At 40.5% G+C, this 111,873-nt stretch overlaps 3 protein-coding genes across 4 annotated transcripts; all 3 read left to right on the top strand.

The window, feature by feature from the left end:
* Positions 1 to 23,490: 23,490 nt before the first annotated feature.
* Positions 23,491 to 86,537, top strand: LOC125917384 (threonine--tRNA ligase 2, cytoplasmic). Its single transcript, XM_049623597.1, has 19 exons — positions 23,491 to 23,968; positions 24,986 to 25,054; positions 25,694 to 25,890; positions 32,995 to 33,118; positions 38,063 to 38,184; positions 40,075 to 40,192; positions 45,926 to 45,990; positions 48,883 to 48,961; positions 49,827 to 49,973; positions 50,811 to 50,909; positions 65,569 to 65,735; positions 66,604 to 66,766; positions 72,616 to 72,753; positions 76,228 to 76,305; positions 76,390 to 76,490; positions 79,000 to 79,104; positions 83,174 to 83,246; positions 84,223 to 84,337; positions 85,597 to 86,537. The coding sequence occupies exons 1-19, from the start codon at positions 23,651 to 23,653 to the stop codon at positions 85,743 to 85,745; spliced, it is 2,427 nt and encodes an 808-aa protein (XP_049479554.1). The 5' UTR covers positions 23,491 to 23,650; the 3' UTR covers positions 85,746 to 86,537.
* LOC125917385 (microtubule-associated proteins 1A/1B light chain 3B-like) lies at positions 42,349 to 43,661 on the top strand. Its single transcript, XM_049623598.1, has one exon. The coding sequence runs from the start codon at positions 42,388 to 42,390 to the stop codon at positions 42,763 to 42,765; it is 378 nt and encodes a 125-aa protein (XP_049479555.1). The 5' UTR covers positions 42,349 to 42,387; the 3' UTR covers positions 42,766 to 43,661.
* A 1,965-nt stretch (positions 86,538 to 88,502) lies between the features above and the next one.
* Positions 88,503 to 101,010, top strand: LOC125917386 (TM2 domain-containing protein 3). Of its 2 annotated transcripts, XM_049623599.1 has the most exons (6): positions 88,503 to 88,628; positions 89,069 to 89,161; positions 90,739 to 90,896; positions 96,495 to 96,669; positions 98,606 to 98,681; positions 100,843 to 101,010. In XM_049623599.1, the coding sequence occupies exons 1-6, from the start codon at positions 88,538 to 88,540 to the stop codon at positions 101,006 to 101,008; spliced, it is 759 nt and encodes a 252-aa protein (XP_049479556.1). In that variant the 5' UTR covers positions 88,503 to 88,537; the 3' UTR covers positions 101,009 to 101,010. The 2 variants fall into 2 exon arrangements, with proteins under 2 accessions (XP_049479556.1, XP_049479557.1); XM_049623600.1 differs by lacking the exon at positions 89,069 to 89,161.
* Positions 101,011 to 111,873: the final 10,863 nt, after the last annotated feature.

Genomic DNA, 111,873 nt, shown 5'->3' with positions numbered 1-111,873 from the left:
AGGTTTATCAATTTTGTTTATTTTTTCAAAAAACCAACTCTTGGTTTTGTTGATCTGCTCTACAATTTTTTTTAGATTCTATATTGTTTATTTCTGCTCTGATCTTTATTATTTCTCTTCTTCTGCTGGATTTAGGCTGTCTTTGCTGTTCTGCTTCTATTTCCTTTAGGTGTGCTGTTAGATTTTGTATTTGGGATCTTTCTTGTTTCTTGAGATAGGCCTGGATTGCAATGTATTTTCCTCTCAGGACTGCCTTTGCTGCATCCAAAAGCGTTTGGATCGTTGTATTTTCATTTTCATTTGTTTCCATATATTTTTAAATTTCTTCTCTAATTGCCTGGTTGACCCACTCATTCTTTAGTAGGGTGTTCTTTAACCTCCATGCTTTTGGAGGTTTTCCAGACTTTTTCCTGTGGTTGATTTCAAGCTTCATAGCATTGTGATCTGAAAGTATGCATGGTATAATTTCAATTCTTGTATACTTATGAAGGGCTGTTTTGTGACCCAGTATATGATCTATCTTGGAGAATGTTCCATGTGCACTCAAGAAGAAAGTATATTCTGTTGCTTTGGGATGCAGAGTTCTGAATATATCTGTCAAGTCCATCTGATCCAATATATCATTCAGGGCCCTTGTTTCTTTATTGATTGTGTGTCTAGATGATCTATCCATTTCTGTAAGTGGAGTGTTAAAGTCCCCTGCAATTACCACATTCTTATCAATAAGGTTGCTTATGTTTATGAGTAATTGTTTTATATATTTGGGGGCTCCTATATTCGGCGCATAGACATTTATAATTGTTAGCTCTTCCTGATGGATAGACCCTGTGATTATTATATAATGCCCTCCTTCATCTCTTGTTACAGCCTTTAATTTAAAGTCTAGTTTGTCTGATATAAGTATGGCTACTACAGCTTTCTTTTGACTTCCAGTGGCATGACAAATAGTTCTCCATCCCTCACTCTCAATCTGAAGGTGCCCTCAGGCCTAAAATGAGTCTCTTGTAGACAGCAAATAGATGGGTCTTGTTTTTTTTTATCCATTCTGACACCCTATGTCTTTTGGTTGGCGCATTTGGTCCATTTACATTCAGTGTTATTATAGAAAGATACAGGTTTAGAGTCATTGTGATGTCTGTAGGTTTCATGCTTGTAGCGATGTCTCTGGTACTTTGTCTCACAGGATCCCCCTTAGGATCTCTTGTAGGGCTAGTTTAGTGGTGACAAATTCCTTCAGTTTTTGTTTGTTTGGGAAGACCTTTATCTCTCCTTCTATTCTAAATGACAGACTTGCTGGATAAAGGATTCTTGGCTGCATATTTTTTCTGTTCATCACATTGAAGATCTCCTGCAATGCCTTTCTGGCCTGCCAAGTTTCAAAAGAGAGATCAGTCACGAGTCTTATAGGTCTCCCTTTATATGTTAGGGCACATTTATCCCTTGCTGCTTTCAGAATTTTCTCTTTATCCTTGTATTTTGCCAGTTTCACTATGATATGTCATGCAGAAGATCGATTCAAGTTACGTCTGAAGGGAGTTCTCTGTGCCTCTTGGATTTCAATGCCTTTTTCCTTCCCCAGATCAGGGAAGTTCTCAGCTATGTACTTGAACATCAAGTACACCTTCAGCACCTTTCCCTCTCTCTTTCTCCTCTGGAATACCAATTATGCGTAGATTATTTCTCTTTAGTGCATCACTTAGTTCTCTAATTTTCCCCTCATACTCCTGGATTTTTTTATCTCTCTTTTTCTCAGCTTCTTCTTTTTCCATAATTTTATCTTCTAGTTCACCTATTCTCTCCTCTGCCTCTTCAATCCAAGACGTGGTTGTCTCATTGATAGCATTTTTTAGCTCCTCCTGGCTGTTCCTTAGTCCCTTAATCTCTGTAGCAAGAGATTCTCTGCTGTCCTTTATACTGTTTTCAAGCCCAGGGATTAATTTTATGACTATTATTCTAAATTCACTCTCTGTTATATTGTTTGAATCATTTTTGATCAGTTCGTTAGCTGTTGTTATTTCCTGGATGTTTTTCTGAGGGGAATTCTTCCGCTTCCTCATTTTGGATAGTCTCTGGAGTGGTGCGGAACTGAGGGGCACTTCCCCTGTGCTGTCTTGAATAACTTGCGTTGGTGGGCGGGGCCGCAGTCAGACCTGATGTCTGCCCCCAGCCCACCGCTGGGGCCACAGTCAGACTGGTGTGTGCCTTCTCTTCCCCTGTCCTAGGGGTGGGATTCACTGTGGGATGGTGTGGCCCATCTGGGCTACTTGCACACTGCCAGGCTTGTGGTGCTGGGGATCTGGCGTATTAGCTGGGGTGGATCGGCAAGGTGCACAGGGGCAGGATGGGTAGGCTCAGCTCGCTTTTCCTTCGGAGATCCACTTCAGGAGGGGCCCTGTGGCACCAGGAGGGAGTCAGACCCACCTGAGGGATGGATCCGCAGAAGCACAGCGTTGGGTGTTTGCGTGGTGCAAGCAAGTTCCCTGGCAGGAACTGGTTCCCTTTGGGATTTTGGCTGGGGGATGGGCGAGGGAGATGGCGCTGGCGAGCGCCTTTGTTCCCCGCCAAGCTGAGCTCTGTCATCTGGGGCTCAACAACTCTCCCTCCCGTTGTCCTCCAGCCTTCCCGCTCTCAGAGCAGAGCTGTTAACTTATGACCTCCCAGATGCTAAGTCACTCTTGCTCTCGGAACACACTCTGTCTGGCCCCTCCACTTTTGCAAGCCTACTCGGGGGCTCTGCTTGGCCAGCGGGCCGCCCCTCTGCCCTGGCTCCCTCCCGCCAGTCCGTGGAGTGCACACCGCCTCTCCGCCCTTCCTACCCTCTCCCGTGGGCCTCTTGTCTGCGCTTGGCTCCGGAGACTCCATTCTGCTAGTCTTCTGGCGGTTTTCTGGGTTATTTAGGCAGGTGTGGGTGGAATCTAAGTGATCAGCAGGACGCGCAGTGAGCCCAGCGTCCTCCTACGCTGCCATCTTCCCAGGATCCTATCATCAATATCACCCCTACAATTCTTAATGTTTAGGTAGTTTTAGGCTCACACAGAAGTTGCAAAAGTAGTACAGGAAGTTCCCACATACCTTCCCTCAGTTTCCCCTCAAACATAACATATTACATGACTCTACTACAATAATCAAAACCAGGAAATTTATTTTGTCACAATACTAAACTGCAGATGTGATTCAGACTGTACTAGTTTTTACATACATTCATTTTTTTTGTGTGTTCATGTGTGTGTGTGTGTGTGTGTGTGTGTATGCGTGTGTGGTTGCCGTATAGTTCTATAACATTTTATCATTGGTATAGATTTGTGCAACCACCACCACAATCAGATGGTCTCTTATTCAAATTAAACATTTCTATTTTATTTTTACTATGGACATTTTCAAATATGCAGAGAAGTATAAAAATAATGTAATAGATACTCATGTTTCTAACTCTGGATTTAACAGGTGTTAACATTTTGACACATACACTTTGTCAAATTTGTTAAAGAATTAAAATATTAAAGGGGTAGGTAAATGCTACCTGATCTCCCTCCCTCTCCCTCTTCCTTCTCAGCCAAGGTTATTTCTTTTTTCTTTGATTTTTTTGAGAGAGAGAGCAGGGGAGGGGCAGAGAGAGAGGAGGACAGAGGATCCAAAATGTGTTCTGCACTGACAGCAGTGAGCCCGATGCAGGGCTTGAACTCATGAAGGGTGAGATCATGACCTGAGCCGCAGTTGGACGTTCAACTGGCTGAGCCACCCAGGCACCCCCCAGGGTTATCTCTTCACAAGTAAAATTAAGTAGCAAACCAACAAACAAACCTCATTCTGTATCTGTCCTTACCTAAAAAGTGAAATGGTTACTACCACAGATATTCAGTCTGTTTTGGACTTACCAGAATTTTAAGTTACATGGTAAAAAATATTTATCAAGGTGTTTTTTTTTAAATGTGTTATACATATGTAATAGAAATAAAGAATTTGGCAATACAAAAATAAAAGGACTGCAGTGGTCTTCTTTGTCATGGTACTCTACATAAAGCTGTATTGAATTAATAAATGCATGAAGTCAACAAATGCTTCTCTGATAAACATATTACACTACAAGCTATAAGAATGTTTTACATGGCAGCCTAAAATAGTGTATAAGTGAGAAGCCATGGGGTGTCTGGGAGGCTCAGTCAGTTAACCATTTGACTTTTGATTTTGGCTCAGGTCATGATCTCACAGTTCATGAGATGGGAGCTCTGGGTCAGGCTCTGTGCTGTCAGCATGGAGCCTGCTTGGGATTCGCTCTCTCCGTCTCTCTCTGCCCCTCCCCAGCTCATGCTTGCTCCCTCTCGCTCTTCCTCTCTCTCAAAAATAAATAAATAAGGCATTTAAAAACAAAAAAAGAAGGGGCACCTGGGTGGCCCAGTCGGTTGAGCATCTGACCTTGGCTCAGGTCATGATCTCGGACGGTCTGTGAGTTCAAGCCCCATGTCAGGCTCTGTGCTGACAGCTCAGAGCCTGGAGCCTGTTCCAGATTCTGTGTCTCCCTCTCTCTCTGACCCTCCCCCGTTCATGCTCTGTCTCTCTCTGTTTCAAAAATAAATAAACATTAAAAATTTAAAAAAAAAAGAAGCCATGTATAAATACTCATTTTTGCCAAGTTGACTTTTTCAGTGGACGGGCCATTTTACTGAACATTACGGGGCCTCTAGTAGGGGAGAGGTTACAATAAGACTATAATTGGGGCACCTGGGTGGCTCAGTTGGTTAAGTGTCCGCTTCATGATTTCAGCTTAGGTCATGATCTCACGGTTTGTGGGTTCGGGCCCCGCATCAGGCTCTATGCTGACAGCACAGAGCCTGCTTGGGATTTTCTGTCTCCCTCTCTCTCTGCCCCTCCCCCACTTGTGCTCTGTCTCACTCTCTCTCTGCCCTTCCGCCACTTGCTTTCTATCTCTCTATATCAAAAATAAATAAACATTTTTTTTAAAAAGACTAATTCGGGGCGCCTGGGTGGCTCAGTTAAACATCTGACTTGAGCTCAGGTCATGATCTTGAAGTTCATGAGGTCGAGCCCCACATGGGGCTCTGTGCTGACAGCTCAGAGCCTGGAGCCTGTTTCAGATTCTGTGTCCCCCCTCTCTCTCTGCTCCTCCCCTGCTCATGCTCTGTCTCTCTCTCTCTCTCTCTCTCTGTCAACAGTAAATAAACATTAAAAAAAAAGACTAATTCACAGCAACTATCCAATAACCAAGGAAAATTTTTCTATTAAGACAAATCTTAAAATCCATGTAACACCTGTCACGTTGGCACCATGAAGGTTCAGTCTTAAGGAAGTGTTACAGGGCAAACAGAGGCCAATAACAAAACGCTGCCTCAAAACAGCTCAAATCCTTCCCTGCAATTCTCAAAGACTTGGGTGAGCACCCATGCACACAGGACACAGCTTCACAAACAGGGATCCCTTTCTTTTGCCTCTGCCTCCACGGCTCCTATCACTGCCCCCAGAACATCTGCTGCCCCCCCCCCCATCCCCCAAACCCTCCTCCTCTGTCCTGCTCACGTTTCCCTCCTTTTCATTCCTTTTCATATGGCCCGACCCAAACCCTCTCTTAGCAGGAAAGACTCCTTTCTCTTTCAAAGTTAGGAGGTAGGGACGTTGAGATAGGCAATTACAGGAGAAGAGAAACAGCTAAGAAGATCCCTGTGCTGGTTTTTTTAAGTGCAGCTTTTTGAGATCTCAGGCACAGATTATGAAATTCATCCTTCTAAAATAATACAATTCAGTGGTTTTTAGTGTATTCACAGACATGCTCAACCATCACCACTAACTGATTTTGGAGAATTTTTACCACCCCCTAGAAAAAGCCCTGTACCCACTAGCAGTCACTGGGCATTCCCCCTACACCCAGCCCCCGGCAACCACTCATCCGCTTTCTACCTCTATGGATTTATCTATTCTGGGCATTTCAACAGAAGGAATCATACAGTTAGGTGGACTTTGGTGACTGGTTTCTTCATCTTAAAGTTTTCAAGGTACATCCATGTCACAGCATGGGTCAGATCTTCCTTTTTAAGGCAGAGTAATATTCTATTTAGGGATATAGCACATTCTGTTTATGCATTCATTGGTTGATAGATATTTGGGTTGTTTCCACTTTTTAGCTGCTTTAAATAATGCTGTTATGAACATTCATACACAGCTTTTTGTTTGGGTATATGTTTTCATTTCTCTCAAGTTTATACCTAGGATTAGAATTGCTGGGTCATAAGACAATATTTGTAGGAACCATGATCATTACTGTGCCTTCACCTGTGAAATGAAAGTTCAGTCCAGCTGCCTTAACTTATTAGTATTTTATGCCTTGCACTTCAAAGTCTGCATTAAAACAAGAATGGTGCAAATCTTTCTGTTAGTTGACTGAGATCATCAGGTTTTATTTGGTATCACAGACGTTTGCTTCTGCATCATGAGACTTTATAGAGAAACATTGGATTAAAAAAAATTGTTTAAATATTTATTCATTTTTTGAGAGAGAGAGAGATAGATAGGTAGAGAGAGAGAGAGAGAGAGAGACCATGATTGGGGGAGGGGCAGAGGGAGGGAGACACAGAATCCAAAGCAGATTCCAGGCTCCAAGCTATCAGCACAGAGTCCAACACGGGCATGAACCCATGAACTGCGAGATCATGACCTGAGGCCCGTCAAAAGCTCAACTGACTGAGCCACCCAGGTGCTCCAGCATTGGACTTTTTTTTAACCAAATGCTGTGTGGAGGCTCATTATTACACAGTGAGGGTGGGGTGCCAGAGATTTTGCTGAGACACTCACTAAGCTCACTACTTTCCAGAGCAAGCCATGTTCTTACCTTGGTAATAAAGGAAAAAGCAGGTGAGCAGGTAAGGACAGAATTCCTCCAAATGAGAGCAGAAAGCACAGAAAGCCTTTGGACCTTTGGAGCAAAGCTTCAGAAAAAAGGACTCCACTCTCCGTGGGTGGCAATGCCAGGAGAGGATCTCTCTGTACTCCTTCAGGGAGAACACGCCATCATATACCAGACGTGGGAGCACCCGGCTGATGTTGAATTCCTTCAGTATCCTCTCCTTGTAACTCAGCGGCATTTCCAAGAGCTGCTTGGTCCTCTGCTCCCTTTCTGCCTGTGTTGTTGACTCACAGCAATAGAACCAGGGCCTGGCCCCTGCCTCACCCATCTCAACGCCTGCAGAGCTGGTGAACGATCTCCCTCCTGGGTCTCGCTGCTCTGTGGCCTCTGAGGGCAAGGACTGCACTACACGGACATCTGCAGGCAGACTCATCCTGCTGTCCTCAGTTATTACAGATCTGCGGGAGAGGGGAGGCCTGGGATTAAACCCGCATGCTGACTGGCGTGGCCCTAAGAGGATTGTACTGCACTGATTAGCCCTGTGCAGCCGTTAACTTTAAAAGGTGAAGAAGAAACACAGTCTGGCTAATACCTGTTCTGTTGAAATTCTTCGTCTCAGCCCCAGGTGACCATTTTCCCCTTGGATTCCCCCAAATGGTTGCTTTCAACGTTATGAACCTAACATGCTCACTGACTCTATCACATGGTCTCATAATGTCAGAAGCTGTATCAGGAACTGTGCGACTCATGTCGTCCTGCCAGCCTAGTTTGGGGTTAGACTTTGCAGAAAACTGCAGACGGGAGAGGAAAGTAGCAGAAGCCAGTTGTTTAAGGGTGTTTCAGTTTTATTCAACTACCTAAGTGCTATGTCTTGGTGGCATAGTCCCCTTCCTTCGGAGAAATTCAAATGCTTCTATTGTAATCACCTGGTTAAGTGATTCAATCCCATAAATGACCCCTCTCCTCTGATCTGACCCTGGTGTCCACTTAATGAAGCCAGATTAGAAGAGGGGATTATTGATGGCTCAGGGGAGGCCTCACTGCAGATTGCACAGATAGAATTGAATTGTTCCCAGCCGGCCTTCATGTTTCCACCTGCCTGGAATTGCCCAGGCTCTGGAGTAACCTGGGGTGCCCCTGGGGTTCTGATCTGGGCCTGTGGGTGGCCCATTCTTCCCTTGCCTGTGCTCTCTCTCTCCATCTGCACATGTGAGTAAGTTATGGCTTTGGGACCCTTCTCCTACTTGTATCATATGACTCTTCTCTTTAAAAGTCTCTCTAAGACTCTTAAAAACTGAGAACAAACTGAGGGTTGATGGGGGTGGGAGGGAGGGGAGGGTGGGTGATGGGTATTGAGGAGGGCACCTTTTGGGATGAGCACTGGGTGTTGTATGGAAACCAATTTGACAATAAACTTCATATATTGAAAAAAAATAAAATAAAAATAAAAATAAATTTTTTTAAAGATACAGGAAATAAAATAAAATAAAATAAAAGTCTCTCTAAGATCAGGTGCAGGTAAAAAGGAATGATTTAAAGAAAGTCAAAGTTAGGAAAACTGATGAAACGATCAGTGGTTATTATAATGTTCTTGCCAGTTTGGTTTATAGAAGTAATTAGGTATTTTTCTACAGAATCTGAGCGGGAGATTTATTTTTCAGGAATCAAAACTCCCTTGGAGTGATCTGGTCATCATAACCACAAGAAAAGACCTTTCCTGGCTTTGCTTCTGACCTCTTTGTGACTTTGAGAACATAGCTTCCTGACACCATACTCCTCTATATCAACCATGTGTTTCTGAGGTTTTGACATCATGGAGTGTTGCTGAGCACCCTCTAGGGCTAGCCAATTCCTGGAGAGAGAATAGAATGAGCCTGCAAGTGTGGGTTTCATATGCAAGCCAACCAGTCCAGAGCCCCTCCCCAAACACCTCCTTTATCAGAGGCTCACATTCCAGGCCACCATCCATCCATCTGCCCTAATCACCCCTGGCCAGGTGCCAGACAATTAGGGACAGCCCTTATGTCCCAGAGCCCCCTGAAAATATTCAAACTAGCCACTCCTAGGCCTGCTTCCCCTGATTTGCCCATGATTTCCTACAGAAACCACAAAAAAGGCTCTCCCACATTTTCCTCCCGCTCCCTCCACCTCCTGACCTACACCCCCTTCCCCACTTGTCCCCCCCCCCCCCCCCCCCCCCCCGCCCCGGGCTTTGCCGGGTGTGGCATGCCTGTTCCCTTTGGAACTTTGAGTATCAAATTATCCTTTCAATGGTAGTGGTCTCTTGATCTGTTGGCCTCAATATACCTGAATAACAATAAAGTCTACATTTTACAACATCCATTGAAAGTACAAACCTGGGACTGGGATGGGACAATATTGTTAAACACTCTGGGCCTCCTATAGAACTGGGGCAGGCAATCACAGAACCCCAGTAAATTTCTTCAGCACCAGCCTTTCAGGTAAATGTGCCCTAAGTTGAAACTTGGAAGGGAAATAGTGCCATCTTGTGGTGTGCTATAGTCTTTCAGGGTGTTGCTTTTTCTTTCTTTTTAAGGCTATTTTTTTTTTAGAGCAGTTTTTTAGAGCACAGCAAAGATGAACAGAAAGTACAGAGAATTCTCATACACCCCCTGACCCCACATACACAGACTTCCCCACTATCAATGTCTCTCACAAGAGTGGTACATTTGTTGCAATTACGAACCTGCACTGATACATCATCATCACCCAAAGTCCATAGTTTACATTAGGGTTTACTCGTGGTGGTGTACATTCCAAGGGTTTGGACAAATGTAGGATACATATCCATTATTATAGCATCATACAGAATAGTTTCACTGCCCTAAAAATCCCCTGTGATCCACCCATTCATCGCTGTCGCCGCCTCCCACATCTGGTACCCACTAAACGTTTAACTGTCTCCAAATTTTGTTGCAGGCGATTTTTACTCTATGATTTTCTTTATCTAGATGCCCACTTTGTGCTGGTGCATGATATGAAATAATGGTGTGTAAGACAGACAATATCCCTACCCTGGAGAGGAGGTGCATCTGGAGATTTAAAAAAAAGGGGGTCAAGTTGACAAATAAAATAATTACAATATAGCCGCAGAAGAAGCTGAGAGAAAAAAGAGGGTAGGGCTACCTTAAATAGAGATCAGGGGTGGTACATAAGCTAAAACTGCCAGGGTGAAAAGAAGTCAGATATGAGGGGGAAAAGGAGATACTATCTAGCAGTGTGTAAATACTACTAAGGATGTGTAAAATCCCAGCAGCAGGGAAAAGATGTATTTGAGAATGTGAGGGCTCCATGAACCAGCACATGGGGATTGTAGAATGCAGGTGCAATGGGATAATGTTGCAGAGGCCGTCAGGAGCTCAGTCTTGCCAGCTTGGCAGGTCCCGATAAGAAATTTGGATTTTCCTCTGTTTGCAATAAAAAGCTCCTGAAGGCTTTACCCAGGGGGAGGGATATGATCTGATGGATGGTTTCAGAAGCTGCTAACATGTTACCCCTTTGCTTTATCACTTGTTCTCTTTCCTTCTACAAAATCTTTTTTCATGAACTATTTGGACATTACATACATTGTGACATTGTGATATTACCTCTAAATAAGACCAGCTTGTTTTTACTAAGAATGGACATGTTCTCTTACATAGCTTTGGAATAATTATCAACCACATAAATTCACATGAACATAGTATCATATTATGTATTTTACCTAATATACCATTCCTTTTACAGTTTTGTCCGGTTGATCTAACAATGCCCTTGATAGCTTTTTTTAACCAACCCCGCCCCTGATCCAATTTGAGGTTTCAAAATTTATTTTTTTAGGGGCACCTAGGTGGCTCTGTTGGTTAAGCATCCGACTTCAGCTCAGGTCATGATCTCATGGTTGGTGGATTTGAGCCCCACGTTAGGCTCTATGCTGACAGCTCAGAGCCTGGAGCCTGCTTCAGATTCTGTGTCTCCCCACCTCTCTCTCCCCTTCCCCCACTTGTGTGCTCTCTCTCTCTCTCTCTCAAAAATAAATAAATAAACATTTAAAAATTATATTTATTTTTTAAATTATTTTTTATCGAGGTAGAATTGACCTACGTTTTATTAGCTGCAGGTGTACAACACAATGCTTCGATATTTGTATGTATTACAGAATGATCGCTACGATAACTGTAGTGAACATCCATCACCACACATAGTTACAGAATTTTTTTCTTGTGATGCGAACTTTTAAGATTTACTCTCTTAGCAACTTTCACACATATAATACAGTATTATTAACTGTAGTCACCATATTGCACATTACATCCTCACAACTTATTTCTTTTATAAATGGAAACTCATACCCCTTTTGCCCTGAAACCATTTTTTAAAAGCCCACATTTTCCCAGTTACATGAGTTACCACCTTGATCATCTACTAGTTTTTTTACTATGAAGTTTGGTATACTTTTGGACTTTCTTTTCTATTCTGTAGATATATCTGTCTATTCCTGCACCAGCTCTATATTCTTCATTTTAGAGACTTTGTACCATAGAGACTTTAGAGCATAGAGCATAGAGCATTAGAGACTTTCAATATCTAGTACAGCTAGTCTCTCCTTGTAACTCTGCCTCTTCATTGTTTTCCTAGATATTCTTCTGTGTTTATTTTTTCAGGTGGATGTTTCGATTGGCTTTTCTAGTTTCCTAAAAATGGTCACTGGACTTTTTATTGGGATCACATTAAATTTAATAAATAAACATAGGATGGGCTGACCTGTAGGGATGTTGAGATAGCCCACCCAAAAACGAAGATGTTTTTCCATTAGTTCAGATCTACTTTTGACGACTTTCGGAAGTGTTTTAGGGTTTTCTTCATATAAGTTTTGAGTACAGGCATACCTTGTTTATTGCAATTTGCTTTATTTTGCTTTGCAAATATGAAACTTTTTACAAATTGAAGGTTCGTGGCAACTCTGGTGAACAAGTCTATCAGCATCATTTTTCCAATGGCATTTCTTTAAAAATTTTTTTTAATGTTTATTTTTTTGAGAGAGAGAGAGGGAGAGAGAGAGTGCGAGCAGGGGAGGGACAGAGAGAGAGGGAGACACAGAATTCGAAGTAGGCTCCAGGCTCTGAGCTGTCAGCACAGAGCCCGACGTGGGGCTAGAACTCATGAACCGTGAGATCACGACCTGAGCTAAAGTCAGACGCTTAGCCAACTGAGCCACACAGTTGCCCCACCACTGGCATTTCTTACTTCATGCCTCTGTGCCACATTTTGGTAATCCTTGCAGTATTTCCAGATTTTTTCATTATTATAATATTTGTTATGCTGATCTGTGATCAGTGATCTTCAATGTTACTATTGTAATTGTTTCAGGGCACCACGAACTGCAGCCATATAAGACGGCAAACTTGATTGATAAATGTTGTATGTATTCTGACTATTCCACCAACTGGCTCTCCCTCTCCTTGGGCCTCCCTGTTCCCTGAGACACAACAATATTGAAATTATGCCAAATAGTAATTTTATAGTGGTCTCTAAAAGTGTTCAAGTGACAAGAAGTGTTAATTGAAGCAACAAACTTCATTATTGTCTTATTTTAAGAAACTGTCATGGCCACCCTAACCTTCAGCAACCACCACCCTAATCAGCCATCATCCATCAATATTAAGGCAAGACCCACCACCAGCAAAAAGATTATGACTCATTGAAAGTTCAGATGATGGTTAGCATTTTTTACCAATGAAGTATCTATACCTATATCCATATCCATATCCGTATCTCTATCTCTATCTCTATCTCTATCTCTATATCTATATCTATATCTATATCATCTATATCTATCTATCTGTAGAGAGAGAGAGAGAGAGAACAAGTGGAGGGGAGGGGCAGAGAGAGAGGGAGAGAGAATCTCAAGCAGGTCCGCACGGAGCCCAATGCAGGACATGATCCCACGACCCTGGGATCATGATCTGAGCAGAAATCAGGAGTCAGACACTCAACTGACTGAACCACTCAGGCACCCCAGTAATAAAGTATTTTTAAATTAAGATGTGTACATTGTTTTTTATTAGACATAATGCTATTGCACACTTAATAGACTACAGTATAGTGTAAACATAAGTATTATATGGTCTGGGAAGCCAAAAAATTAATTTGACTTGTTTTGTTGGAAAATTCTGTACACTGGAGTGGTCTGGAACTGAACCTGCAACATCTGAGATGTGCCTGTACTCCTTGGTGCCTTATTTCTAATATTTATCTTTATTGCTCTTACTGTAAATAGAATTCTTCTATTCATTGTACTTTCTCACTGGTTGTTACCTATGCATGTGAATACTATTGATTTTTACACATTAGTTTTATATCCCTTTATCTTGATGAGTTTTAAAAATTTTTTTGTTGGTTTTACATGGATTATGTTGAATATTCAAGGTATACTCCTATGTCATCTTGAAATAGAGATAATTTATTTTATTTCTCCCTTATTCTTCTATCCCATTTACTTGTACCTCCATGGCAATATTCAATGATAGTGGAGTGAGTGGGCATCCTTACCTGGTGTGTGACTTTGGGGCAAATACCTCTGAGTATCCCCATTAAGTAAGAGCTTAAGTAAAACTGTGGTTTTATGATTGAAGTATATATATTCATTAAAAAATATACACTTATTTCTGATTTTTTGAGAGGTTTTATTAGGAATGGGTGCTGCATTCTGTCAAAAGCCTTTCCAGCATCTATGGAGTGATTTTATGGTCTTTCTTTTTAGGCTAATATGATGAATTATATTAACATATTTTCCAATATCAAATCATTGTTGTATTCCTGGTATAAACCCTACTTGATCATGACATACACTTTTCTTTATATAAGATGAAACCCTGTTCATTTTCACTGACATTGTATTTAAGACTTTGGCATCAATATTCATAAGTGATGTTGATGAATTTTCTTTTTCAGTGCTAGCTTTATCAGGTTTATACGTTATACTTGTTTCATAAAAAACAGTTTAAATACTTTTCTTTATTTTCTGTGCTCTGCAACAGTTTATTAGCATTGAGACTCTCTGATCTCTAATGGTTTGATTGAATTCCCCTGTGAAATCATCTGGGCCTGGTACCTTTTGTAGGGTAGTTCTTTGATATAACTTTACTTCTATGGAAATTGGTATGTTTAAGATTTCAATTTCTGCTGGGATAAACTTTATTTGCTTAAGAAACTGTCCATTTCCTTGTTTTGCAAGTTTATTTGTAGAGGTATAGAAAGCAGTCTCTTATAATTTTTTACATTTCTTATATATCAATAGTTATCTCCTCCAGATCCTTTCTTATCTAGCATGTTTGTGCTTTCTTTTTCCTTTTCCCCCTGCTGACTGCAGAAGTCATTGTTTTGTCCATTTTGTTTATTTTTCAGAGTCGGGATTTTGGTGTACTAATCTGAACAAAATGTTTTTGTTCTCTATCTCATGAATTTCTTCTTTTTTCTTTATTCTTTTAATGTTCTTTCTTTTACTTTTGTTGTTATTTTTCTAGGCCTTGAATTGAGAATTTAATTTATTTCTTTCCATTGTTTTGTTTTTATCAATACAGGTATTAGGGTTATGAATTTTCTTCTGATCACAGCTTTCAATGTATCCCCTAGATTTTTATGTGGGAGTACTTTAATTATCATTATTTTAAAGAAATTCTGTGATTTCTTTTGTTCTTCTTCTTTTACTAAAGACTTGTTTGATAGAGATCCTTTCAAAGTCCCTAACATACAAGGGAAGACAGATCATGTTTGCAGTAGACCTATCCACAGAAACTTGGCAGGCCAGAAAGGAGTGTGCTGAATCAGAAAAATATGCATCCAAGAATTCTTTATCCAGCAAGGCTGTCATTCAAAATAGAAGGAGACATAAAAAGTTTCCCAGACAAACAAAAATTAAAGGAGTTTGTGACCACTAAACCAGCCCTGCAAGAAATTTTAAGGGGGACTTTCTGAGGGGAGAAAAGATGAAAAAATATATATGTATGTATGTGTATATATATATATATATATATATATATATATATACCAAAAGCAACAAAAGATAAGAAAAGACCAGAGAACACCACCAGAAACTCTAACTCTACAAGCATCATAATGGCAATAAATTCATATCTTTCAGTACTCACTCTAAACGTCAATGGACTCAATGCTCCAATCAAAAGACATAGGGTAACAGAATGATTAAGAAAACAAGATCCATCTATATGCTGTTTACAAGAGACACACTTTAGACCTAAAGACACCTACAGATTGAAAATAAGGGGATGGAGAACCATCTATCATGCTAATGGTCAACAAAAGAAAGCCGGAGTAGCCATACTTATATCAGACAATCTAGACTTTAAAATAAAGACTGTATCAAGAGATGCAGAAGGGCATTATATCATAATCAAGGGGTCTATAGACAAAGAAGACCTAACAATTGTAAACATTTATGCACCAAATGTGAAGGCACCCAAATATATAAATCAATTAATCACAAACATAAAGAAACTCATTGATAGAAATACCATAATAGTAGGAGACTTCAACACCCCACTCACAGCAAATGGACATATCATCTAATCAAAAAATCAACAAGGAAACAATGGCTTTGAATGACACACTGGACCAGATGGACTTAACAGATATATTCAGAACGTTTCATCCTAAAGCAGCAGAATGCACATTCTTCTCTAGTGCACATGGAATGTTCTCCAGAATAGACCATATACTGGGACACAAATCAGTCCTAAGTAAGTACAAAAAGATCGAGATCATACTGTGCATATTTTCAGATCACAATGCTATGAAACTCAAAATCAACCACAAGAAAAAATTTGGAAAGGTAACTTATACTTGGAGACTGAAGAACATCCTACTAAAGAATGAATGGGCTAACCAAGCAGTTAAAGAAGAAATTAAAAAGTATATGGAAGTCAATGAAAATAATAGTATCACAACCCAAAACCTCTGGGACGCAGCAAAGGCGGTCATAAGAGGAAAGTATATGGCAATCCAGGCCTTCCTAAAGAAGGAAGAAAGATCTCAGATACACAACCTAACCTTATGCCTTAAAGAGCTGGAAAAAGAACAGCAAATAAAACCCAAAACCAGCAGAAGACAGGAAATAATAAAGATTAGAGCAGAAATTATGCTATTGAAACAAAAAAAAAAAAAACAGTAGAACAGATCAACGAAACCAGAAGCTGGTTCTTTGGAAGAATTAACAAAATTGATAAACCAGTAGCCAGTTTGATCAAGAAGAAAAAGGAAAGGACCCAAATAAGTAAAATCAAGAATGAAAGAGGAGAAATCACAACCAATACAACAGAAATAAAAACAATAAGAGAATATTATGAGTAATTATATGCCAACAAAATGGGCAATCTGGAAGAAATGGACAAATTCCTAGAAACATATACACTACCAAAACTGAAACAGGAAGAAATAGAAAATTTGAACAGACCCATAACCAGTAAGGAAATCAAAGTAGTAATCAAAAATCTGCCAAAACACAAGAGTCCAGGGACAGATGGCTTTCCAGGTGAATTCAACCAAACATTTATGGAAGAGTTAACACCTATTCTCTTGAAACTGTTCCAAAATATAGAAATGGAAGGAAAACTTCCAAACTCTTTCTATGAAGCCAGCATTACTCTGCTTCCAAAACCAGACAGAGACCCCACTAAAAAGGAGAACTATAGACAAATTTCCCTGATGAACATGGATGCAAATCCTCAACAAGATATTAGCCAACTGGATCCAACAATACATTAAAAAATTATTCACCACGACCAAGTGGGATTTATACCTGGGATGCAGGGCTGGTTAAATATCCGCAAAACAATTAACGTGATTTATCACATCAATAAAAGAAAGGACAAGAACCATATGATCCTCTCAACAGATGCAGAGAAAGCATTTGACAAAATACAGACTCCTTTCTTGATAAAAACCCTCAAGAAAGTAGGGATAGAAGGAGCATACCTCGAGATAATAAAAGCCATATACGAGCGACCCAACGTTAATATCATCCTCAATGGGGAAAAACTGAGAGCTTTCCCCCTAAGGTCAGGAAAAAGACAGGGATGTCCACTCTTGCCACTGTTATTCAACATAGTAGTGGAAGTCTTAGCTTCTGCAATCAGACAACACAAAGAAATAAAAGGCATCCAAATTGGCCAGGAGGAGGTCAAACTTTCACTCTTCACAGATGACATGATACTCTATATGGAAAACCCAAAAGATTCCACCAAAAATCTGCTAGAACTGAGTCATGAATTCGGCAATGTTGCAGGATATAAAATCAATGCACAGAAATCAGTTGCATTTCTATACACCAACGATGAAGCGACAGAAGGAGGAATCAAGGAATCAATCCCATTTATAGTTGCACCAAACCCATAAAATACCTAGGAATAAATCTAACCAAAGAGGTGAAAAATCTATACACTGAAAACTATAGAAAGCTTATGAAAGAAATTGAAGAAGATGCAAAAAATGGAAAAAGATTCCATGCTTCTGGATAGGAAGAACAAATATTGTTAAAATGTCGATACAACCCAAATCAATCTACATATTCAATGTAATCCCTATTAAATTTTTTTTAACATTTATTTATTTTTGAGACAGAGAGAGACAGAGCATGAACAGGGGAGGGTCAGAGAGAGAGGGAGACACAGAATCCGAAACAGGCTCCAGGCTCTGAGCGGTCAGCACAGAGCCCGACGCGGGGCTTGAACCCATGGACCACGAGATCATGACCTGAGCCGAAGTCGGACGCTTAACTGACTGAGCCACCCAGGCGCCCCAGTGTAATCCCTATTAAAGTAACACCAGCATTCTTCACAGAGCTAGAACAAATAATCCTAAAATTTGTGTGGAACCAGAAAAGACCCCGAATAGCCAAAGAAATCATGAAAAAGAAAACCAAAGCAGGAGGCATCACAATCCCAGACTTCCAGCTATACTACAAAGCTGTTATCATCAAGACAGTATGGTAGTGGCACAAGAACAGACACTCAGATCAATGAAATAGAATACAGAACCCAGAAATGGACCCACAAACATATGGGCAACTAATCTTTGACAAAGCAGGAAAGAATATCCAATGGAATAAAGACAGTCTCTTCAGCAAGTGGTGCTGGGAAAACTGGACAGCGACATGCAGAAGAATGAACCTGGACCACTTTATTACACCATACACAACAATAAACTCGAAGTGGATGAAAGACCTCAATGTAAGACGGGAAGCTATCAAAATCCTCCAGGAGAAAGCAGGTAAAAATTTCTTTGATCTTGCCCACAGTAATTTCTTACTCAACACATCTCCGGAGACAAGGGAAACAAAAGCAAAAATGAACTACTGGGACTTCATCAAAATAAAAAGCTTCTGCACAGCAAAGGAAACAATCAGCAAAACTAAAAGGCAACTGATGGAATGGGAAAAGATATTTGCAAATGACATATCAGATAAAGGGTTAGTATCCAAAATCTATAAAGAACTTATCAGACTCAACACCCAAAAAACAAATAATCCAGTGAAGAAGTGGGCAAAAGACATAAATAGACATTTCTTCAAAGAAGACATCCAGATGGCCACGGACACATGAAAAAATGCTCAACATCACTCATCATCAGGGAAATACAAATCAAAACCACAATGAGATACCACCTTACACCTGTCAGAACGGCTAACATTAACAACTCAGGCAACAACAGATGTTGGCACGGATGCGGAGAAAGAGGATCTCTTTTGCATTGTTGGTGGCAATGCAAGCTGGTGTAGCCACTCTGGAAAACAGTATGTAGGTTCCTCAAAAAACTAAAAATAGAACTGCCCTACAACCCAGCCATTGTACTACTAGGCATTTATCCACTAGGGATACAGGTGTGCTGATTCGAAGGGACACATGCACCACCATGTTTATAGCAGCACTATCAACAATAGCCAAAATATGGAAAGAGCCCAAATGTCCATTGATGGATGAATGGATAAAGAAGATGTGGTATATGTATACAATGGAGTATTACTCAGCAATCAAAAAGAACGAAATCTTGCCATTTGCAACTACGTGGATGGAACTGGAGGGTATTATGCTAAGTGAAATTAGTCAGTCAGAGAAAGACAAAAATCATATGACTTCACTCATATGAGGACTTTAAGAAAAAAAACAGATGAACATAAGGGAAGGGAAACAAAAATAATATAAAAACAGGGAGGGGGACAAAACAAAAGAAACTCATAAATATGGAGAACAAACTGAGGGTTGCTGGAGGGGTTGTGGGAGGGGGGATGGGCTAAATGGGTAAGGGGCATTAAGGAATCTACTCCTGAAATCATTGTTTCACTATATGCTAACTAATTTGGATGTAAATTTTTAAAAAGAAAAAAGAAAACTAAAAAAAAAATAGAGATCCTTTCAGGGGCACCTGGGTGGCACAGTTGGGTTAGCATCTGACTCTTGATCTTGGCTCAGGTCATGATCTTGCATTTTGTGAGTTCGAGCCCCACATCAGGCTCTGCCCTAATGGCATGGGGCCTGCTTGGGATTCTGTCTCTCCTTCTCTCTGCCCATCCCCCACTTGTGTGTGCGTGCACACACAGACACTCTCTCTCTTAAAAAAAATAAATAAAAGTAAAAATTCTTACACTTGTGTGTGTATACTTGACCTATCTTGAATAGAGTAGTGTGATAAATTTTCCTATTATTAGTGTGTTTGATCTCTTTCTCCTTGCATTTCCTGAAGTTTGTATTTTATATAGGTGAGTGCTGTGTAGTTTGGCTCATAGATATTTATAATTGCTATATTGTCATTGCAGAATGTGACATTTCTTATATTATAAAGTGTCCTTTGTCTCAACTTTAATTCTTTGGCTTGAATAATTTTTTAGTATAAATATGTTCAAAATATTGCATGGGGAATCCATATACCCCCAATTATTTATTGTTTATCTGAAATTCAAATTTAACTGTGTATCATGTATTTTATTGCAACCCTAAATACAGAAGAGTCTAAGATCTTAGACATACCTCTTTATTTGATGACACAGTGCTTCTATACATGCCTAAACTTAGGGTTTGCTGGGTCAGACAACACCCAGTTCATGATGGACAACTTAGGTAGCTTGGTATCTTGATTGCCCAGGACTAAGAGATCAGTCTCTATTGTGGTCCAGAAGCAAAACTTAAGCTGCTTCTCAAAAACAAAGAATGACATGTTTTTGTTTTTTCTCTAAAGGACTATGCTGTGATTCCCTTTTAAGTTCTGTCAAAGGTTACCTATACTTCCCTTACCTCCAATGGACATTTCAATCACCATCAAATGTTGAATCATTGTGGTCCATGGGTAAAAGTAGTTTGCATAGCAGCTTGACCTGATTTAGAATCTCCTCACTCCTACTCAAAACTGCAGTCTTTTGAGTTATAAAGTAATTGGGTGAGAGTAACATACATGCTCAAATGAGATGTACATTGTCTCCAAAATTCAAAAAGGCCCAGTAAGCATTATGTCTCTTAACAAGAAAATGCTAAGATTCAACAACTTTTCTTTATCCTAGAGTTGACATCTCTAGGTGCCCTGACCTACTGGACCCCTAAAAATTTCACTGAATGGCAATCTCCTGCAAATTTTAATTTTGGGATTTATTTGCCTCCCTATAGCTTTCAAGTGTCTTCCCAAGGTGACTCTAGTATAGGCGATCCTTGAACAACACAGGTTTGAAATGCATGGGTCCTCTTATATGCAGATTTTTTTATAACTACAATATAGTACTTTAAGTGTATTTTCTCTTCCTTATGATTATCTTAATAGCACTTTCTTTTTTTCTAGCTTACTTTATTGTAAGAATAGCATATAATACATATAACATACAGTTAATTGACTTTATGTTGTTGGTAAGGCTTCTGGTCAACTTCAAGTCTTCTGTTATTCATAGTTAAGCTTTTGGGGAGTCAAAAATTATATGCAGGTTTTTCACTATACAGGGCATAGGTGCCCCTAACCCCCACATTGCTCAGAAGTCAACTGTGTTTGGTATTTCCCACTCACCAGGTAGAATCAGCAGGATATTATGAAAGATAGGATATCAGCATGATGCCTTTGAAATGCAGGAGCAATCAAAAATCCTTGTGGACTAGATTATGATGTGAAGCTAGAGAGTCCTGGGGCGGAACTATGGAATGTATTGCTAGTCTTGCCAACTGAATGAAAACTGCTTTTGATGGCCTTTAACTAATAGGTATAAAGTAAAAGCATTAGCCAGATCAATAGCTACATATGAGGTGCCAGAGATTATGCTGATTTACTCCACCAATGATAGCATCTCTGGAAGAGCAGCTGCAACTAGAGACACTGTCTAATTAGATTTATGACAAATCTACTGCAATTCTTCAACATCCATTTGTTCGCTACACAGGCCAAATAAGGTAAGGTAAATGGACGTCTGGTGAGAATCACAATGCTGCATCTTTCAAGACATTAAGCGTGGCAGTACTCTCTGCAATTCCCCCCGGACTGTGGTATTGCTTTTGGTTTACTATTTTCTAAGATTGAGAAAGTTCTAGTGGCTTCCACTTGGTCTTTCCTACTAGAATAGCTTTAACCCCATGGGTCAGGGAACCACTGTGGAAATTCTGCCGGTTGCTGAGTATGTCTGTTTAAACTCTGCTTTCTGAAACTGGAAACAACCACAGAAACCAAATAAGCTCACCATCAGGTAGATCCTAGTCCAACCCTGGAAACAACCCAAATGTCCAAAAACAGATAAATGGAAAAACAAATTGTGGTATAGGCATACAATGAAATACTACTGGGAATGGGGGGGAGGGAATGAACTATATACACCCCCAAAACATGGGTAAATCTTAAAATTATGCTGAATGAAAGAAGCCAAAAAAAAAAAAAAGAGTACATAGCATATGATTCCATTATAGAAAACTCTAGAAAATGCAAACTGATTTGTAGTGACAGAAAGAAGATCAGTGGTTGCCTAAGATTGGGGATGGAGGCCCAAGAGAGAAAAATTACAAAGGAGCCTGAGAAAACTTTTTTGGGGCTAGAGGGGTTCTAAGCCAGGCTCCCCATGCCAGGCTTCTATGCATTTGACAATACATAAGTCATGGCAGGATGGAAGGATCAGAAACCAGATGGCAGCTGGTTCAGAAGTGGCCAAAAAAATGTACAGGCAGCGAGTCTGTGTAATTGTGTCCAGAAGCCTACCAGGGAAGAGAATAAAAAGATACAGTGGTTTTAGTGCCATACTTTATGAAACTTCCTCCTGGGAGCTATTTGTGATTCCAGTTAGCTTATCCCCATTAGTTGCTCCATCCCAGCCTCTGGAATGCTGAATCTGCTCCCAGAGTGGCATTCATTCACCTCTCAACCTTTCTAATAACTGCCAACCTTTATTTTCCAGAGCAATTACTCTCTGTCTTAACTTCATCAGCCCAACTAAGCTCTCCTATTTTGGAATTCTAATGGCATTTATTATCTGTATCTCATATGAAATGGTCATATGTTTACCAACACTGAAAGGCACCACAGTGTTAGGCGCATAGACACTGGCATCAAATTGTCTGAGTTTGAATCTCAGCTCTGTAATGCGGTGGCTGTGTGACCTTGGTCAAGTCACTTAGCCTTTCTGTGGCTTCGGTTTATCCATCAATTTACCAGACATAACAGTAGTGTTTTTTGTTATGAGTACTAGAGGAGTTAATATTTGTAAAGAGCATGGAATAGTGTATGACACATTCTAAGTCCTAAGAATGTTAATAAAAATCAATTTGTGTCATGGGGCAGCTGGGTGGTTCAGTCAGTTAAGCTCCAACTCTTGATCTCAGCTCAGGTCTTGATCTCAGGGTCGTGAGTTCAAGCCCTGAGTAGGGCTCCGTGCTGGGGGTGAAGCGTACTTTAAAAAAAAATCAATTTGTGTTCCAATTATACTAAGGTTCATGCTCACAGTCACGGGGTATACAGAGTGTCTGTGGCATTTGCCCTGGTCTCCAGCGAGAAGCTAACAATTGCTAGCCGCCTTTTCTTAGAGATCTTCTGTGCCCAGCAGCCTCTGCACTTGGTCAGCCTTGGCTTGAAACCCAATGGCCACTATTCAGAACCTAGATGCAAGTTGGAAGAATAGTGACCGGCAGAATTCCAGAGTAAAGACAGAGCCATGCTGAGAAGTGAGATATTAGCCTTCCCAAGATTTTGGATAACTTGCGTTTCAACCAATGCATGGTGATATGTGGCTAGCTATGAAAGCACTGTGACCCTATTCAGTCCCCACGCCGCTCTCCAGGCCCTAAACCACTGCGTGTGTCCCCACCCCAGCAGTGTGCCCGGCCTCAACTCCACCCCTGCAGTCGCCCCGCCTACCCACAGCTCCTACAGTCCCAGCCCTGAAGAGAGCCCCGCCCCGCCCCTTCTGCCGCCCCTCCCCCCCTCGTCGGCCCTCCCCACCTGTCGCCCCGCCTCCTCTCACCTCCTGTTGTCCCTGCTTGCAGATAGGCCCGCCCCTCTACGTCGCCCCGCCCCTCACCGTAACCCCGCCCCCCGATAGTCCTTCCCCTCCCTGTCGCCCCGCCTCGTCGTAGCTCCTACAGTTCCACCCCACGACCCACAGAGAGCCCCGCCCCGCCTCTCCCTGTCAGCCCGCCTCTCCCCGTCGCCGCGCTCCCTCAGCTTATATATAAAACGGCCGCTGTCTCGCTCTGCCGGTCTGGGGTATTGCTACCCCCTTGGCCGTAGAGGCTGCACACGGAGCGGCGTCGGTGCGGTGCAGAGCCGGCTGCCATGGCGGCCGAGGCCCTGGCGGCCGAGGCCGTGGCTTCACGCCTGGAGCGGCAGGAGGAGGACATCCGCTGGCTGTGGGCGGAGGTCCAGCGCCTGAGGGACGAGCAGCTGAACGCTCCCGACCGCTGCCCGGTCGAGGGGCCGTGCCTGACGCGGGAGGTGGCGCAGCTCCGGGCCGAGAACCGCGACCTGCGCCACCGCCTGTCCCGCCTGCGGCTGTGCCTCGCCGAGGAGCTGAGCCAGCAGGCAAAGCTGGAGAGCGCGGCGCGGGCGGCGGCGGCGCAGGAGGAGGCCGGGCGCGCGGCTGCTGGCGCGCAGGTAACGGGGCGACAGGGCTCGCTGCGGGGAAGGCGGGCGGGTGCCGCCTAGAGCCCCGGGAGGGCGGTGCCGCGGGCTGCGACGGTGTGCGGGTAGCGACGGTGTGCGGGTAGCGACGGTGTGCGGGTAGCGGTGGTCCCGCAGGAAGGACGGGTGCGTTCCCTGCGCGCTGCAGGGCCCGCCCCTCGCGGAGCGCTGCTCTGTGCACCTGCTAAGGCCTGGGAACCAGTGAGTAGCCTGGATACCCTTTGGAGCCCCGGATTTCCAGCAGTCGCCAGACTGACTTAATGGTGTGATTTCGCAGTTCTTCCAGTAAATTGTCACACATTTTCTTCAGTAGCAGAAATAGCATTTTCCTTTGTTTGAAAAAAAAAAAATGCTGGAGCGTTTAAAACTCTCTGTTCTTTCCTTGAGCAGGAAGACCAACAGTTACATATATAAACTCTTCCATTCCCTCTAATGAATGGCTGGTTCTGAGCTATTGACGACAGGTGGTTTTGTTGTTCTCTTGGTACGGTCTGTATATTTAACGTTATTATTTAACAATATTTTAATATTTTGTTTCGGTGAAGGACAAATTATCTTCGTGCCACCTAAGTTGAAGTGTTGTGTTGAAAGCTTTCTCAGACTGTTCTCAGGGGTGTTCTTGAGTTATTCACCAAGGGTAACTGTGGTGCACTGGCAACATCTTCCTAAAATAGTGCATTTAAAGTCTGGCGGCAGCTACACAACCATTTTACAGCGACATTATCTGTTGAAAGTTTAGGGGTGAAACTTTCAAGAGCCAAACATATTAAGTGTACTTAGCAAGAGTGTGTGAAAATGCACAGACAGGAAGGATGGAACCCCAGAAAATGATTTGCCCGCTGAGAGTTGTAGGTGGTGGTCAGGGAAGCCCAGCCTGCAACATGGGACACTTGCTGACTGCAGGCATGTGCCTCTCTTCTGCACATTCCAAATGCGTCGCTCTTTCCTGTCATTGCTGTGAGTTATTTATAATTCACCTTTATTTCTCAGCCTCCTTCTAGTCAAAGCCAAGAAAAGAGCACTAAAATGAAGGAGGAGGAAGGTGGGCCTGAGAGTGAGGTAAGCTGTTGCTATGGAAATAATGTAAAATACGACTTGTAATTTAAATATGCTTATACAGTTAATTGCCCAAGATCTTTAATTAAAACATAATTGCTAATTTGGGCCACAGTAGTATATTTAAAACCTTGCTAGCTTTAGATGCAAGTTGTCTTAACTTCGAGATGAGCTAGACAGTCAGCTGTATTCAAGTGCTGTTTTGTCTAAGTTGAGATAGCCCAGCTGTTCTTTTGTGTTAAAGAAATTAGCTACTGTATAAATCATCAAAATAGCATGTTTCCAGCATAAATACTTGGCAGGAGCTAAGGAGGAATACCTGGCCTCAGAGGGGTCAGTCTGGTTGAGATCAGACAAACAGGAAGGACTAGAGAACAAAGGGGTGTGGTGTATAAATAGGTGCTGAATCAGGGGACTGTGCACACACAGGTGTTAAACATGTAGTGTAGGGAGACATGCTAGTTAGAAAAGGTGGGCTCTGAGCTGGACCCTGAGAGCTAAGAAGGAGGAAAGAAGTGACTGGAAGGAGACTTGGAAATGACCTGTGGTGTGCAGAGTATGGGGTGAGACTTACTGGAGGTTGAACAGTTAGAACAAAGTGGGCTGTGTATGTTCACTTTCTTGTATTCTGATGACTTTCAGGTGAAAAATCAACCAAATTTCATAAAGGAAAGGTTGAAGCTTTTTGAAATATTGAAGAGAGACCATCAGCTCTTATTTGCCATTAATGACAGAAAGGGGAATACAAGCAATGTGATCACAGTGAGAGTGGCTGATGGGAAAACAGTGGAAGGGGAAGTTTGGAAAACAACACCTTATCAAGTAGCTGCTGAAATTAGGTAAACCATAATTTGGAGAAGATATTCTTTATTCAGTATTGTGCCAGCGCTTGGTAACACTGTGTTCTCAGGGGCTGTGAAAAGTGTTTTTTTTCTTACTCAGTTGAATAAATTAATTTTTTTTTTTTTTTGAGAGAGAGAGAGAGAGAGAGCGTGAGCGAGCAGGGGAGGGGCAGGGGAGACACAGAATCCTAAGGAGGCTCCAGGCTCTGAGCTGTCAGCACAGAGCCAGATGCGGGGCCTGAACTCGTGAACCACAAGTTCATGACCTGAGCTGAAGTCGGACACTCAACCAAATGAGCCACCCAGGCACCCCACTCAGTTGAATAAATTAAATGTCATTAGTTATTTCCCTCTGGTTTCTAAAGAGGGCATTTAAATAAGTAATTGAATATCAGAATAAGACCTCTTCCTCTTTAAAATGTCCACATTTTAAAGTTCTGATAAAAATATACAGTAGAGAAAAACGTTTAATCCTTGACAGGTCCCATTACATTGACGCTGGTCATCAAGATTTTTCCATGAGATTTTACAGATCTTTTGCTGGACTTGACTTCAAGTCAAGTTATTGTCTCACCAGTAAATAACCATGGGTGGCTCTTCAAACTAAGTGGGGCAGATCTTTCCAAGCCTGTTTCCTTACATCTGTGGAAATGATACTTTTCCCATTTACCTAATGAGGTTGTTAAAATTAACTGAAATACTGCATATGTAAAATACTCTGAAAATTAAAGTGCCTCCAGAAATGTACAAAATGACTTATATACAGATTGAAGATGTATGTGAGGGTGTATGTATAAACCCTGGAATAAGTACTTTGACTGTCCTAGAAATTAGATACATTAGTGAAGTTATGTTATTTTGACCAATGTTAATTCCTAGCATTAAATATAATTCCATGGAAGCTAAAGCTCAAAACTGCCATGTAAATAAACTTGCTATATAAAAAGCAAGTTTTTTCAACAATTGAAGTACTCAGGTTTCCTTTGAAAACTATGGTTAAGATTGTGTGTGTGTGTGTTTTTTTTTTTTTTCCCATCCTATCATATCCTGTACTCTGCAGCCCCCTCCCAACCTGTTCTCATGTTTTTCAGGCTCTCCATGAATAGATGTGCTGGGAAAATGGGCTTTGAGGCAAAATAAGTTTATGTTTCTTCATGGAGAGTCAGTTTTCATGTTAACATATTGGAGACTGAGAAGTCCTACACTGAAGAAACCAGCTCAAACTTGGGAAACAAAGTTACTTGATTATAGAAGATGTTCTTTGTTGTAACCTTAATAATATGCATTTCTGCAGGGTACCAGTTTACAACCCCTACAATCAAGTTTCATGATAGAGGGGTTGCAAGAGTGCCCAAAAGTAAAGTTATCCCAAACTAAAAGATTAAGCAAAGCTTGTGTCAGGCAAACCTGGTAAGAAGAAAGCAGTGATCATAATATTACTATCAGACTTCAGAATTTCAGGGCCAAAATCATCACATGGGATACTGGGACTTATTTCCAAAGTAGACAAACAGTATAATCTGTAATAACTATTCGTCATGAACCTTTTTGAGTTACATAATGTAGCATCAAATCAGAAATAGAAAATTATAGACACTCAGGAATGGTATACTTTTAACCTGCCTTTCTCAGTTCTGAAAAGATCATGTGTCTGAATAGTAACACTGTAAGGTAGACTTAGTGGTTGCTCACCAGTCGCTGTGGTCTATAGACAGAGATCTCTCAGACCTGTGGTCATGTTTTTGGTTCCTCAGAACCTTAATAAAAAAATGCAGAAACATACCATTCACATTCAATGAGTAAAATGAAATCAGTTATGAACTCAGTAAACATTAAATGACAAGGCAAAACAGAATAAAACTTGAAAATTAGAAAGAAAAAAAAAACCTCTTCAAAATAACTCCCGTGAAACAAACTAAAAACAAGCACAGAATTTTAGAAAGTACTTCTAATGAGGAAAAAATATATATCAGAAATCTGTGGAGTATATCTAAAGTAGTGATCATTCCACAGAGATCTGTGGAATATATCTAAAGTAGTGATTTATAGTGTTGAAGGTTTTTCTGATAAGAATAGAAAGAAACAGACTATGAGTTCAACTCAGGCAGTTAGAAAAAGAACAGTTAAACAAGGAGGGAACTCTAAAAAAGTGAATTAGAGATTAGTATTAACTGAAAAACTATCTGAATACGTAAGGGTTCAGTGAGGTGTCTGGATATAAAATAAATGAGAAACTAATAGCTTTATTAAATTATACTGCCTGTTGTCTTGGTTAACTGAGAGTTGATTGCATAGATGACTGTTCCTGCTCTGAGCAAGTGTATGCCTTTCTAAGCATAACATGTAAAGTGAAATCATTAAGGAAAAGATGGAAAGATTCAAACTGCACAAAAAATAAAACAAGAAAAATGGCTATGTGTAAAAATGACACATAAAACAGAAAATGACAGATGTGAAAAAAATGTACTATATAGAACAAATGATTGTTCTCGAAGTATTTTTCAAATTAATAGGAAAAAGAAGAAAACTTCAACAGAGGAATAGATTATCTGAGAAATGTAAACAGAATTATTATGTGTTACTGATTTGTCCAATATTTATGAATAGCTGTTAATACTGATACAGTCTTGGGGAAGTGACTCTGGTGTAGGGCAGATAAATAGGTCCAGTCTCTCAGACTTTTAAAGCCTTTAAAAACGTGCAAACCCTAACCCTTGGACCCAGTAATTCTATTCATAGCCATTTATCCTAAGAAAATACCTAGTAGAAAGAAATGGGCAAAAGACAGTTCATAGTAGTTGGTGAAAGAATTCTTTTCAGAATATGGTCCCCTAATCACCAGCACTAGCACCATCTGGGAACTTAGAAGAGCAAATTCTTGGGGCCCTGCTCCATGCCTCTTGAATTAACTAGCAATCTGTATGTTTATGAGCCCCTCCAGGAGTCTCTGATGAAGTCCAGGTTTGCGCACCCCTGAGTTAGGCTAAACTGCTGTGGCAAGAGACTCCCGATGACCATGGCTTAAATGAGGTAGACATCACATTCTCTCACTTGACAGTCCAGAGATGACCAGCCCAGGCTGGTGGAGGACGTCTCTGGGCCATGCAGTCCTTGGTGGACCTGGGTTCCTTCTGTCTTGTCACCTGCCATTCCCTAGGCAGGGTTTGTCCACGGGGAGGGGTGGAAGCTGAGTTCATGGACCCACGGACTCTCCTGCGGGGTGGGGGGGGGGTAGGCGGGGAGGAGCAGCTGAAGAACAATGATGCTTTGAGGCCCAGACCCCTCAGTGGCGCACTTTCATTTCCACTTAACATCCTATTGGCTCACATTTAGTCACATGGCCACCCCTGGCTGTAAGAGAGAATGGAAATGTAGCTCCTGCCTGCCAGCCGCATGTCCAGCTATAAAGCCTTCTTGCCATGGAAGAGAGGAAGCATAGTTTAGGGGACCACATCTGCCACAGTGTGCCCCTGTGACATCCAGAGATCTGTGAGACCCTCTTTTCATCATCCCACATGCTCAGTCCCTCCCCAGGTGAGACAACTCTGGGTCCCATCAGCTGAAAGCACAGGATGTCCAAGTGCATTGCAGAACACCCCCGTCAGGCTGGCTCCTTACACTCTGGCAGCAAATACACTACTTGACAAGGCCGCCCATCCCGCACGTATACGCAGTGGTGGGGTACTCACAAGGCCATCACAGGGAAGCATGTTTGGAGGAAAAGAAGGAATAACACAGACAGCAATGTACGGAAGGCATCAGGTCCTGCTGGCAGGGACTGTGAGGCCCACAGCCTGGCAACGGGTAGTGCCGGATCAGCCCACCTGGCCACCCCTTGTTTTCTGCGAGCAGCCCGCTTGTCCACTGTCCTCCAAGGGCCCTGATTTTGCTCTGTGGGAAGGTCCTAGTTGTCCCTCATCCTCATTAGTCACACTGGGGGGCTCAGAGCTCCTCCGAGGAGCCAACAGTCACAGGTGTTTGTAAGCTGGGCTTGTCACTGGGCAGCACAGTTGTCTCCAGTGTGGTAGACTTCCAGTCGGTCTGCTTCTAATCAGTTCCAAGAGAAGTAATCTCCGAGAGTAATCCGAGAGAAATAATCCACAAGAAGGAATTCTTCTAGATGGAGACTTCTCATGCTTTTGTTCCTTGGTTTTTGTGCTTGACTCTTTCCTCTCTCTCCCTCAATTTAATGGACTGAGGTCCTAGGAAACAACAGGCTGTGGGAGGGCAGCACCCTTTAATCCGTGTGGTTGGCCTGGCCCCTCTTGTCTGTCTTGATGTGTGGCTTTTGAGAGGGGTTTTAAGTGCCAGTCCCTCCTGCTGTTTGGGACAATAGACTGTTTTTCCAATCTTGCACAGCCCCACATTTCTGGACTCTTAATCAGTTTGAATTACAGGCCACAGGCACAGCCTCTTGGCGGAGGCCTGTCCCTTCCATCTCTGCCTGTGAACGGGACAATCCTCCCTGGAGCCTATCTCGGTCTGGTGGTATTTACAAAAACTGCAGTAGCTACCCAGTGTTTACCAACCTTCTGCCTTTTTGTTACTGCTGCTTTATATGCTCCAGGCATTGTAAGCACATGAGTTTGCCTGCAGGTTGTATCAAATATTTTATCAAATATCTACCAATATTTATATTTTTCAAATATCAGATTATCTGCCAAGCCAGTGCCATGTGTTTTGTTTTTGTTACTTCCAAGTTCTTACTTTTTTTTTTAATTAAACTTAAAAATTTTTAAGCTTATTTGTTTTGAGAGAGACCTCTGTCTTATGCTCTCTAGTGAGCACAAGTGGGGTACGGGCACAGAGAGAGAGGGGTACAGTTTCTGGAGCGGGCTCCATGCTGATAGCAGAGAACCCGATGAGGGGCTCAAACTCACGAACCGTGAGATCATGACCTGAGCCAAAGTCGGATGCTTAACAGACCGAGCCACCCAGGTGCCCCTTTACTTTTTTGTATTAGTTAAGATAGAAGCTAGGCTGCTGCAACAGCTTCAGTGGCTTAAATATGATCAAAGTCTCTCTCAGGTAGGTAGGTAGCAACCTGGAGGTGCGGGGTCCAGCTTGACAGGGCAGCAATTCTCCATAAGTCGTTTGGGGACCAGAATTCCTTATGTTTGGTTGCTGGACCATCTTTATGTACAATGTTACACTAGTGTGCATGGTCCAGGGAACCCCACCAGCGTGCTGTAGTCCGCAGAAGGCGGGGAGAGGGTGGAAGAGGCCTCTCCACTGCCTTAAGGCTGAGATACGGAAGTGCTACAGGCCACTTTTGCTGGTACCCATTGCTTCCAAACTTCCAGGGGAACCTGGAAAACTATACCAGAAGGAGGGAATGGATTTGAAGAATCCTTAGCAGTCCATCACAGCCAGTAAAAATGAAATAAAATTCTACTTAATAACAATATCTAACATTTATTAAGTTTGTATTATGAGAGTACACCTTATTTAATCCTTAGAATAAATGTATGAGGAAGGTTGTATAAATTCCCATTTTACAGATGAGAAACTGAAGCTTAGAATAAATTGCCCAGTGTTCAAGTCCAGGTTGGTCTAACATGAGGGCAGGTGCTCTTAACCACAGCACTGTACTGCTGCTCAAGTTGCTCACAGAAAGGCAAGTTAAAACATTATATTGTAAAGATGACACAGTTTAGTAGTACCTGACGTTGTGAGGACACAGAGAAAAGGTATTCTTGTGCCTTTCCTGGAAGGAAAATTTGGCAGTATATTCCAGCAAGGTCATTAAAGTGCATTGCCCTTGACCCAGCAGTTTTACTTGACCAATTTTTCCTGGGAAAAAATAATTGGGAACTAAGATGTGTGTTCAAGAATGTTCGCTGCAGTGTTATTTGTCATTGGAAAAGCAAAACAAAACAAAACATTCCTGCCAAGAAATGACCAAAGTGCCCAGCCATGGAGGATCCATTAATCAATTCTTGATTCTGCTGCAGCTATCAACCAGCATGATTTTCTTTTTTTTTTTTTTTCTTTTTTTTTTTTATTTTTGGGACAGAGAGAGACAGAGCATGAACGGGGGAGGAGCAGAGAGAGAGGGAGACACAGAATCGGAAACAGGCTCCAGGCTCCGAGCCATCAGCCCAGAGCCTGACGCGGGGCTCGAACTCACGGACCGCGAGATCGTGACCTGGCTGAAGTCGGACGCTTAACCGACTGCGCCACCCAGGCGCCCCAACCAGCATGATTTTCAAGTCTGTCTACCATCCAGGAAAATGTGTGACTTACTAAGTTTAAAAAGTACATTACCAAGTAACATATACAGAATGGTACTATTATGATTTTTATATTGGTGTATATATTTACCTAAAAACGTGGAAGAACAGGGGCACCTGCGTCCAACTTCAGCTCAGGTCATGATCTCACGGTTTGTGAGTTCGAGCCCCACATCGGGCTCTGTGCTGACAGCTCAGAGCCTGGAGCCTGCTTCAGATTCTGTGTCTCCCTCTCTCTCTGCCCCTCCCCTACTCATGCTCTGTCTCTCTCTGTCTCAGAAATAAGTAAACATTAAAAAAATTAAAAAAAAAACATGGAAGGACATACAGAAAAATGTTAACAGTAATTTCTGGGTGGTGGGATTGAAGGTGATATGTTTTTCTTTGCTTTTCTGTGCTTTCTAGGTTTCTTAATGTGTTATTTTTGTCAATAATTTTCAAAAAACTGTAAGTGTGTGTGTGTGTGTGTGTGTGTGTAACAGAGAGAGAGAGAGAGAGAGAGAGAGAAGAAGGAGGAAGAGGAGGAGGAGGAAGAGGAGGAGGAGGAAGAGGAGGAGGAGGAGGGGTAGATGTATAAAAAGACTAGAAAGACATGTACCAAAATGTTACGATCATTTATTTCAGGGTGGTTTTATTCTTTGTCTTTTTCTGTTTTCCAAGTTCTTCTTTTTTTTTTTTTACAGTGAATGTGTACTATTTTTTTATTTAAAATAAATGTTACAAAATTTGAAAAACCTGTTCTTTTAGTTTACATTTGTACTTTCTATTCACTCAAAAAAAAGCCCTAAAAATTATTTTAATCTTTTGTTTTAACAAATCATTGCAGCATGTGATAAGGTTAACTCTCACATGACTCTTCTTTTACCAGTCAGGAACTGGCTGAAAGCACAGTGGTAGCCAAAGTCAATGGTGAATTATGGGACTTGGACCGTCCATTGGAAGGGGATTCCACTCTAGAGCTGCTTATGTTTGATAATGAGGAAGCCCAAGCTGTAAGTATTTAAAAAGAATCAACTAAACATTGGATATTGTGAACTATGTTATGTACAAAGACACACATTGAAGTCAAGAATGATGAGTTTTGTAACCTTCTAGAACTTAAAATTTCTGTATTGGTGTTTAGTAAGTATTTAGTGAATTTTTGTGGAATGAATACATACAAATATATATTAGCTTTTAAAGTAGCCCTTATTTATCATTTCTGAAGATAGTTGTGTCCTTATGCTATAATGCTTTAATTATAAAATCAATGTACATTTGACATGAATTTTTAATAGATTCTTAGAAATGGGTCTACTTTATAATATAATATGTGCAGGAGAATTGGGAAAAGTTATCAAAGCTTAGATATCTTTTTATTTATTTTTTTAAGTTTATTTATTTTGAGAGAGAGAGAGAGAGAGAGAGAGAGAGAGAGAGAGAGGAGGACAAAGCAGGCTCTGTGCTGACAGTAGAAAGCCCTTTGTGGGGCTCAAACTCATGAACCACGAGATCATGACCTGAGCCAAAGAGCCACCCAGGCACCCCTTAGACATCCTTTAAATACTTATTAATGTAATATTCTATAAAATAGATACCACATTTCATGTAGTTCTCTGATATACATTGTTACCTTAACTTTGCAATTTCTCTTCAGGCAGTGTCCATTATCTGCCTAAAACCTAACCTAAGCTTAGCTTAGTTTCTATTAATCGTGACACTTGATTTCTTGATTTGTTAATCCAAACTTATAAGAACCATACTATAATTACTTTCCTGTTTAAAATATGCAAAGCATAACAATTAAGTAGCTAAATAATACAATATTAATAAAATCATGTTGAAAGTGATTCAGAAAGAGCAATTTTTAGGAGAAACACAAAACATATATGTATTATTTAGTTTTTCTTACTAGTTGTTAACAACTGTCGCCTAGCATCATCCCGGATGTCATCCCTAGACTTTACAATTGTATATATTCCCTTAGTCACCTGACCAGCATCTACAGTGCTGGACGCATGTGCCAGACCCTGTAGGGCTGCAGTGGACAGAACATGGAGACTCCTGTTTCAAAGAGTTTACCTCTAGTAGGAGGAGGTATTAAACAAGAAAACAACCAATGAGAGGTTTTCAGATAGTGTCAGTTTCTGGAGAAAGTCAAATAGGGGCTGGAACCAAGAGCAGCCATGATAGTTGGTGGGGCAGTTAGTTTTGATCCTCAACTAAAGGCCCAAATCCTACCCGAAAGCCTTGTGCTTGCCTACACTGGCTGGCTCTTGGTTTGTCTGCAGGTGTTGTTCCTATGACTCTTTTTTAATAGCTGGCTATTGAACTTTTTCAATGTGTCAGGCATTGGGGTGTTCGGGGAATGGGAGAACTACCAAATTTAATGTTCCATGGAGGTGTTGGTATCTTTGGAGTCCTTTCCTCCTGGCATTCAGTAACATCATGAAAAAAGAAACATTCTTTATCATGGGAAATCTTTCTAGAGTGCCTAACCAGTCAGTGTTTGCTTGCCATGCTCGTAACATGGTATCTGACATCAGATTATAGGGCTTTCATAAATATCTGTGGTTGTTGATGAAAATGATAATAGTAATAAACATTTACCAGAGCCAAGCACTGGCCTGGCCCATTATGCGCACATGTATTATCTCCTTGAGTCCCAAGTTACCCTAGCACACAGGTACTGTTTTAATCCCCATTTTACAGATGCAGCAACCAGTATCAAAATAGTCAAGTAACATTTCTAAGCTCTTGATGCTTCTTTTCATGTAACTTAGTAACAAATATTTTTTGTTGTTGTTCCTGGAATTTATTTTCCTGTTACTGTGAATATACTAAGATATTGAACATAAACTAATTTATAATATTTAATACATATCCATGAAAAAGAAACCCTATAGGAAAACAAATTTTGAAAACTCAGATCTAAAACAATGATAAATTGGGTGGGTGGGTGACTTAGTCAGTTAAGGGTCCAACTCTTGATTTCGGCTCAGGTCATGATCTCAGTGTTCGTGAGATCGAGCCCCACGGTGGGCTCCACATTGAGAGCACAGAGTCTGCTTGGGATTCTCACTCCCTCTCTTTCTGCCCTTCTGCTCATATGCACACCCCCCACCCCCACCCCCCCCACACACACAATCTCTCTTTAAATAAATAAACTTAAAAAGTGATAATGATTTTTTAAAGGTTTTTTTTGCTGTATGGAAACATTCAAGACACCTTTCTATTTTAAAAGGTGATTTTATTTATAAGACTATTTTAGTGCATAATGTAACATACAGAAGAAATACTCTCCACCTTCTAGATAAATTCATGTAGAAAATGACAGGAAGAATATCCACATAAAGCTGACAAACATGCACAACAGAAACAAGGGGAATTTTATAAAGTGACACAGCTTGCAGGTTTAAAATATATCTCATGATATTTCCTTTTGTAAGCCTAACATCTGGTAAAAGAATATACATAGATATATATTCTACTTTAAAGCTTTGGTGAAACCCCGGGGGAAATCAGTGATGTGCCGCGGTGATCTCAGGCTTAAGCAAATGTAGGGCGCTTTATTTAGAGGTGAACAAAACAAGCAGATTCATGTAGGAACTGAAGCCGCTAGCTCTGTGCTTGTAGTCCATTCAGTGGTCTCTTCCACTACATCATGGCGTGAGTCAGGTTCACCCCCAATTTCAGTGGCTGCTGCCCCCTGCATCCTGTGTATTATCTCAGCAGTCATGACAGTTAACCACACTCTTCTTTTAAGATTCTTTACGGCACCAGTGTTTTTCTGGCTTTATTCCCACCATTGGATCTTTCTCAGTCTTCTTTGCTGGCGTTTTCTTCATCTTTCTCCAGAGTGAAGAATTCCTCAGTGCTCAGTCATAGTACCCTCTGTATTTATGCTCCTGTTCTAAGCTGTCCTGTCTGCTAACTGTCTGCTGTCAGTTCTTCTGTCTGTAGCTAGACAGGCCTCAGTCTTGTGTACATTACCACCCATGTAATATCTCCATCCAGATATCATACAGGAATCTGTAGTATGTCCACGGTGACAACTCTTGATTCTAGCCCCAGAACTTACTCCTTCCCTGTCTGCCCATCTCAGGGCACAACTCCACCACATACCCAGTTACTCAACCTAGAATCTTGGAGATTGTATGTGATTGCTACCTGTTCCCTCAACTCCAAGTCTCTAATTGGTAAGCCATTACTGTCCTAACATATCTGGAATCTGTCCACTTCTGCTGCCATTACCGAGATTCTACAATGGTGTTATTATAGTACTGCCCAAGAAAATGTCCACCTGCTGTTCCATTCCCCTGAAATCCATTCCTGCTACCAAACGATGTTTTAAAATGTAAATTGAATAATTTCTTTTCTGCCTAAAACCCTTCAGTGCATCTCATTGCATTTGGAATAAAACCCAGATTCCCCCAGAAGGCCCGCAGGGTTACTGGCCCTTTCTTACCTCTGCAACTTTTCTCAAGTTACTTTATCCCTTACGTGTTAGCCACACAGGCCTTCCTGACTCCCTGTGTATGCAGAGCCTTCTCTGTTATTTATCATTACAGTGCTCCGTTCATCTCCTTTTACATCCTCTTCTTCTCTCATGATTACGCACTTACTGGTTAGTTTCTGCCTGTCTCCCTCACAATGTGCGGTAAACTGCATGAGGCCAGTGACTCGTTTCTTTCACTGTTGTATCCTCCGCACCCAACACAGTGTTTGGCTCAACAAACATCTAGGTGCGGACAGTGCGCCAAAGAAGACACTTGGGTTCCTGTTGACAGTTAGCCTACCCTCCTGGCGCCATCCAAAGCAAAGGTCTGTGCCAAGGACGGAGGCTCTGGGGCAGTTTGTGGATCATATCCCTGCTTAATGCTATGGGTTGGGATTGCACATAGCCTGCTCAGAGGACTCCCTGTGCTTTGACTTATTTGTCAAACAGCTTTCTAATTGTAAGGTTTTTTTATTTAATAAGGGAAAGAAAGGGCTGCCAGGGGGACTCCATTGTCTTGCTTTTCTGGTACCTCTATGTATCCAGTGACTTCAGTTAGTTTTAGTTTATCCATAAACCTTTGATTCCTTAGGAATTCAAAACCAAACTTTCTGAACTTGTAGATGTGATGACCAGCCCTTGGACTATGAATTAACTCATGTGTGTCCTCCTGCCCAGGAGTCTCAGGCAACCAGCAGGCATTCCCAGGCTATACTTTTCTCCCTTCAAAAAGTCATTCTGTCAAAAGCGTGTGGAGACTGCTGTGGAGACAGAAAACTACTTCGGCCTTCTGCGTTCAGCTTAGCTGCTGCCTCTGGAGGAAAAGAAAGGAAATCAGTGTCTGTCACGCCTGGCTTCCCTCCACTCTGGGCTGAATTGGGCTTGCATGCTGCTGCTTCCCCCTCAGCGGTCCAAGCCATGGTTGAGGCTGTCACATCTTCTCTGCAAGTTAAGATGCACAGAAGGAAATGGTGTAGGAGCAGCTCAGAGCAGCAGTTTCACGCTAGAACCAAGCATATGGCTCTGGTATAATTGCAAAGCACTCAGAAAATGTTCTCTTCTCAGTGGGCATTGAAGATTTTCTTTTCAAATTGATGTCTTTTTCTTTGTAATGTTTATTTATTTTTGAGAGAGAGAGAGAGAAAGAGAGAGAATGAGAGAGAGAACGAGCAGGAGAGGGGCAGAGAGAGAGGGAGACACAGAATCTGAAGCAGGCTCCAGGCTCCGAGCTATCAGCACAGAGCCCGATGCGGGACTCAAACTCATGAACTATAAGATCATGACTTGAGCTGAGGTTGGACACGTAACCAACTGAGCCACCCAGGCACCCCAGTGTTACTCTATGTCTTGATGTTTATACCCTTAAAGTGTATGCACTTGCTTACTTATGTTACCGGACTAATAAGTTTCCATGACATGATTTTGATTGCCTCTGCCCTCTGTGTTTCATGCCCTGCAGGTGTACTGGCACTCCAGTGCTCATATTCTTGGGGAAGCCATGGAGCGTTACTATGGGGGCCACTTGTGCTATGGTCCACCCATTGAAAATGGATTTTATTATGACATGTTCATTGAAGACAGGTAATACCACTGAATATTCACTTCCGGAGGCATGTGTTTACAGTCCGTTGTTTTATGATGGTTACGTATTATTTTACTGAATGTGTGTGTTATATAACATGGCTGTAGATTGGCTGTGTTTGAAAATTAATTTTTTATGAATTAAGATTCCAGAGCAACATCTCCAACTTTCTTTTCCTCAGAAGGAAGTGATACAGTATCTATCTAATCCGGGACTTGCTACATCATAGTAGTAAATTAAGACCAGAATCACAGATTTAATCCTTAGAGAGCAGTGGGTGCACTTCTGCTCCATGATAACCGAGGGCGCTATCTGCCTCAGCCAGACATCTCACACAGATAAATACCAGGCAGAGTGGTGAACAGAGGCCTCACATTCGAGAGTTCTGTGCCCAGCCCCAGCCCACCTCGTTCCCTGTACTCCCCATAGTCCTTAAGGACCAGCTGTTAAAACTGAAACCTGAGGGTCCTTCCAATTCCTGTTCCTCACTGTCACCCCACACTATCCAGTCATTCCATCCGGGTCTTCCTGTTCTATCTCCTCAATAGTTCTCCTGTCCTCCCTTCCTCCCTTCCTCCTCTGTTACTTCTGCCTCAGTTTAGACCCATAGCATCTCTTGCTGGATGACTATGGTGCATTCTGTCCTTACCTGTTCCTTCCCCCCACCCCGACTGCTTAAATGGTCTCCCTAACTGAGCATCCGACTCTGTAGCTCCTACGTACAGGCTTGTCCAGCTTTATCTCCTGTTACCACTACCCAGAGAGTCATTCAACAAGAGTTTTTGACTGCTTCTTATGTGTTCTGTGCTTGGTGCTGGTGATTCATAAGTGAGCAGATCAGTCTGTCCCCATGGAGCTAACAGTCTCGCTAGCTTAGACAAAAGCAAACAGCCCTCTGCTGTCAGGTGGTGATGAGTGGTGTGAAGGAAAATAAACCAGCTGTGGGGAGGTATGTGCCACGACAGTGGTCATGAACGGGGGAAGTGATGTTGAAGTGGGGACCAGGATGGAGGGAGCAAGTTCTGAGGCAGTTGTGTGGGGGGGTGTATTTTGGGACATTTGGGGGAAACATTCTAGGCCTCTGGGACCTCCCTGGTGTGGGCCTATGCCTGACTTGTTTGAGGAAAGGTAAGGAAGGCCGTGTGCATGGAGGGGAATGAGGGCAAACCAGGGAGTGGCTGAAAGAGGTCAGCTGATGGCTCACAGTGGGCCATTCCCTGTGAGTGCCAGACTGGACTCGGCAGTTCACGCTCACAGATCTTTCTCCCAACCTAGATTCAACAGTCAGCGAGGGCCGGGATGTGTGAGCACTTACCACAGCCTTTTTTTTTTTTTTTTTAAGTTTATTTATTTATTTTGAGAGAGCAAGCAAGCAGGGAGGGGCAGACAGAGAGGAAGAGAGAGACAGAACCCCAAGCAGGCTCCACACTATCAGTGCAGACCCGACATGGGGCTTGAACCCACAAACCATGAGATCATGACCTGAGCCGAAACCAGGAATCAGATGCTTAACCGACTGAACCACCCAGGCACCCCTACTATAGCTCTTTTGAACAAAAAATGTAGATGTGTGATGTGTAAGGTAGACCACACAGAAGAACAGGCCTCAAAGGAGCTTACACTCTAACCAGCGAGTATTTTAACAGGGTTTTCAAATTGCACACTTCATCGCAGAGAAGATTTGTAGGCAAATCACTTCATCTGTTGGTGCCTCCGTTTTCCTCCTTGAGAAGTAAGATTATCGGCCCTGCATATGAATGTATGACTTTCTGAAGTCCGGGTACAATAAGGCACAAACTCCTCAGTTAATGACGAGCGTCCACAAAAAGGAACATACATGCGTGATGTCTGAGAAATCTGTGTTGACTATCACTTGCTCTTCTTTTTAGAGCCGTGTCCAGCACAGAACTGTCGGCCCTGGAGAACATATGTAAGACTATCATAAAAGAAAAGCAACCCTTTGAAAGACTGGAAGTCAGCAAGGAAGTGCTCCTCGAAATGTTTAAGGTAATTTCAGGAAACTCTTTGGAATAAGAAAACCTTTTGCCAGGAATAGTAAAAACAATTAATCAACATAGACAGCTTTTTTTTTTTTTTAAACAAATAATTGGATGTTGCTTGCCACATTGTTCCAGGTTGGCAACCTGTTGTGAGGTTGTCACTAGTCGCTCAATGTGATACTTCCCTACTTTTTCCAGAACATTAAAAAAAATTTTTTTTAAATGTTTATTTACCTTTCAGATAGAGAGAGCAGAGGCAGAGTGTGAGCGGGGAGGGGCAGAGAGAAAGGGACACAGAGAATCTGAAGCAGGCTCCAGGCTCTGAGCTGTCAACACATAGCCCAACATGGGGCTCGAACTCGTGAACTGTGAGATCATGACCTGAGCAGAAGTCGGATGCTTAACCAACTGAGCCACCCAGGTTCCCCATTTCCTGAACATTTTAATGCCAATATATGTAGGTAAATGACCAGGGGAATAGTTTTCATATATGTGTTTATAAATCTGATTCATTCTGAGTATTGTTAATATCCTGACTACTAAATTCAACAATACTTCTGTTTTTTTCTTTATACTGTTTTGACCAATGTATGTAAGCGTATGTAAATTTAAGAATGCTTAAATTTAGGGGCGTCTGGATGGCTCAGTTGGTTAAGCGTCCGACGTCAGCTCAGATCATGATCTCACAGTCCATGAGTTTGAGCCCCGCGTTAGGCTCTGTGCTGACAGCTCAGAGCCTAGAGCCTGCTTCGGATTCTGTGTCTCCCTCTCTCTCTGCCCCTCCCCGCTCATGATCTGTCTCTCTCTGTCTCAAAAATAAATAAAAACATTAAAAAAATACTTAAATTTACATTTTAAATCATATCAGAGAAAGCACATAATTTGAACACACAATATTGTTAATTTTGTGAGCTTGAAATAAAAGATAGATTTCGGCTTGGTAAAGTTGCAGCTACTCTTTTTGTGTGTGTGTGTGGTAAAATACCCAAAAGGGAAAAAAAAAATTTATGCTGACCATTTTTTTTTAAGTTTATATATTTATTTTGAGAGAGAAAGAGATGGAATCCCAAGCAGACTCCATGCTGTCAGCTCAGAGCCCGACATAGGGCTAGAATTCCCGAACCGTGAGATCATGACCTGAGCCAAAACCAAGAGTCGGACGCTTAACTGACCAAGTTCCTATTATGTCAATCATTTTTAAGTGTATAGTTCTGTAGCATTTGGTGCATTCATATTGGGCAAGCATCACCACCATCCATCTCCAGAGCTTTTTCATCTTCTCCAACTGGAACCCCACACCTAGTAAGCACTAATTCCCTGTTCCCACTTCCCCTTTTTCTGTCTCTATGAATTTGATGACTCTAAGAACCATATAAGTGGAATAATACAATACTTGTCCTTTGTGACCTCCTTTATTTTACCAGTGTAATGTGCTCAAGGTTTGTCCATCTTGTAGCGGGTGTCAGAATTTCCTTCCTTCTCAAGGCTGAATAATACTTCATGGTGTGTATAGACTGCATTTTGTTTATTCATTCATCTGTGGACGGACACTTGAGTTGTTTCCACCTTTTGACAATTCTGAAAAGTGTTGCTGTGAATGTGGGTGTACAAATATCTGATCGAGTCCCTGCCTCTAATTCTTTTGGGTGTATCTCCAGAAGTTGCATTGCTGGATTATATGGAAATTCTCAGTTTTGTCAACTGCCATACTGTTTGCCACAGCAGCTGTTAGCATTTTACATTCCCATCAGCAGTGCACGAGCATTCCGCTCCATATCCTTGCCAACACTTGCAGTTTTCTGTTTTCTTGGTAATAGTCATCCTAATGGGTGTGAGATGGCATCTCATTGTGCTTTTGGTTTGCATTTTTCTAATGACTAGTGATATTAAGCATCTTTCCATATACTTATTGGCCATTTGTATATCCGATTGGAAGAAAAGTCTATCCCAGTCCTTTGCCCATTTTTTAATTGGGTTGTTTGTTTTTTGGTGTTGAGTTGTAGGAATTCTTTACATACTCTGGATATTAATCCTTTATTGGATATGTGATTTGCAGTTATTTTCTCCTCTTCGTGGGTTGCCTTTTTGCATCTCCTCTTAAGAATTAAACTCAATCAGACAAGGGAAGTTGCTGTCGCCACGGTCGGAGTCTCTGCCACTGCCGTCTGGAACAGCCGGACCCTCCGCCTCGCCTCCCGTGCCATGCTGTCGGAGAAGACCTTCAAGCAGCGCCGCACCTTTGAACAAAGAGTAGAAGATGTCCGACTTATCCAAGAGCAGCATCCTACGAAAATCCCAGTGATCACAGAACGATACAAGGGTGAGAAGCAACTTCCTGTACTGGACAAAACCAAGTTCCTTGTACCTGATCACGTCAACATGAGTGAGCTCATCAAGATCATTAGGAGGTGCTTACAGCTCAACGCTAATCAGGAGTTCTTCCTGTTAGTCAATGGACACAGCATGGTGAGTGTGTCCACTCCGATTTCTGAAATGTATGAACATGAGAAGGACGAAGATGGGTTCCTGAATATGGTATATGCCTCTCAGGAGACATTTGGAATCAAAGTGTCTGTGTAAGACTAGAAAAATGCATCTGTTCTAGAATTTTTTTAAGCCCTTACCAAGGAAAAAAAAGGGGACATAACCAACTGAGATTGATCCATTCATCCAATCACAGACCATCAAAATCAGTAGTGTTCCTGCCTAGGAGTTGTAGGAAGTTGTTTTGTGCTGCAAGCAGAAAAATGGATCTCCACGTGAGCACATTCAGCTTTGGAAAAACCATTATTTAACCTAGGCTGTTTTGTTTTCAAATTTAGAAGTTTAAAAATAAAATACTTTGCATTCTAAGTTGCCGATAAAATAGAACTTCATGTTATTCTAAGGCTCTTTCCCTATGAGGAACTTGCAACATAAGCATTCAGAGAGAAATTCGTTTCCAGGTTCACAGAACCGGCCAACTTTGTGTAGAAGAGTTTCCACTCAACTAGAGAACTCTCTTTAAGAGGATCTTGGAAAGCATAAGTTGTCAGGAATAGCCCCCTTCCCACCCGCCCACATTGGCCATAATAGTGGGCAAAAAGCAGGAAAAATTGAGGTGGATAAAACTCTGAACTGCTGCTCAAGGTTCTCGACTCCTAGTTTAGTGTGCCCCGAGTCCACGCCTGTGCAGTGCCATTCTGGGGGGGGGAGGGGGGGCGGGGTTCATTTGCTTCTCTAGACAGTAAAGCGCCACTGCTCAATAAGAACCTTGAATGACTTAACATTTTGGTCTAGTTTCTCAAAAGGCCCAGGGAAGAAAAATGTGACATTTCTTCTGGTTTGCATATTCTCTGAGAGGTCAAACTGCCATCTGCTTTGGTAGAGAAATGAGCTGTTCAAGCAGTTTTGTTCCTTAGGTCAGTGGTAGAAACTACAGAACATGGAAAGTAAAGCATTAAAATTCAGATACACTCCCTCTTAAAAAAAAAAAAAGAATTAAACTCAATAAAAAAAAACACCTCCAAGTTTGTGAAGAAAAATAATTTTGTTTGAACATAAAAGTATGAGACAGTTCAATCATACATATCTATTTTTTTCTCCCAACAACTACCTTCCTCAAGTAGTTATTTAATATAAAGTACCTGTCTCCAAGGCAATAGTGATGAAAGCAGGAAAGAAAGTGTCTTCTGAGTTTTTAATGTAACAATATGATCATTTATTGTAAACTTAGTTTTTGTTTATGTAAATTAAAAATGCAGCTGTGTCCTCAGAATTTTATTTATTTCATGTAGTTCAAATTGCAATCTTCTAAATGTGAGACCCGAAACCAATAAAATCTAGAAAACTCAGGCAATATCTTCTTTGACATTGGCGGTAGCAACTTCTTTCTAGAGATGTCTCCTGAGGCAAGAGAAATAAGGGCAAAAATAAACTATAGGGATTATATCAAAATAAAAAGCTTTTGCACAGCAAAGGAAGCAATCAGTAAAACTAAAAAGCATCCTATGGAATGGGAGAAGATATTTGCAAATGACATATCCAATAAAGGGTTAGTATCTAAAATATATGAAGAACTTATAAAATTCAACACCTCAAAAATGAATAATCCAATTAAAAAATGGGCAGAAGACATGACATTTTTCCCAAAGAAGACATACTGATGGCCAACAGACAGATGAAAAGAGGCACAACATCATTTATCATCAGGGAAATGCAAGTCAAAACCACCATGAGATACCACCTCTCACCTGTCAGAATGGATAAAATCAACAGCACAAGAAACAATAGGTGTTGGTGGAGAAAGGGGAACCCTCTTGCACTGTTGGTAGGAATGCAAACTGGTGCAGCCTCTCTGAAGGACAATATGGAGGTTCCTCAAAAAATTAAAAATAGAATTACTGTATGATCCAGCAATCGCATTACTAGGTATTTACCCAAAGAATACAAAAATACTAATTCAAAGGGATACCTACACTCCAATGTTTGTAGCAACATTATCTACCATAGCCAAATTATGGAAACAGCCCAAGTGTCCATTGACTGATGAATGAATAAAGAAAAGGTGGTGTATATATATATATATATATACACAATGGAATATTATCCAGCCATAAAAAATAATGAAATCTTGCCATTGAAGACGTGGATGGAGCTAGACAGTACTAAGCTAAGAGAAATAAGTCAGAGAAAGACAAATACCATATGATTTCACTCATATGTAGAATTTAAGAAACAAAACAAAGGAGCAAAAGGGGGGGGGGAGAAGGAGCAAGACAAACCAAGAGACAAACTCTTTAAAAAAAATTTTTTTAACATTTATTCATTTTTGAGAGTGAGAGAGACAGAGCATGAGTGGGGGAGGGGCAGAGAGAGAGGGGGGGACACAGAATCTGAAGCAGGCTCCAGGCTCTGAGCTGTCAGCACAGGGCCCAACACAGGGCTTGAACTCATGGACCGCGAGATCATGACCTGAACCAAAGTTGGACGCTCAACCAACTGAGCCACCCAGGCACCCCAAGAAACAAACTCTTAACTGTAGAGAACAAACTGATGATTACCAGAGGTAGGTGGGGGTGGGGATGGGTTAAATAGGTGACAGGGATTAAGGAGGGCACTTGTGATGAGTACCTGATATATGGAAGTCATGAATTGCACTATATTGTACACCTGAAATTAGTATTACACTGTATATTAACTAACTGGAATTTAAATAAAAACTTTAAAAAGTACACTCTAAAAATGAGATAAAAAAATTGGAATCTTCTAGAACAGTGCCGTTCAATAAAAATATAATGTGATTCACAAATCTGAGCCACGGATATAATCTTTTTCTGGTGGCCACATTTTAAAAGTAAAAGAATGGCAAAATTAATTTTTATAATGTCGTATTTAACCCATTATATCAAAAATATCACTGTATCATGTAACCAACATAAAAATAGTTACTAAACTATTGTACATTCTTTCATAGCACGTCTCTGAAATCCAATGTGTTTTGCACTTACACACATCTCATTTCAGGCTGGTTCCATTGCAAGTGCTCAATAGCCACACGGGCTTGTGGCTCCTGTTTTGGACAGTACAGCTCTAAGCTATGAGCTCTTGGTATTCCTGGGGTCTCAGCACTAGAACATAGTAGACACCCATTCAGTGTTTGTTGAAAAAAAATAAGTTTTTTTCCTAAAAAGAAAAATTTTTCCTACTTAAGCATTTTACATAATAACATAATAATATGTAAATATGTTTTTCTTTATAGTACAATAAATTTAAATGCCGCATCCTGAATGAGAAGGTTAACACTCCAACTACGACAGTTTACAGGTAAAGTGTGTGTAGACTGTATTTATTTATTTATTTATTTTGAATTTTTAAAAATGTTTATTTATTTTTGAGAGAGAGAGAGACAAAGTGCAAGCATAGGAGGGGCAGAAAGAGAGGGGGACACAGAATCTGAAGCAGGCTCCAGGCTCTGAGCTGTCAGCACAGAGACTGATGCGGGGCTCAAACTCAGGAACCATGAGATCATGACCTGAGCTTAACTGACTGAGCCACCCAGGCACCCCAAAGTGTGTGTAAATTTTAAGTGGTGCTCAGTGGTAAACTTTAAGGCATTAGCAGTAGAAGCAGTTGGTCCTTGGGTGGGTGGTCTCTTTGTCAATTTGCATAGTTGGTATACTATGTTAGCTAGAGACTCCAAAATGTTATCAGCAAAAGGAAATTATTATGTCTTCATTTGTGTTTATCAGTCTGCTGCTGAAACCCGAATTTCATTTTCCAGATGTTAGCTGTAGCAGCATCTTTCCCCATGTGGGTGAGATTGTGTTTGCCCAGTGCTTTACATTTCAAGGGGAGCTCTTTAGGAACGGAATTTTGTTTCATCCTCATATTCTTATTAATGTGGCAGTGGGAGCTGTTAGGGACCATCCCCTCATGCAGTGATTTCCTGCCTCCACTATATATACTCCCCGTTTCCTGGAGTCCAAAGGTGTTGTTAGCTTTCATGCGTTAGCAGGATGTTCATGATAAAAAAGAAAGACAGTGTTAGGAACCGAAGGTAAATCAAGTGATAGGAAGAGGCAAGTGAAATCAATATCACCACAACTCAGTTCTGTTTGTTTAACATCTGGAGCCCCTATTTTATTCGTGTGGTTTTAAAGCTGCCTTGTAGGTAATTGCTGTTCCCCATTTCTGTGTGTTCTGGATGTCTGGCTGATGCTATGACCTTCATGGTCCAATCTTAGGAGATCTGGTATCAGAAAAACCCTCCACAAAGCATTTACTTTCCATGGTCACATAGTTACAGGTCTGTAGTTTCATTGTACTGTAAGAGAAGTCATCTCCCCTTTAAGCAAAGATGTGCTCAGTGCATTTCTTACATTATAATATGAACTCGTTGCCATTTGACATTGAAGTGGGATACCATGCTTGCCTCATCTTTGCTATTCTCCAGTGACCTGATAAGGTTTTATTGGTTATTACTTATAATTCAAATAAATGTTACTATATGCATTTTGAAGTTTAATACATGAAGAGATAGAAAAGACATGCGAAGTTTTAAAATTCAGGCTCCTAATACTTGAGCTCTTGTGGCTATTTTTTGAACCTTCCTTAGGTCAATATTGACACTTCTTACTCTGTCAATTTAATTTTTAGAAAATGAATTGTATTTTCTTCTACAGGGTTATTTTAAGATGAGCGTATTGAAGTCTTCCATGCTAATTAGGCATTCCTTCCACACCTGTGAGCTTTGATTTACCACTCCCATCTTGGGCAGAGAACAATAAAGCCTGGCCATTCAAATAAATGACATTTTCATATTTAAAGCATATTTATCCACTTTGGTGAATAAACCAGCCCCTTTATGTATTCATTGTAATTTTTAACTCTTTAACCAGTGAACTTTAAAAGTATTTAAAATTGGTTGGAATAGTTAAGGAAGAATTTACTTTCTTTACTAAATTTTCCTTAAATTAGTTGATGTTAAGTACCTTCCCTCTGACCAGTGTCATTAGTATTTTAATTTTTTTAAGTGTCTCTGTGCTTGAAAAAAAGTCTGTGCTTATTAAGGTTTGGGGGTCCTTCGTGGTTAGAGGTGCAAGTGAATCAATCCCCAGCAACCGCACCATGTGGTTTTTTTTATTTAATGTTATTTATTTTGAGAGGGGAGGGGCAGGCAGAGAGAGAGAGAGAGACAGAGAGAGAGAGAATCCCAGCAGGCTCCACACTGTCAGCACAGAACCCAACCCAGGACTCAGGTACTGTGAGATCATGACGTGAGCCAAAACCAAGAGTTAGATGTCAGAAGCTTCACCGACTGAGCCGCCCAGGCACCCCACACTATGTGTTTTAATAATGGTGTCATCTCTGACCTGAACTTGTGCCTGAGAGTTGCACTGAAGTCAGTGTTCCATTTTAGTAAACCAAAAGACAGTTAAGGCTTTTGTCATAACACCAGAGTACCTAAAAACAAATACACAAAAGACCCTTGAAATTTATTTATTTATTTATTTATTTACTTACTTACTTACTTACTTACTTATTTGTTTATTATTTATTGAACAGACCTTATTTCTCAGGGCAGATTTCAGTCCACAGCAAAATTGAGAAGGTACAGAGATTTCGCACATACCCTCTCCCCCACTCGTGCACAGCCTCCGCCACTACCAATGCCCCCCGTGGAGTGGCTCGTTAGTGACAGTTGATGGACCTGCACTGACCATCATAATCACATAGAGTCCAGAGTTTACATTATGGTTCGCTCTTGTTGGTGTACATTCTATAGGTTTGGTGAAGTTTATTTTTAAAGTATCAAGTTAGCACATTTTATATAAGTTGCAGTTAATTTTGGCTTTGCAGATCAGTGTAGAACAGGGAAATGGCTTTTTGATTTTATGACAGTGGAAGGTTTTCAATAGCCTTGGGACATGACATTGAAAAGTGGTGGGTGACTGCGTGGTTTCTGTCAGAAGATTCTGTAACTTTTTGAATTTGAGCAAAGGAGGCAAGACTGGGATCTGAGGCCAGATAAATTGCCTCTTTCTTCATCCTAAATTAAGAATTAAATTATTTTAAATTGCCCCCCAAGTTAAAAATTGCCTCAAGATGTACAAATAAGTAAGATCCTTCACTTAAAACATATGAAAACATGATTTGTAATGAACGGTCCAAAAAGCTATAACTGTGTCTGGGCATGTCTGAAATATTTCATTATAGGTGTGGTCCACTAATTGACCTTTGCAAAGGGCCCCATGTAAGACACACTGGAAAAATTAAAGCCATAAAAATTTTCAAGGTAAGCATTTATTTTTTTAATACAGCAAACTTAAGATAAACCAGATAATGAGGAATTTTCAATCATATCTTTTATAATCTGAGTATCACAGTATTTTAAAATACCTCATTATTTGATTTTTACAGAAGCTTCTTTTTTTAATGTTTATTTATTTATTTTTGAGAGAGAGGGAAAGAGAGAGAGAGAGAGAGAGAGTAAGCACACAAATTGGGGAGGGGAAAGAGAGAGAGGGAAACACAGAATCCCAAGCAGGCTCCAGGCTCTGAGCTGTCAGCACAGAGCCCAATGAGGAGCTCAAACCTACAAACCATGAGATGACCTGAGCCGAAGTCGGATGCTAAATCAACTGAGTAACCCAGGCACCCCAATTTTTACAGAAGCTTCTAAAAATACTGTAATTTTTGAAAATTAGGACCTTACATGTAGCTTTTAATTGTTTATTATTTAACATTACTATACATGGTACAGTGCCTTTCTTTCTCATATATTTTAAGATACTGTTCTGCACTTGATGACTTCCTTGAATCACCCTAGTAGTGTGAGCAAGAACATTTGGCTGGGATCTTCATGTCTCTGTACTGTATGCTGTTCCTCTCCTCTGTGGTTCAATTACTATTGGCCCCGCCCACCTTCCCCTTCCTTCTCACTATTCATTCCTAGAATCCATGGCAGACTCTACATAATTTTCTGATGTATTTGGGCTGGGGAGGTTTAATTAGAATCAGTTTAAGAGTCTTCCTGGTGCTACAAAAAGTCATCGTAAGCTATGTGGATGGCGTAGTGGAAAATTGTGCACAGATTTAAGAGTGGTTTTATTTATAACCAAATGTTTGGTATGTTTACCCAACTTTTGTTTGATGCTTAGAATTCCTCAACATACTGGGAGGGCAACCCTGAAATGGAAACACTGCAGAGGATCTATGGGATATCCTTTCCTGATAACAAGATGATGAAAACCTGGGAAAAGTTCCAAGAGGAAGCCAGGAACCGTGATCACAGGAAAATCGGAAAGGTACACCTGCATCCTAATCACTAGCAGGATGAGGACATTCTTTGTTGGCCTATGATTTAATTGTTTGGAAAATGGGATCTCTTCTTCCCTTGTCCTATCTTCTGTTTTGCTGGCATTCAGAGTTTGCTATTGCAACCTCATGTTAATACTCCAAATGTCTCCTCATAGCTTTCCTTCCTGTGTCTTTTATTACATTTTAAAATTACAGCTTTCTGTCACTCATACCATGATGTAAAAATAATGTTGTAAAAAATTGTATGTACTTAACAACATACTTTGTTTTGGGGGAACAGAGCAGAAAGACAGAATGAGATTTAAGAGTGTGTGGACCTGGGTTTGAGTGTCAGTTTGGCCACTTATGAGCTATGTTATATGGTGGGCCATGTGCTCACTTATGGAACTGCACGTGCTCGTCTCTTGCTCGGTGGCGTTGTAGGGCTGATGGGGAGGGCAGATGCTGTATGGTGGCAGCAGCATGGGGCAGGCATTCAGTAGTGACAGCCATGATGATGGCCACCGCCACGTGGAGCCTTCCCCCTGGAGTGAACATTTCTGATCTTTGGCCATGTTCTCTCCCCATGAGATCCACATTCCAAGATGCCACGTCAGAAATTAGGAGTGAATAAAAGGTGAATGAAGAGCTAAGTAACCATAAATATGAATTGTAATTTTACATGTGGTAGTAATTCTAGTTAGAGGTAAGTATTGAGGGGCTTTAGTTGTTAGAAGATGGAAGTCATAACTGAGTATAAGTCTCATTCCTTCAATGTCATATGCATACAGTAAATATTGATCAATGGCAATGAGATTTGAGATGCAGTTATTGTTTTAATCTAGGAACAAGAACTATTCTTCTTCCATGATCTGAGTCCTGGGAGCTGCTTTTTTCTTCCCAGAGGAGCCTTCATTTATAACACACTTATGAATTTCATACGAGTAAGTTAATTTTTAAAACATTTTTTTATTCAGCTCCATTGTACACTTTATTATTTTCCTATTTTCGTAATAAAATAGCCAAGCATTTTCATTAACTTTATTTTAGTAATATTAATAAGAATTTTGAACTAAAGAGAAATACTGGGTTGTACCTCAAAAAAATTGAAATAATTTCTGTATTTCCTAAATAAAATGCATTCTTGAATTTCAGTAAGTGCACCTATTGTCCATAAAAGTTTCTAGAGCATGAACAATGCAAAGATAAGAATTAGACTAAGTGTGGACTCCCTGGGAAGGAGAAGAAAGGAGGAAGTGTCCTATCTGGCACAGAATGCTAAATGATGAACTGTTGATTCTCAAAATGTGGTCCATGGTCTCCCTCCACCGTCCCTGACCCAGGGGTCCGTGGTGTCCCTCACTGGTATGACTCCCAGGTAGCTTGGCACCTCCATCCAGAGCAAAGAATAAAGACAATTAGGTAAAATACCTTCTTGTAATAAAGTCTGTAGATGAGAAAGTCTTAAGTGTTTCTCTCATTTGAACTCCAGATACTGTTCAGTGATGATCCATGTAACTACTAGGATTATGTTTCCTTTCTTGTGTTTTTTTTCTTTCCTGTAACTAGTAATTACCTAAAATTTTCATTTACTCAGTTTTATGTCACTAACTTAGTTCCTATCACTAATTCATCCTCAAACTTTTTCTCAAAACTGCAAAACTCCTTACAGCATATTCTGAGTATTCAGGTAATCTCTCAGTAATTTTTGAAAATTTGGTCCCCTTTTTCCAGAATTAACTTGCTGCAAGGATTCTTGCCAACTGATGTCTCAGTACTTGTTTTCCTCATCATTCTGGCTACTCCCCTCATGTCTCTGCTATGTTGGTTCTCTTCTTCCCTGATCCCATGCCTTACTCTTCTTTCCTTATCCCTCTCCTTTGGGGAAGCACTTTCTTCAGCAACTTCCTGAGAAAAGGTTACTGGCATGAGCTGGTTATTCTCTGTCTGCCTCACCTGTCTCATCTCCATTCCTTCTTTTCTTGTTTTGTGTCCCTGGAGGCTAAGCTCTGTGGACTTTGTCACCTGGACTACATACCTTCCAGTAGGGATCAGCCAGTGTGAAGCCAAGGGAGCCCAGAGGGCCTGAAGAATCACTGAAGATTATCCGAGACTATAGCAGGTGGTGATGACCATCACAGCTGCTGTTTTGGATAGGCTGTCTGCCAGAAAATCAATATAGCCCCTGGCACCCTGAACTCTCGAGGTTGGTCATTGAGTATATGGAGAATAAACAGAAAGTCTCTGTGGTAGCCTGATAGGAATCTCTTATCTTTATAGATGTAAGATGCACATGGCTGATGATTAGGCCCAAGGCCTAATTGTATGGGCTGCAGAATTGTAAAGCCATTTAAATTCACAACCCCAGTGGTCTCTTATGCTAAGGTAAGGGCACTTTTGGGAAAGAGTGGGTCCTTGAATTTTGGAATAAGAATATTTGGCAGACACGGATGAGGCAGAGGACTTTGAACTCCCAGATACCTTTGTCTGAAGAAACTGGCCTTTCCATGCAAACAAAACAAAACAATAACAACAAAAAAATTCAGAAACTTTGCCTGTTTTTTTCTCTTGGTTTTCAGTTATATGGTCTTGCCTTTCCCATATTTGGTAATTTTTTATTATATGCTAAATACTGTATATAAAAATAACTTCAGAGGCTTTAGATGATGTCATCTCCTACAAGAACATTTACCCTCTGTCAAGATCGAAGCCTAATTAATCCATTCAAAGATGGAGCTGAGTTAGGGCTGGGCTTCCATTTTGATAAGACAGAATCTGCCTCTTATTCATCCCTGTTACTAGGGCATGGCCCTGTGGGGTTTCCAGTTGACAGTCTATGGTTTCTTCAGCTCCAGAAAACTGGAGGAGGTCCAATTCTGCTCTTCAAATGTGTTCTACTGTTGGCTAAGCAAATGATTGCACATCTCATCCAATCACTGCATTGGCTCAAAATCTAATAATATGTCATCTGAATCAGGTCTAGGTATAGATGAGGGTCTTTGGGTGCAAAGTACAGATTACCAAATGCAGTTCTGCTCATCTTAAGATCTGTGAATTAAAGGGACAATTGTCTCTGGGTCAACCCCACCCTAACATTATAAAATGATGATAGAGAAATAGGAGGCAGTACATATTGCCATTCAAAAAGGGGCGCGGGAGAGTAGTTGTCACTGATCTGCAGATACCCTGACAACCTACTTGTTCTTTCTCCCTGGTCAAAAAGTGCACTTTGGGTAGGACTTAGTTTTGTCTCTTCCTGGGTTATGGTTCTGCCCTTTGAATCATCCTTCCTTTACCATGAGCAATAGCCCATGCAGACCTCTGAGTAGCTTTCTCAGTGTTCTCAACCTGTTTCTTTCAGTAGGACTTTGGGCATCCCAAGGCCTCATTTCATTTTGTGCTGTCTCTATCCATTTTACTCTAAGCCAGGACAATTCCTTTAAAAACTTTGTGGGGTCTTTTATATACATTTGTAATCAAGACTTCTATAAAAACCACAGCTGTGCCTCTTTATGAACCAAATTCTTCTCTACTTAAGGCTGCCTGTGAGGCTGCTGCAAGACTATACACTTAAGATTCTTAAAAGCCTTAATGCTTAGCTGACAGAGTCTACAAAGCACCATCTTAAGACTCTCATTCAGATCACTGTAGATACTCATTCAGATCACTGTGAGGTCTTCATAAATGGCACACTTTATACCCTCAAGAGCTTTACTGTAAGGCCATGCTTTATTGGCTGTACGCTGTATTTTATTTTTGTGCTAAAGCCATTCTTACCTTATGAGTCTTTTGCTGGATGAGTCTGAGGACGCAATAGTTTTATTTTTGAACCCAACAGGTCCTGGCATTTTGATATCTCCTCTCCAAAAATAGTACCCTGTTTAGTTTTTGTCTCTCTTGTATTTTATCGTAGGCAGCTCTAAGTAGTCAGTTGTTCCTTTGTACTTTCTGCCTAGACACATCCCTAGCTACAGTCCGTGAATTCTTTGGGTACTCTTTCTGTTTTTCATTTACCTCAGGTGATGGTGTTACCAGTTTTCTGGCACCACAAGAGTCCCCTTTTCTTCATCCTCCAATATATTTTCCTCGCTGCCCTTCAAGTTCCCACAGGCTCTAGCCACCCAGCTTCTGCCCACCACCTGGTCCCAAAGCCAAGGCTGCCTGTTTTAGGTTGCTATTATAGCAGCACCCACAACCAGAACAAATTCTGTTCTGGCTGTCTGTCGCAGCATAACAAAATATCCCAAAGCTTAGTGGCTTAAAATGGCCATTTTTTTTTTCATTGTTATCTCTAATGGTTCCAAGTGTTAGACTTAATTGCATGGTTCTTACGTTGAATTCCTTATATGGCCACATTCAGGTGGAAGCTGGTGCCAGAGTTGCTGATTGGAGGTTCAGTTACATTTGTTAAAATGCATAAATCTGAAGCATACAGGTCAATAAATGTTCCCATGTGTGTACATCTACACAGTCACCACCCAGATCAAGACATAGAACAGCTCCATCCTATAAGGTCCTCTTGGGTCTTCCAAGTCAATACCCACCTCCCCTCTTTTCACCTGGGATAATCTTGCTGATTTCTGTCTACCATAGATCAATTGTTCCTGGTCTTCAAAACTTCATGTAAATGGACTCCTACAGTATTAGCTATTTATTGTGTTTCTGGCTTCTTTTGTTCAACTTAATGTCTGAGAGTCATCCAGGTTTTGCATATAATTATTTTTCTATTGTTTGAGGTATTTCATTTTGTGAATATAGTACAGCGTATTTATTCGCTCTCCTGTACGTATACATTTAAGTTGTTTCCACTTTGGAGCTATTTGACATGAAACTGCTATGAACATTTTTGTACATGTCTTTTGGTGGGCACGAGTACTCACTTCTCTTGGGTATATACGTGGAAGTGGAATTGCTAGGTTGTAGAGTGTTATTGACTAATTTAAAAAAAATTTTTTTTTCAACGTTTATTTATTTTTGAGACAGAGAGAGACAGAGCATGAACAGGGGAGGGGCAGAGAGAGAGGGAGACACAGAATCTGAAACAGGCTGCAGGCTCTGAGCGGTCAGCACAGAGCCCAACGTGGGGCTCGAACTCACGGGCCGTGAGATCATGACCTGAGCTGAAGTCGGACGCTTAACTGACCAAGCCACCCAGGCGCCCCTGTTATTGACTAATTTAACAAAATGCTGAAAAGTTTTCATGTGGTTGAACCATTTAATGTTCCTTCTAAAATATATGAGCTGTCACTTACTCTACATTCTCTTCAACACTTGGTATTCAGTTTGTCATTCTGGTTGGTACCGTGGAATTATTCTGCATTTCCCTGATGAATAATGATGTGACAACCTTTTCATATGCTTGTCGGTCATTTGGAATCCTCTTTTGTGAAGTATTTTGTCAATTAAAAAAATTGGATTGTTAGTCTCTTAATTATTTTTAGGAGTTCTTCTGTATTCTGATATGAATCATTTGCTAAATGTACATATTATGAGTATATTTTTTCAGGCTACAGCTTATTGTTTCACTTTCTTAATGATGTGTTTTCACCAACAGTTCTCGTGTTTAACAAAGTCCTGTTTTGCTTTTTTTTTTTTTTCCTTTCTGGTTAGTGCTTTCATGCTGTGTTTAAGAAATCTTTACCTATTTTGGAGTCATGAAAATATTCTTCTTTTTTCCATTCTAGAAGCTTGGTTGAATTTGTTTTCAGACTTAAGGACATGATCTACCTTGAATTCATTTTTAGGTTCTGTGCAGTAGAGGGATCAAGGTTCATTTTTTCCATAGGGTTAGCCAGTAACTTCAATACCATTTATTAATACAGTAGAGTCTTTGTCCTAAACTGTATAATCATATGCATATAATAGTCATTATGTATTTCTGGATATTTATTCTATTCTTTTGTCCCTTTGTTGTCTGTCCTTGCACTAACACCACACTGCTTTGATTACTGTACTTATTTTAACTATATTTTAAGTCTTAATATCAGTTTAATTTTAAGTTTTTCAGGATTATTTTGGCTATTCTAAATTCTTTGTGTTTCCATATAAATTTTATATGATGCTTATCAAGTTTCTAAAAAATAACTGCTGGAATTTTTATTGGAATGTCCTTCACTCTATAGATTAATTTGTAGATAATTTACATCTTAACCACATTGAGTTATGAACATGGAAATTTTGTCAGTTCATTTAGTTATTTTCCTTCAGCAATGTTTTTTAATTTCTATTTTAGAAGTCTTGCACATTTTTCATCAGGTTTATGCCTAGATATTTGATTTTTTAATAGAAATGGCAGAGAAACAGATAAAAAAAGGTGCTCATCATTATTAGTCATCAAAGAAATGAAAATTAGGGCTGCAGTGAGGTATAATTACATGTCCACTAGAATGTCCCCCTCCACACACACACTCCCCATGGCCAACAAAACAAAACAAAAACAAAAACAAAAAAAACCCTGAAAACACTAGAACTTGGCAAGAATGTGGAGAAATTCTAACTCCCATTGCCTGTATGCAAAATGGTACAGCTACTTTGTAAAAACAGTTTGGCAGTTTCTTACACAGTTAAACATATGCTTAACTGTGTGACCCATCAATTTCACTCCTGGTTATTTACCCAAGAAAAATAAAAACACATGTCTATACAGAGACTTTGAATGTCCATAGAAGCTTTATTTATTGTAGCAAAAAAATGGAAACAACAGAGAGTCTCATCAGCTAGTGAACAGATAAGCATAACCGTGATATGTAATGGACTACTCCTCGGCAATAAAAAGGAATGGAGTACTGATACATGCAACAAGAAGGAATAATCTCAGAGGTTTTATGCTAAACCAAAGAAGTCAGAGGCCACATGTGGTATGATTCCATTATATGAAATTTTAGACATGGTAAAACTATAGTGATAGGAAAGACAATTAGGGGTCCTGGGGACAGGGATAGGGGGTGACTACAGAGGATCTGGAGGGAACTTTTTGATGTGATGGAAATATCCTATGTGTTGATTATGGTGGAGATTACATGACTGTATACATCTGTCAAAAGTCATTAAGAATCATGTACTCAAAATTGGTGAATTTTATTGCATATAAATTATACCTAAATAAAGCTATTTTGTAGTAAAACATATATAACATAAAATTTACTATTTTAACCTTTTTTAACCGTATGGTTCAGTTGTGTTAAATACATTTATATTGTTTTGCAGTTATCACCACCATCCATTTCCAAAACTCTTCTCATCTTGCAGAACTGAAACTCTCTAGAACCTTTTCATCATTGCATAATGAATCTCTGAACCCCTTAAACAATGACTCCCCATCCCCACCTCCCCCAGCTTCTGATAACCACCATTTTACTTTCTGTCTCTATGAATTTGGGTATTCTAGGTAACTCATGTAAGTGGAACCATACAGCATTTGACCTTCATCAAGCTAATTTTTTTAAAAGTCTACTTGATATTAATACTGGCAAAACTGCTTTCTTATGTTAGGGCTTGTGTGATATATCTTTTTCTTTCCTTTTATTTTCTGCCTATTTCTGTTTCTATATTGAATGTACATTTCTTGAAAACTAGAATATTGTTGGGTCTTATTTTTTTGTTCAGTCTGATCATTTGTGTCCTTTTTTTTTTTTTTTCTGTACCCCTTCTCTGTGTCTCACAGTCCTTCAACAGAGATCCAGTTCTGGTTAATCACCAGGCAGTAGAGGGTGTACATGTGGGGCAGATTCTCATTCACATCAGGCCACCTCAAGGGCCATTGGCCCGTCCAGTGTCAACAGAATGTGGCTTGGTGCCAGGTCCTGTCAACTGTAGCCAGAGTAGTGGCGTAGGTGATACTGAGCATAGTGCAGAAACACTCCATCGTGTGGGGCCATTTTTCTCAGAAATAGAACTGTTGCCTTTCTGTGGAAGGTCATGCAGGAGGGCATATTATTCCCAGTAAGAAGGAAATTCCAAAGTTTCTGAGTCTTTGATTCTGGGGTGAGATGACCTCCACTTACGTTCAAGCTAAGGTGGGTGAACGTTTGGATGTATATTGGTTACTGACTGTATGGAAAACTGATAGTAAATAAATAGGGACATCTTGTTGTTACCCTACTTGAAACTCTTCCCCCCTGTATTCAGGAACATGTCTATCAACTGGTTCTCTATCTTTCTTACTTTCCTTAAATTTTTTCATTCTAGAATTTCATACAATAAAACTCATACTTTTTCAACAAATGTGCAGAATTGTATTATCATCACAATATTCAAGATACAGAGCAACTTCATTACCCAAAAAATTTCTGTTATGCTACCTCTTTAGAGTCAAACCCTTTCTCCTTTGATCAAACCATTGATTTGTTCTCCATCCTGAAAATTTTGCCATATAAACAGAATCATCACTGTATATAATCTTTTGAGACTCGTTTCTTTCCCTCAGGCTAATAAGTATATTAATGGTAGTCTCCTTTTATTATTGAGCAGTATTCCATTGTATGGACATAACACAGATTCCTTAGCTGAGGGACATTTGGATTGCTTCCAAATTTAGAAAATTATGAATAAAGCTGTTATAAATGTTTATGTACAGGTTTTTGTATGAATATAGGTTTTCATTTTACTTGGGTAAATATGTAGGAGTGTGATTTCAGGGTCATATGGTAAATTTATGTTTATCTTTAGAAGAAAAATCATGGAGTAGAAGGGAGTGGCTTCTCTTGTTTTTTATTCTAATAACCCATTTGGAGAACTTGTGCTTCCTGTTGCCACAACCTTGGATTCAGTGGATTTCCAAACCAAACTTGTCTTTGCAGACATATAAGATATCAAAACATTTAGCCCTGTGCAGGGAGAGTCCTGACAGTACACTCAAAGGATTTAACTCTAGGGAATCTAGAGAAGAAAATATTTGCAGAGGTGTGGGTCCAGTTGAGGTAACTAAGAAGGTAATGTAGAGTACCCAGGGATTACCAACATCAGGCTCCCTTACCTTCCACCCCTAGGCCCAAACAGGTGAGGAGAAAGTGTTCCAGAACTTAGAGAGAGCTTGAAGTGTGAAAGAGAGGCTGTAACTGGAGATTACAGCCAGAGACAGAATAAACCCAAGGCAAGGAAGAAGTAGGAAAGGAGGGAGTAAATACCCTGACCACTCTCTTCTCCTACCCTTGGGATCCTTTTGGAACCTCTCCTTGGTCAAACCCAACTAGAACTCAAGGCAAGTAAGCCTGGTGATGGAGTCCATAGAAGTCAACTTTGGGGAACACAGAGCAGAGCAGAGAAGGGAGGCAGATATCCCAGGATGGGGTGGCTCGGGTTTGTAAATGGAGAAAAACCAACACAGCCCAATCCCTTTGCTACTGGTGTCCACTTTTGTCCTTTGCTTGCATGAAGTTATTTATTTCCTCACACAAAGTCCCATCAGCCAATGTGTCATTTACATCAGTTCAGTCTCAGCAAAAATTAAAATGTGACATTAGCCACCATCAGTGTTCTTCATGTATTCAGAGAAAAGAAATAATTCAGTGTAATAGTTCCAGCCCTAGGCTCTGTAGATGGACACAAGGCCTAAGTTAATAAATCAGAGCTTCCTTCCTCCACCACCCATTCCATATTCTCCTTGTCCCGCCAATATCTCAGATGGACAGAGCATTTCATTTGGTGAATGCATTAGTTTCACAGAGTGCCTAACAAAGCACTGTAACAGAGTGGCTTAAAACAACAGACATGTATTGTCTTGCAGTTCTGGAGGCCAGACGTGTAAATTAAGGCATTGGTGAGCTATGCTCCCTCTGGAACCTGTGGGTGAGTCCTTCTTCCACTCTTCCCAGCTAGCAGTGGTTTGTCAACCATTGCTGGTGATGCTCAGCTTGTTGATGCCTCCACCCCAGCCCTCACATGGCCTTCTCCCTGTGTGGCTTTGCATCATCTTCCTTCTATATGTGTCTGTTTCTGTCCAAATTCCCCCCTTTTATAAGAACACCAGTCATATTGGATTAGAGCCCACTCTAATGACCAAATCTTAAGATGATCACCTCTGTAAAGGCCCCGTTTCCCCAAAAGTCCGCATTCTGGTGTCCTGGGGTTAGGACTTCAGTGTGCCTTTCTTGAGGGACACCATTCAACCCATAACAGTGGATGACCCAAATTGTCTTCCCACAGGATCCAAGCTCTTCATGATCCTCTCTTATTTAGGTTACCAGGGTTTGCCAACTGACTATCACTGTTAGATGTGGAAATGCTTAAGGCTCCTCACTGATTCCAGACACAGCCCTTATTCCGTTGTTTAACAGTAGCACAATCCTCCTCAATAATTTGAGTCAGTCATCCTGGCCAGAAGAGCAAGTCATTCTTTGCCTTTTGGTTAACTAGCATAGGGGACCCCAAATGGGCCAGGGACAGTTGCAAATCCCAACAGAAGTATGTCTGGGATTTTTGGTGAAAGCATTCTTTCCTTGGGAACTAAGGTACCTTACTGAGAGATTCCAAAACTTTATGGATAAAGAAAAGATCCTACGTCTCCTGAGAGAGAAAGCCATAGACATAGGACTAGGTATCAGAATGGAATGACATTTTCAATGGAACACTAAAAAACAGAAGACAAAACAATGCCTTAAAAATATTAAGCCTAAATGGGTCTCCTGGGTGGCTCAGTCAATTAAATGTCTGATTCTTGATTTCAGCTCCGGTCATGATCTCATGGTTTGTGGGATCAAGCCCCTCATCAGACTCCATGCTGGCAATGCAGAGGTTCTTGGGGTTCTCACTCTCTTCCTGTCTCTCCCCTGCTCTCTTTCTCAAAATAAACAAACTTAAAAAAAAAAGTGAAACCTAGAAATCTATACCCAGCTAAAGCAGACTTGCTTCTGGGATTCTCCCATTCAGTTTTCAGCTTCCCCAGGTCTGCCAAGGCAATTGTTCATCTACTTTACAGATTCTTAACTATATAGCTTTCATCTCTCCTCCTTTCCCCTTGACCTTGTAGATTTTTGCTTTTATAAAAATTCTGTTATTTTAGTGTGGCTTGGGGAAGGAGTCATTTAAGTGGAATTTCTGTAGTTTTTATGATGAAAATTGCTGGGAAGCATTGCTCTGTGGCCCTGATATTTAGGTGCTTTCAGGTAGCCAGATCACCAGGTGCAGGTAGAGATTCAGTACCTTCAATGGCCTGAAACTAGTATTTCAGGATGAAATATGATTTTTTTAAATCAAAACTTTATTTTTAAAACAGCTTTAGGTTTGCAGCAAAATTGAGAGGGAGGTACAGATTTCACATATACTTCCGGCCCCTACACATGCATAGTGTGCCCCATCACAACAGCCCCCCCCCCCAGAGTGATGTATTTGTTACATCGATGAGCCAATATTGACACATCACAGTCACCCAAAGTCCCTCATTTACATTAGGGTTCTCTCTTGGTGATATATATTCTATGGGTTGGGCAAATGTATAATGACATGTGTTCAGCATTATGATATCATACAGGATTATTTCCATTGCCTTAAAAATATTCTTTACATAAGGAATTAATTTTAAAATTAGGACTGTTTTGTTAACATGGAAATATACTAAAATTTGATTCCTTAGTTCCAAACTAAAAGTTTTCTTCACTTCCTTTTCCCACTTTATGTCAGACAAATGTACCAATGTTTCACTTATTAAGTGGCCTCCCTTGATATAACATATTTAAGCTTCTCTGAAAGCTCAAAAAGGGTCAAATGATTATAGTATTTTCATCATCACATCATTCCTTGCTCCATTTCCCACCCCACCCTCCCCCACCATCCGTGTCTCTTTTATGTTAGGGAGATAATTTCCAGTGTGCCATTTTATGTGCTCTGTCGTGACATGTATTACAATTTTGACTGAAAAACTCAATGTGGAACCAACAAAGTGGACATAGAGACGCTTTAGATAGCAACTTCTACCTCTCCTATGCAGGCCCTCATTAAACTCTAATAATGGAATTGTATCTTTTTTCATCTGTCCCCCACCAGAGGACAATGGTGAACTGTCCCTACGGATGGCACAGATAGGATTGTTTTGCTCACTCTTGCTACCCTGGCAACAATGCCAGACCACAGTGGGAACTCAATCAGTGAATAAGCTGCTATTTGAGACTTTGTCTTTGAGTAGTATAGTTGACACACAATGTGACATTAGTTTCAGGTGTACTACATAGTGATTGCACAAGTTTAGACTTCATGCTAAGCTCACCACAAGGGTGGCTACCATCTAGCCAATACATTGTTATTACAATATCATTGACTATATTCCTTAATGGTGCATCTTATTCCTATGACTTATTCATTCCACAACTTGAAGCCTGTATCTCTCATTCCCCTTCATCCATTTTGCTGTTTGTGAGATTTTTATACAGGCATTCTGAACAGCGCAAGTGTGTCTCTTTGGCCAGCATTCTGATTGCCTGGTCAGGACCTGGGGGAGGCAGGGTGCCATCACTGGCCATGAGATACTCTCCCTATAGTGAGGAGGCCACATTCAGTTACTGCTTTCTCACAGATAATGGAAGTTTCCCTTAGAGGCCTGAAGTAAGTCAAAGACATGAAACATTTTTAAGCTGGAAGAAATCATGATCTACATTGGCTACATAAAGCAGCAGCTGAGTATAGGGCTTCCTTCTTTTTTTTAAATTATTTATTTATTTTTAATTTTATTTTTTATTTTTCAAAAGTTACATCCAAATTAGTTAGCATATAGTGCAACAATTATTTCAGAGTACATTCCTTAGTGCCCCTTACCCATTTAGCCCTTCCCCCCTCCCACAACCCCTCCAGTAACCCTCAGTTTGTTCTCCATATTTATGAGTCTCTTCTGTTTTGTCCCCCTCCCTTCTTTTATATTATTTTTGTTTCCCTTCCCTTATGTTCATCTGTTTTGTTTCTTAAAGTCCTCATATGAGTGAGGTCATATGATTTTTGTCTTTCTCTGACTAATTTCACTTAGCATTATACCGTCCAGTTCCATCCACACAGTTGCAAATGGCAAGATTTCATTATTTTTGATTGCTGAGTAATACTCCATTGTATATATATGCCACATCTTCTTTATCCATTCATCCATTGATGGACATTTGGGCTCTTTCCATACTTTGGCTATTGTTGATAGTGCTGCTATAAACATGGGGGTGCATGTGTCCTTTTGAAACACCTGTATGCTGTGGATAAATGCCTGGTAGTATAATTGCTGGGTCGTAGGGTAGTTCTATTTTTAGTTTTTTGAGGAACTCCATACTTTTTTCCAGAGTGGTTGCACCAGCTTGCATTTCCATGGATGAAATATGATTTTTAATCTTCAGAATAAGCGATCAGGGTTTCTTCAGGAGACCAGACTGAGCTGTAGACTTCTCAACCAGCATGGCTGTATTCTTTGCCAGCACTTGATATTCTTTACTCTTTAGAGAAATAAATTGATGAAATGGTATGAGATATATTTTTCCCCAACTTTTTCTTTTGAAAAATTCAAATCTACAGAAAGTTAAAGTGCAGTACACTGAACATCCATGTATCTTTCATCTAGATTCATCAATTTTTAACATTTTGCCAGTTTGCTTTATCTTTCTCTTACATGTATGCATGTGTGTATAAGAAAGACAAAACAATACATATATTACATGTGTATGTTATAATATATAGAGATGAGGCATGTAGATGGTAGTAATAATTGGTTTTTGCTAAACTAAGTAAGCAGTAGACATAATGACATTCCCTTCATAGGACATAGTTAAAAAATTTTTTTTAAATGTTTACTTATTATTGAGAGACAGAGACAGAGCATGAGCGTGGGAGGGGCAGAGAGAGGAGGAGACACAGAATCCGAAGCAGGCTCCAGGCTCTGAGCTGTCAGCACAGAGCCCAACGCAGGGCTCAAACTCACAAACTGCGAGATCATGACCTAAGCCGAAGTTGGACTCTTAACCAACTGAGCCATCCAGGCACCCCTAAGACATACTTTAAAATCATTCCCAAATACATGAATTGTGAACATGAGTAGCAATTGTACCCAGAGTGGTTTAAAAGTCGATTGATCATCATCTCTGAGCCAAGCTTTAAACCAGTCTCTAGTAAAAACAAATAAGCAAACACACCAACAGTTCTTCAATTTTGGGGACCTTGTTTAATCTGAATATATAGAGGTATCTGACATAGCCACAAAATAATTAGTGCTATTTGTTATAACCTATACTTTTGTTAAAACTTTCTCATTTAGTAAAAATGAAGGCTAGGTAAAGCAGCTTACTGAATGGCTGACACCCAGCTATCCACGAGTGGCTGAAAAGATGCTCTGCCAAAGAGTAACAAATAGCATCCTTTTAAGTGTTAGTAATTTTAAAATGTCATGTTTTAGACTTTTTTAATTGTGAAAAATATTTTTTTTACTTCATTAAAATATGGTGGTCTAGATTTGTACCAGGTATTTCTTAAGTGATTAACAGATGGTAAGAACCTAGGAAACCAGCAACAAAGGTCATCTGATTGCTATCCGGAGGAAAAAAAAAAAATTAAAATAAGTACTTCAGTTGACTCTCTTTTCCTGTCCTCAGTGATTGAAGTAGGGAAGCCATTTACAGGGAGGGAGGGAGAAAAGCCAGTTCATGACTTTATAGATTTCAACCACTTCATGTGATAAAAATTAAAATTCTCAGCTTCATTTCTATTTAAAACTAAATAGATCAGAGGCACCTGTGTGACTCAGTCAGTTAAGCATCCAATCTGAATTTCAGCTCAGGTTATGATCTCAGTTTGTGGGATCAAGCCCTGTGTTGGGCTCTGCCCTGACAGCCTGGAACCTGCTTGGGATTCTCTCTCTCTCTGCTCCTCCCCTGCTCATTCTCTCTCTCTCTCTCAAAATAAGTAAATAAACTTTAAAAAATAATGATAAAACTAAATAGATCAAAAGTAAATTTTCATGCAATGTAGCATTCAGGCTTATTGAGTTATGAAATTATTTTACCTCTTCAGTATAGAAAAAATCCTGCTGTTTATCTAGAATGTAGCAGGATTTGGGAGTTTGTAGTTATATAAAGCTTATATATACATAATAATATAATATATAATAGTATATAATACATATAATAGATGTTATATGTAATTATATATAATTTCAATTACTAATTTTCAAAGAATTAAAACATGGACTATATGCAGTTTTATAATATAAAATAAAGATACTTAATATGAAAATTATACTGAGAGTACATTAATCTAACCTTCATGACCCAGAGAGTACGACACCTAAAACTGAGGGCACCTTAACCAGGAATTAATATAAGATGCAATCCCAGGGGTGCCTGGGTGGCTCAGTCAGTTGAGCATCTGGCTTTGGCTCAGGTCGTGATCTCATGGTTCGTGAGTTCGAGCCCCACTCGGGCTCTGTGCTGACAGCTGGGAGCCTGGAGCCTGCTTTGGATTCTGTATCTCCCTCTCTCTCTTTGCCCTCCCCAGCTTGCACTCTGCCTCTCCCTCTCTCAAAAATAAATAATAAACATTAAAAAAAAAAGGATGTAATCCTAAGTTAAAAATATTTGCATCTAGTGTTACTTCGCGTGGAATTGTGATCTGTTGTGCCACATTTTAACATTCAACGCATTTATCTTAAAGGAGGAATATCACCAACGTAACTTCACAGAGGTGCTCTCTCCCAACATGTACAACAGCAGGCTCTGGGAAACCTCAGGCCACTGGCAGCATTACAGTGAGAACATGTTTACCTTTGATATTGAAAAGGACACTTTTGCCCTTAAGCCCATGAACTGTCCAGGGCATTGGTGAGTATTAAAAGTGAAGCAAATCTGGGGCGCCTGGGTGGCTTAGTCGGTTAAGCATCTGACTTCGGCTCAGGTCATGATCTCACGGTTCATGGGTTCGAGTTCCGCATCAGGCTCTGTGCTCACAGCTCAGAGCCTGGAGCCTGCTTTGGATTCTGTGTCTCCGTCTCTCTCTCTCTGCCCCTCCCCTGCTCGCACTCTGTCTCTCTCTGTCTCTCAAAAATAAATAAAAATGTTGAAAAAACAATTAGGTTCAGTGCCAAAATAATGGCACATTCCAGGTGTTCTTGGAGCCTGAGGGCAGACTGCCCAGCCCTGCCTACGGAGGTGTCCAAGAGGGCTTCACTTAAGAAGTAGACTTTGAGGGGGCGCCTGGGTGGCTCAGTCGGTTGAACATCCCACTTTGGCTCTCATGTTTTGTGAGAGGTCATGCTCTCATGTTTTGTGAGTTTGAGCCCTGCATTGGGCTCCACACTGACAGTGCGGAGCTTGCTTGGGATTCTCTCTCTCCCTCTCTCTCTCTGCCCCTTCCCCACTCACTCTCTTTGTCTTTCTCCACATGAATAAACTTACACACAAAAAAGTAGACTTTGAAGTAAATTGTACACAGTAAGTGGAAATTCATTGGGTGAATAAGAATATGGAACAGAATTTCTGGAAGAGAGGACGGACAGGGTCCTTTCTCAGAGTACTGCAGTAATATAAATTCAAGGTTCAATAATTCCTAGAATTTGTTTTTAAGCTGGTGATCTAAGAACCAGAATAAGGTGTTTAGAAGTCTTGAGGCTTCATTGTAACTTATTATTTAGATAATTACTTAATCTTTGCTGTGCTAAGTACAAGCTATGTGTCGTTGCGTCTTTTCTAGTTTAATGTTTGCCCATCGTCCACGATCATGGAGGGAAATGCCTATAAGATTTGCTGATTTTGGAGTTCTTCATAGGAATGAATTGTCGGGAACTTTAAGTGGCTTGACTCGAGTTAGACGCTTCCAGCAGGATGATGCCCACATCTTCTGCACAGTAGAGCAGGTAAACAGTAATACAGGATGAAGCATGGTTGGCATAAATTCAGTGTGTTGCCTTGGACACATCTCTTAGTTTCAGAGTTGCTGTAAAATAAGATCTTTGGTCTTGTCTCTGAAGTGTCCTTCAGATCTAACATTTTGTGATCCTCTAATTTGGGTAACAGATCAGTAATCTCTAGTCATGAAATGTATTATTTTTTTCTTTAAAGTTTCCTCCAGTTTTATTAACTTAAATACACTAAGTGAAATATTTTAAGGGATTTGGTAGAATTTTGTGGTTTTTTGTTTGTTTTTCAACATTGTGTAGAAGTGAGAGTTTACTTTTTCAGGTTTTCAGGTCACTTCAAATAAAAATTGTCATGAAAAAGGCCACTATCAAATGATTTGACCTAATTGACATTCATAGAACACTTCAACCAATAACAGCAGAGTATACATTCTTTGAAAGTGCACACAAATTACCAAGATAGACCATATTCTGGGACTTAATAAATTCTCAACAAATTTAAAGGGATTCAATTCACACAAAATATGTTCTCTGGTCACGGGAGAATTAAAGTAGACATCAGTAACAGAGAGCTATCTGGAAAATCCTCAAATATTTAGAAAGTAAATAACACACTTCTAAATAATACATGGATCAAAGAAGAGATCAAAGAGGAAATTAGAAAGTATTATATATCAAATGAAATGAAATACAATACATCAAAATTTATGGGATGCCATTAAAATGATACTTGGAGGGACATTTGTAGCACTAAATGTCTATATCAGAAATGTGTATATCAATGACATCAGCTTCCACTTAATAAACTAAAAAAAAAAAAAAAAAAATCCCAAATTACATCAGAAGTAAATATTAGAAAATAACACAGAAATCAGTGAAGTATAAAAAAAGAAAAACAATGAAAATATCAGTAAAAAACAAAGTCTATTTCTCAGAGAAGATCAATAAAATTTATAAACTTTTAGACTGATCAGAAGAAAAAGAGAAGGTACAAATTAAAAATACTAGAAATGAGAGACATGGCATTATTTCAGGTTCTATAGATAGTAAAAGAATACCAAGTCAATATTATGAACAATTTTATACCAGTAAATTTGACAACTTAGATAAAATGGACAAATTTCCTTGAAAGACAAACTACCAAACTTCATTCAAGAAGTAGATAATCTGACTAGCCCTGTGTCTATTAAAGAAGTTGAATTGGAACTGAACAGCCTTTGCACAAAGAAAACTTCAAGCCATTATGGAATCACTGGTGAATTCTACCAAGCACTGGAAGAAAAAATAATACCTATTCTTCACATTCTTGCTGGACGTTAACAAAGACCTCCCACATACCTTATAGTATCAGTGGAGTATCATGTGGGCATAGAATTCCACCCTCATCTGGCAGTAACAAGGTGCCTCCCTGCTTGAGTGGTGTCAGGGAAGGTCTAGTGGAAAGATAGGACTTTTACTACCACCCTACAGTAATGAGGACACGAACTCAATGTGGTCAGTAATGGCCACAGTAACAAGATACTCCTCCCTGACAAGGTGTTATCAGAGGAAACCTAGTGGAGTACCAGAAATCCTACTGTCACCAGCAGTCATGGCCCCCCAGTGGGAAACCTAGACCATCTATTCCCACTTTGCAGTAACCAGGAAGTATTTCATCCTCTAGTTGGAGTGAAGTCTGTGGAAGCCAGCTAAAACAGAAGGTTTAAATAAAATTAAAGGTCTTATACTGCCCAAACTTTAAATTTTATAAATCAAAAGTCAAACATCATGCCAAGAACTAGGAAAATCTCAACTTAATGAAAATGGACAATCTATGAACACTAATGTGGAGATGACGAGGATATTAGCATTATCTCACTAAAATATCTCATTTAAAGGAGCCATCATAAGAATGCCTTAGCAAGCAATTACAGACACACTTGAAACAAATGAAAAAAAAAAGTTTCAAAAAAGAAATAGAAAATCTCAGGAAAGAAATAAGAGATCTAAAGAAGAACCAAATGGAAATCTTAGAAGTGAAAAATATAATAACTGAAATAAAATAGTAGATGGATTCATGAGCAGAATAGAGGGGACAGAGAAAAAAAAATCCGTGAACTTGAAGACAATCATGGAAATTACCTAGTTTGAACAACAAAGAGAAGAGGCTGAAATAAAAATGAACAAAATTTCAGAGACTGGTGGAACTAAAACAAAATGCCTAATATTTATGTTACCAGAGTTCTGGAAGAAGAGGGGAATAAGGATGTAGGTGAAATGTACTCAAAGACATAATGGCTGAAACTTCCAACTTTGGCAAAAGACATAAGCCTACAGATTCAGGAAGCTGAGAAAACTTCCAAAAGGATAAACCCAAAGAAATCCACACCAGGGCACATCATAGCCAAATTTCTGAAAACTAATGATAAAGAAAATGTTTGAAAGCAATGGGAGAGAGATCAACATTATCTTTAAGAAAAATTTTTTTTGCACAAGAGGAAATTTTTTATCAAAAACCATGGATGTTAGAAGGAAGTGAACAACACTTTTTAAATGCTGAAAGAACTGTCAACCCAGAATTCTGTATCCATAAAAAATATCCTTCAGGAATGAAGGGGAAATCAAAACCTACCTTAAAATAATGGCTCCAGGAAGTACTCTAAGAAAGATAAATATATTTCCCTTTGCCTTTTGAAGTTTCTAAATTATGCTTGATGGTTGAAGCAAAGATTATAACACTGTCTGATATGGTTCTCAGCATATGTATGAAGAAACATCTAAGAAAATTATACTATAAATGGAGTAAAGGGATGTAAGATTTCTGTACTTGAAGTGATAAAATAATGACATCAGTAAACTGTTATGTAATATCTAGAGAAACCACTGGGGGAAAAATATACACAGATAGATATATGCTAAAAATAGATAAATAAAAATGGAATTCTAAAAAATACTAAATTAGATGATAGAAAGGCAGGAAAAAGAAAAGAAAAATGAATAATAAGACAGTACAAGAAGGAAACAATATAAACAACAAAAAAGACAAACTTAAGTCCTAACATATTATATTAAATGTAGATGGTTAAAATAATCTATTAAAATGGAAATATAATTTCAAAATTTGTGGGGCACAGCAAAAGCAGTACTAAAAAGTTAATAGCATTAAATACATGTATTATAAAAGAAGAAAAGTCTCAAATCAATATCTAGACTCCCACTGCAAGACCTAGAAAAAAGGAAGGGCAAAATAAACCCAAAATAATAAGAAGGAAGAAATCAATAAAGACAAGAGCAGAAATCAATGAAATTGAAAACAGAAAAACAATGGAAAAATTAATGAGTTAAAAACTTTTTTTTAAAAGATTAACAAAATTGGCAAACTTCCTTCAAGACAAAGAGAGAAAAAAACTGGGAAGACAGAAATTACCAGCATCAGGAATCAATAGGGGATATCACTAAAGACCTTGAAGACATCAAAAGCATAATAAATGAATGTAATAAACTACTCTACATAAATCAGCTCGACAACATAGTTCAAATGAGCTTACTGCTTAAAAAGTACCAACTACCATAAAATCACCTGATAGAAATAGATCATTTGAAAAGCTTTGTCACTATTAAAGAAATTGAATTTATAATTTTAAAACTTCCCCAAAAGAAATCTCTAGGCTCAGATTTTTTCACTGAATGCTATTGAACATTTATAGAAGAATTAGTACCAATTCTGTATACTCTGTTCTGAAATAGAAGAGAAAATACTTCCTGGTTAATTTTATGAAGCTACTTTTAACCAATACCAAAACCAGACAAAACTACAGACCAGTATCCCACATGGATACAGATGTAAAAGCCCTTAACATAATATTAGCAAATAGAATTCAACAATATATAAAAATAATTCCACATCATGAGCAGTTGAGGTTTAGCCTCCAGGGATGTGAGGCTGATTCAGTGTCACAACACCTGTCAATGTAATCCACCATATGGCAGGCCTATTCATAGGAATGTAAAATGGTACAATCACTTTCAAAAACAGTTCACTAGTTTCTTAAAAAGTTAAATGCACACCTCCTGTATGACCCAACCATCTCACTCCTTTTTTTTTCCCCAAGAGAAAAAGAAAGCACACATCCCTACAAAGACTTGAGCACAAACATTTATTGTAGCTTTATCTGAAATAGCCACAATATAGGAATAACCCTAATGCCCAATAACAGGTGGAAATAAAAAGAAACTGTGGTACAATGGAAAACTACTAAACAAGAAGGAATGATGTAGGGGCACCTGGGTGACTCAGTCAGTTAAGCATCTGGCTCTTGATTTTGGCTCAGGTCATTGTCTCATTGTTCCTGAGATTCAGCCCTGCATTGGGCTCTGTGCTGACAACAGAGCCTGCTTGGGATATTCCCTCCCTCTCTCTCTCTGTCTCTCTCAAAATAAATCAATAAACTTAAAAAAAAAAAAGGAATGATTTATTGATACTTATAACACAAGTGTATCTATCTCCAAATAATTATTCTGAGTGAAAAAAAGCCAGACAAAAATAGAGCATCTACTGCATGATTCCATGGATAAAACATCTGAAAAATTCAAACTGATCCATAGTGACAAAACGCAGATCCTTGCCTGTCTCCTCTCTCCTAAATGTGTCTGGTTTTGGGGGCAGCTATCCCGTTTGCATTTAAATGTGCCCTCCTTTCCCCACACCCTCACAGCCCCTAGCTCTGATCTCACAACACTCTCTGGGGCCTCAGTTACTTCGTAGGCTCAGCTAGCTGCCAGTTTCACCTGCATCTCAGCTGTCCCTCTGGAGCTCCAGATCTCAATCTGACAGGGCCTGGTAGACATGTCTCCCTGGCCATCACAAGCATCCTCACATTTGCCATGTGTAAAATCAGTCCCCGCTTTTGCCTTCACACCACTGCCTCACCCTTCCCTGGTCACTCATTCAGCGGATGCACCAACGTCCTGTCCACTGCCCAGGCCAGGAATCCAGGTGCCCTTTACTTTTTACTCCTCATGTCCAATTAACCATAAGCCCTATTGATAGCTCTCCCTAAATGTATTGTTAATTCCTGAATAATTTTGTTCATCCATTCCTGAATTTCCAGCACTTGGCACAAATTCCTTGCATTCCAGCTGCTTCTCTTTGGTTCAAACTACCATCATCTCCCTCCTAAATGACCCTGCCAGCTTCCCAATGTGCCTGGCTTCTAGTCTTGCCAGTCCACTTCCCATGAAAGGAACTGATGGGATTGTGTGTGTCTCTTGCTGAAGAACCCTTCATTGGTTTCCCATTGCTCTCAGGGTAAAAAGTGCAGACACTACCCTGACTTTGAAGATCCTTAATTTTCTCTGGTCCCTGTCTGCCCCTAGACTGATCACCTACCAACTTCCCTTCTGTGCCGCTCTTCCGTCTCATACACAACGTGGTCCCACAGCAGCTTCCTGGAGCTGCCCTGCCCTAGCCTGCCCCTCTCTCCTGTAGGCCCTCATTCTTAGCATTTCCTCTGCTCCAGAAGCTCCTCCCCTCGCTTTCCATGGAGAACTCTTACTTATCCTGTTGTCACAGCAGCTTGGCTATCACTCCTTCTGTACAGCCACTCTTCCCCCTTTTGTGTGGCATTGCTCATGGTGAGGTAGCCTTGTCTGGACTGGGAGCTGCTGGTTGCCTGGTCACGCCTGGAGTGTGGTGGACATTTCTTGAGTATTTGAGTAAGGAATGGATGAACAACCAAAACAGTGTCATTAGCTGTGTAGTAAAAACATTCCTTATTTCTATCTGACATGGAGAATTCTTTTAAATGCCAGCAATTGATTTGATTTGGTGTTAACTAATTAGAACATGTCATTTGCTCTCATTTCAGATTGAAGAAGAAATAAAGGGGTGTTTGCAGTTTTTGCAATCTGTTTACTCAACATTTGGCTTCTCCTTTGAATTAAATTTGTCAACAAGGCCTGAAAACTTCCTAGGAGAAGTAGAGATATGGGATGAAGCTGAAAAGGTAGGGAGAGACAAAGTGCGCCCCTTCATTTACGTGAGCATGGAAACCACCCGAGTTTCTGCAGGTACCCTGCATGAGGAGGTGACAGTGCTTTGCAACAGAAATGTTTAAATTGGAAGTTACAGGATATGAAGATTGTCCAGTTTTCTTTGTAACAGTGATAATAACAATACCTCACGTTTGCTTCAAACACTTTTTATTTGTGCTCTTTCAATGTCAGTCACTAATACCAGTTTCCCGTGTTTTTAAAGGAATCCTCTGCTTTGCAGGCACTCTTGGTGTGTGTGCAGCTTATTTTAAGCTATTGCTTGTTGGTCCATCGTAGTGTGACTCATAGATGTAGATGCACACACCCAATGCTTGAATCCCCTGCAAAGTCACAGCCTCTAGTGCCGTCCTCTGTCGAAAGGCACCCAGAGACTCACATATCACATCTCAGCTTTGGAAAACAAAGATTAAGGAGCTCACCATGCTGCTTATTTTTTCTCACCAAACTTGAAAGGGCTATAGTGTATCTCCTGTGTCAGATTTTACTAGAAATGAATATGGTATTATGGCCAGACACCCCAGGAATGCCTAATCCCTGACCAGCCTTTTGGTCCACCTCTTCATGGAATACTCATAAATGCTTATCACACAAATCTTTAAGGAATAAGAATCAGAGGAGCACTGTATGATAGTGTAACAATTAGTTTTCTATTAGGCACTGAGGCAGGCAGAGACTGGGTAGAAGCATTTTAGGCATGAGATCTGATTAGACCCTTCTTCTCCCCACTGCCCCATGCCCATCCTAAATAGACCTTTTTCCATGTCTTTTGCATGGAGGAAGAAAGTCAAATTAGACACCCTGCTCCAGGATGCTGACTCAGTTTACCTGCCTAGCCACATGGAAGTAGGAAGAGGAAATGAGGCCACAAAGCTTGGCTCTGGACCCTTTTTTGCCTAGTTTCAGAGGTTAGCTCCATGAGTAAATTATAGAAATCTTGAAGCATTAAGGTCTGTGAAATGGTGATGATGATTATGATGATGATGATGATAATGGTGATAATACCTACTTCATAAGGTTATGATGGGCTTAAGTGAAATAATTTATATGAGAAGTTTGTCATAGTGCCAGCCACATGTAGGTGTTCAGTAAATGTTAGATGTTCGTTTTATTAATAGTAGTAGTATCATCATCATCATCACTCCATTCATGGAGTGCAGGGGGCTAAAAGGTGGATGGACCAGGTGTGGGCCTGGCACAGGGAGAATAGGTGGGCAGTTCCACCATTGTTTTGCTCTTTTAGCTGACTGATTGTTCCCTTAGGAGATGAGAATCCTTCCACTCTGGGGGAATTTCTCTCATGATGTCTACCCCTGATCTGGGAATCAGTGAGATGAATATATACTTATATATATATTCATATATATCTTTGTCTTCAGAAGTCTCTAAAATGCTTTGAAAGAGACATTAGTTAAGTCAGCCCCAAGGCCAAATTGTTCCTGGGTCAGCAATTCACCATTACCTTATTTTCTGTCTCAGATTGTGTGTAGTTATGGAACCCAGCAAAGATCACTAGGGAGCTATATAGCATGACCATCAGATGAAAGCTTGCCCAAATAACCAAAATGTCAGGAGCAAAAAATATCCTAGATTTAAATGATGTGAGTCCTGCTTCCTATTAAGTTTCATCAAGAAATCTGTGACCTAAAGGAAATCAACTTTTTCTTGTGGAAATTAAAATCCAAAAGAAATGGGAATTGAATGTTCTATCTCCAAATTTTTAATTTAACCTAAATTCAGCTGTAGAGTTCCCACTCAGATAAGTCTGAAGGGAGTCTGGGCTGATGCTTCAGCAGACCTGGTCTGGCCTCTGCTACTGGAACTTATGTAAATCTACAAGCTCCGGGGAGCTAGAACCACTCCAGATCTCTCCTACATCCCACTTTTCCAGAGTTTCCAGGGTCATTAAGATCCTTAAGAACATTACAAGCCCACATCACAGTTCCAAACAAATCAGTATGTGCAGAGCCCAGCACCATACCACAGTGTATCGGGAGCCAGAGACTTGGTTTACCTGGAAAAGGAGAATAGAGAGCCATCAAGAGAGAGAAGGAGATCTTGATTTTTCCTCTGCCAGGGTGCAGTCAGTGTCCACATATGTGAATTACAATGGTTCAGTCTCCTCTCAGACAGACCCTCCCATACCTTGCATAAACAGAAAGCTTTCTTAGCCTTGGCTATTCCTGTCAGGCCTTATGATTACTGTGTCCTCAGAGGCTCACCGAGGATCAGTGCCACCTGCTTTATGCTCTTCCCCAAAACCTGGCCTTTCTTTCTCCTCCCTGGGAGCTCCCTAACTTCTCCCCATCACTTAGTTGCCTGCTGTAGCAGGGCCTCATTTTTTCTGGGAGGATATTCCAGTGTCTGTTCTCCTTTCAGAAACAGAGTAAGGCTGAGGCTGGCTTGCCAGCCTGTGAAGTGCGTCTGTGGTGGTATCCCTCTCCAGTCCAAAGTAGAATGCAAGCTGCTGTGGTAGGATCAGGCCCTTGAGGGAGCCTCCTGGGATCTCAGCCAAGACCAGCTCCTGATGCACTCTGACTGAGATCCTGGGGAAGCCTGCTGGGACCCCAGGAGTCAGCTTTGTTGATTACTCTGGCTTTAGCCCCCCAGCATCACCACTGCTTTGACTTCTCTCAGCAGCATTTTACTCCCAGATGTTACCCCCTTCATGGGCACCAATATCTCAAGGTGTTGACAGGACTTTGGGTAGTGGTTTGGTGGTATGCTGGGCAGGGACTTAGGAATGCACAGGTGCTTCTCAAGGAGGCTGGCATAGGGAATATCCAGAAGACCCAAAGACACTTTTATTAATACTTACATGTATACCCAATCACCCATAAGTACTGAGGGTCTTCACTACAAGCTACAGTGAAAGAACATATGTGTTAGGCTGAAGATCCAAGTGGGCCTCCTGCTCCCACCCCTGCATAAATCATAAAGGATGCCTGTCCCCAGCCACACATATGGAGGTAGAAGAAAAGCAAGACACCAGTGGAAGGCCCTTTCCTTTGGCCTTTTTATCCACCTAAACACAGAGCGGATGAAGGAGAAAGATTAAAGCTTTCATGCCTTTTAATGTGTGGAGGACTCACCTACAAAGAGCTGGGAAGTGTGTGGGCGGGGTGGGCTGCACTGGCAGGAGGGTGAAGTAATCCCTCCCTAAACACTTGCCTGGAACAACTTAGTACATTATCTTTTAATTTTCCCAGTTACAGTGTGTATAAGAGCAAGTACCAACTTAATCGTCTTTATGTAGTCCTTGCTCAGTAGTTTATTGGATATAAAACATGCCCAATAAATATATGTTGAGCTAAAATAGAATATAATTAAAATTTGCAATAACTTACTTTTTTGAGCTATGTGGCCAAAAAAAATGTACAATGAAATGGAAGTTTTAAATGTTCTCTTCTTTAAAAAAAAAAAAATAGCAACTACAAAACAGCTTGGTGGAATTTGGAAAACCATGGAAGATGAACCCTGGAGATGGAGCATTTTATGGCCCTAAAGTAAGTAGACCCTATGCCTCAAAAAGAGTAAAATTTAAAGGAAAAGTAAAAGCTGTCTTTAAGTAAACACCATTTAATTTACAGATTGATATAAAAATCAAGGATGCTATTGGCAGATACCATCAATGTGCTACAATTCAGCTGGACTTCCAACTACCAATGAGATTTAATCTTACATATGTTAGGTGAGTAATTGAATATGATAAATAATGTAGTACTAATATGCTAATTATTTGTCATTTGAATATTAGCAATATAAAAATAAACATTAATATACAGGCTAGTGAATGTCTAGTAGTATATCTGCAATATACTCATTTTTTAAAATTATTTTTTAAGTTTTAAAGTCCAGTTAATTAACATAAATGTAATATTAACTTCAGGTGTACAATATGGTGATTCAACACTTCCATACACCTGGTGTTCGTCACAAGTGCCCTCAATCCCCCTCACCTATTTAACCCATCCACACTCTTCCTTCTGGTAACCATCAGTTTGTTCTCTATAGTTGAGAGTATGTTTCTTGATTTGCCTCTCTCTCTTTCCCCCACCTTTGTTCATTTGTTTTGTTTTTTAAATTCTGCATATGAGTGAAATCATATGGCATTTGTCTTTCTCTGACTGACTTATTTTGCTTAGCATAATACTCTCCAGCTCCATCCATGTCATTGCAAATGGCAAGATTTCATTCTTTTTTATGGATGAATAATATTCTATTGTGTGATTTTTTTTTCTTTATCCATTCATTGATTGATGGACACTTGGGCTGTTTCCATAATTTGGCTATTGTAGGTAATGCTGCTGTAAATGTCAGGTTGCATGTATCCCTTTGAATTAGTATTTTTGTCTTTTTGGGGTAAATACCTAGTAGTCTGATTGCTGGATTGTAGAGTAGTTCTATTTTTACCTTTTTGAAGAAACTCCGTACTGTTTGCCAGAGTGGCTGTACTAGTTTTCATTCCCACCAACAGTACAAGAGGGTTCCCTTTTCTCCACATCACCAACACCAATTGTTTCCTGTGTTATTGATTTTACCCATTCTGACAGGTGTGAGGTGATATCTCATTGTAGTTTTGATTTGCATTTCCCTGATGGTAAGTGATGTTGAGCATCTTTTTATGTATCTGTTTGCCATCTGGATGTCTTCTTTTGGAAAAATGCCCATTCATGTCTTCTGCCCATTTTTAAACTGGATTATTTGGGGAGTTTTTTGTGTTGAGTTTTAGAAGTTCTTTATATATTTTGGGTACTAACCCTTTATTGGATATGTCATTTACAAATATCTTCTCTCATTCTGTAGGTTGTCTTGTAGTTTTGTTGATTGTTTCTTTCACTGTGTAGAAGCTTTTTATTTTGATGTTGTCCCAATACTTTATTTTTGCTTTCATTTCCCTTGCCACAGGAGACCTATCTAGTAAAAAGTCTAATACCAATGTCACAGAAGTTACTGACTGTGTTCCCTTCTAGGATTTTTATGGTTTCAGGTCTCACATTTAGGTTTTTAATCTGTTTTGAATTTATTTTTGTGTATAGTGTAAGAAAGCAGTCCAGTTTCACTCTTTTGCATGTAGCTGTCCAGTTTTCCCAATACCATTTGTTGAAAAGACTGTCTTTTTCCCATTGGATGTTATTTCCAGCTTTGTTGAAAATTAATTGACCATATAACTGTGGGTTCATTTCTGGGTTTTCTGTCATGTTCTGTTAATCTGTGTGTCTATTTTTGTGCCAGTACCATACTGTTTTGATTATTACAGTTTTGTGATAAAACTTAAAGTCTAGAACTGTGATGCCACCGGCTTTGCTTTTCTTTTTCAAGATTGCATTGGCTATTCAGGGTCTTTTGTGGTTCCATACAATTTTAGGATTGTTTTTCTAGCTCTGTGAAAAATGCTGTTGGCATTTTGACAGAGAGTGCATTAAATGTGCAGACTGCTTTGGAAGAACAGTATTTGTTCTTCCAATCCATGATCGTGGAATGTCTTTGCATTTCTTTGTGTCTTCTTCAGTTTCTTTCATCAGTATTTTATAGTTTTAAGAGTACAGGTCTTTCACCTCTTTGGTTAAGTTTATTCTTAGGTATCTTATTGTTTTTGATGCAATTGTAAATGGGGCTGATACCTTAATTTCTCTTTCTGCTGCTTCATTATTGATGTATAGAAATGCAACAGATATCTGTACATTGATTTTGTATCCTGTGACTTTACTAAATATATTATCAGTTTTTACTATTAATATTATCAGTTCTAGCAGGTTTTTGGTGGTGTCTTTCAGGTCTATATATAATATGTCAACTGTAGAAATCCATTTTCCTTATTTCTTCAGTGTCTTTGACAACTGTTCAATATAGTACTGGTGGAGTAAGCCATAGTTCAAAATCAAGTTAATTTTTAAAAATTATGATTTGCAAGATTGCTTGTAAACTGATATCAGCCAGTAGTTTAGAATAAAAATAAGTTGACTTATAATGGAAATAGTGATCTATTATAATTTTGCTTTTTCCTACATAATGTACTTCATTTCCCTTTGGTTTGTATTATTATTTCTAATAAGTGGCACATTATAGGCTTAAAGATGATTTATGAGGAAATCGTTGTTTTACCTAGTTCAGGAAAATAACTTTTAAATATAAGATAAGAAGATAAAGTTATTACTGAATCTTAAGAAAATACATAAATGTATAATTTTCATTTTTAGTAAGGATGGAGATGATAAGAAGAACCCTGTGATCATTCATCGAGCCATTTTGGGATCAGTGGAAAGAATGATAGCCATTCTCTCAGAAAACTATGGGGGGAAATGGTAAGTGATATGGAGAAAAAAGCTATATGTCTATTATTCTTTTTTTAAAAAGTTTATTTATTTTGCGAGAGGCAGAGATTGTGAGGGGGTAGGAGCAGAGAGAGAGGAAGAGAGAATCCCAAGCAAGCTCCGCACTGCCAGCACAGAGCCTGAGACACAGGGCTCGAAGTCACAAAACCGTGAGATCATGACCTGAACTGAAACCAAGAGTCAGACACTTAACCAACTGAGCTACTCAGGCGCCTTTTATTCTTAAATATCATGTCTAACAAGATAAGATTACTATGAAAAAAATGGTGGCTCCTGCCTTATAATTAGCAAGTATCCAAACAGCAAATAATCAATTCTTATTGAATCTTCCAGATCAGGAAACCAAAACAAAGAAAACAAAGGCACAATGACTTAAAACTGCATCATTTGCCTTTTTGGGAACTCGGTACAATTAAAGAGTTATCTTTATCAATTCCAAGCCCTTCAAAGATCTAGTTGCATCTGGACACTGAGAGTACCACCTCTTGCTGTACGACCATCCCTCCTTCAGTCCATGTTGTTTACCTAATGGGGGCGCCCAGTCAACGTTAGAAGAAAAACATTTAAACCTGGTTCACAAATGGCTCTGAACAATACTTTGGCACAAACCTAATAAGGCCAGACAGCTACTGTAGCACGGTGCCACTTAGGGATGACATGTGGAAGGGAAATGCCCTCAAGTGCAGGAATTTGAGTGGTACATCTCTTAGTCCTCTTCCTCTGGAAGGAAAAATGGCCAGAGGTATAGGTTTCCACTGATGCATGGGCTCTGGTTACTGCTCTGGCCACAAGCTCAGAGACTTAGAAGTAATTGGATTGGAAAATAGATGACAAGTAGATTTAGGGGAGAGGAATGTGGATATTTGCTCAGAATAGGCCATGAAGTTGGTGGTGCCCAGTCCAAACCTGAGGAGTTTAATATTCAAATATAGGAGGACCCATTCTGTGGTTACCATCAGCTTCCATCTTCCCCTAGTGACCACTCAGTGGTTCATGAATGAAGCGGCCACTAGGGGATATGGGTTCAACAACACGAGCCTCACCAAGTTCCGTCTGGCTATGCCTCTTCCGAGGATTCAATCTGCCATCAGTAGTGATCAATCCTGATCGCCGGTATGGAACCATAACCCAGGGGAAAAGTCAGCTTTCTGGATCCTTTTCATCATGCAAGGACCAGTGACTTCTCCTTGCTGGCAAAGATACCAACTCTGGATTTTGCTTAGCTCTTCTTTCCTGCCATACCTCTGACAACAGCACCATATAAATACTTACTGAGCCTTGACTGTCAGAAACACAATAATCCTTCTGACCATGGAAGTAATTTTTTAGCAAAAGAAGTAAGTCACTGAGCTGAATTGTGGGATTCGCTACTAGGGAATTGCCATATCAGCAGTCAAGGCACCAGCTGGCAGACGACATGTCTTGTGATGGCATGTCCTATGGCATGTGGAAATGCTACAGCCCAGCAACCACATGGGACATCTTTGCCTCCCATCTATGTTTAAGAAATTAGGGGCACCTGGGTGGATCAGTCAGTTAAGCATCTGACTTCAGCTCAGGTTATGGTCTCACAATTCATGAGTTCAAGCCCCACATCCAGCTCTCTACTCTCAGTGCAGAGCCCACTTCGGATCCTCGGTCCCCTTCTATCTGCACCTCCTCCACGCTCTCTCTCTCTCTCTCTCTCTCTCTCTCTCTCAAAAATAAATAAACTTAAAAAAAAAAAGAAATTGAGATCTGCTGTTAGTGCTTAGTTCTATTTTAGTCCTGTTCTGCTGTCACTGGGCACAGTCCCTGCAGCTCCCACCATTGACACTGGGCCCTGGATGCTACTGCTGGCGTCACTGCCTCAGGTCCCTCCCAAAGCTCCATGTCTCTGCATCACCCTTGCCAGAACTGATTCCCTATAGTACCTCCCTCCATGTGCCACTCTGTCCCAAATCAACATGCCATGCCTGCACATGCCAGGTCACAGGCCTGGACTCTAACATGTCTAGGGAAGCTGGGAAAGCAAATTTATGAGCAGGCAATACAAGGTGGGAAATTCTCCAAGCAGAGGGCTCATCCAAAGGTCCTGGGAAACCAGAGTCTGTATATATCCCTGAGGTTTTATTTGTGACCTTAGAGAAATGTACTCAGGTATCATGGGGTGTCCAAGCTGTTGAAGTTACAGATAAGCCAAAAACATAGATATGAGTATCCACGCTACCTAAGTATGAGTTAACATGTCGATATTTCTTTCCAGTTGATTGTTTTAAATAGTTTTAATGTAGGTGGGAGATGGTGGTGTCTTGCTCTCAAGTAGTGGTGGTGAAAAGAACTAGTGGAATCAGGAGATGGTGCCATGCACTCAGTGTGCTGTCCTGCATTGCCCAGACTCAGGGCACAGGCTCTTCAGCTCATCAGTCAAGAGTTCAAGACACGTGCCAGAGTTGCGGTGAAAACCTCCCCAAGATCTCACAATAGCAATGGTTAAAATGTGGCTCCCCTGGGGATGGGGTGGGGACAGAGCTGTCTTTCTGTGTTTTATCATGTGTATTATTATTGCTTTATCATGCATGTTACTTTGCTTTTGTAATTTAAGAATAAATATATAAATGTGTATGTTCATAAAGTGCCACCAGCTAATAGTCCCCACTGCATTTACTTTCACCTTCAAACAAAATACTGATGAAGAAATATTTCCCACAATAAACAATACTTAGGGGCGCCTGGGTGGCTCAGTCGGTTAAGCATCCGACTTCAGCTCAGGTCATGATCTCGCGGTCCGAGAGTTTGAGCCCTGCATCAGGCTCTGTGCTGACAGCTCAGAGCCTGGAGCCTGTTTCAGATCCTGTGTCTCCCTCTCTTTCTGACCCTCCCCCATTCATGCTGTCTCTCCCTGTCTCAAAAAAAATAAATGTTAAAAAAAAAAACCAACAATACTTATACCCAACTTCCTATATACATATACACACACACACACACACACACGTATATATGTGTATATATATGTATATATATATGTGTGTGTATATATATATGTACACATACACATACACATATATGTATAATATATATATTTTTATTTCACTTTGAGATCATTATAGATTTATAGGTAGTGGTAAGAAGTAATAAGAAAGGTCCAGCATACCCTTTCCCCAGTTTCCCCAATGGTAACATCTTACAAAACTGTACAGTATCATGACCAGGAAATTGACTTTGATGCAGTCCACCAGCCTTATTTAGTTATTTAGGTCTTCCCAGTTTATGTGCATTTCTGTGTATGTGTGTGTTTAGTTCTATAAAATTTTATCAGGGTACCCAGCATCAGTCAAGATATAAGACAATTCTGTTATTTATGAGGATTCCTTGTGCTACCAATTTATTGTTCCATACCTTCTCCCCCACCCCCTTCATCATCCTGTGACAGCCACTCATCTGTTCTCCAAAATCTCCATGATTTTGTCATTCCAAGAATGTTACATAAATGGAATCATACAGTGTGCAAACATGTTGGGTTGGCTTTATTCATGCACTGGAGTTCCCTTGAGATCCATCCAACTTGTTTCAAGTATCAGTGGTTGGTCCCCTTTTATTGCTGGTAGTGTTCCATGGTGTGGAGGCACCCATGTGACCATTCATCCACTGAAAGAAATTTGGAGTGTTTCCAGTTTGGGGCTATTCTAAGCAAAATTGCCATGAACTAATATTAGTGGGAAGGTTTCTGGGTGAACATGTTTCCATTTCTCTTGGGTGAGGGCCTGGGAGTGCAGGCCTCTAGTGTAACCAGTGGTACAATAAGTGATGGTTAGTCCTTCCTCCCAGCTGCTCCCCTGTTCTTCCCTCCCTGTCCTACCATAATCCCTAGCTTCTCCTCTTGTCTACGCTGTTCCTTTTTAGCTCTCTGTATAGAGGTTTAGTTTACTTCCATATCACTCTACTGAATCTGCTCTCTTGTGAAGTCTTACTTATAAAGAAAATCTTTGGTTATTTTTTAAATCACATAACAGATGATCATCATTAGATTTTGAAAATATATATTTTATATATTTTTCAGGCCTTTCTGGCTATCTCCTCGTCAGGTAATGGTCATCCCTGTGGGGCCAACTTGTGAAAACTATGCACTTCAGGTAAAATCAGAGACAATATAAAGTACATAATAATCTCGGCATGTAGTCTGTGAAGGTTATTGACTTGGAATATTTTTCATACCTTAAAATACTGCATAACTAATACATTACTTTAACCACCCACATTTTCAGTAATTGAAAGTAACATCTGAATCATGTCTGTGTAGCTGGATTAAAACTATTTTATTTCTTAATGTTTTTGAGATTGGGATTTTATTTTTATTTTTGTGTTTTTGAGAGAGACAGAGGGTGAGCACGTGGGGTGGGGGGAGGGGCAGAGGAAGAGAGAATCTTAAGCGGGCTACATGCCCAGCACAGATCCTGACTCGGGGCTCAATCTCATGACCATGAGATCATGATCTGAGCTGAGATCAAGAGTCAGATGCTCAACCAAGCCACCCAGGCACCCCAAGAAATTGGGATTTTAATACATCTCTCATACTTAAATTATTCTTTTCCACATGGCTCTGTTAAGGAAGATACTTATGTTATCTATTGCCACATAAGTTAATTCCAAACCTTAGCAGCCTGAGACAATATTTATTATCTCATAGTTTCTGAGAGTCAGAACCTGGGAGCAGCTTCACTGGGCGATTCTGGCTCAGTGCCCCTCACAAGGATGCCAGTGGTGCTGTCAGCCAGCCAGGGCTGCAGCCTTGTGGCTCAATCACATCATTGTTGGAGGCTTCAGTTCCTCACCACATGGGCTTTTCCAAAGGTTTCCTGAATGTCCTCCCAACATGGCAGCTGGTTTCCCCAGAGGGAGTGATGTTAAAGACGTGGGAGCTGAAGTCTTTTAATCTCCAAAGTGACACACCCTCACTTCTGCCCTTCTCTGTGGTCACATCGAGCAACCTGGTACAAGGTGGAGGAGGTGACGCAAGGTGTGAATGCAAAACGCGAGGATCCCATGGGTCCTCTCGGAGGCTGGCTACCACAAATATTGTAATAATGAAAGTGTTTCATTTTCTTGTAGGTATCCAATGCATTTTTTGAAGAAGGATTCATGGCTGACGTTGACTTAGATCATAGTTGTACACTAAATAAGAAAATACGAAATGCGCAGCTGGCTCAGTATAATTTCATTTTGGGTAACTTAAGTTTAAATTTTATCAAATGCTTGTTTTTTCACTCTAATTCTAAAAAACAATATGGTATAACTATGTGAATATAGTATAACTACATGAGTATGGTATAACTATGTGATTAAGACAATTTGATTGTTACGTATGCACCAAGAACAGTCCATGGTGTTCTTGGTTAGTTGTTAGTATTACTAGCAGTAGTTAATATCGCAAACCAACAACAACAAAAAAACGTGAAAATGATTGCATCAGTAGAATTACGCTCTTTGTGTGTCAGCCATGTGACAGGCCTCAAATATTCTCCTTTGCTTTTCTGATTTATTACAAATCTTTGGGATTAAACTAATGAGTGGGAGAGAGTCCAAATTTAAGATGATCAAAAGAAAAGAATTTAAGTGAAAAAGTGTCCTGAAGGCATATGAGTACTTGGATGAGCATCTAAAATTTTGACTTTAAAATGAGTCAGAAATCAAGAGAAACTGATACCGTATTCCTCCAGGCATGATACTGTTATCTCAAGTTGAAAGATTCTGTAGAAGGTAAATACACATAGTGTTGTCCTATCAGCCATTTGTCATTGAAAGTATTTGTGTATTAGGTATTGTGATGTTTCAGTCAGGCTCCTTCTGGTGACAGAACTCTCACAATGACTTAGACAAAGACAGAATTTATTTGGAAGTGTAATGAAGTACCTCATGACATGGAAGGTAGAATTAAATAGCCAAACCATTAGAAGACTAATTGGAGCAAGCTGGTCAACTAAATCTCTTCATTTCTGGCCCCTACTTTGCTCTGGGTCTTTATGTTTTTCTTGAATATCTACTTTATTCCCCTTAACTGGTGACCTATTTCTTCCTTCTACATGACAAGAAACATGCCAGCAGATTCTGGCATCATCCCACTAAGGGGCACTAGAGAGAAATTATTTTTACCTACATTTCTGAAAATTCTGGTTGTCTGGTTGGGCATGGGTCTGGTGCCTCCCCAGATGCCATATGGAGTCAGGGGGTCTGTAAGATCTCCCTGTTCTGATTTGTACCCTAAGACCACAATATATGTTCTTGCAAGTGGACAATAAGGAGAAGGGGTTAGAAGTCATTCCTCTTTGAAGGGTTTACTATCAGACGATGACCTCATGGTCATTAGACTGATAATTAGTGATTAATACTGAAGAAGAACTCAATAAGATGTGTCATGTGACTGTTGACTTAATATTTATTATATCATTTATTTAAAATAGGTTTATTTCCCTTTCTTTTCCACAGTGGTTGGAGAAAAGGAAAAGACGAATAATGCTGTAAATGTTCGAACAAGAGACAACAAAATTCATGGAGAGATTTCTGTAACTTCTGCCATTGATAAATTGAAGACTCTCAAGAAATCACGTACACTAAATGCTGAGGAAGACTTTTGAAATTCTTCCTTGTTCTTGCTTCTATGTAACCTTGTTTTGAACCCTAAAAATGCATTTTTCTTAATTATCTTTAGTACTTCTGAGAACTTTTGACCCACTGATGGGCTCAGTGAGAAAGGAGACAATGAATGAGTAGCTGATATTAAAAGTTTAATTCTTTAATGTCTCTGAAGCTAGTAAGAGGACAAGCTTGGGAAATTCTTAATTTCCTAAATGCCTTGAAAGACTTAAATGGGAAAATATTATTCATTGAAAGAGGGGAAATACTGGGATATGAAGATTATGAGATATTATTGCTGAGACTGGGTTTTCAAACAATAGGCTTCAAATAAAAATCTGCAAAGCTTTTTTAAATATAAGGGATAATCTTATTTTCTAGTAACATTACACCTCAGGTATTTTTATGGTTGTCTTACTAAAGTTCACATTGAAACTTTATCTCCAAAATTGGAATCATCACTTAACTAACCAACAACCTTAAAACAAGAAGCTAGTACTAAATACTGGATTACTGACCAAGGACTCTGAACTTCAAATTCAGTGTTGTGGAATCTACTGTTGTTTGCAGTATAGGTTAAGAGTTGCTGTTTGAATGCTTCTAATTGAAAATCGAGCCTTATTCATCTGTAGAAAAAATAAATTCCTATATAGAATGCAGCACACAGTGTTTCCAGTATTTCAGCCATTGGCTTATAAGTAAGCAGCTCCCCTAGAGTTAAATTGCTTTTTTGATGAGATGATGTATTACTGATTAACACATTCGGTTAACCTTAAAAATAAAACTGTCGGTTATTTTTTATAAGTTTTTTTTTTAACGTTTATTTATTTTTGAGAGAGAGAGAGAGACAGAGTGCAAGCAGTGGGGGGAGGGACAGAGAGAGAGGGAGACACAGAATCCGAAGTGGGCTCCAGGTTCTGAACTTTCAGCACAGAGCCTGAGGCGGGGCTCGAACTCAACGGAGTGCGAGATCATGACCTGAGCCCAAGTCGGACGCTTAACTGACTGAGTCATCCAGGTGCCCCAAAACTGTCAGCTATTTTATCAGCAGAAATGGATTCTTTCGGGAATAGCAGATAATTATAATTTGGGACATTTTGCTATGGCAAAACCATACACAGGAGAGAGGGCTGTTTTTTTATAGAGCAAAGGTGGGAGGCGGAATTGGGAAGGACTGCTATAATCAAAAAATCCATTGGAGTAAACTGGGAGCTTCAACTGTAGTGGCTTTTCTTTAGTGAGTTGTGACTGCTTCTCATTGGTGGGGCTGTTGCAGCAAAGAGAAAATCTTCCTCTTGCTGGGGTAGCAAGGTATAGGTTCTTCCTGTTGGGAATGCAAGGTGCCTCTCTTGCAGTTGGGTGTGTAGTCCATTAGGAGTGGTAGGGCATAAGAGCTGGCCCTTCTGGCCTCCTGACTCCATCTTAAATACAGTTCCCTTTAGTCAGTTTCACAATGTAAATGGAGTTTTGCTTTTAACTGAAAGGAATACCTTACTGCTCAGAACAGGATTGAAATAGCTTTATGCCAATAGAGAATTTAGCTACCAATCAAGAAGTATTCATTGGGTGCTTATTTGGCTAGGTGCTGTGCAATTCAAAATAAATTGAAGACATGCTCTCTCTTCTCAACACATTTATTATTTAGCATCCTGAACAGTTAAAAAACAAAACTGCAATTTATATCAAACCTGTATAGTGCTGAAAGGTGTGCAAATTGTGTGATATAATTTTTAGGGTAATATTTATTAAGGTCTTATTGTGTGCCAGCCACCATTCAATATACTCTTTTCATTCATCGAAACTGGCTAGTGAGGGAATGGGGAGTCAGAAGGCCCCCAAAAGAATCTCGTGCCAGGTGGGTAGAAAAGGGGAACGCAGGTCAGCAACACAGGACAAAGAACGCTGTGACACAAATAGGTACAGTCTGCCTTCTGAGCACGCAGGGAGCCAAAGTCCTGGGGTGCAGCTCCCCTCCCCAAGGCTGGCCTTCACCAGGGAGGGGCTCATGCTTTGGACCCTCCTTTCACATCCCAGGGTTCTTGTCCCAGTGCTTCTGGACCTGAATCCTTGACAGGTATACTTACTGTCCTCTCCCAGGCTCTGAGGAACTTTCTGGAAGTAATGTATGTCTTTAAGGAGTTGGCTAGTGATGAAACCAACAGCTGACCAGAGATGCTAGCTGGGCACTGATCAGGTCGGCAACACAGGGAATGGGGGTCCTTTTGGGGCTGCCTGGCACACCCTGGGGGTCACTTCCCCAACTGGGTTTGTGCCACAGTTTCTTCATCTGTCAATAAGTACCTTTTCAGTATGAAATCAAACACGTCATCAAAACCTTCGCAGAGTACCGAGCAAAAAGCAGTTTTCAACCTCACAGCCAGCCCATATAAATGGTGGTCAACTTCCCAAATTTGCCCGCCTCTGATTGCAGCCACTTCAGGTGTGAATTTCGGTCCCGGGTGACGTTCGCCAGTCGCTAGCCAAGGAAGGCAAAGCGAGCGCCTCGTCCAGCGGGCATGGGGAAGCAAACAACCTCTAGGCGTCGCGACCTTATCCCACCTCCACCCCAGCCCCAGGAACCCTCTGCCCAGTCCGCCGCGGGACACGGAAGTCCGCGCGCACCGGCCAGACGCCAGCTGCCGGGCCCAGCCGAACCCACGCAACGCCCGCCGCGCGCCTGCGCCTTGGGCTCTCCGAGGCCGCGCTCGCACACGCCCCTACGGCGCCCGCGCCGGCGCCCCGCCCCTCTGCCCAGTCCCGCCTCGCCGCCCGGAAGTGCGCGCGCACCGGCGAGATGGTGGCGGCGGCCGTCCCGCTGGGGGTCCTGCTCCGCCTCTGCCGCGTGCTGTTGTTCCTCTCCCAGTTCTACATCTTGTCGGGCGGGGGTGAGTTAAAGGCCGGGGTCCACGCGGGGTCCGGCTGAATGGTACCCCGGGAGCGGCGGGAGGTGTCCGCGCTAGGCCCGTGGGCGGAGGGCGAAGGGCGGAGGCTGATCGCTGTAGCTCCGTCTGGCGGGTCCTGGCCGCCCACTCCGCTCCGGGACGCCGGAGGCGCCGAGCTGAGCCAGGGAGCCCTCGAGCAGGAGACCGAGGGCTCGGGTGTTGGCCGGGGAAGCGGTCCTGGAGCCCGACACCAACGCTTTGTTCCCTAGTTGCCTATTGATCTAAATAGGTGTCGAACCCTATTTGGCGTTTCTTTGTTTAGTTTTCTGGGTCGTCAAGCTGTGAGTTTTTCTGAGCAGTTACGGGCCTGGTGTGGACCTTGCGTCTTAAGCACACAAACCAAGGTTTTCATATCCCAGGATAACATGTTTCTCTAATTGTAGGATCCTTAAATTTAGAGCAGTCGCAGCCGCTGGCTCAGTCAATAAAGGATCCGGGCCCAACACGTACTTTCACAGTAGTTCCCAGGGCAGCAGGTACTAGATATTTTCTATTCTAGTAAATGTGTGTATTTATATCTAGTGGTTTATTTCTTTCTCTTTTTAAGATAAAAATCACTTTCCATTTTTTTGAACTTTTTATTGTATTTTAGGTTATGTGAACTAAAGACAGCTACCCAGATGTATTCTGTTGACTGTCTTGATATTGCAATTCCTTTTGACATTCCAGCCACATCCCTTTTTCCAGTTCCACATTCCTCATTTCTATCTCTCTATTATTTTGCCACCTCGTTCATCAAGATCACCTTCAACCAGTGCTTCTTTCCCTTCAGAAAATTTCTTTTTCTTCTTATACCCCGTTCCTGATGTTGGACATTAAAGGTTCCTCCCAAGGCTGTGTGAAATGGAAGGATCAGAGGGACTAAGACTTGGAGTCTCAGTCTGCTTGGTTGAACTACTGGGAGTTTGAGCAAATTATTTACCCTTCAAGATTCACTTTCCTTGTCTTTAGGGTGGTGAGGTTAGCCTGGCCCTCTAAAGTCTTTTTGGCTTTGTGATTTCTAAGTTTCCAATTCCCAGCCCCAAAAATAATCGAATAAAAGAAAAGAAAAATGATATTTGTAGAATTGCCCACATAATTCAGTGACTTTAAGTGGGACCAGTTTTAAATGAGTATTAGTGTGTTTTGCTTAACAGAACCTTTGTCTCTATAGGTCATCCCTTTACAGTTCCATTATTTCAATGAATTGAAACTGGCAGAGGTGTTTTACTGATTCTTATTTGGATGTAAAGATCACAACAAGACAGCAGCATTCTTGAATCTAAAATTATAGAGCACAAAATTTTTTTTATTCTTTTGGATGTTTTTGAAAGCCTCTCTTCCTCCCCAAGAATACTTGCAATTTGATCCTCTCTTAATGATATATTTTACTCCTAGCAAGGTTGGCTGGGGGAAAAATTGCAACCCAGTGAACCAGTTACTAATATAGAGGGCTATGTTCAACTTTGTAATCTGAAACTTAAATTTCCTTATTACCTGCAAATTATGGCTTATTGAAGTACCAATGTGGAATAACGACAGAGAACATTTTCCAAAGTTGGTACCGTTATTGTACTGATTGATTTGCTTAAAGGGTCAGTGGTGTCATTACCAAATTCGTGAATTCAGATGAAAAGAATATTGGATTAGAAACGGGTTTGGGTTGTGGTTCCAATTTTGTCACTCCCTCTGTGATCTTGAACAAACTTTGCCATTGCTAAACTTTTAATTGTTCATCTTGTTAGAGTAGATTTTTCTGAGGCCCTAACTTACACCTAGCTTTGTGTATACATTATATGTTCATAAGCACCTTTGCTTTTCATGCCCATTTGCGGGGGCAGTAATTAAATCCTTTTTACTTAGCTGTTGAACTGTTGTTGCATCAGGTCACACAGCTTGGTTGGCAGAACCTTGCTTGAACTGCAGGTGTCTCCGACTCCCAACTCCGTGCATTTTCCATTCCAGCCCAGTAGTTCATTGCTAGCAACCATGTCCCTTAACCTTAGGAAACTGTATTCTCCTGGGATTCTGATCAATATTATATGAAAATGAGCTTCTCTCTTACTTTTCACAGAAAGTACTGATATCCCACCTTATGTGATGAAGTGTCCAAGTAATGGTTTGTGTAGCAGACTTCCTGCAGACTGTGTAGAATGCAGGACAAATTTCTCCTGTGTCTATGGGAAGCCTGTCACTTTTGACTGCACAGTCAAACCTTCCGTTACCTGTGTTGTAAGTACTGCAACTTAATTCTTTTAAATGAACTCATTGTAAACCTCAAGTTATAAGTACAGTGTAGACGTGACTGTAGGGGAAATCCTGAAAGAAGGTGCTCTGCATTCTACAAGTAATATTTTAGGAACAAAGACAACTTGATCAGAAGACTGAATCTTTCATTGCCACAGAAGGTTTGGTTGCCAGGGTTCAGATGGCAATTAAAAAAAAATTTTTTTTTAATATTTATTTATTTTTGACAGAAACCAAACATGAGTGGGGGAGGGGCAGAGAGAGAGAGGGAGACACAGAATCCGAAGCAGGCGCCAGGCTCCAAGCTGTCAGCACAGAGCCCGATGTGGGGCTCAAACTCACGAACGCGAGATCATGACCTGAGCTGAAGTCGGATGCTTAACCGACTGAGCCACCCAGGCGCCCCCAGATGGGAATTTTTTGACAGATTAAATTGGAGTAGTTATCAGACTTCTTAGAGAAAGCCAGAAATAGAAAAGGCCTATTAGAAATGACCCTGTTACAGTCATCACACCTATATCCTGTCTCCTGACATTTTGACAGAGAGAGGAAGGAGCCTAGAAAGGCTCTCCTAGTTAATGTTCCATAGAGTTCTCTAGGGGTACCTGCTTCTGAGCTACCTGACTTCGGCTGCCGTTACAGTCATTCCTGGAGACAGCCCCAGACCCGCTGAATGTGAGTAGGTTAGGGAGACTCTGGTGTCTGCAGTTTTAACAACTGGACCAGGTAAATTATTGCACACTCCCTTGTTTGGGGCGACAGTCCTCGCGTCTGGGTGAGATGAAGAGTAAAAACGAATAATGAAGTAGTGTTTTACTCTCGACCCTGCCGTAACTCGCTGCAGTATTTATTAATCTATTTCTTGTTAAATAAGATGAATGAGCGGATGGGCCCAGAACAGCTTTTTCTCTTTTTTTTTTTTTTTTAATTTTTTTTTTTTTAACGTTCATTTATTTTTGAGACAGAGAGAGACAGAGCATGAACAGGGGAGGGGCAGAGAGAGACACACACACAGAATCTGAAACAGGCTCCAGGCTCTGGGCTCGAACTCACGGACCGTGAAATCATGACCTGAGCTGAAGTCGGATGCTTAACCGACTGAGCCACCCAGGTGCCCCCAGAACAGCTTTTTCTAACATGTGTCCATGGAACCCTGCTTTTGGGAACTTGTTGAGAAGGAAGGAACAGATTCCATACTATGTCCTCTTTTGCAGATCTCTTTTGACCTGGTAGTTCTAGCATTTTTGTCACTTGAGCAGGGTTCCTTCCTGCTCCATTGTTTGGAACTTAGTCTGTGGAGGGCTAGATTGGAAAGTTCCTTCCACCCCTAGACTCTTTCTGTGATTTTCCTGATGAAGTCTAGTATCAGAAAGGGAGTGAGGAAGGCTTCACTTCAAAGGGGAAATGAGATTTTATGCTGTCGTTGTCTGAATTTGTTTTTTTATAAACATGTTACCATTTTGTATACTGTATCAGCACACTTGAAAATTGAGTCAGATAGTCTTGATGACTGCCCTTGAATTATTAGTCTTTGTTACTGTGTCTTAAATGCAGTGTGGCTAAACTTCTTTATTTGAAGGCTTTAAAGATTTTTATCTCCACCGGACACTAATGTAACATTGTGTGACAACTCTAATCAAATATAAAAAGTACAAAAAAATTTCTGTCTCATGGGTCTGACAGATAGTAGCTACTTACTGAAAAATAGAAAGACTCTGATGTAGAAGGGGAACTTGTCCAGAATTAGCCTCCTTTGTTGTTTGCCTCAGCTGCTTTGACTTTCATCTCCGAAAACTGGTTACAGAGTAAGACATACTTCTCAATGTATTTCTTCTTTAGATGTTCCAAAAACAAACGGTTTCATTTAGTAGAAAATGGCAGCAGATAACAAAAAATAACAAAGGTAGAGAAATTATAAAGCTTAGGGAAGTTTCGGAACTCCTTGGTCATGGTGCCTGCTACAGCCCTCACCAGGGCTGGGTGGGATTTTTTTTCTCTTCTTCTCCAGGTGAATTCACATCACCTGCCTCCTCTATTAGCCAATAATAGTGAGTCCTATAAAATTGCAGCTGCCTGGTTGTCAGGTGTAGAATTTGAAGTCTGCCGCCAAGGGAGTTTTTTGGTCTGTTCTGAAAACTAGAGAGCGGTAAAATACACGAATTGACTACCTGGAGACATGAGTCTTAGGACTGCTGTCGCCAGGCTGTCCATGACAAGTCATGTGTTTTTAACTTGTTTGTTAATGAAGATCTGTAGGGTCCCTTCTTGGTAACTGAGTTACTGTTTCAGAAAGAAATAATCCACGACCTTCACCTGCAAATCCTTGTTTTCTCTCACTGGCATGTGCGTGCACTCAGGTGCCTCCTGCCCCCTCTTATTTTGAACTTAATGGGAAAAAAAAATTAACTCTTCTAGTCCTTCTCCATGCATACTGACTAGGGACTCCCAGGCTAAGGGAATCTCATCTGGATTCTTTTATAGAAATTAATGTAAAAATCCAGCAACTCCTGCAACCCCTCCTGTTCCAGTTGTAATGGCAACCGTCAAGCCAGTTGAGGTCAGCTGGAAATGTGCTTGTCAGAAATGTAGTTTTGTATCACTTGGAGAAGCAATCAGTCTGCCAGTGTATCTGAAGCAGTATAATTCCTTCTGATGGGTTCTGGATTCTTAGTAATGACAGCTGTTTCACAGAGGTAAAGGTAACAGATAACTTTTCCTATGGATCAGCTTTTGAAGGGGTCCGTTCTTTCCTGAGGAGCAGGCGGGTGCAGTCGGTGCTGGGATGCCTGGGTCACTGTGTGGAAAAAAGTGGAATCCCTATTTTGTTAAAAATAAACTTCAGAAAGATCAGGGATTTAAGGTGATGAAAGGAAACCACGAGGTAGCAGAGAAAGCTTGAGATTGTTTTGTTATCATCTCAAAAGGAATAGTTTCCTAAGTATGAAGTAAAATTTAGAAGCCATAAAAGAACAAATTGATACATTTGACTACTAAAAATGACCTAAAAAAGCATAAAGGCCAAAGAGCAATGACAAACTAAGTAAAAAAAACCATTTCTAACATGGGTGACAAATAACGCATTAAACATTTCCAGGACGCCTGGATGGCTCAAGTTGGTCAAGCTTCTGACTCTTGATTTCAGTTTAGGTCATGATCTCAGTTTCTTGAGTTCGAGCCCTGCATCAGGGCTCAGTGCTGACAGTGTGGAGCCTGCTTGGGATCCTCTCTCCTCTCTCTCTCTGCTCCTCCCCTACGTGCTCTCTCTCTCAAAATAAACATAAAAGAAAAAAAAAAGATTTCCTAAAAGCAAATGAGAAAGAGATGACAGTCCTATAGAAAAATGGTATTAGGACATAAGTAGATGGTTCATAGGAAAGGAAAGGTAAATGGGCTTTCAACACACGAAAAAAACTATTTAATTTTCCTTGTAATTAAAGCAATAAAAATGCATGTTTTTAAACTTACCAGGTTGGCAAGAAAGTAATAAATGTTAGCAATAGTGTGAGTTCGTGAGGATGCTAGGGACACTCCTATCTTGTTAGTGGGTAGGCAGATGGCCAGCCTCTTATGTAGGCACTTGTCATATGTATGAAACGTACAGATATATAGAACTTGTGACCGCAGTTCCCTATCTAGAAATTTATCTTACAGATACTGTACATGGTTACAAATAAATATGCCTGAGGATATTCTTAGCTGCATTGTTCACCTAGACGGAAGATTTAAAACAAGCTAAATGTCCAAGAGAGAACTGTTTATGACTCACTATGAAATGAAATAAATAGCAGCTACTAAAAAGAATGAAGCAGATCTTGAGCTATTTACTGATAGCTACAGAATTAAGTGAAAAGTAAATATCAGTGGAAACTTAAATTTAAAAAATAAAGAAATATATGTGACATAAACATGCTCATGCATAGAATAGATTCCCTGGAAGGCCAGAGGCTAAGCAGCACTTGCTGCTGGAGAGGGCAGTGGCTGCTGATGGCTGGGCTGGACTAGCTTCCTCCTCGCTCCTGTCCTGTCTGGGAGTTTGTACCACATACATGTATTGCCTAGTTGTTGGGGTTTTTTTTAATTCTTTTTTTAATCTTTATTTATTTTTGAGAGAGAGAGAGAGAGAGAGACAAGAGTGCAAGCGGGGGAGGAACAGAGAGAGAGAGGGAGACACAGAATCTGAAGCAGGCTCCAGGCTCCGAGCTGTCAGCACAGATGCCAACGTGGGGCTCAAACTCACGAACTGTGAGATCATGACCTGAGCTGAAGTCAGACGCCTAACCAACTGAGCCACCCAAGCGCCCCCATGTATTGCCTAGTTTTTAAAAAAACAATTGATAAAGGGGCACCTGGGTGGCTCAGTTAGGCGTCTGACTTTGGTTCAGGTCATCGTCTCGGGGTTCGAGAATTCGAGCCCCACATCAGGCTCTGTGCTGACAGTCCAGAGGCTAGAGCCTGCTTTGGATTCTGTGGGCTCCCTCTCTCTCTGCCCCTCCCCTGCTCACTCTCTGTCAAAAATAGCATTAAAAATAAATAAATAAATATAAATAACAGTTGATAAGCATGTGTTATCACTGTATCACTAGATACATAAAACAATATTGCCTAAGTCAAGTGGTGCCTTACCCAGTTTTCGATGCTATTCACAAAAGCAGTTTTGCGTTGATGAAAAAAATTAATAAATTGATACGTCCAGAGGTGATTGACCATTTAAAAATGATTTTGAAAATTATATATTGCAGTGTAATGTCAAGTGGGGGGGAAAGGATACGAAATGATTTCAGTATAATTGCACTTACATAAATCTATATTACCAGAAGAAATAAGGAAAGATTAAAAGTGGTTCACTCTGGGGAGGTTACAGGTTTTTTCTTGTAAGTTCCAAATGTGCAACACACATAGTGCATGTCCTACTCTTACAAGCAGAAAACAAAATAATGATTTTTTTTAAATCAAAGGGAAAAACCCTCTGGTCTTAAAAGCTTAGCACCAACAGTGAACCTTTGTTGAGTGTGGTTCTGAGTTGAGTGCTTACCCAGTAGAGATGTGAGCAGTGGTAACAGCCCTTTGGTACTGGGCCATAGTGGAGATTTGAGACTCGGTAGCCAATCTGTGTTGTACTCCTGGGAGCATCGGACTGGAGTTGGGGAACATGGGTTCTGCACATCACTTGCAGCTCAGTGACCTTGAACAGATGTACTCATCCATCCTTCCAGCTCTCTGTGACTCTGGCTTGATAAAATACACCCCCCCCTTTTTGTTGTATTACAAAAGTACACATGCTCATTATGAAAAATTATACAAGTGAAAGTGGTAAAATAATCTTACCATCCTGGAATGACTGTTGTTATTTTGATGTAACTTTATGTAGATTTTTTTCCCTTAGGTATGTATTTTGGGGTGTATATTTTCATGACTATAGGATCATACCATATACATTTGTTTTGCACACATATTGGTTTGTACCTGTTTTTCTGCACTTTCTACCAGGAGGAGAAGTCTTTTAGAAGCTTTGTGCCTTGTATTTTTATTGGCATATTAACTGCTATATGATGATTGATTCATTCTACGTCCTTGGGCATTTAGGATCAAGACTTCAAATCCCAAAAGAACTTCGTCATCAACATGACTTGCAGGTTTTGCTGGCAGCTTCCAGAAACCGATTATGAGTGTTCCAACTCCACCAGCTGCATGACAGTGTCCTGTCCTCGGCAACGCTACACTGCCAACTGCACGGTGCGGGACCACATTCACTGCTTGGGTAAGTGGGGTTCAGCGAAGTTCGTGAGCAGAAGACTTTCCTTTAAGCTTGCATGTGGAACTTCAATGAGCAATTAGAGAATTCAGTTGTCTAATCAGAAACATTTATTAGTTACACCAAGCCTCACTAATAATAAACTCAGTGGTGACAGACGGTAGTTACGCTTGTGGTGAGAACAGCTTAACAGATCGTTGTTGAATTACTGATACAGCATCATATGTCAACTGAAAAATAAAAAAATAAACTCAATGAACTAAAAAAAAACCTAGAAAACTTGTAATTTAATCTTTTAAAATGTAATATTTGAACAAACAAGAAAAAAATGTGTAAGGTATTAAGCCTGATGTATAGTAATAGCATTTCACCCAAATTAACAACTAAAGCAGTCTGATGCCACTGAAACTACCTGAGTGCTTTTCCTGCACCCAGTGCCCTACCTTCTCTCAAGAGGTGACCGCCCTGGTGAATTTTCTTTTCATCATCATCCCACTTCCTTTTCTTTACATTTTGTATAGTTCTGTCACTTGTATATAACAAAATATAGTATGATATATTATTCAATGGTGCAGGTTTTAGACTTTTGTAAAATAATAGTCTGTTTATGTTTTCTTGTACTTTTTTCCTCTCAGCATCATGTCTCTAAGATTCATCCATGTGTCTTATCTATTTATTTTCTTCTGTATAATATCCACTGTGAAATTGTATCATAGTTTATCCATTCTCCTGTGTATTTGGATTATTTACAGTTTTTTGCTCTCACGGATTGTGGTGCTTTTAAAGTGTTTGTACGTATCCTCTCCTGGTTGCAGGTGTGCACGAGTTTGTGTAGCATATACTCTCTAGCATGTACTATTTTCCAAAATGGTTTCAACATTTACATTCCCACTATTGGTACATAACTGTTCCTTTTTTTTTTTTAAGTTTATGTATTTATTTTGAGAGAGAGGGCAAAGGAGGGGCAGAGAGAGGGGGAGAGAGAATCCCAAGCAGAGTCTGCGCTGTCAGCGCAGAGCCCGACGGGCTCAGCTTGAACCCATGAACCTTGAGATCATGACCTGAGCCGAAATCAAGACTCAGATGCTTAACCCACTGAGCCAGCCAGATGCCCTGGTACATAACTATTCTTAATCGACATATTCTCCAGTACTTACTGTTCATAAGTTTTGTCTTTTTCTTAAAAATTTCTGTAAATTCTTTTATATTTTGGATAATAACCTTTTGGTGTTCCTAAAATCCTTTCCCAGATTTTTAGTTTTTCCACTTTTTGTGTGTGTGTGTCTTTTGAATAGAACTTGACTTTACTTGACTCTTTTTTTAGTAGAACTTGAAAATTTTAGTTAGTTGAAGTTATTAGCCTTTCATAGTTAGCCCTTTTTTTCCCTATATTTTCTTTTGAAAGTTGGAAATTTGGCCTTTCACATAGAGGTCTGTAATCCACCTGGAATTGGTGTTGGGAATGTGGTGTGAAGTAGATGCAGGTTTACTTTTCTCCCCACGTGGATAGCCAGTTGTCTCCCGAGTGTCCAGGCCAGTCTGCGTGTGCCCTGTCTCCCACAGGAGGAGTGTGTGTGTGTGTGTGTGTGTGTGTGTGTGTGTGTGTGTGTTTGTCGGGGAGGGGGGCGGGGACACTGGGCTCTCTCCTTTTCCCATTGCTTGATTTGTCTGTTTCAGTACCACACTGTCTGACCCTAAACTTCGATGAAGGCTTGATAGCTGGTAGGGCGTTTCACATACTTCAAACTGTAATCCTTCCTTCTCTGATTAAATATTAAATGTAAGCTTAGAGATGGTAAGGACTTTCTACCATTGACCGTAGCAAACTTTAATTACCATAAAGAGTTGATTTTTAGGTTTCACATTACAAGACCATTAGTCTCTGTGTAAGAGTATTTGTTTACCCATGTTTCTAATGTAGAGTATTTTCCCTTTTTTTAAGGTAACCGTACTTTTCCAAAAATGCTATACTGCAACTGGACTGGAGGTTATAAGTGGTCTACTGCTCTGGCTCTGAGGTAAGCGTGGCTACTGGTAAGTTGAGGGTGCCATTTGGGTTCCATTGGGATCAGTGGAATCTTCCATACATTGAACTCAGCCGAGTTCCTCCTTCACTCAGATTCTTTCACATTTGTTGGCTAGGCCTAGGCAATGAAGCTGCATGGGGTTAGTGAGATGATCAGACCAGTCCCTTTATGGAATTTAATGGCAGGATGTTAGCCTTTCTCCCAGGATGCCTGCATACTTTTTGAGATGACTTACCTAATCATTATTATAGATTATTAGAACCAGTCATGGTTTCCCCATCCTGAATGTATTGTGATTCAGCAAAAATGCTATATACTATTTCGGATGGATAGGTTTATGATTCATAGTGTTAATTTTTAGTAACTTCCTCCTTTATTATAAAAACTGATACCTACCCAGTACTCGGTTTTTAGTAAAACTGGAAAAATTGAAAATGACCAAATAAAACACTAAAAATCACCTGTAATTCCACCATCCAGAGATAAGCACGGACTTACAATTTTAACATTAAAATGTGCTTGAATTTGTTAAACTTTTCAACAGCTTTGGGGGAAAAAAATTGTACCAATTCTTTCCCTCAGTGGGAAGGCAGGTGGGATGCTGGTTAAACAATTCACTAATTAAAAGTCGGGGCACCTACAGTTGAAGGTTTAGCATTAAAGCTTGAGACCCTGTGGCCTGTGTGATGTGGGCTAGGTTTCTGACCCTCATCACTGTTGACTTTCGGCCACATAATTCTTTGTTGTGGCACCGTCCTGTGCACAGTAGGGTGGTTAGCATCTCTGAACTCCACCTACTAGATGCCAGTAGCACTCCTGTGTCTCTAGATACTGCTAAGTTGCCCCTCAGCAAAACCCCTTGCTTTGTGAGAACCACTGCTTTAGGGTTTGGGCTGAGGAGAGACCAGATCCTGCCTGGCAGGAAGTCACAGCTGGAAAGTAAAAGTCCAAAATAGAAAATTAGATACAACAAAAACGAGATTTGTTAACTGGCCAGGGTCTTTGTCAGCAGTGGTTCAAATGAAAACTGACAATTGACTTTTTGTTTAAGTAAATGTTTTATTTTGGAATGACTTCAGACTTCCAGAAAAGTTACAGTGATTGTTCCCTGTCCCCCTCTCAACTGGTTGCCCCAAGATTGTTAACATCTTAAATTACCATGATACATTTAACAGCTTGACTTTTAAAATGTAAGAATAGTTTTCTGCTCAGAGCTCAGCATCATTTCTTTCAGAATATTCCCTGAATGGGAGAATATCCAGGGTTTACCTCAAAGTACTCCAATGTGGGGGGGTGGGGGGGGGGTTGGTGGGGGGAAGTACGGGTGAAACGGGGTTGACCACATGCTGAGAATTGTTGGAGCTGGGTCATGGGTACTGCTCTCTTCTCTTCTTACTCTTACATGGCTTGAAATTTTCCATGATGAAACATTTAAAAGAAGTACAACGAGAAGTTGTCTGAATAGCATTAGATCTTAGAATTTGGAGGAACCTTAAAGTCATTTATTCTCGACACTCATTGCTTGGAGATGAGTGACAGAGCTCAGGCGACTTGATCTGGGACAGTCAGGAGGTGTTGGGCTGCTTCATGACGACACCACCTCCTGACTCTGTCCGTGTACTTCCTGTTGGACTGGCTTCCTGCTTTGTTCTGGATATGCCATTTTCTAGATGAAAAAGCAATGAGACAGATTACTTTTCTTCAGAAGATGAACTTCAGATTCAGTATAGCTAAAAATTTTTTTACTTTTTGGCTTTTTAAAAAATTCTTTTAATGTTTATTATTTTGAGAGAGAGAGTGCACGTGCACCCGCGAGCAGGGAGGGGCAGAGAGAGAGGGAGATACAGAATCCAAAGCAGGCTTCAGGCTCTGAGCTGTCAGCATACAGCCCAACATGGGGCTCGAACTCCTGGACCATGAGATGATGACCTTAGTGAGCTGCTGTCGGATGTTTAACCGACTGAGCCACCCAGGCGCCCCTACTTTTGACATTAAAACAGTCTTCTGGCTCATGGTTATTTGACGTTGTACATTTGTGTTCTCATCAGGGGTTGTGATCATTTGAGGCCCTTTTACAAGTGCGACTCCATGCCATTTTTGAGCTACCCTGGGGGGTATGGCTGATGGACCCCCTTCCTGTTTGCTTTTGCAGCATCACCCTCGGGGGGTTTGGCGCTGACCGTTTCTACCTGGGTCAGTGGCGGGAAGGCCTTGGCAAGCTCTTCAGCTTCGGCGGCCTGGGGATATGGACGCTGATAGACGTCTTGCTGATTGGCGTTGGCTACGTGGGACCAGCAGATGGCTCCTTGTACATTTAGCTGCGGCTCCGAGCTTCAGAGGAGCAGTGCTTCCCAGTCTCTTTGCCTGTAGGAGTTGATGTGCTGTGAGTAATGTATTTGTATGTTTTTAATGTACAGCATCTGTACTTTGCCTGCCTTGATAAAGGTAAAATAATAAAAAAAAAAAAAAACACCGAACCATGTTTATCTGGAATTTGTTTTTATTTGCCTGAAATCTGTTTTTTTCTATGAAAAAATTTAAACTGACTTAAACTAGAACAAATGCAGTGATTGAGAATCTACTGAATTCCCATGACTTTAGTTTCAGATTGTTTAAGTCCATACATCCTTGGATCTCCTTGAAAAGCTTTTCAGCTGTGATTGCAGAAAGTGGAACGTGTTTTTGTTCTTTAGCTAATAAAGTTGTCTAACCTAAACTTCACCTGTAAGTTTTGCAGTGTATATCTATGTAGTTTGGTTCTTTATATACAGATGCTTGAAGTAAACCACAGAACTCTTATGTGTAGTTGCTGTGGTTTGAATTTTGTTAGTCACGTATTTGCAAGAGCACCAAAAAATTAAAATAATTACAAGTTACTTTAAGAAGCATGTAGAACTGTTTTCTGTATTAAGATACGATCTTAAGTAATCATAACAACTGTTGTTGAGGTAAAATATTTCTTTTCCAGAGCCTTACTCCATTTCAACAGATATATTCATAATTGGCTGGTTTATTGACACAGTGGAAGTGTTAAAAAGTGTTTTCGAGTCTTTATAAATCTGTTTGTAGACCCTTTAGTGGAAAGAAAAAGTTATTGCAAATGCATTTTATTCAGGGTTTCCTTTGAAACATTAAAAAATTCTTAGCATTTTTTCCTTTCAAACTTGAGTATCTGAGTATTACTTTTTAAACATTTATGTTAATAGCTAGAAGATAGATAACCAGCCTATCTGATCTAGAAGCTATAAAATATTTTTCAGAATGTCTCCATAAATCTCATGAGGAAAAAAAAAACATTTTCTTCACAAGATTATTAATTATAGTTTACCTATAAAATACAGGGGTATTGAATCACTTTGGTGTGATAACCTGCCAGGTAAGAATGGGCTTCTTTGGAAGCTCAGAATCTTCAGCCAAGGTGGATTTTTTGTTTTGGGGTTTTTTTTGAAAAGTAGCAGTTCCATCTGTGGTCACTAGGTGGCGCATTTCCATTATGTTTCCAGAAACAGCAGATGTTAACTTCTTTCCTAGGACCACAGAGCTTGGTGCAGTGCTTCCAGATGGAATTAGCGCAGTTTGCATGGACCTTTCTTTTCTGGGGAAACCCACTTTCTTATCTGTCATGGATATGTGAGACTCTTGGTTGAGCCAGTATTTCTTTAGTAGAGGTTCTGTCCCTATAAGGAAACAGCCCCTTTGCTAACTATTAAAAATTTCCCCTGGGGCACCCGGGTGGCCCAGTTAAGTGTGGACCCTTGATTTCGGCTCAAGTTATGATCTCACAGTTCATGAGTTCAAGCCCCAAGTTGGGCTGTGCGCTGACACTACAAAGCCTACTTGGGATCCTCTCTCCCTCTCTCTCTGCCCCTTCCCCACTCACTCTCTGTCTCTCCCCCCCCCCCCCCCTCCCCCCCTCCCCCCCTCCCTCCCTCCCTCTCAAAAAATAGATAAACTTAAAAAAGAAAAGAGGGACTAATATATTAGTCCTATTACAAAAAATTCCCCCTGAGTCTCCTCCAGAGTAGCTCTATGTGGAAGAGACTCTCTGGCATTTCCCTGTTGAGCGACCACACGAGGAGCCAGGGAACTACCAGGAGTGGTTGGCTGTGCACCGTGCTCATGGAGAAAGTAGGCAGCAGCTGCTTTGACAGTTGACCATCTTTATGGCTTTGGGGCCTGAGTTAAATTATGAAGTTCCAGTGTCTGAAAGATGAAAACTGAAAGCTGCAGAATCCACGAAAGGAGACATACAAATGAAATTGTTCTAAAGTCCTAAGAAACCTTGACAAGAGGATACTTCGGGACCTAAAAAATATAAGTAAATCTGGGATGCCTCCTACCCAGGATTCGGTGGAGCCGAGGGCCTCTGAGATATACAACTAGCAGGAAAATGAGATTTCCAAATACAGTTTAAACAAATTTATGAATGATGAACTCATGTGGCCCATAAAAAAAAAAAAAAACTAATAAAATTACTTTCAAAGGATACCACAGAGGGTGGGTGTGATCTCTAGAAAATTCCATGGGCCTCTGCTAGCAGCAAAAAGGTCATTTGGATCTGACCTTCAGGCTGTAGTCATGTGTGCTGTGAGCTCTGTCAAGGAGCTATTAAGGAAGCTTTACATGGGTGGAGACCCTGTCAGTCCTCATCCTCTATTGAGGGTTCTCTGGAAATCTAGAATTTATCACTGCAGCATGCCATATGTCGCTACCTTATCTTAAGAATCTTTCCCTTGCTTTGTCCGGGCTCTCCCACTCGCCTTAGTAATTCCTCCTGGGCAGGTGCTGTGTTATTTATTTCTATCTCCCCCATTGTCCTAAGCACAATGTCTTGCACAGTGGTTCATATATTTGCTGAGTTAATGCCATGGGTGTGTTAGAGGTATTGAAACACTTGAGGTGTTACAGGGACTGCAGTTGAGGTGGCTGCAGGGAGGTAATGCACAGAAATTGGCTTTTAGTAAATACTGGCTGTAGCACCGTGTTCATCTGGTTTCTGCAAATTGCTGATGAACAGCTCTGGTTCATGGTGCTTATAAAAAGATTTTTTTAAGATCTCAATACTTGCAAGATTTTAAAATGTCTTCTCTTTGCCCCAAGTCTTTAATACTTTCTGCCAGAATTGCTTTTATTTTTGGCATATCATCAACTAAGGAATTTGCAAATGATTTCAATCCATCCCACAAAGCAAAGAGTGGAACACGAGCTGTATCTGATGCAGCTTTTCAAATACAACAATCAGGTGCTTAAAAATGAAGGGCAGATTCCTTCACTTCTGCTCTGAAGCTTCCTTTCTGACCATGCCATATTTGCTGGAAGTGTTACAGAACGTTAGGGGGTATGTGAGTTAATTTTATAACCTGGGTGAATTTGGTATAAATCCTTAGATTTCAAAAATTGAAATTGTTTTCTACAAACACAATTTTATGCAAAATGAGGATGTTTTGGTGGAGACACTTGGGCATAATTTACTAAGAGGCTCCACAATGGCAGGGCTCTGGTTCTGTGCAATAGCTCCACTTAGAGATCCCTGCTTGGCACACAGTAGGTGCACAGGGACTGTTTGTTCAAAAAGTGGATAATGGGGAATCCCCAGCAGTAAGCTTAAATACCGAAAAGTATTGCTAAGACTGCATAAAGTGGTGGAGTGCAGCTGGGTTACAACACATCCCTTTCAAATGCCTGATGACACAAACACAATACAGTAAAAACTGGCACTTCCTTCCTGCGAAAAACAAACAACCCATCAGCAAACAAGGAAAAAGACCTAACCAAATGTCAAAAATGTCAAAAACTGGTAAGAGAAGAAAAAGTACATTGCTCAAGTGCCAGGCTACTCATGCAAATGGTCTTGGTGAGTCAGCAAAATTCAGGAACCCACTCGCAAGAGGAACAGACTGATTAGGGGCAAGGGGAATATCCTTATCTTTCCCCGGTTACTGTGAGAGGGCAGTGGAAAGGATTTCTGGAAAGAGATGGAGGGGGGAACTTGTGAACAACCAGGACTGATTTTCTGCTGGATCTGAGGGTTCTGCACTGAACCAGAGAAAGGCTCCAAAGCCCAAGGTGACCTCCATGGGTCATGAAATGCACTAAGTAACTAGGGGAAGAAAAAACATTTAGCAAATCTCAATGAAGAGACCAGTTTAGCAAAGATAGTTTCAGCTGAGTTTTCCCTGCCTTACCTCTCGCTGACACACCACAAAACATTGAATAGAACACACAATACGACTTTCAAACTGCTCAGAGAGAAAAAATAAATAGGAATTTATTCACATGATCTCATGAAGTTGCCCACATTACACAGGAACACAAGAAATGACACACCGCTTCACACCCACTAGAAGGACTATAATAAAAAGGACAATAACGGGCATCAGTGAGGAGGTGGAGAAATTGGAACCCTCTTACATTGCTGATGGAAATGTAAAATGATTGCAGCCACTTTTGAAAACAGTCTGGAAGTTCTTTAAAAAAATTTTTTTTTAATGTTTATTTACTTTTGAGAGAACGTGAGCAGGCGAGGGGCAGAGAGAGAGAAAGGGAGGTACAGAGACTGACATGGGGCTCAAACCCATGAACCGTGAGATCATGACCTGAGCCGAAGTTAGATGCTTAACCAACTGAGCCACCCAGGTACCCCTGGAAGTACCCCTTAAATTTTTAAAACAGAGTTACCACGTGATTCAGCAATTCTCCTAGGTATATGCACAAGAAAAATGAAAATATGTGCACATACAAAAACTTGTTCCTAGCAGCATTATTCATAATAGTCAAAAAATGGAAACAACCCAAGTATCCATCACCTGAGAATAATGGCAGAAGTAAATGTGGTATATCCATACAATGGAATGTTACTCAGTCTTAGAAAAGAGTGGGGTACTGATACATGTTTTAACATGGACATACCTCAAAAACACTGTGCTAAAGTGAAAAAGAGCCAGTTATATTTAAGCTGGTAGACTTTATGATATATGAATTATATCTCAATATAAAAGCTATTTTATATAAATAAAATATATTATAAAAAGCTATTTTTAAAAAACAAATGGCAATTTCCTGTAGTGTATATATAGACACATTGTGGATATGAGTTTGCCTCCCGTAATCTTGTTTACTGCTTCACACAAAATTGCTTCTGATCAAGGAACTCATTTCACAGCAAAAAAAAAATGTGACAGCAAATGTGAGTTCACATCGAGAAGGGGAAAAAGGTAGTAACCAGTACTACATTTAGTAGCTAGACTGTAATTTTAGCCTCTAAATATAAAAAAATACATAGAATACAAGCAATACTCCCCGACTTTTTTCTAGTTTTCCTAAGGTGGAAGTTTGGACCATTGATTCAAGACACTTCTTTTCTTTTCTTTTCTTTTCTTTTCTTTTCTTTTCTCTTCTCTTCTCTTCTCTTCTCTCCTCTTCTCTTCTCTTCTCTTCTCTTCTCTTCTCTTCTCTTTTCTTTTCTAAGTTTATTTATTTTGAGAGAGCAAGCAGGGTAGGGGCAGAGAAAACAGGAGAGAGAGAATCCCAAGCAGGCTCCACACTGCCAGCGTGGAGCCCCATGTGGGGCTTGAACTCACGAACCATGAGAGCATGACCTGAGATGAAATCAAGAGTCGGATTCTTAACCAACTGAGCCACCCAGGTGCCCCATTTCTCATTTCCTAATATAAGTATTTAATGTTGTAAATTCCACCCCCCCCCCCAAACTTTGGGTATATCTCACTAATTCTGTTATGTCCAATTAAAAGTATTTTGTAAGTCGTCATTTGGTTTCCCTCTTTGACCCAAGGGTTATTTTAAAATGTACTATTTAATTTCCAAATATATGAGAATTTTCAAGACACCATTTTTAAATTTCTAGTTGAATTTCATTGTGGTCAGGGAATAAAATTTGTATTAATTGTTTTAAATTCATTGGTTTGCTTTATGGCTCAAAATATCATCTGTAATGATAATGTTAAATACATACTTAGAAAGAATGTATTATTCTTCTCCAATTAATTGTTTTATTAATGTCAATTAGGTCAAGTTGGTTGATAGTACTTTTTTAGGATTTCTACATTCTTGCCAGTATTCTACCTACTTACTTTATCAATTATTGACAGAGGAGTATTGTCATCTCCAACTATAATGGCGGATTTATGTATTTTTCTTTTTAGTTCTGTCAACTGTTACTCTCTTGTTAAGCATACACATTTAAGATTGTGATGACTTCTTTTTTTTTTCAGTTGTAAAATTTATGTAACAAAATTTACCATTTTAAAAAATATTTATTTATTTTGAGAGAGAGGGAGAGTGTGCACATGAGTGGGGGGTGGCAGAGAGAGGGAGACAGAGAATACCAAGCAGGATCCTCACTGCCAGCCCACAGCCTGATACAGGGCCCAAACCCAGGAACCGTGAGATCATGACGTGAGCTGAAATCAAGAGTTGGACGCTCAACCAACTGAGCAAACCAGGGACCCCATACCATTTTGACCTTCTTATGTGCTTAATTCAGTGGGATTAAGTACATTCATATTGTTGTAGAGCCATCATTACCATCCATCTCCAGAAGTTTTTCATCTTCCCAACTGAAACTCTGTACCCATTAAACAATTCCTTATTCCCCCTCCCCCAGTCCCTGGCAACCATCATTCTGCTTTCTGTCTCTATGAATTTGATGACTCTAGGTACCTCTTATAAGTGGAACTGTACAATATTTGTTTTTTTGTGTGTCACTTAGCATAATATCTTTGAGGCTTACCCATATTGTAGCATGTGTCAGAATTATATTCCTTTGTAAATATGAATAACATACCATTATTTGTGTATACCACATTTTGTTTATTCATTCATCTGTTGATAGAAATTTGGGCTGCTTCTACATTTGGCTATTGTGAATAATGCTGTTATGAACATGGTTATACAAATATTCGTTTGAATCCCTGCTTTCAATTACTTTGGGTATATAACCAGAGTAGGTTGCTGAATCATGTGGTAATTCTATGTTTCAGTTTTTGAGAACCTGTGATATCTTCTCAATGGATTGACCCCTTTATTATCATGATGTGTCTCTGCTAATATTCCTTGTTCTGAAGTCTACTTTGTCTGATATTAGTATAAACACCTCTCCTTTTATTTTATTAGTATTTGTTGGGTATATCTTTTTTCATCCTTTTACTTTTGTAACCTATGTTTGTATATTTTCTTTTAGACAGCATATATTTGGCTGTATAAATCCCCCAATTAAACACCTTAGACAATCTCTGCTGTTTAATTGGGGGGTTTTAGACCATTTACATTTAACATCACTAGCAATATGGTTGGATTTAACTCTGCCATCATGTTAGTTGTTTTCTATTTGTTCCATTCTTTCCCCTCTTTTCCTGCTTGCTTTTAGATTTGTTGAATTTTTAAAAATGATTTTTAACCATTTTTCTTCATTTTTTCAACCCCATACACTTTCTCCTCTTCTAAGACTCTAATGATGCAAATGTTAGATTTTATTTTATTATTGTCCCATAGGTTCTTGAGGCACTGTTCTTTTTAAACATTTCTTTAGTCTGTTTCCTCAGGTTGTTCATATTGGAAATTTCTATTGATCTGTTTTTGAGTTTACTGATTCTTTCCTCACTCATCTCAAATCTGCTATTGAGCCTGTCTAGTGAGGTTTTAGTTTAAATTATTGAAGTTTTAGTTCTATAATTTCCCTTTGGTTCTTTTTTTATCTTCAGTTTATTTGCTGAGATTTTGCGTTTTTTAATTTGTTTTCAGAGTATTCATAATTGAAGCATTTTTCTTATTGCTGCTTTAAAATCCCTGTCAGATAATTCCAACATCTGAGTCATCTCAGTGTTGGCACCTTAGGATTATCTTTTCTCACTCAAGTTGTGATCACCCTCATTATTATATGACAGGTGATTTTTTTTATTGTATCTTGGGCATTTTGAGTATTGTGTTGTGAGACCTGTTTGGTCTTCTTTCTTTTTTTTTCAAACCCTTCTGTTTAGGTGTAGTGTGTAGGTACAAGTTGGGGAGCATGTTCAGCTCCCTGCTAGGCTTCATTGACTTCACCCTGACAAAAGTGGACCACTTTTGGCAGTGATTGACATTGCCTTGTTGCAGGTGGCTGTAACCTAATCACAGGAGTCCTTGAAGAAGTGAGTTGCTATGAGATGAACATATTTGGAGGGCCATATGGCCAGGAACTGGACTCTTAGGAGCTGAGGGCTTCAATCCTATAACTGCAAGGAAGTGAATTCTTCCAACAGCCATGGGAGCTTGGAAGAAGACCCCAACATCCAGAAGGAGCACCCTCACTGGTACTTGGATTGCAGCCTGGTGAGACCCTGAAGCAGAGAAGCCAACTAAATCATCCCAGACTCCTGATCCCACATGTGTTGTTCTAAGCTTCCCAGTTTCTGATGATTAGTTGTATAGCAATAGAAAACTAATACAACCTTTACATAGCTCTTTCATTCCTAACATCATTCCAGGTTTCCTTTCTGTCTGAAGAACTTTCCTTAGAATTTTTTTTTTGGAGGGCACCTGGGTGGCTCAGTTGGTTAAATGTCCAACTTTGGCTCAGGTCATGATCTCACAGTTTGTGAGTTCAAGCCCCGTGTCAGGCTATGTGCTGACAGCTTAGAGCCTGGAGGCTTCTTCAGATTCTGTCTCTCTCTATTATCTCTCTCTGCCTCTCCTCCCCTCTAGAATAAATAAACATAAAAAAAAAATTAATAATTTTTTTAAGTGCAAGTCTTCTGATGAAAAATTTTCTTACTTTTTTTTTTATATGAGGATACTTTTATTTTACCTTCATCTCTGAAAGATAGTTTTGCTGGATACAAAATTCTGGGTGACAGGTTTTTTCTTTCAGCACTTGAATATGTCATGACACTTTCTTCTGGCCTTTATAATTTCTGATGAGAAATGTGCTGTCATTTGAGTAGTTTACTGCTGCAGGTAATACATTTTTTTCTGGCTTCTTTCAAGATTTTTTCTTTGTCTTTAGTTTTGAGAAATTTGATTATGATATACCTAGGCATGGATTTCTTTGAATTTATCCTCTTTAGGGTTTGCTCAACTTATTGAATCTGTAAGTTTGTCTTTTGCCAAATTTGGGAAGTCTTCACTCATTATTTATGTTCAGCACCATATTCTTACTGAATTTCTGATGATATGAATGTCAGATTTTTTTGTTATTGTCCCACGTTTCTGAGATTCTTGTCATTTAAAAATCTATTCTCAATCTGTTCAAATTAGATAATTTCTATCATTCTTTAATTTGTTTAATGCTTATTTTTGAGAGAGAGAGAGAGAGAGAGAGAGAGAGAGAGAGAGACAGCACAAGTTGGGGAGGGGTGGAGAGAGAAGGAGACACAGAGTCCGAAGCAGGCTTCAGGCTCTGAGCTGTTAACACAGAGCCTGACGCAGGGCTCAAACCCACAAACTGTGAGATCATGACCTGAGCCGAAGTTGGTCACTGAACCTACTGAGCCAGCCAGGTGCCCCAATAATTTCTATTATTCTATCTTCAGGTTCATCAATTCCTTCTAATGTCATCTCCATCTGCTATTCAGCCCATTCAGTGAGTTTTAAAATTTCACTTACCTCATTTTTCAGTTCTCAGTTTTTTATTGGGTTCTTCTTAAGTCTTCATCTTCTTTGCTTACTAAGGTTTGTATTTGTTCTTTTTTTTCCCTCAGAGTGTTAGTACTTGTTTTTCAGAACATTTTTGTGGGTGATCCTTTAAAATCCTTGTCGCATAGTCATAGCATCTGTATCATCTTGGTATTCATGTCTGTTGATTGTCTTTTCCCATTCAAGTTGAGACTCTCCTGGTCTTAGTATGATGAGTAATTGTGGGTAACCAGGACATTTTGAGTGTTGTTACGAGATTCTGGTTTCTATTTAAATCTTTCTCAGCAGGCAGTCAACCTGTTTAGGTCCAGAGTGCATGTTCTGACACACTTTTGTGGGCTGTGGTTCAAATGCCAAGTTAGTTTGCAGTGCCGTTTTGGTGTGTCCAGCTTGTGTGCCACTCAGAGGCCAATCTGCAATGAGAGCAGTGTTTGACATTATAGTCAAGTTTTCCATTCTCTTGATGTATTCATTCTGGTTGCTCATGCATGGGCTGGACTGCTTTGGGGTCTGTCCAGGACTTCCTACACAGATGTAAAGTATCCTTGTCTTAGTTTTTCTTTTTCCTATAAACTGCCCCCCACCCCTCACTCACTTTCTGATTTGGAGGAAAGGGGTGGTGCCTTCTTATTGCTGCTTGCTTAGTGCATGGGGGAATGGTCATTGTCTCTGAAGCTGATATATCAGTGGGTGGTGGAAGAGCACCACCTTTTGCTGATATTTGCTTAGTAGGGCAGAGATGGTAGACAGGGATCCTCCACAGTCTCTGCAGTGCTAGAAAGGGAGGGGGAGGGGTGCCACCTATGCTCATGTTAGTGTAGGATCAGAAAGGTTATTGGGGGGCGCCTGGGTGGCTCAGTCGGTTGAGCGTTTGACTTCGGCTCAGGTCATGATCTCACAGCTTGTGAGTTCGAGCCCCATGTCGGGCTCTGTGCTGACAGCACAGAGCCTGGAGCCTGCTTCGGATTCTGTGTCTCCCTCTCTCTCTGCCCCTAACCCACTCACATTCTGTCTCTGTCTCTCTCAAAAATAAATAAATATTAAAAAAAAAATTTTTTTTAAAGAAAGGTTATTGGGATTTCACCCCAAAGTCTGCCCCAAATCCCAGTGTGGACGAGGTGGATTTCCTCATTAGTGCTGGGCAAGCATGGTCAGTAGGTCTCTGCCTACAATCCTCATTGCCATCCTCCCAATGGGAGGAAGGAGGCTGCCTCCTCGTCAGTATAGGGCAGGGTGGTTGATGGCTCTGCCTCCACTCCCTGCAGCTGCAGGTTGGATGGGGGTGGGGTAGAATTTTGTGCAGAGTTCCATCTGGAATAGAGTGGGTTCCATCCTGCAGGGTTTCCCTTTGTCAAAGCTTTTGGCCAGAGAGAAGAAGCTTTCTTTGGAGCTTTTATTTTTTTGGTCTGTTTCTTGACATTTCTGGGTTTTAGGTGTCTCTAGTGTTCAGACAAGGATATGTAGGGGGCTAAAATACCCCCCCCACACACACACACACATACAAACCACACACACACACACACACACACACACACACACACACACAAACAAAACA

The sequence above is a fragment of the Panthera uncia genome, unplaced genomic scaffold (assembly GCF_023721935.1).
Source record: "Panthera uncia isolate 11264 unplaced genomic scaffold, Puncia_PCG_1.0 HiC_scaffold_178, whole genome shotgun sequence".
NCBI classification, from domain to species: domain Eukaryota; kingdom Metazoa; phylum Chordata; class Mammalia; order Carnivora; family Felidae; genus Panthera; species Panthera uncia.
This window is presented reverse-complemented; position numbering and strand designations above follow the sequence as displayed.

Bases quoted from the DNA above. Each gene is read 5' to 3' on its own strand.
- LOC125917386 (XM_049623599.1), top strand. From the start codon at position 88,538: ATGGTGGCGGCGGCCGTCCCGCTGGGGGTCCTGCTCCGCCTCTGCCGC. The intron at 89,162-90,738 runs GTACTAGATATT...TACTTTTCACAG, and splicing joins AGTAGTTCCCAGGGCAGCAG to AAAGTACTGATATCCCACCT. The intron at 98,682-100,842 runs GTAAGCGTGGCT...TTGCTTTTGCAG, and splicing joins TCTACTGCTCTGGCTCTGAG to CATCACCCTCGGGGGGTTTG.
- LOC125917384 (XM_049623597.1), top strand. From the start codon at position 23,651: ATGGCGGCCGAGGCCCTGGCGGCCGAGGCCGTGGCTTCACGCCTGGAG. The intron at 49,974-50,810 runs GTACACCTGCAT...GTTTTAATCTAG, and splicing joins ATCACAGGAAAATCGGAAAG to GAACAAGAACTATTCTTCTT. The intron at 76,491-78,999 runs GTGAGTAATTGA...TTTCATTTTTAG, and splicing joins TTTAATCTTACATATGTTAG to TAAGGATGGAGATGATAAGA.
- LOC125917385 (XM_049623598.1), top strand. From the start codon at position 42,388: ATGCTGTCGGAGAAGACCTTCAAGCAGCGCCGCACCTTTGAACAAAGA.